This window comes from Rhinolophus sinicus, chromosome 17 (assembly GCF_057876585.1).
Source record: "Rhinolophus sinicus isolate RSI-liver-muscle chromosome 17, RSI-T2T, whole genome shotgun sequence".
NCBI lineage: Eukaryota > Metazoa > Chordata > Mammalia > Chiroptera > Rhinolophidae > Rhinolophus > Rhinolophus sinicus.
The window spans coordinates 86,734,497-86,862,819 of NC_142517.1; the positions used below are offsets into that span (position 1 = coordinate 86,734,497).

The 128,323-nt window shown below is 35.6% G+C and overlaps 3 protein-coding genes across 7 annotated transcripts; 1 reads left to right on the plus strand and 2 right to left on the minus strand.

Annotated features, from left to right (window-relative positions):
- Positions 1-9,995: 9,995 nt before the first annotated feature.
- C17H3orf38 (chromosome 17 C3orf38 homolog) lies at positions 9,996-16,871 on the minus strand. 2 transcript variants are annotated; one of them, XM_088794114.1, is made up of 3 exons: positions 16,339-16,871; positions 13,589-13,830; positions 9,996-11,996 (listed from the first exon to the last, which is right to left on the minus strand). In XM_088794114.1, the coding sequence occupies exons 1-3, from the start codon at positions 16,463-16,465 to the stop codon at positions 11,427-11,429; spliced, it is 939 nt and encodes a 312-aa protein (XP_088650240.1). In that variant the 5' UTR covers positions 16,466-16,871; the 3' UTR covers positions 9,996-11,426. The 2 variants fall into 2 exon arrangements, with proteins under 2 accessions (XP_088650240.1, XP_019600992.1); XM_019745433.3 differs by having other exon boundaries at positions 9,996-11,993; positions 16,339-16,822.
- Positions 16,872-21,296: 4,425 nt separating this feature from the next.
- On the minus strand, positions 21,297-109,471 carry ZNF654 (zinc finger protein 654). 3 transcript variants are annotated; one of them, XM_019745428.3, is made up of 9 exons: positions 108,940-109,228; positions 75,829-75,974; positions 58,366-58,447; positions 45,360-45,495; positions 42,482-42,684; positions 41,718-41,857; positions 30,828-30,969; positions 24,949-27,289; positions 21,297-24,352 (listed from the first exon to the last, which is right to left on the minus strand). In XM_019745428.3, the coding sequence occupies exons 1-9, from the start codon at positions 109,126-109,128 to the stop codon at positions 24,345-24,347; spliced, it is 3,387 nt and encodes a 1,128-aa protein (XP_019600987.1). In that variant the 5' UTR covers positions 109,129-109,228; the 3' UTR covers positions 21,297-24,344. The 3 variants fall into 3 exon arrangements, with proteins under 3 accessions (XP_019600987.1, XP_074189363.1, XP_074189367.1); XM_074333262.2 differs by lacking the exon at positions 108,940-109,228 and adding an exon at positions 109,332-109,471 and having other exon boundaries at positions 23,937-24,352; XM_074333266.2 differs by lacking the exon at positions 45,360-45,495 and having other exon boundaries at positions 23,937-24,352; positions 108,940-109,227.
- On the plus strand, positions 109,444-116,443 carry CGGBP1 (CGG triplet repeat binding protein 1). 2 transcript variants are annotated; one of them, XM_019745434.3, is made up of 3 exons: positions 109,444-109,636; positions 110,237-110,444; positions 112,381-116,443. In XM_019745434.3, the coding sequence occupies exon 3, from the start codon at positions 112,398-112,400 to the stop codon at positions 112,899-112,901; it is 504 nt and encodes a 167-aa protein (XP_019600993.1). In that variant the 5' UTR covers positions 109,444-109,636; positions 110,237-110,444; positions 112,381-112,397; the 3' UTR covers positions 112,902-116,443. The 2 variants fall into 2 exon arrangements, with proteins under 2 accessions (XP_019600993.1, XP_019600994.1); XM_019745435.2 differs by having other exon boundaries at positions 109,452-109,636; positions 110,237-110,491; positions 112,381-112,972.
- The last annotated feature ends 11,880 nt before the right edge of the window (positions 116,444-128,323 follow it).

Below are 128,323 nucleotides of genomic sequence, written 5' to 3' on the forward strand. Positions count from 1 at the left end.
TCAAGGGGCTTCTAGGACACCACCTTTCTTTGGTTTTCTTTGTATCTAACTGGCCACTGTTTCTCTATTTCCCTTACTGACTCTTCATTTCCCTGACCTCTTAACACTGGACCAGAACTCAGTCTCAGACTTCTTCAGTACTTGAGTTTATACCTTGATGGCCTCAGCCAGCATCTTGGCACTAAGTAACATTGTTGTGCTAATGATTTCCAAATGTATACCTTTGATTGGAGTGTGTTCTCCAAACACATGCTTTAGGCTTTCTTGACAGTTTCAGATACTGCTTAAGAAAATCCAGAGGTATCAGTTCATTGTCAATTGCAAACAATATTTCCACTTAGATATCTAATCAACATCTCCAATTAGCATATTTTAAAAAATACTCCTGGTCTTTCTCCACATCACTCTTACCCCAACTCTGTTCCTCCTGCAGCTTCCTCCATCTTAGTTCACTGCAAGTCCATCCTCCAGGCGCTCAGGCCAGAAACTGAAGTCATCATGGAGTCTTCTCTGTCTTGGAATCAGGAAATTCTGTCCACTCCCCCTTCAAACAATATCTTGAGTCTCACTAGTTCTCCCAATCTCCACCGCTACCATCCTGATCTAAGCTACAACTATGATCTCTCATCTGGTTTACTGCAAACAACTTCCTAACTGGTCTTACTGCTTCTACCCACCCGTTGCCCTTACTCATTCTCATCCCAAGGATACTTTTCAAAAATCAGATCACACTACTTCTCTGTTCAAAACGCACCAATGGCTTAACATGGTACTTAGGGTATAAACCAAAGTTCTTATGATGACCTGTAAGGCTATGAGGCTTTGTGCACCTTGCTATTTCTAATTTTCTGCTACTCCACCTCTTACTCACTGATTCATTCTGGCCATCGGTGTCCTTGATGTTCCTCAGATCTGCTAACCATGCTCTGACTCAAGGCTTTTGTACTTGCTGTTCCCTCTACCTGGATAGCCACGATGCACTCCCACAAGGCTTCCAACCCTGCTGAAATTTTGCCTGCTCAGGAAAGTTTTCCCTCACTGTTCTATATACAAAATAACTTCTCCTTCACAACATAACCCTCTTGCCTGCTCTTTTTCTCCCCAATAGCATGTATCACCATCTAGTCTGTTTCTTTCTTTTCTTGCCCTGCTAGGAGGTAAGCTCCATGAGGACTGGAAGGAATTTTTTTCTCTTCCGTTCACTGCTCTTTCAATTACCACCAAGGATAGTGCTTAGAACATAGCAAGCACAGAATAAAATCTTAGTGAATAAATGATCGAATAGATGAGTAAGTTAACAATGCAGAAGGGGTTTTTCACATTTCCAATAGCATCTTATTATGTACAAGGTTCTGTATAACAGATTTTGATCAAATCATGTTTATTAACCCTGGAATAAAATCCAGATTAAAAGATCTTTAAAGTCATGTTGGTATTAACTATTAATAAATATTAGTTAATGTTTCGTATCTGTTCTTTTCATTCCCAAATCACCACTGAGCCCAACATACATTCCTCATATTCATACATTGCTGTAATCTGCTGACTTGCTTCTCTACCCCACTTACTACTACTGTTTCTATCTAATCTACTCTACATCCCCCTGCCAAATTAAGCTTTCTAAAGAGCACTATGAATATCACACCCCGGCTTATGAAATTGCTGAGGCATCTCAGCGCCTATTAACATGAAGTCTCACGCTGGCCCTAACCCACATCTACTCCACCGACTCACGCTGCACTCGCTCCACGGAGCCTTCGTGGGCATCACTGATTCTGCCTGTAAAGTTGCTTCTTTCCATCAGACACAGGCAAACTTTTTCTGTTAAAGATCAAGGAGTAACACATATTTTAGGCTTTGCATGCCATGACAATCTCAGTCCCAACGACTCGACTCAACTCTGCCCTGGGGAGCAAAACACAGCCCCACAATCAATGGATGAGCGTAGATGAGGTCCAGTAAAATTTGAATTTCACATAATTTTCAGCTGTTACCAAATATTATTTTGTTTTTAACCATGTAAAAATATTAAAACCATCCTTAGCTTGAGGTGTTACACAAAAGACAGATGCTGGGCATGCTGGGCAGGCTTTGACTCTTGGGCCCTAGTCTGCCCTAGTCTTCTTCGTGGCTAAGTTCTGCTCTGTTTATAGTTCCGTCTACTCTGCAAATGCTTCCAGATTGGTAGTATAACTGTGCTGTCCTCTTCCTATGAATTTTCTTCTGTTTATGTAAAAATATTTACCATATTCTATACTGCTGTGTAAACCCAGTGCCCAGCAAAGCCTCATGTCAATACTACTGTTTGCTATTTGCTCTTGACAAAGATAATGTGGATGTTGGTCACATCACATTAAACCTTGCCACACAAAATATATAGATCATTTTTTTAATTTTAAAGAGACTTCCTCACCACCCACACACTATTTTTACATTTCTGCATTGGATTTTTTTTTTTTTTCTAACTCCATTATATCCATTGAGTGTGATGCCAAGTTTTAGCACCAAAAAGTCATTGAATCAATGGAGCAACTTATCATCAGTAGAATCTTACATTCAGACAAATACAGGGCACTTTCTCATCAGAAAAGAAAAAATTTCTCCTGGAAATTTTTCTTTTAATTTCCAGCCTATGCTATAATGCCCACAGCTTCCTAGATCTAGGAATATGCTTTTGATATGAAATATTCTGTAGATTATTCAGATCTTGTCCTAATTTGTTTTGGAAAATATTACCACATATCTAAAGCATCAATGAAAGTGGTTTTCCTCCCAAACATTATCTATCTGAATCAATGAACTAAGGCCAATTTAAGTAATATAAAGTCCTGCTCTCCAAACTTGTTTGCTTGCATATCCCGTAACATAATGTTTGCAAACTTCACCCCTCACAAATTTTGAACTGACAGCTAAAATATTTCATTACATTATTAAATAGTTGAAAAGGAGTAATTTCCATTTTTTGAAATAAAAGTATTGTCTTTAAAATGCATCCAAAAACCTCATTGAATTATATACTCACAGTGTGTTATATTTTACTCCCAAGACTTATTGATCATGGTGCATTTCAATGCAAGAAAAATATCATTGTAGTTTCCCTACAATGTTGTACTAAAATTATTTTCTGGAGTTATTATAATTTTTAGTATTATATAATTGATCAAAACAACGTAACTACTTCACACATTTTACTGGAAATCCATAATTTAATAAGATGGGTTTATGGTTTGTATAAGTCAGAGCTGGTCATCAATTCTATTCTTTTTTTTTATATACAATGCTTACATTAGTAAGTAGAGAGGAATGAAATTGTCACCTAATACTTTGAACATATTCCTAAGTAAGATTTGTACATTTTGGCGTACATAAACTTTACATCAAAAGGAAAAAAATCAGATAGTAATTTATTGCCAAGATTTATTTTCAGTGAGTGATCAGATGAAAACTTAATTTTTTTCTTTAATTTTGCTGAAACCAAATAAGTAATTGTTGAGCCCACATAATTTTAAAGGAAGCCACCTGACTTGACATACTTTATTGTTAAACAATCATTGTAGTGATTTTGTTTCACTACACCACCACCAGTAATTCAAAATCCTCTGTTCAGAACCCAGAAATTTTGCTATCACAGAGTAATGCCCGATAGTGAGGCTCAGGAGGGTGAGAAGTAGGTCTTCAAATGGTAATTGCAAAAGGATGAAAAAAGAAATGACATAGTGCCTAGACCACAGGCATAGTCTAGGTAGTTTAGGGAAATGGAGGGAGACTGAGCATATAAGAAAATTAATTGCCTAAAAAGTCTTTATACCAGCTTAAATTTTCAGCAAGTCTTCAGGTACCCTCAGAATTAAGGGTTTTCTAGTTCGAAGTCCACTACTAAAGCCAATTCTATGGTAGACATAGAACGCTGAGAAAAGTCTTGGCCAGCAGATGTCACTAAAATCCCACATTCTACTTGAAGAGGGAATTGCAAGATTCTTTCCTTCAAAATAATCTGCAACAGGATTGGGGTCCTAAACAAGAGGATAACGTCTCCTTGATTTTAATTTTAAAAGAAAAAATGTGATGGGTAAGAAAGCATGATGAAGAAAGGCAAGGAATGAGTTGGAGTTTTTGCTTGTTTGCTTGTCTTGTTCATTTGTTGCTTTTAGTTTTATATCCCACATATGAGTGAAATCATATGGTTCTCGACTTTCTCTGTCTGACTTATTTCACTTAGCATGATAAACTCATAGACACAGACAACAGTTTAGTGGTTACCAGAGGGTAAGGGGGGAGAGGGGTGGTAGAAGAGGGTAAAGGAGATCAAACGTATGGTGATGGAAGGAGAACTGACTCTGGGTGGTGAACACACAATGTAATATACAGATGATGTTTTATAGAATCGTACACTTAAAACCTATATAATTTAATTAACCAATGTCAACCCAATAAATTTAATTAATTTTTTTAAATTAAAAAAATAAAAGGCAAGGTAGTTTTGCAATATTACCTCATGCTATTTGGGCCTTTACAATTTTTTTTTGTAGCAAAATGCAGTCCACTAAACATGTTTAAATAGAATTAAAATTTAATAAAACAGGTATTCTAAAATGGAACAATTTGTAAACATAAACATTTTATTAGAATCCTCAGAAAATTAGAACACTTTGTGGATAAAAATAAACCTATCCATTAAAGCAAATGTACCTTAGAAAATGCAATGTACTTCTTTATTCATCTACATAGTTCTATGCAGCCCCTAAAAACTTTTATAATTCAAGTTCACTTAGTCTTGAAAAAAATCAGCTATTGCTTATTCAAGAGTGGTGTACATTGAGGCCAGCCTGGTGGCTCAGGTGGTTGGCGCTCCATGCTCCTAACCCGAAGGCTGCCGGTTAGATTCCCACATGGGCCAGTGGGCTCTCAACTACAAGGTTGCTAGTTTGACTCCTCGACTCCTTTGGGTGGGCTCCGCCCCCTGCAACTAAGATTGAACACGGCACCTTAAGCTGAGCTGCTGCTGAGCTCCAGGATGGCTCAGTTGGTTGGAGCGCGTCCTCTCAACCACAAGGTTGCCATTCGACTCCCGCAAGGGATGGTGGGCTGTGCCCCTTGCAACTAGCAACGGCTACTGGACCTGGTGCTGAGCTGCACCCTCCACAACTAAGACTGAAAGGACAACTTGACTTGGAAAAAGTCCTGGAAGTACACACTGTTCCCCAATAAAGTCTTGTTCCCCTAAAAAAAAAAGAGTGGTGTATATTTATAGTGCTCACTATACTTTACGTATCTTGAGAACCTGCTTAATGGCGTGCTACATTTAGGAGAGGTAAAAGTTAAACTCACCACTATGCAAAGTGGGGATGTGCAAGTCTGAAAGCTTCAAAAATACCAGCCTTACAAAGACTAGCCTATAAAATGAAGATCGTAGCAAGTCATTTGAATATAGGTATAAAAATGACATATTTATGCACTTACTAATTACAATAATGAATAAAAGCATTATTTTGGCTAGGAAGTAATAAAGAATATTAAAGTCATTTGATGAAACTCTCTCCTTCCTCCAATATACTGTGCATAAACGTGTCCTTGCTTTACATACTTCTAAAATACTGTCCATTGATAAATGGCATGTCATTAGTAATTGTTACTCATAGAATATGAAGAAAACAGTTTAAAAAACATTTTTTTCACTCCAGTACTGAAAATGTTTCAAACTAAATTTTATTTGGGAAAGTAAAAGGACAGTGACGTGATCGCTGCCAAATTGCCAAAAATAGTAGGATTATGAAAGGACAGAAAATAAGGGCATTGAATGCTTGCTAAAAGAAAATGCAGGTGATGCTTTCCGTTAAATTGTGTGAAAAGATGATTACTGCTTAAAAAAAAAAAGTTCGGTCAGCATAAGCTTTTAGTGTACAACTTGTTGAACCTAAGAATGATATATAAGCAGTTTTTCCCACCACAATTCTGTTCTACATTACTATGTACATATAGAAAGAGGAAGCTGGTCATTGCTCTGATGTTCTAAGAATAGACATGTGATTTACAGAACTCATTTTTCTTATCGATCCAAATATATTCTTTTTTTAGTCATATACTTTCTCTCACAATAATCTTATCTAGAATCATTAAAATAAAAATCTACCTGCAGATGTTAAATGGATTTCCAACCTGTCTTGCATTTAGCTCAGGAAAGTATTCTTTCATATTAAGTTTTGGACGTAATTTTTAGTAAGTCCCCAAACATTTCATGTTTCTTCAGTAAGCCAAGAAAATAAGATTGGAAAAGGGGCAGGGGAATGAAGCTCTGCAGAACTGAGCCATTTGCACAGGAGTCATGTAGTCTTAAAATAATCTATTTCCTTGCCATTACAATTCATATTATGGACCTGGAGGGATGTCTCTTCAAGACAATGGAGAGAGTGGTAGATATGCCACTTGAGCAAGGCACCTAAAATCAAGGAAAAGCCCCTTAATGATATTAACAATGTAGGTTTCTGTAAAGAGTCTAATTACAGCAGCAGCTGAAATAGAAAACAATACTCTATAGATATGCTACATCCAGATGTGGCAAGGAATTGAACGTGTGAAACAGACATTCTGAGGCTGAAAGCACACTGGTGCCATTAACAGGAAGGGGACTAGAGATTGTGCTGTGACAGTGAGTTCAATAAATTTAATATAAATTGTTATTTATATTTTTATATTACCTAATTACCATTATTTTTCCTAAGTAATATTGCCATACATGAACATTCTTTATCTTTTTTCCAAGCGGTTTTAAATCACTCAAGGAGCAACTTAAGAGGTATAATTACAAGAGGATACAGTATGCATTAACACTCCCTCTATATTTACATAAACAATACAGAGTAAAGGCATCTTTGCTTTGGAAATAAGTGCCAGCAAATGATGACTTTCATATTGAAGACAATTAGTCAAAAAGGATTCATCAAAAACCTACTACATATAAGAGGCAATATAGTATAGTAGTCAGAGCTCTCAGGCTTTCATACTGGGTTTAAATCCAGGTTCTACCATTGGCTCTGAAAACTGGGAAGTTACTCAATCCTGTTTTCTGGTAAAAGAAGGATAATGATTTCTACCTCATTCAGCTGCCCACAGGACTGGGCGCACACGACATGCATAGAAAAGTAATTGGCAAATGAAAACACCCAAATTATAGCGATTATATATCCTGTGCAAGGCACAGGGGGAAAGATTGTGAAATAAGTAAGAATGACCAGTTCTAGGAATTTACCATCTATGTAGGCAGGCAAAAGTAACTTACATGTAACAATTTGAGAACAATTAAGTGTTCATACTAACCATTATTATAGTAAAAGATGAGAGAGGAAAAAGATTATGTAACGCAAACTTAGCAACTAAGTGCTTCAAAAAACAAAGGTTTTCTAAGTAGTTAAAAATTTTTTGTTCAGAAAACATCAGATAGGACAAGTTAACACAATTTGGTAGCGGGTAGCAAGGGATTCCTTCTATCCTTAAATTCACTAATTCAAATGTGACTAATTTCATACTTGAGATTAAGGGTGTCTAAAAACTGAAGATGAAAACTGCTAACCAAAGAACCCTCACACTAAGCGACTCACTAAAAAGGCAAATTAAATTTGGCAGTACTGAGAACAGAAATTACGAGGTACGAAATTCTAGGACAATGATTCTAACAAGTAATTCTGGAGTTTCTGGTTTAATATTTTGAGACATATTATGACTCACAGTAAATATTACATTCAATTTTAATATTGTTTTACTAAACGACTGTTGGAAAGGTTCAAACTAGAAAAAAATGAAGCTAAAAATTTAGTGCGCTCTGCTACAATTCTGAAATATTTTCCTTCCAACTCTAAATAAAGTGGTCTATCAAAATACTGTATCTGCACTGATAAAATCTGACTTAGCTAGAACCACATAACTATTTAAAATAATTAAATGCTTTTTATTGTTCTAACCACATAAGAAAACATTACTGAATCCATCTACCAAAGGCCCAAAGTACTTATCACCGTCAGCTATCTAAACACAGACATCGAGATTTGAATTTAACATAAATTTAGGTCAATCACCTTTTAATGGATTTTTTTATCTTGCACTTGATTCAGTGACTTACAAATTGTAGATGCTCTATAAATATATGCCAAAAGAGAACAAAGATCCAGAAAGTCTTATTTCCCAGCACTGCCGCTGTGCTGCTTTCCAACTGGCTATATAAAAAAGATTATGAATAATGTTGGGGTGGGAGACGAGAGAGGAAGTGGTGTACAAGCAGATCACATTCCTTCAGAGGAAATATTCATATTTTTAAAATCCTTCATAGAATTAGCAATATCCAATCACTTTAAATAAACATCTTCTTAGGATAGTTTTTGTAAAGGTCCTGAGAATATAATTTTGAAAAGATTGCTTTTCACATTTTTATCACTTTCTCCCAAGCATGTTCATTATTCACTAAATTTATCTTGTCAAAATAAAACCAATTTTTGTTTCACTTGACAGTATTTCAGTAGGCTGTCTTAACATCTGACATCTTTTGGAAAAACAAAATTCACAAGTCAACAACTATCATAAACAGATTTTTCTAGTGATCATTCATTCATAAGGTTTATCACTCTGGCTTAGAGACTCTGAAAAAGGCACAGGCATACTCTCATTTTTCAAAAGGTCGATGACTTCCCTCCTCCCCACCACACACATACACAATTCAAATTAAGAACCAGTGAATAAAAGGGCATCTAAATTTGAGCAAATAGACAGTAAGAAAAATGTTAAGGTATGATTTTCATTCATTTTTATGATCTACTTAGCCATAAGCCATTTGTTAAAACACCATGTTTCTAATTAGCTTTTAAAAAAATTAAACCACTATTCTTTAAATCCTTTTCTGGTGCTATCACAATTTACCAGGACTCGGTAACCAGCATTAAACTGATACCATTCTGAAAACGAGGAACATTTTCCTGACTTGTACTTGCCATTTGCAAGGTGATATAATAGAGATGGCTTTTTTCTATTTGGTATTGTTAGTAAGACACACAAAATGTTTCTTGGCATTCTAGGTACTAATAAAACATCCCGATATAACTATTAATATTTTTGTATACCGTTATTAAGCTACAGCAAATCAACCTACAGTAAATAAAACCAAGGTGCCCCCATGGTTTGACCACCCAATTACTATGAATTATGTGTGTAGAATTCTTTACCACTTGCATCCATAGAATTTCCAAATACAACCTGAATGTAATGAAGCAGAGACCTAAGGCTGGGGTGGGGTCTCTGCCTCTTGCTAATATAAACAGAGCAGTGGGTAGTAGTGAAAGCAGAGTTCAATCTGCACCATACTTCTGCACCTTCTCAGAGGCCTGACCAAGCTTTAAGCTTTGTGAACAAATTTCAATTCCTCCAGGTCTTCTTTCTCCAAATAGGGAAATCTACACTTCCCCTATAATAGTTTCTAGGTAGTCCTATGGCCCTCCTACTATATGCCACTCTGTCCTCGGGCTTCTGAAACTCACTAAATTTTAAAGGAAAAGTTAAAAATTTCCCCAAATCTGAGTTAGTATGGGGTCTAAAAGTTTCCATGTATCCACAGATAAAACTCAAAACAGACGATATGATAAAAAAAATAAATAAATAAACCACCACTGATGAGAAGCACCAAAGACAAAAATCTAGACACAGGAGTCTTTTATAAAAATATAAGCTTCTTTTGCTCATTCTTTCATCCATTTGGTTAAACACCAGGACTTATGGTGTGCCCATCTGCGGAGACTCACAGGAAATAAAACATAGCTCCAATACAGTCTGTAAGATTTCAAGTTGTTAAGGGTGATTAAAAGAACATACATGGATTTCAGTTTTACTTGAACATCACATGAATTCAAAAATTCAATATTGAAAAAAACTAAAGGCAATTTCTGCCCATCCTGAGTATCTGTAGCAGTATTTCTGCAGTATTTGACATGAACAGCACAAAGAAAACAACTGGAAAGTTCTTCATTTATCCTGTACTCAGGATCTATTTATTGGTTACATGTTATAATACTTCCAAATTAAGAAAATGTGACTTTAAATCTAAACAATACACTATTCTTATAGCAGACAAAAGGGATTTCCCTCCTTTATTAAGTTTTTATTTTTGGATATATCAATTTGTACTCCTCATAAGATGCATGGTATTAAACAAAAAGGAAGAGTTTTTTCCTCCTATTTCCAAAATTTTCAGTCATCCTAGACGATCGATCATGAGCAGTGTTAAAGGCAAACAGTTAACGTGTACAATACATCATCACATTTCCCAGCTGAATTTTCTTCCAACCAGGATCAGCAAGTAGCTGCTGGGTGATAAGGAATTTGAACTTTAAAGCAACTATGTAATTAAGCTGGTAACTTAACTTCGTAACTCAAATCTAGTAAAACAAATTAGAGGTGAAAAAAACCTTAATAATTTTAATTTATGATGTGGGAGTACATACATATGTATGTACATATGTATGCTCACATTATAAATTTGTGTTGTTACTTTTTCCTTTTTGGTCACCTCCTCCAAGATAAAGCAAGAGGGAAAACAATAATTCAATAAAAAGTTAGGAACTGGGCACAACTTTTTAAAAAATTTCAACAGTATGTTTCATTGTATGTTACAATAAATGCTCTATAAAACTGTTAGCTGAAGCCTTAGATAAGAATAAGGTCTGTTTTGAGAACAGCACTTATCATTGCCCAAAATAGTTCAGAAAATATTGCAGATTATACGATATTTAGCTTGGACTACAGCAGATAACTTTGAAAAATGTTCCTCAAATTTTAAAAAGGGAAAGTAATTTTTTATCTACCTGCTAAATTATTGCACTTTTTGCATTACGAATGTCATCCAAGTTTTCTAAGAATTTTGAGTTTAAATATCTCTAAAATATGCATTTTGAAAACAATACTGTCATGAGATACATTTGCAAAATTATCCAGATTTAGATGAAAATGAGAACCTTGATAAGGGGAAACCTTGAACACTATTTCTCCTTCCCCATATGAAAAGTACACACATGAGCAGAATATTTAGAGTAAAATGAACATATTACCTGGTTTCTAAGGCACACTGTTTATAACATCTTAAGTGAGATTTATTTGATGAACTGCATTAAGCCTTCAGAGCATTTGCTACAACTCAAGTAGAAAGAGGCAAATATTCATGTAATATGCTGGTCTGTAGTCAAAAAAGATATTTCAACTAAAATATATCAATCCTCGCATCTGAAATCACTTAGACATTACTGATGTAGTATTTGAGAAAGTTTTTGTATAGACTCACATACAGTGCTCAACGCTTCAGAGGATTACTTAAACTCAGTTCTCTTGTTCAACAATGCCTCCTTTCCACTACATAAAGCTTGGTCCCAGATCTATTATCCATGGCCTGCCTTACATTACGTCATACTTTTGGTACCACTTAAAGTGATTATACTATAAAAGGCCTCCAGATCACTTTGTTCAAACGTAATAGCTGGTTTCATTAATGTTCCAGGAGCAAGAGAAGCCTCTCCAATAATTCTCAAGTTGATAAATTTGATTTTCCAAGTATTTTCCACAAAAGGGCAGCGGATGAGTCCAAAAATTTGTTCAAAAATGCCCAAACAAGTGTCCCCTCGGTGGACAGTTCCAGCAACTCCAACCATAACCAGACCATGGGGAGAAGATGCACATTTCAGTCCACGGGAATCGAGGTTGGGATTGAGAAAAAGATATTCTTCTTTCACTAGTGACAGCAGACGAAGGCTCACAATTTCTGCTCCATGGTAGTCTATCACCTTTTGTTCAGACGTGTTGTAATAAAACCTAAGCTTGACATCATGCCAGAAGTGCTGTGGCCCCCATTCATCTTGAGGTGGTCCCAGAAAAGGATTCTGAGAATTAAGAAGTTCAAAGAACCAGTGACAGAATTCTTCTCCTAACTGACGAAAATCAACTTTCTCAGCTTTTTTATCTTCTTTCTCCTGCTGATTAAGATAAAAAATACAAAACAAAAACCAAAGTTAATTCTTATATCTATTTTTCTATCTAGCCAGTTTCAGAGCTAAGTTTTAATGCACTGCTTATAAGCAGAAGGGAAATGAACTACGTGTTAACGCACTGAACTCATCATGCATAGTAAATTATTTTTGCAAAAAGGGGGAAAATCATTTTTTAATTCCCTAGCTTAAATATCTAAAAATTCAGCTAAAAAATTAAGGTTTAACAAAGCCTTTTAAAATATCAATGTGAACGAACAGTTAACAACGATTTTTGTAAAGCATTTTCTCCTGATTGTGGCAATGGTGCCACAAGTGTGGGAAAAAAAATGTTAAAACCTTCAAACTCCATGCTTTAAATCGATACATTTTGCAGCACATGCATCATACCACAAGAAGCTGATAATAATCATTTTCATTGTGTTTAAGTAGATACTTCTAATATAATTGAAATAGGTTATTGCCTATGATTGGGATTAATTTTACACTATTATTTGTTTTATTTCCAAGAAAATGTTATTGCAAAAATATACCTGGGAGGCTAGATTTTTATCCATCTATTTATTTCAGAGCATAATACGTGTCTCATTTACATGGTATGGGATCTTATATTTACTGAGCACCCACTATTGAATATACTGGGCACTGTGGTTGGCACTTACGTGCTATTTCCTTCTATCTTCACAAGCCATATGATATAGATATTATCATCATGCCCATTTTATAGAGTAAGAAAACAGGGCTCAGGAAAGTCAAGTTATTGAGCAAGTTCACACCGAGTATATGACAGACCCTAATTTGAAGTCACATCTGTATGATTTCAAAATCAACATTCTTTTCAGTAGTACATTAAGAAAGCCCTTAGAACATTCTTTCCTAATATAAAGGCAAATAACTCTCACTGTAAAACACATTAATTCAAAGCATGTGCTACATAGTTTAAAAATCTGTCAATGACCTAGAGGTTCATTCAATCAATATTTAAAAATTCACACAATATCTAAAATGTACAGTGGAGATCTAAAGAAATAGGACCAGACAATGTCAGCTGGAGGAAATTACTACAACAGAATTTTTCCTAGATTAAAAAAAAGAAAAAAATCAAATGTAAAAAATATTTAAGTTTCTTTCATGGAATTTTTGTGATTTAATACCAAAGAAAGTTTTCAAAATGACAAAGAAAGGGCTTACGATAGCATTATTTTAAAGTAGAAAAAATTTACAGAGAACTAGAGGTTAAATTAAAATTAAATTGATCCTGCAGTCTATCCACTGTCTTTAAAAATATATAGTCCTCATTTGGTAAGGGCATAAAAACTTTTTTTCCCTTACAAATCAACAGAATATTTTATATACATTGTTAACGGTCAGAAATTTTGTTTCTTACTGGTTTCTTACTGTTTCTTACTGAAAGTTTGCTTTACTGGTCTTCCTTTAAGATGCAAAACATATGAAGCAAAGCTAAAATCATTAAAAAAAATTTTAAAAAAATTAACCATGTTACTCCAGATCGAGGATTTTATCTAAAGAGTCAGAAGACAGAACTATGGTTCAAGATATAATTATAAAATCTATTTTACCTGTTGAAAGAGCCTAATGTCCTGAGAGGTCTTAACTGGTTCTGGTGTTTCCTTCAATTTCAGCTGTAATTGTCTTTTCCAGTAATCCTTTGCATGCTGAATAAGACTGTGTTTTTCAGTAGCTGGAGGTATAATAACCCCCTGTGATGCCAAGTATTTAAATATGATATCTCGATGGACTTTTTTACGCCTCAGAAGTTCTTCTACATTTTGACTGTATGCTAATATTGCACGAATGGCATCTAGAAGGAAATTGTCAAGATTAAGAGAATCATGAGTCACTTGTAAATTTGTCTAGGGTCAGCAGAAACTCTATCAAATAATACTTACAAACTCATGTCACGGTATTATTGCTTTTGCATGATTTGGTAATCATTTTTAAAAAAACAGGAAGAGGATTGTCAGGTTTGGGGTTTTAAAAAATACATTATTTATGGTTCAAATGAACTTCCCTATCTAGTATTCCCTCTTCCTTTCACTTCTCATAAGTTACAGTAAATTTTTTGCATTGTCTTTTAAAGTATGGTTTGTTTTAAGAAAAAATCTGAGCCAGAGAAAAAAATTGCTTTCCTCTAATAATGCCAATGGACCTAAACTCAATTACAATCCCTAAAACTGGTAAAATTACAACATTTTAGATGCACAAGGACCTCACCTCTTCACTCTACAGATAATGAAACTTGAGGATACATGAGGTATCAACAATCACACTTTTAAGAAGTGGCAGAATCCAGACTTGTGATTTTTAAATTTAAAAATAAATTACATTAAAAAACAGGCCAAAAATCATTTTTAACATGTGTGAGGTATACAGCATAGTAATATAATGAACTCCCATGTACACACCACGCAGGAAATTACTAATATCACTGAGGACATTAGTAGATAGTATAGACATAGTAAATTACTAATATCTTTGAGACCATCATTTTATCCCCTCCCTACTTAACACTATTCCCTCTCCCCACCCACCTTACAGGCAGCTATTATCCTAAATGTTGCTTGCCATTCCCTTGCTTTTCTTTATAGTTTTACAGCATAACTATATTTCCCTAAACAATATAGGTTAGTATTTTTGAACATTCTACATAGGTTCAACCCATCAATATACAGTTTTCTGTAATCAGCTTTTCACTTAATGCTGTTTCTGAGATTAAGCTATGTGAATATATGTAGCTCTAGTTAATTCATTTTCACTGTTGTACCATAGTTAATAATATATCTATAAATCACAAGATGTCTATCCTTGTTTACAGACTTCTATTGTGTGTCCAACTAAAAACACAATTACTTTCATATATGTCTCCCAGTGCACAGAGGGTCAAGCAGTATGAGCGTCACCTGGGAACTTGTTAAAAATGTAGATTATCTGGGCCCAACCCAAAACTACTGAATCAGAATCTGCATTTTAACAAGATCCTGAGTGATTCACAAACACATTCAAAATTGAGAAGCTCATGCATAGAATGTGTGTGTAAAAGCAAATTTTCCATTTTAGGAGATAATGTCAAACTTGTCCTCCAAACTGTAAGTTCTAATTTACACTCCTCCAGTAGTTGTCAAAAAGTTGCTTCACTTGACCACCAACACTTGAAGTTTATACATTTAGTTTTTTGCCAATCTGGTAACACAGGAAAGACGACTGATGTGTTTCGGTTTTCATTTCACTGCTTTCTAAAGTAACCTTTTCATGTTTATTACTTTTTTCCTCTTTGAGAAACGTCTACAAATCATTTGATATTTTTGTACTGGGAAGTTTCTTTTTATTTGCTTTCAGATCCATCATTTTGATCTATTACAATTTTAAATTCATTCACCTCGACTTTAGAGGTGATTAGCATGTAAAATATGTATCAATAAATGCTGAAGAACTACATTAAGTCTAAAACCATTTTCAGTCCAAACGCTTAAGAATTTCTTCTTTTAATGTTCATGGTTCGAAGTTTCAAATGAGAGATTTTCTTAAATGGTAACAATGTATATTTGATTAAGTAGAGAAAGTTTTAAAAAGTAGAATCTTGTGGATAAGTCATATACTAATATAGAGGGCTGGGATTTTCATATTCTAAAGTAAAATTCAGAAGGCCAGGTGATATACAAAATGAAATAAACGTTTAAGCTACTTATTACACTTTTATATGGACTCGTTACATTCAGGCTGAATATTAATCAGCACTTGAAATTTGTTCTACCGAAATGTTTATTTGGCTCTGAAAGTAATTATTCCTATTACACAAAATCATCTCAGTAAAAAAATCTAGGTCCAAAAAAAAAATAGATTCGAACTACCTGCTTTTATTACACTAGTTGTTTTACCTAGGAGACTGGTAACAAAATGTTTGCTATCCTCCTCCAAGCTTGATGAAAAATGCCTGAGCAGCAGCTGACACGCCTCAGCTGATTCAAACAAAATGAAAGACACCCTAGTTTCCCGGAAATTAAAAATAACTAACTATTCACGAACTCTGAATCCTCGAGACAAGCATTTGCCTCTAACATTCAATGGAGAAAACCTAGAAGTAGCGCCGTTTGCAGGGCAACCACCTCCTCCCGGAACACGGCGCGGCAGGGCCGCCGGACGCCGCGTCGCGACGGGGGCCGAAGTTCCCCAGGGTTCCGCCCCTGCGCGGTCCCGGACAGGTCGGAGGCGAGGCCTCACACCTCCTCCACGCCTCCGCTCCCGCAACTTGGGGGCCAAGTGAGGCCTTGGAGAGGGGCGACCGCCCTTGGGGAGAAGGGTCTATCCTTACCTTGGCGGTCGTCAGGCTGCACCAGGCGGTTGGTGATGGTGTCGCACAGGGCCATGATCTCGTCGTTGTCCAGTAGGCCAAGCAGGTTACGACAGCCCTCTCTCTCTGGGTAGCTAAGCCCCGACATCTCGACCCCTAAGAAGGGGGGAGAGGACGACGCCAATAATGTCGCTCCTTTAGGCCCACGGGGCCGGCGCCTTGGCAACAGGCACCGGAAGTGCCTTTCCCGTTCTTCGCCACTAAAGGGTCTCGGTATTCCAGACCCCTGGGCGGAAGTGGTAGCCAATGAGGCAATCAGGAAACGCGGTGCTCCAACTTGTGGTTCCGGGCTGGCCGGATCGGAGTGGAGTACCCCCGATCTCACTTTAGGGAAGCATCGCGTTTACACCGAGAACACCGACCTTCCCCTAGGGAGCTGGTGGCGGAAAGCGAATCTCCGAACTCCTCAGGAGTTCCTGCGAAGTGCGAAATGGCAGAGCTGCGCAGGTGCGTGGAAAGCGGGCGTCGGCCCCCAGTGTACGACGAGCTCCCATGATGCCGCGGGGCCGGCCAATGGAGGCGTCTCTTCCACGCCCGCCGGCTCGGTCCCCGGGAACGCTTGAAAGTTTTCTGTGGCTACTTCTGAGTTAGGCGCGCTTGTAGTTTGATAGTCTTCAATACATATTACTGTTAAAATAATTTGGTTTTAGCATTGTACTATGGAAAGTTTTTTAAATCACCTATCCTATGCCACGCCGACCCGCTTTCGCCTGACTCAACTCTCAAACAGCCTGGGATCGGCTGTCGCTTCCTTCCATTCTGGTCCTCGCGGGGTTGGTGTTAAGCGGCGCGGTATCGCGTTGCAATTTAAGGTTGGGGACTGGGTTTTACTCCGCCATCTACTAACGGTGACCGTGGGCAAGCTCTTTAGGCTTTTTGTCCCTCAGTTTTCTATCTGAACTGAATCTAGTAGGGCTACCTACCTCATAGGGTTGTTGGTGAAGGGTGGGGGGCAAGGGTGAAGAACAGTGCCTGGCCCTTAGAGTTCAATAAATATTAGCTATTTTTATTACTAGTAATATGACAGCAACCCACATTCACGAGAGGGAAACTGTCATGCTTTGCGGGACCAAGTCCGGATTAGGAATCATGCTTAAAACACTTGGCTCTTTCTCCTTCCATTTTTAAGCGTGTTTTACATTTGTTAACATTTAATTAGGGCATTGCCAGTTAGTAGCTGAAATGCACACGTCTACAGATCTGGTGAGCAAATTTAACATTTAAAAAAATCACAGCTAAATGTCAGTCATAAAATATACTGTATATATCGTCTTTAAAACAAGCATTAGAAGCATGGTTAATCTAATTTGCCAGTGGATGTTATTTGTGGGTATTTTACCAAACAGATACCAGTTCTTCATTTTTCATTAAACATTAACGAGTGCCTACCATACTAGGTATTGAAGATTCAGAGGAATGACACAGGCCTTTCTTTAAGGAATTTTTGGGAGTTTGGCAAGTAAAGAGATGACAAGCTCATAATGCTGGTGTGGGACCACATGGAAGGCATACCCAGCTTTTTCATTCATTCATACATTCATTCATTCATTCAGAAAATGTACTTATTGAGCACCTAACTACTTGCCAGGCACTGTTTTTTATGTTGGGAACAAATGCAAGTCCTTTGGAGCTTGCATACCAGTGGGAGGGAAAAGACAATAAACATAAACTATATACTATGTCAGGAAATGCTATGGAGAAAAATACATCAAAAAGAGGGTGATGGAGAGGATGTTGCTATATTATATGGCTGTCAAGGAATGCTTCTCTAGGGGACACTGAAGGAAAGACCTGAAGAAAATGGAAGCATGAACCACAGACGAGTGTCTAGGAGAAGCAACAGTAGAGGTTATGAGGAAGGAACAGAGTGCTTGGCATGTGGTTAGGGAGGCAGGGAGGCTGGAGCAGCTTGTGCAAGGAAGAGACAATGAGCAGTGAGGTGAGAGTTGTAGTCAGGATTGATCCAGAGCAGGGTTCCTCAACCATGGCACGATTGACATTTTGGGCAGGATACTTCTTTGCTGTGGGGCTGTCCTATGCCATTGTAGGATTCCTAACAGCATCCCTGGCCTCTAAGCACTAGATGCCAGTAGCACCTCCTTTCCCCAGTTGTGGATACCAAAAATATCTCCAATTTGCCAAATGTTTCCTGGGTAGCAAAATCACCCCAGTTGAGAACTACTGATATAGAACCACCTGTCCAAAAGTGCTGAGATGATGAAAATGTTCTGTATCTGTGCTGTCCGATACAATAACCACCAGCCACATGAGGCTGTTGAGCTCTTGTAATATGGCTAGTACAACTGAAGAACTTAATTTTAAATTGTATTTGAATTTTAATAGCCACATGTGGCTAGTGGCTACAGTTATTAGATAGTGCAGATCTAGAGCCTGGCAGGCCTTCATAGACTTTTTACCTGTCTTCATTTCCTGTTATTTTTTTCACTGTGTCACTTCAGACTAGTCACAGTGCTGTTTGTTCCTTAAACTTGCCATGTAGGTCCTTGCCTCAGAGCCTTTGCTCTTGCTATTCTGTCTGGTATAGTCTTCCCTCATATACTTGAATGACTCTCTTTCCCTTACTTAATTCAGGTCCATGCTCAATAATCACGTTGTCAAAGAGGACTTCATCATGCTGTTTAAAATGATCTCCAACATTGCCATACTTACACCTTCCCTACCCACTTAATTTTTTCTCTGTAACACTTACACTATAGTTTGTTGCCCTCCAGTAATGTGAGTTCTGTGTGCAGGGGTTTTTATCTGTTTTATTTTTATCTTCTATTACAGATCCTGGCACACATTATGTAATAAATATTTTTTAAATAAATGAATGTGTTGTAAAGCCATTGGGGGATTTTAAACTGAGGAGTGGCATGATCTGACTTGTTTCAAGCAGGAACATTTTTGGCTGCTGGTGTGAAGAACAGACTGGAAGAGGGCGCGAGTAGAGGCAGGGAGCCTAATTAGGAGACTACTACAATAATTCAGGTGAGAGAAGACAGTGGATTGAGTTAGAGTGGAGGACAGGATAACAAGTGAGGAATGACTACAAGGTTTTGGTTTGTGCAAGTGGAGTTACCATTTACGGAGAGGAGGAAGACAGGGAGAAGTAGATTTCAATGAAGAAACCGGGAATTTTCAAGAGAAATTCAGGCTTTCTAGAGAAAGTGGTGATGCCCAAGAAGGATTAAGCAAAAAATAAGGTGTGGGGCAGAAAAAGGGTGAAGAATTACAGGTAAAGGGAGCAGTAGTGAAAAAATGCATGGAAAACAGCATGGGTGTTTTTGGCTGGAGCCAGACAGTAGAGGAGCTGTGATGTGAAGAGAAATTTAATAAAGTTATAACAGTAAGAGCTCAGCACCAGGCCCTTCACAGACTTAATTCTTATAATCTTGCAGTAACAGCTCTCCCTAATGAACAGATGTGGAAGTCTGAGTTCAGTGGGATGCACTGAATTGCTTAAGGCTCCATAAGCATAAAACTGTGATGCTGGAATTTGAATACAACTGATCCCCACACCTCTTTGAACTGTTTCTATTAAATCATGTTCTGGTAGTTTCACTTACTGAATGCTTTTTGAGAAAAAAAGTTTTCCAGATTAGAGTGGTTTAGGGTATTAGATCTTACTATTAAAATACCCATTCACCAAAAAGCAGCCTATTAATAAGGGACTTTTAAAAATTTCCTGGAAACTGCAAGTTTCTAGGAAGGCTCTATGAATTTAAGGGGAAAGAGTTTGCCTCCTAGGGAAATATGAAGAACCTTGGTGCTTTAGATTTGTGGTTTTCAAAGGTTAGCGTGTATCAGAATCAACTGTAGGGCTTGTCAAGAGACAGATTGGTCCTCCACCTGACCAAAATTTAGCATTTCTAACGAGTTCTCAGCTGATGCCAATTTTGCTGCTCTGGGGACCACTCTGTAAGAATCACTGCTGGTAGAAGAGAATGCAACATCAGTCAGCCATGTCTGTGGCCAACTCCATCTTTTGTCTCTGAAATCAGGCAAGTCTGGCTCTCTCAATTTAGATATATTAGATCCACTCATGTTCTGCATTTGTAGGGAAAACTTCATGGCATTATGGTTTTAGAAGAACACATCTGATTTTTCAGTTCCACCTATTTATTAGCTGTGTGACTTCAGTCAGGTTATTGAACCTTTTGGAGCCTTAGTTTCTGAAGAGCAGTGTTCTTACCTGCCGTTGTTTAACAATTAGATTACACATATACAGTAGCTGGTACACAGTAATTTAGTAAACAAGAAGCCATTTCTTCTCTAGTGTGCAGCAGCCATAAACAAGGAATGACTCTCTCTCCCACTGTTTTTATTCCATGTACTGCTGTGTTGCCTCCATTTCAAATCTTGATACATAGCCCAAACTTCTGTTATCAGTGGATTCTTGAAATCAGTATGGATCTTACATTAAATTACGCTATGAGAAGCAACCTAATTTGTTTATCTTGGAAGCGTAGTTAGTAATATTTAATTGCATCCCAGAATGCCTCAGGTTTCAGAAAAGAAAAAATGGAAAGTGTAGATAACCATAATAACTTTATCTAAATACCTCAATACATTTATGTAATAGTCTAAGATCATATGACCATAGATTTGTCTTCCACCGAAGTTTGCAGAAGGCACTATCTCACACTGACCCCATTTACCTGAAATGACTTTAATAACCACCATTCTATTAATGTGCAATTCCTGCATATGGACATTAAAGTAATTTCTAAAAAAGGTCTACTTTATGTAGATTTTTTTTCTATATTATAGTTTTCTAAAATCATTCAATCTGAATGTGGTAATATTAACTCAACTACCTCATTCTCTTATGACACATAATAGAAATTTCTTACTTAATATATACTTTAAGCCTAATTACCGTTGAACCACTGTGCTACATAAAACTGAACACTTCATTACCAACAAGGACATTTTATTGAACAAATCTATGTACAGTACAAAAAATTTCTTGAAATGAGACACTATTGTTGATTTATTGCAGTTCAATGGCTCAGTTTTAATTTGTACTCTTATAAAATGCAAAGTAAAATAATTTAATGTTCAACAAGGAAGCACAAATTTCCTTTCTTGCTGAATCTGTAATCTTTCACATATTAACAATTCCAAAATGCATATGCAGCATTTAGTCATTCTGAAAAGGTGTTTTACAGTACCAAATAAATTAAAAAATAAACACTATCATCCCTTTTAGGTTTTTCATCCATACAACTGTTTAAACCAAACATAAAAGGAGTAGGGCCGAACCTTCAAGTGATTTCAGAAGAATCACAAGTTCAATGTTATAAATTATCTACTCATTATATAATTGATGGTTTTTAAAAAAAAGAATATGGCTAAAGCCCAAAGTACCAGTGTCCTTGTCCACGGAGATTCCTTTTCTACCTCCTCCATAATATCTCAGCAGCAAAAACTTAGATTTGTTATTTTCTTGACCTTATTGAAATAGCAGAAAGTTAATATTTACTGTTTTGAAGGAAATTATTTAAAAACAAAGGATTGAAACTTGGTCCATGTGAAATAGACACATCCTCAAAATAGGAGTAGAAAGAAAAAGAGAAGAATCTGAGGAATAAGAAAGCTTTCTTTTCCTCTGAATCCCAAATTAGAACAGTTGGAACTTTATGCACCCTCTAAAAGCAAACCGATGTAAGTTTATGTTCTATAAAACATACATAAAATGTACACTCTTTCAATAGCAATTATTTGAAAAGTATACAAATAGGTTAGAACAGTGTGGTCAAATAGAATTTTATAAAACATTCCTTGACTTATTATGTATAAACTGATTTGATCTCAGTCTTTCAGAAATAGTTTTCTCTTAGCAACACAAAGGTAGAACTAAAACCTCAAGTTAAAAACAAAAAAATAACGAGTGGAGTATGTTTAAAACATCTTGGTATGAACTGCAAAATGAATAAAAATAATTTGCAGACATAGATTTATGTTGATAGTTATATCTTACAAAAAATAAAGTTAAAAATGTGATAGAATGTTAAGTTGTAATTTTAAATTTCTGGAAAATGTACAAAGCAGAAATTATATTTCAAAAAAAGTCATTCTCCAAGTGAACTAGTTTCCAAACAGACTTTTTATTCCATATTTTAGACTGAACTGAAACAGAACTCAAGTATTATAGTTTTAGTATCAGGAAGTATGGAAACATTTATTTTTAAGCTGACAAAGAATTGAAAAATCTAATTGTGTTTACTTAAGTTATTTAAATGTAAATTCCACAGCCTAATGTAGGCTACATAAAAAAAAAAAAAAAAAAAAAAAAAAGCAAAACTGAATTTGATAGGAATGGATTTATGAATTGCATAGTAGTGAATGCCCATGATAAACTCATAAGACTGGGAAAATTTTTTTCAGATGTCTGATCTGTCATGACCTAGAAGTCCTAATTTAATAAAGTCTCAATGCTACCCTAGTAGAAATGTCCCACTTGCTTGGTAACTTCATTCAAGAAGCTTTAATATCCAAAGATTTATAATAGTAGTGCCTGATGAGATTATCTGCCTGAACAAAAATGTGTTAGTTGGAATAACTGGAATATTTGGTTGACATTGGTACATTAGTAGCTCAGTTTTTGAAGAATTTGCTTTTGCATTTTTGTTCATTTTTTTCCCTGCTATAGATTAACACGCTATTAGGTAAAAGGAGGTCTTTAAGCTTCCTCTTTTAAAGAATGTACAAGTGGAACACATCTGAGAGGGTATTTTAGAAAACATTTTTTGTTTTAACAACTTATTAAGTTACAATCTTCCTTAGGAAAATTACTGGTCATCAAGGAAAATAAATGCATCAACATATCTTATTGTGTTCTTGTGCAAATTTTTGGTAAATATTTCCTCTCATATATAAAAAAATTACTATTCAGACCAAATTCATCACTAATAAATAAGAAAGCATGAGAAGTATGGCTTATTTTTATAATTAACTCTAATTGAATAAAACCAATGAAGTCTTGACCTGATTCTTAGCTTACATATTTTTTTACAGCCAGTTATTTTTATAGGACGATACTTAGATAACTCACATTAATGTCTAAAGGACCTTACTATGAATCATCAAGCAATGTCCTAACACTACTCTATATACAAATAGAAGTATCCCAGTGTGCTTATACCATTATTCACATTGAGGAATTTGCAATTCAGTGTTTTCCTTCAACTAGATAGACTTTAATGGTCTTAGATTCCTCGCATCTCTTCCCAGAGTTACTGATGGTACTTTTTCTATTTAATTGACATTGCTGTCTTTTAAATATAACTCATTGGTATTACAAAAGTGGAAAAGTGGAAGGTTCCATCTAAGCAGTTTTGTTTTGTTTTCTAATTTTCAATGCTGGCATGCCATTCATTGAACTTTGACCTATCTGGAAACAAGTTACAATCTTTTATGGATAATATTGGTGGTAAGTCAAGTTATATTTTCACGTATCAGTTTCTAAATTATAATAAACCAAATAGTAGTTATTCCTTAAACGATGTTTGACCAAAAGGGAGGACATAATCTGAGTATGCATGACAAGAAAACAAATCCCATAAAATACTTGTTTATTGATACACCAATCCCTCCCCCTTTTTAAATAATGGATTAACTTCCCTTTCTGTAAGGCCATAGCTGGTTTCTTTCTAAGTTGCCTGAACATGTTTCTCACATAAGCAAAACTGAACATGCTGCTATCAATCATCGTGAACTTTTTTAAAACTGGTTTTCTGGATAACTGGTACTTTGGGAGTTTTGTAATAACCCTTTTGGAATCTAAACCAGCACATCCCCTCTGTGAGTTCATTCTAGACAATGTGCTTTGTCTTCATCTTTAGTAATCCGAGACCCCTCTAAAATTAAGGCCATCAGGGACATAGCAAACTGAAGATGCGTTTCTTGTAGTGTTTGTTCACACTACTGCTTGATCGACAGATCTTTCTGAAACGTTTTTATCAGGCACCTGTAAAACAGAACATGTCTGTTAATTCAAATTTTATAGATGTTCAACTGGAATTCTAAGTCAGATTCCTGTTTATTTATACCCTTTCTCATTCAAAAATCACTAGTATCAGTAGAAAGGCAAGTTCTTTTGCTCAAATTTTATTTTTCAGTTATTTTTTTATTCTCTTTTACTTGTTTACGTAATAGAGGCTCAACTTCACTGTTTATATTCTGGCATGCAGATGAAAAACTTCCATCATAATTACTTTGTTTCTAGAACTTTATTGCATGAAACTTAGAATGAAGAAAAGCCTCAAATACAGTGAAAGAGTATAATCAAAGAGTATGAAAAACCTGTGTACATGTTCTGGCTTCCACAAATTCATAGGCCTGTGCCTGTGCAAATTACTTAGCCTGTGAGTTTCAGTTGCTTGCTCTATAAAACAGGAATAATAACATCACCTCATGACGGTTATATGGATTAAAGGTAATGATGTATAGGGCAGTGCCTTATTATCTGTGCTATACAAATGTCTTTTTTTTTTTTTTAACCTCAAAGACCTATGGCCTATTCTTTTTCTACAGATATACCTACTGAGAAGATAGAAGACTTACTTTCATCATCTGAATCAAATCCAAAGAGTGTCTGACATTTCTTTTGTGCAAGGTGAGCCTCAAGTGCTTCTGCATTACAGTAGGTTGTCAGGCATTTACCACATCTTAATCTTTTCATTGATTTTTTACAAACGTTATCTTGATCAGAACAGGGATCTATTCTATCAGTCAGAAATTTTCTGCGTTTTGGCATACTGAGGTACCGTTCATCAAGGTAACTGGGAGGCAATGGTCTGACATATGGCTTTGATAAAATTAAGCCATATGAAGTATGTTCATTCGTCGGATTTGGTTTGGAAGGTGCCTGAGATACTGGCGGGGTACTGTGTTCTTGTGATACAACACTGGGTAAAATGGAACCGTTTTCTGTCCTGATTCTATTTGTATCAATTTTCAAAGCAGGATCTGATGAAACTAAAGGTGTCTGCTCTATTCCACTATGTCCATTGACTAAATCACTAATACTACAATTATTTTCAGAATTTGGCTCTATGTCAGGCATCTTTTGGTCTGTCAAGCTTGTATCAGAAACAGTGTCATCAGAATGTTCATTTCCATTCTGAACTAAACTGTCTGTTTTCTTTTCCATACTTTCTATACACGTCTTTGGTTCTGTAGAATCTTTTTTTGATTTGCTAGTAGAAACTGGCAGACTAATAGCTTGTTTCTCATTACTTGATGAGTCTTTTTCCTGATGATTAGGATTTGAGTCTGTAAGAACATCCCAAAGAATTGCTTCACTTGGTTGTGCAGATAATTCTGGTGTTTTACTTAAATAGTGCTGGGCTTCATGTTCATATAGCAGAGGAAGATCTTCGAAAAGCTCATGGCATTCTGGAAAACTACACTGAGCTTGAAATATCCTGTGACTTTTTGTGTGCTGAGCAAGCTGGAATGGCAGCTTAAATGACTCATTGCAATTAAAATGCAAACAAAAGTACACATTTGGATAGCTGTGTCTATTAAGGTGATCTATAAAATGCTGAGAATCTTCAAACTGCCTTTGACAGAACTTGCATTTTCCCTTGCTCCACTTCATTACCGTCTGCCGCACGTTTAAGTCAGTTGGATGTACAGTCCTTGCATGTTTATTTAGAAATCCAATTCTTTTAAATATTCTCACACAGCCAAGAGCAGGGCACTTAAAGTTTCCTTCTTGATCTGTAGCATATATGTCTTTGGGATGGCACACAGTTCCATTGATTTTATGAAGCACTGATGTTTCCTGATTCAGGTCATAATCATCTTCATAATCACCTTCTTCCTCCTCTTCCTCCTCATAGTCATCCTCACATAGAGGTAAAGGCTCCAATACATTATTTAAAGAAGTATCAGGACTGCCATTTTCAATAACGTTTTCAGTAACATCTCCCGATACACTTACGGGAATTTCAGTGAATTCAGCCACATGTGCCGGGATGACTTCTTTGTTTCCATCACTGCAAACATCAATAGCCTGTACTTCCAAATCCTTATCAGAATTCCCATTTTCAAATGAAATGAAAGAATCGGAACAATTTATTTCTTCCAAAGCAGGGATTTCCTGATCGTCCTGTTGAGCTGCAGCAATCTGCTGTCTCTGTATTTTCTTAACATGATTCTTTAAATGCTTCTGCATAAGTCCTCTGTTTCTAAATTTCCTACCACATATTACACATGAAAAACTGCCCTTTTTCTGATGAGCCTGAGCATGCCTTACAATGTGACCACCTAGGAATTCCTTGTTACATAACACACACCGATGCCTTGGGACATTGTGGTCTACTTTGGAAGCATTCGGAGCGGTAAGGTTTTTCTTCGTATGACTATGACCTTTAGGTTGCATTCCAGATATGTCATCAGGATCAAGCTCTCCAGTACTCTGATCTGTAAGAGAGTCAAGCCCTTCATCTAAACCCTGCTGTTCTACAGCCCTTTTCAGATTACGTGTAGAATTTTCCAGTGTATTTTCATTTAGAAATCTAACCGCTGATTTATCACTCAGTAATGCTACACAGTTTTTCTTTATCATTACAAAGTTCCAGAATTCAGGATCAAAAAACAATCCCTTTTTCAAAATTGGAAGTAATTCAAAACGAACACGATTTTGAACACTACTGGTGCCTTCGTTATACTCTTCATCTGGACGTTTGTAAAGCTTTTCAACAATATGATAAGCTTCCAAGGAACGCTCAAGAAAAAATATTGAGAGTGCACAAATCCTGAGGATTTCCAAATCATTTGGCAAAAAATGTGCAATTGTTTTATAAATCAGACATTTAGTTTGGGGATCATCATGAAGGTCCAGTTGTAGAGCACAACCACATATTTCAACACAAATTTGTAAGCCTTCTTCTTCAACCTGTAAAAAGAAAAAACTATTACTACTAAATACCTTTTGAAAAAATACTAATTTATCTTTTTAACACATTGTGGGAAACGAGTAAACTCGTCATATCGCCTCTAGTTGGAACCGGCAAAAATTTTGCAAAGTAAATAAATAGAGACCTCTTTTTAAACTAAAACACTGAAAGTTTCATAGAAAAATATCAAGTAGATCGAAAGATATGAATATTTTACGGAAAGTCTAATTTTGGCGAGAAAATGTCAAAAAAGCCCCGCGTTACGACGCGATTTGGCGGGAAAATGCCCACTTACAAAGTGTTAAAATACAACTCTGAAATGAAAGTTAAATAAACACAGTATTTCAAATGTGGAATTTTTCTCAATGGGTAGCCATAACGCTTTTTTAAAATACATAATTAAAACTTTCTTGAGAAAAATCTGGAAAAATAGCATTTTCGCTTCCAATTTATTTAATTTTCAAGTTTATCAAGCCCTACTAACCATTGTATAAAATGCTTCATAAACTTATGAAGATTAAAGTTTCTTACAAGTCTAGACCCGTTTATTATTTAAGTACCAACCTCACATTTTGTTGAAGGGTTAAATTTTATGTATTTAAACATATTAATTTTTATGTTAAAAAATAACCAGTTTTTGTTTTTCTTTTAAGCCCTACTTATGGAAACTTTTTCATATAGCTGCATTACATGGTATTACCTATTTTTACTTAAGTAATAATATTTATCAAAATAAGGGAAGAAGGGTAGGCCACATGAAGAGGGCAATTACAATCTTTACAAATTTAATAAGGTATCAGAATAATGAACCTACTGGAAGTTACCTGAAAATTATTCAAGCTTTGAAACTTTTTGATGACTCAAAAATCACTGCATCAGCTTTTACTCGGGAATGTGAGTTAAAACTAACTCAAGTTATAAACAATGCCATTAGTGATCTGGAATAATCTAAATGCTTATTTAAAGATGCAAAAATAATATGTCTTTAAAATTGTGTGTGTGTACATCATACTGCCTGCTGATGGGGTATTATACATGACAGAGAGGAAGACTACCTTACCATCCTCATGTCTTCTTAGTCCCTTATAACCCTGCTTAAGTACTGTCAGTTCCATAAGCAGACCTGAACTTTGCATATCATACTCTCACTTTATCTAGCTGGTAAATCCCTACCAATCTTCTGTGCATTCTTTGAGAATCAGTTCTACTCTGAAAGTTTTTCTCACCATTCATTCTGGCCCCTGCCCTGGGGTAACGTTAATCATTCCCTATTTTTCCCACTGAGAATAACTTATACTTACTTCTAAAAAGCATATATATATTGTTTTATAACTATCTGTTTTATAACAGGTAGTTATAAAACTATACCTCTGACTTTGAATTCTTAAATTCCTAGGAATCACTTTTGAGTTCCTAAATAATAGTGTCTCATTTTATTGTATACTCCTATGGTTAGCACAGAAGTTGGCATATAGTGACCTTTGAGCAAATGTTTACAGAATGAATGAGATCAGATCTATTCCACCAACTTTAGTTTTCTCCTATAAAGCTATCATTTTCAGCTTGGAATCCTTTTCTGAATTCAAATTTCCTATTTCTAATTGTCTGTTACAATTAGATATTCCCAGATAAAACAAATTCAAAATTCACTGCTTCATAATAATTGTTTCTCTTTCTCTTATGTTCTGTCTGCATTCTCTCTTGAATCATGAAGTTATAATGTACCCAATTGCCCAAATTTAAAAATTTCAGGATCACCACAAAGGACAAAAGGCAACATTGATACTTCCTTACATGCAATCCTTTAACGATTCCAGTATATTTATGGACTGAAGTTCCAACGTTTAGTGTGTCATTCAAGTCCCTTAGAATCTCCAGCACCCCACCCACCCACCTCCTGTAGTCCCTCCTATTAGTTTGATCTCTTACACACTCCCACTAGGTTTCTCTGCTACCCTATTAAAGCCACTGGACAGTTGTGAGAAACAAATATTAAAACGAGGCAAAAGTGCTCTGTAAAATACAAAATCCTCCACAATTGTTAGTATTATCCTCTTCTATCATTCAAAACTCAGCTGCAAGCATCTTCCTCTGTAAAGCCTTTTCAGGTATGCCATCTGTGCTGTCTTCTTCTGAACTCATACTATATTGTCTGCCTCTTTTCACAGCACCAAGGCATATAAATGATCTATTCCATCAGACAAAAATGTTTTAGTAGAGAATAAACAATTAAGCATATTTTTAATATTTATTTCATCTTTGAATTTTTCTTCCTGTAATGTATTCTTAGGTTGACCAGACTTGTGAAAATAAGAAAGCTTCATGATAATTGGCTGATCTTCACCTATATTATAGACTTTCTATAACAAAGTCTCAATAATTTGGTGCAAATGAGAATCATACTCATATGTAAAAAATAGAGATACATCTTTATTTTTTAAAAAGTTTTACAGGAGATTCTGATATACTTCAAATGTTGAAAAGTGTTCTACAGCATAGTCTGCTTGGTTTTCTCCCCTTTTTTGGTGTGGAGAGAAGTTAACTTTGACAATGCATTTGAATGACATTTCACTATTTAAGAATGAAGCTATTAATGCAGTTAGCAAAATAGGAAATAAACCCAAAAAAAACCAAAGCCTGATACAATGCTGCCAACATTGTATCATGGGAATATGATCACTAAATGGTCATACATCTAATGAATGATGTGATAATGAATGTGGTAAATGCATAAATACATAAGAAAAATTAAAATATATTACTTGAAGGATGTCTCCTTATGTACTTAAAAGTAACCCACATACAAATTCAGGTAAAATATAGGGTAGCTTTATCTTTCCTATCTTTGTATTCAAACTTCTGTTAATACTTGAGGGGGAAAAGTTTAAGGATCTGCAGATCCATTTTCATGTCTATGTAAGAGTCATATGTAGAATTGTACTCACTTGTAAGTGGCCCACGAAAAATTTGCTTTAGAACTATTTTTAAAAACAGGTAATGGGTTTGTATTACTTCAAATAAACACTTCAAAATTTATCCTTAAGCTTCAAAAATGCCTCAGTATTCATGGTTCCTTTTCACCTAAAAACCAGACTTAAAACTATGAACTGTATTTCTCTGTAACAGTGAAAAGATATTGCCTATAAATATATAAAGTTCATCTGCAAACCAGTTATGATTCTACAAACAGGACTTAGGATAGCGTTAAAAGTGACAAACTTATTTAATTATATGAAAAGAGAAAATAGCTTCTTGGAAGAAACTGTTACCATATTAAATTTTAAGTAACACTAAATTCGCTTTTACTCTGCCTTTTTTTAGTTATGTTTATTTATGTATATCCTTGTACCATGTTGGGAGTTTGAGGTGGAGGGGAGGGGAGGGTGTGATATATGGAGAATGTGGCCTTAAATTCCTCCTTCTCTTCAATTTTATAATCAAATAAATATCGTAAGAGATTATCGTAAGAGATTCAAGTTTCAGTGAACTGTCATTTAATTTTCATTTTATATGAAGGGGTAAATATATCCTATTTACCTCATCTTTAATGATTTTCATGAAAGGAAATATGACTCTCACATTAGTTGCTGTTCTTAAAAGCTGGTAGCATTGATCTACAAAAACTTGTTTTGAAGGATTAGACTTAAGCTGAAGTTTACTCCATATGAAAATCAACTCCCTGTAAATGAGAAGAAAAGAGAAATATCAAAAATACAGTTTATTCAAATACAGACATTACCTATCTTTCGCTGATTCTATAGTGCCCTGACTGAGTTGTGTACAAACTGGGCATGAATGGATTTTATGTTAAATCCCAAGCTACTTCTGCTACCTATATGTGACTAATAGAAGCTGTGGGAAAAGGTCAGAAATTGTAATTTTGTAGTGGTAAGGGATGACTTCCAATCATATGCTGACAAATCTAAGACATCCCTAGTACTCGATCAAAACAAATTCTAATCCCAATGTACTAATATTAATGATATTATTTTAAAAAATAAACTTTGGCCATTAATATCCTACTTGCAAATTTAGAAATTAATGCAGACTTTCTGCAAAGAAGAAATGGTTCATATTTTTATTTTCAATGTATTAAGATAGCGAAGACTACAGATTAAAGGTGTAAGTATATTATAGTACTAATTCTGAAATGTTTTAGATTACCTGCTTTTCCATTAAAATGCAGTACTTTGAAATAGACAAGCTATGGACCACTTAAATTGTTACACAGGTAGATTCTTTTCTAAAATATGGCCAAGGTTATTAGATGAACAGGGTAGGAGCAGTGGGTATTGAGGCAAAGGAATTCATAAGATACAACTGATATATTTGGATATCACATTTTAACAAATTAGAATTCTTTAAATGTGTCATTAAAGTTACATACAATATCATAATCTAAAAAATATTAAAATAATTGATGAAAAATGTTTTAAAAAAAAAAAGTGATTTACTGAGTAATGTATCCTGAGCCCAGCACATAGAACTATTAAATCTAAGGGCAGCTTGACTATCACAAAGGTTCACAGTCTACTTAGACAATACAGAAAACAAAATGATGGGAAGTAAAACCAAAGTTCCACCTCCATTTCATACTAGCTGTGTGGTGTTCATAAGTGTTAGTCTACCACCCACTTTTTTTTAAAACATATACTCCCGTAGAAAGCTCACTGGGTTTCACAACTTGCTCCCAAATCTCTACTTCTGACTTCTTTACCAATTTCCATGTCTGGGTATATTTCAATTTAGATTGCTTTCTATCACCTTAACCATCTTAGAACAAATGCTATTCCTGTAAAACTATCTTTTCCTAAATTAGTCAATGATACTAAACTTTCCTCTAACCTATTTGAGTCTAACCTGATTATTTTCCACAGGCTTTACATTTCAATTAGATTTCTCCCCACAGCCATACCATTCTTTCTCAACGCTAACCACCTTAGTCCCCTTTAATTTTACATATGTACTTCTACAGTAACATCAAACGATGCTTCCAAGTTCTGGTCAAGATGGCACCGTAGGTATACACTGTGTTTACCTCCTCTCAGGGCCACATCAAAATTACAACTAAACTACAAAAACAACCGTCATTGAGAATCACCTAAAATCTTGCTGACCTGAAACCCTACAACTAAGAACATACAGCGAGGCCACTTCGAGACTGATAGGAGGGGCAGAGATGCGGAACAGGCTGGTCCTACACCCACATGTGACCATTAAAAACTGGGAGATGTACCTCGGCTGTGGAGGACCCCTCCCCCACCCCAGCCCAGGGTTCCAATATGCCAGGGAGAGAAGTCCCCATAATTGATGGTTGTGAAAAGCAGCGGAAATTGTGACTGAGTGAGACGGAGGGCGGTTTCTCTTAAAGGGACCACACAAGGACTTCCTCTAAGCTCCAGTGCTGGGGCAGCGGCTGGAAAGGCAGCAGAACCATATGGTGGGGAACTGAGTATCTGGTTTGGGACGGGGGCTAGAGGGCAGCTTTGTCCTGGACAGAGGAGCTGGCTGAGGCCACTGTTTCTTTGTTGAGTCTTCCCTCTTCCCAGTGTGCAGATGTAGGCAGCTGCCATATCTGAGTCTCGCCGTGTGTTGGCCACACCCTAGTGATTCAAGGCACCATCGTGCCCAACTTTTGGGTACACCAAAGATGCTTCCAGTGGCTTTTTCGTACAAACCACCTGCCTTAGCTCATGCTGCAGACTTTCCTAGGGTCTCTCAAAGGTTCGCAGAACCCAAACAAGCAGCATCTGGCTTGAGCATATCCCGTACCCCTGGCTGAGCATCCCTAAGCCCAGCACTAGCAGCAGGCAGCCTTGCTTCGCAGCTTGGCCTCTCAAGGCACTTCCAAGCACAGCACGGATGGCAGCCATCTATGGATTTCTTTGTGGTTCCTGCCAGGTGGCCCTGAATGGGGCACAGGCTGTGGCTGAACTTAACCTGCAGTGGATCTCTTCCAAGGATCCCTGATGGGCTGGCGCCCCCAAGTAGCCTGCTTTGAAATGAGCTGGAGCATCACCCAGCCGCCTCCAAGAACAACATATCCAAGGGGCTGATTGGGCAGGCACCAGAACACTGCTGAGGCAGATCCTGCTCTGTAGGGTCAGCCCCTGCACCACAATTCCTCCACTATAGTCAGAGGCGGTCCTCAACAACCAGTGAGCCCGAGGGCCAATACCTCTCATTGACATACAAATAGCAACCAAGACTCAACTACAAGAGGAGGGCACACATTACCCACACAAGGGACACACTTGAAGTGCATAGCTCCGGTGATCTGGAAGACTGCGCCACTGAGCCCCACAGCACATCTACTACATAAAGCCACTCTACTAAGATTGGGAGAAATAGCAGACCTAACTTGCTTCTAATGCATAGACGCAACACGGAGAGACAGCCAAAATGGGGAGACAAAGAAACGGGTCCCAAATAAAAACAAAACAAAGCTCTAGAAAAAGAATTAAAGTGGCGACAAGCAATCTACTACACACAGAGTTCCAAATACTGTTTATAAGGATGTTCAATGACCTCAGGGAAAACTTAAAGAGATAGGAAACGTAAAAATGAAGATAGAAAACATAAAAAAGAACAGGTCAGAAATAAAGGATACAATAAGAGAAATGAAGAATACATTACAGGGAATCAACAGATTAGATGAAGCGGAGATCAAACCAGCAATATAGAAGACAAGGTAGCAGAAAACACCCAATCAGAACAGCAAAAAGAAAAAAGAATCCAAAAAATTGAGGAGAGTTTAAGGGGCCTCTGGGACAACATCAAGCGTACCAACATTCGCACAATAGGGGTACCAGGAGGAGAAGCGAGAGAGCAAGGAATTAAAAACCTGTTTGAAGAAATAATGACAGAAAACTTGTCTAACCTGGTGAAGAAAATAGATATATAAGGCCAGGAAGCACAGAGAGTCCCAAACAAGATGAACCCAAAGAGGTCCACACCAAGGCACATCATTAAGTAAAATGCCAAAGGTTAAAGACAAAGAATCTTAAAAGCAGTTAGTTACCAACAAGGGGGCCCCCATAAGACTGTTGGCTCATTTCTCAACAGCAATTCTGCAGGCAAGAAGGGACTGGCAGGAAATATTCAAACTGATGCAAAGCAAGGACCTACCACCAAGATTACTCTACCCAGCAAACCTATCATTTAGAATGGAATGGCAGATAAAGAGCTTCCCAGACAAGAAAAAGCTAAAGGAGTTTATCAACACCAAACCAGAATTACAAGAAATCTTAGAAGGACTGCTTTAAGATGGAAAAAAATATATATATGTATATATATATGAACGATAAAAGGGCAACAACTACATACCTATCAAAAATTACTTTCAATGTAAATGGATTAAATGCTCCAATCAAAAGGGAGGGGAGCTGAATGAATAAGAAAACAAGACCCTTACATACGCTGCCTACAAGAGACTCACTTCAGATTGAAAGACACACACAGACTGAAAGGGATGGAAAAAGATATCTCATGAAAATGAAAACAAACAAACAAAAAGGTAGCAATATTTATACCAGACAAAACAGACTTTAAAACAAAGACTATAATGAGACAAAGAAGGACCCAGTAATCCCACTTCTAGATATTTATCCGAACAAACCCAAAATGCTACTTCAAGGGCACATGCTCATCCATATGTTCATTGCAGCATTATTTACATGAGCCAAGATATGAAGGCAACTTGGGTGTGTGTCCCTGAATGGATGAATGGATAAAGAAGAGGTGGTATATATATACATGGAATATTAGCCATAAAAAAGAAGGAAATATTGCCATCTGCAACAACATGGATGGACCTAGAGAGTACTGTGATGAGTGTAATAAGTCATACAGCAAAAGACAAATGTCATATGATTTCACTTATAAGTGGAATCTAAAGAACAAAATAAACAAATGAAACAGAAACAAACTCAGAGAACATTTTGATGATTGCCAGATGTGTTGAGGGTTGGGGTGAGTGAAAAGGGGAAGGAATTAAGAAGTATAAATTGGTTGTTATGCAGTAGTCACGGGATGCAGGGTATAGCATAAGAAATATAGTCAATAAGATTATAATAACTATGTATGGTGTCAGATGGGTACTACATCTATTGGGGTGATAGATGGGAAAGGCATTGGGGGCAGGGTGAAAAAGGTGAAGGTTAGTAGTTACAAAATAGTCATGGGGATCTAAAATATAGGGAATATAATCAATAATATGGTAATAACTATTATAGTGCCAGGTGGTACTAGTCAGGGGCATCACTTCCTAAATTATATAAATGTTTAACCACTATGTTATACACTTGAAACTAATATAAAATAATATTGTCAACTAACTGAAAAATTTTAAAAGGCAGGAAAAGATCAATAATATTGATAGCATGGTACAGTGTCAGATGGCTGCTGGACTTATCATGGCGATCACTTCTTTAGCACAGGGAATATAATCAGTAATGTGTTAATAACTACGTATAGTGCTAGGTGGGTACTGTTGAATAATTATGATATACACCTAAAACTAATATAATACTGTCTGTTAGCTATATTTTAATAAAAAATCTTTTTTAAAAAATACAAAAAAAAAAAAAAAAGAAACCCAATGTTTCCAGCCTTCCAGATCATTTCATTTAGTGCTTATTCAGTATGTGGCACAGTTGGAATAGCAACCAAAACATAGGTTTTGGAGTCAGAAGCATCAGGATTTGAATCCTGGACACTATTCTAGGTTAGTCTCCTAACTATCAGTTAATTTGCTTCATTTATTCTCACTTTCATTTATGCCGTGTACTGTACTTGGAAAGTATTTCTTTATTTCTAAGGTGAGCTTATCTTTTTCAAAGTCCATATCAAGTGCCTCTTCATGAATACCCCAAACTAAAGTGACAACTACTTCAGAACAGATCTTATCCCTCTTTTGATTTCACACCTTTCACATACTTCCTTGCTTTATTTTATAGGTCCTATTTCCCCAAATATTAATACATTATACATCTCTTCAATGACATATTGTGTAGTGGAAGTAGTGGCAAAAACATGAGACTGAGAATAAGAGAGACCTAAATATCAATAGGACATTATCCAATGGCACTGCCCAGTTTACAGTAAGGTACCCTTTTCTGGCAATAGCCCTAATACACAAGATTGGATGGAACCCCAAGTGGCCATGTCTCCTATGTGACCCTCCTTAAGATATTAATTTAGGAATAGGAAACAGACCCCAGTCAGAGTCCCTGGAATGTTCTCAACTCTAAACTATGAAGTCTGGGGACTGTTGGCATTCCTTCTGGTCTGCAATGGGAGAGACTGGAACCAACTGGCACAAAAGAGACAAATTTTTAAAAAATCCTAGCAATCTCATTGTCCCAGATAGCACTTCTCTTTTAAGGACCAAGAGTATCCCTATCCTTTTTGTGGCTCATGTCATACCCCAGTATCCTTTCAATAAATACAGGCATCTCTCGTTTTATTGCGATTCACTGCTGCAATTCATAGATGTTGCAATTTTTTTACAAATTGAAGGCAAGACCCTCCATGGGTAAAAAGATTATGACTTCCTGTACTGCAATGCTCTCTTTATTGTGGTGGCTAGAACCAGACCTGCAATATCTCTGAGGTACGCCTATACTACATTTTTCCTCAACTAGTATGCTGTGACGTGCAAGCAGACTAGCATAAATTCCAACCTCATTTTGTTAGTAGCTGTGTGACTTTTATCTCTTATCCATAGTTTTCCTATATACAAAAAGAATTGAGAGAGCTAAGTGAAAATATCTAGGTAAAATGTGTGGTATATACTGATGTTTAATTAAAAAACAAGTTTCCTGTATGCTTTCCTTGTCTTTATAATCTTAATTGTACCAAGCAATGAGATTTATTCAATAAATATTTGTTAGTTAGTAATCTGGAAAAAAAAAATGTGTTCTTAAATGCTAAAAGCATTTAGAGGAAGCCTCTTGAGGAAGCATATTAAAAGGAAATGTAGACATGGAATGAAGTAAAAGATGATGGACATTCTTACTAAGGGGTGTATTATAAACATAGAGATATGGATGGAAAAAGGCAAACGGATCAATGGTGTTTAAAGAGATGTGGCATATCTGCAACTGATTTAAAGACAAAAACAGTAAGCAGGAAATTATGGAAAAATATTCAAAATTACATAAATGAATGTTTAACATATTAGAAATGAATATATTTATTCTCCAACTTACTCCAAAAAATTGAGACTCCTTAGAGAGACATTCTTAAGGTACAATATTTTTTTTTCCTCTTTTCTGAAGAGAGAAATCTTACTTCCCTTTGTCTCTGTTAATTCAGGAGGAAACTTGGCAAACAAAATGTAATACTAATTTCTTAATAGATTTGCCAGGAGAGGGCTACCAGTATGGATTTTAGCTTCCTAGCAGTGAAAGCAGAATCTCAGGATGGGGTTATGAAGTTCCATTTTGACTGAATTTACAAAAGGAGTGTCAGGTTTTACTTGTATACTGGGTCTTGAAGGGGAAAAAAAACTTTCCTCTTCAGAAAAGAGGATAAAAAAATATTGTACCCTAAAAACCACTGATAGTCTTCTTTGTGAAGATCTAAGGGAATGTTTATTGAAGCTTATGTTTTCAAACAGAAGGTCCTTCAGGAAAGAGCACCAACTTGGTGTACAAACACATTTCCCAGATAGCTAAGTACTAATAAAAATCATCAAGTTATCGAGTTGCAGAGAATAAGCTATAACAGGGTCTACAGCTATCCTTACAACATAGATTTATTTTCATACTTGACCCATTTATAGTAAGTAATGTTTAATAGTAGAGGCTGTGAGTCAGGCTGCCTGGGTTTGAATCCTGGCTTCATGATTTAATATTGAATGGCCTGGGCATAATATTATCTACCCCATAAAATTGTTGGAATAAATGAGATAATGCACATATAAAGCAGACTATAGGAGGCATTTAGCAACAATTAGCAGCTGCTATTACTGTATTATTTATTATTTATTTAGTGATGGTGACAGAAATGGGGTTAGTAGCTTACTCAACTGGCTTGAGATAGAGCAAGACTGGACTGTGATCAGGTTCTGTCCTAAAAGAGGGGGGATAAAGGGTAAGGTGGTTCACAGACCTTGTAGCTGGAAAGAATCCTGCTCTTCAAGTTACAGTAAAAACCAATTTTTAGAAGCAAGAAAAAGTATCCCAATATTCAGAAACATAGATGAGAGGTGGAAGAAATAGGCACAAGAAGGCAGACAGTCAGAACTCAGCCTACTCGGAAGGACAGAGAAGCAGGCTAAAGATTCCTTTCCAGTTAGGCAGCTGGGAGTCGCACACCCTGCTTCTATTCTTAGAGGGTGACTGTGGTCAGGAGCAGGAAAGATAGGCACTGTTCTATTTTTAAGGTCCCTCCCTAAAGAGTAGAAATTGGTTAGCAAAGAAAAGAAGAAAATACATTTTCCTGCTTCTTGCTGTTTACACTTGATTCCGGTTTACTTAAGACTACATTAAAATAAAACACTAAAGATATCCTGTATAAATAGTTTAATACAGCCAAGGGTAAATAACATTCCTATCCCCATAGGAAAAGATCTACTGTAACAGTCATGACTATTCTGTTTAGGAATAACTACGTATCAATAAATGGTAATAGTTAAGTGTATGTCTTGTCACTGCCTCCTGATCCCTTCCTCTATTTGAAATTCCAATTGACAGGGTAAACTTTTGAATAAAATGTATGTAATCGAACTAAAAGTATACTCTCCTAGAAGGTAAGTCCACTAGTTTAGACTCAGCTCTGATATTAATTATTTGATTCTCTTAGTCTGAAGATTTTAATCTATAAAACAAGAATATTAAATGAGTTTAGCTTTAAATCGTCCTTCAAACTATTGTTTTAAATAATTAAGAATTTAAAATTCAAAAGCATTGATTAAAAAATGTTTATAGGCCATATCATTTCAGATTATTATGTTTGATAAATGAAACCTAGTTTTCCCTTAAGAATTAATGACATGTCAAAGTGATGGTGGTGGTGGTGGTGGTGGTGTGTGTGTATGTGTGTGTATGTGTACTGGAGGGGAGGCAGAAGTTATTAGAATTTTTTATAACTATTATTCATGGTTTCACCTAATAGCACTTAATTGTTAAAATGTTTAAAAACACAAATATTCACACAATACCTTTACATTAGCACCTCAAAAATGAAATATTTAGGTATAAATCTAACAAAATATGTACAAGATTTACATGAGGAAAACTATTAGGATGGTACAAAATAACTGCGGTTTAAAAGGTTAAAAACAATTGCAAAAACCTCAATTACTTTTACACCAACCTAATACAAAACTCTGGTGAATTAAATCAAAGAACTAAATAAATGGAAAGATTTTGCATGTTCATAGATAGGAAGATATCAGTTTTTCCCAACCTGATCTATGGATTTAGTGCAATCCCAATCAAAATCCCAGCAAGCCATTTTATAGACATTGACAAACTGATTCTAAAGTTTATATGGAGAGGCAAAAGACTCAGAATAGCCAATACAATGTTGAAGAAGAACAAAGTTGGAGGACCGGTGCTACCCAACCTCAAGGCTTACTATAAAGCTAAAATAATGAAGACACTGTTATATTGGTTAAAGAATAGACACATACAAGTGGATCAATGGAACAGAACAGAGATCCCAGAAATAGACCCACATAAATATAGTCAACTGATCTTTGACAAAGGAGCAAAGGCAATACAATGGAGCAAAGGTAGTCTCTTCCACAAATGGTGCTAGAAATAGTGGACATCCACATAAAAAAAATCTAGATGCACACCTAATACCCTTCACAATTAACTCAAAATGGATCACAGACCTAAACATAAAATGCACCATTATAAAATTCCTAAAAGATAACATAAGAGAATACCTAAATGACCTTGAGTATGGTGATGCCTTTTTAGACATAACACCAAAGACATGATCCATTAAAGAAATAACTCATATGCTGGACTTCATTAAAATTAAAAACCTCTGCTCTATAACAGACAGTATCAAGAGAATTAAAAGACAAGCCACAGACTGGGAGAAAATATTTATAAAAGACCCATCTGATAAAGGACTGTTCCCCACAATAGACAAAAAACTCTAAACTCAGTAAGAAAACAAGTGGATTTTAAAAAATGGCAGAGGGGTAGTAGAATGGGGGAGGGCGCTTATCACTTTGTGAGGGGTATAAATGATAAATGTCTAAGTATTACCGTGTTTTGTACACATGCAACTAATAAAAAAATGGGCCAACAGACACTTCATAAAAGAAGGTATACAGAGAGCAAATAAGCATATGAAAGTTGTTCCACATCATATGTCATCAGGGAAATGCAATGAGATACCACTATACACCTATTAGCATGGCCGAACTCTGACAACACCAAATGCTGGTGACGATGAGCAACAAGAACGCTCACTTTGCTGGTGGGAATAAGAAAGGGAACATCCACTTTGGAAGACAGTTTGGCAGTTTCTTACACAACTAAGCACACTCTTACCATACATTCTAGCAGTTGTGCTCCTTGGTATTTATCCAAAGGAGGTGAAAACATGTTCACACAAAAACCTGAACTCAGATGTTTACAGCAGTTTTATTCATAATTGCCAAACCTTAGAAACAACCAACATGTCCTTCAGTAGGTGAATGGATATATAAACTGTGGTCCATCCAGACAATGGAATATTAATTAGCACTAAAAAGAAATGAGCTATCAAGCTATGAAAAGACATGGAAGAACCTTAAATGTGTATTACTAAGTGAAAGAAGCCATTCTGAAAAGGCTACACATAATATTCTGGAAAAGGCAAAACAAGAGACACAAAAAAGATCAGTGCTTTCCAGAGGTGGGGGCTGGGGGAATAGATGCATAGGCAGAACAAAGAGGATGTTTAGGGCAGTGAAAATACTCTGTATATTATAATGATGGATACATGTCATCATAGAATTGTCCAAACCCATAGAATCTGTAACACCAGAAGTGAACCCTGAGGTAAACTGGACTTGAGGTGATTATGATGTGTCAGTGTAGGTTCATCCTTGATAAAAAAAAATTGTACCATTCTGATACTGATATTTGAAAAAGTGGGGTACATGGGAAATGTCTGTACCTCCCTCTTAATTTTACTGTAAACCTAAAACTGCTCTAAATTGGAGTGTCTTTATTACACTCCAAGTTTAATTTTAAATATAATTGTTTCATTATGACACATACCTTAAACATTTACACTATCTAGTACTGGCATATTATCTTTTTATTTTAATCTTTAAGTCTTACAAACTATTACAGTTTCTTGTTTAACATTTTCCCATAACTTTTAAAAAAATATAAAAGTCCAAACTCTGCTAACCAGTCTTCCTTCTGTTCCTCATATTACCATTTCAATTTCTGTATTAGAAACACTTACCAGATACAGTACATGTCCCCATTCTGGAGCTGTGGAATAAGAAAAGATTCACAGAGTTGTAAGGCTAACATAGTCTTGCCTTCTTTTTCAGTGTTACAGATGATATCAATTCCACTCTTACAATCAGTTTTCAATAAATGCTATAAGAGGAAAAGAAAAGTTAGTTCATATCATTAAAAATATCTAAAAAGCTAGTTGCAATAAATGTTTAAATTACACATTCAGAAAAAAATAATTTCTAATTTTCTTCTACAAAGACGATGACTTGTACAGAACACTTCTCATGGTTTCATATGGTAGTTTTACTATATAGCACCTACAGTTTACAACGACTACTTTTAATCTCATTAAAATCCGTAACTTGTAGGTAGGTAGTGTCCATAGTGTTAGGAAAAGATTAATTCTTTCATCTTGAAAAAACAAAATAACAAACATGAATATTTAAGTTCTTAGTATTTTATTTAAAAGGCAAAATCATAATGCTTCTCAGTTTTTATTTGTCACACCAGAAACTCAACATAAATGCTTATTAATGAATGTTTTGTTAATTTCATCATTTAATATCAGATCCTGTCTAATTCAACATGAGCTTAAAGAATGGTGCCAAAGAGCACACACCTAGATAATGTAATCCTAAAACCTTTGCTATTACTGTAAAAGGAACTTAACAAGAATGGGCTTTTTTCTTTCTTTCTTCTTTTTTTTTTTTTTTTTGTAAGGTTAAAATGATGATAGGCAAACAAAACAAAAATCTTAAACAATACCTCCCGGAGTAGCTGATCTTCTACAGGTGACATAAATAGACATGTGAAGAGTGCTTGATGGAAGTATAAGTCTTTACTGATTTCTGGGTGACTTATACAAGATTTAATAAGAGCCATTGCTTCAGGTATGCGTTCACAAGCAATTAGGTATCTGGCACGTAGTTCAAAGAATAGTGGATTTTCAGAACTTAAGTATTTGTTCACTATATTAAAAAAAGAAAACAGACTCTTATTACTCTCAAGAAAAGATTCTCTTAAACTCTGTTGTTTGAAACTTTATCTTTAACGTTTGGTACCTAGCTGATTAACCAGTTATTTAATTAAACAGCATTTTCTTAGTTGGAGTTTAGTTGTGAAAAGAATATAGAGTTACATGACTGGAAAATGGAATTAACAGCGACACCAAAACAATACTGTCAATTTCTTCTCAGTCTAAAAAGTAAAAAAATTAAAAAAAAAAACATGAAATTATTTTTTCATTTCACTAATATGTTAAAATATGTTTCAAATAGCATGGGGTCTGGAATTTCTTTCTAGTCTAAGATTATGTACTTCATCTTCTTACTGCCCAATATTTTCATTATTGTAAAGGTTAAAAGGCAGAATCCTAATTTGTCTTTAAAACTACATTAATTCAACCACATTAATTCAGATTAATTATAGAAATATAATCTGAATTAATGAAAAAGTTAAACTGTAAAAGAAATATATTTCATTACTTTTCAACAAAAGATTAAGCCAAAAGTAGTGCCAACTAGGGCTGCTTATTAATATATTGTCCTGTATTGCTAAGGATAATAATAAATACTTGCTTTTACACAATTTAAAAATATACAAACATCTTTATCTACATACGTTTATTGAAGCCTAACAACAATCTTATTACAGGTATCACAGTATTTGTTTTACAGATTATAGAACTGAGGCTCAGAGAGGTCAAATGACTTGCCCAAGGACAAAAATTAAGTGACAGAGCAGGAATTAGAACCCGTATTTCATTTCAAACCAAATGTATTTTAATTAGTTATATATGTTTAATCATTAGCTTCTAAAATGCTATGAGTGAGGTTTTATTTGGGCTTCAACATTTGCCTTGCAATTCTGTTTACAATCTGTGATAAGCAGACACTGATTTGTACCATTCATGCAAAGATAAACTTCAGACTAGTCTTTACCTAATGATCACCAACTACAGGAGAGTCACCAGTATGAAGGAGGCTCTAGAGCAGCTTTTCCCAGAGTGAGGTATGTTAGTGTAAGTAGGAAAGGACTGTATGAAGGACTATATATATATACATGTATTGAGGCCATCAGCCCTCACACCAACCCACAACAGGTTTGTTCTAGCTCCTACTCAGAGAAGCCTAAAAGCTCCCCTTTAAAAGCCCAACTTTTCTTCTCCCATTTTCTTTCCTTCTGAAGCTCTGCCTTTGTCTAGCTCCTGTTCCCTCTGGCGTCAGTCCCCAGTCTCCTCATATTTCCTTCAGTCTGTCACCCTTGCCTTCCTTATATTTGACTCTTCATACTTTTACTCGGCATTCCAACTCTTCCACCTCAGTTCTAAATGCCTCCCTCTTCAGCTTTTTTATCCTTCCCCAGACTCTCACATCAAGTGTCAGTCTCCTCTGATTCCCTTGGGTATATACCTCCACCACTGTCACATATACCTTAGCCTTTCCTCCTAGTCTGTTCCTACCGCCAGTCTCATCCCACCGCTCTGCACTACTTCTCCTGGCCCCATCTCTTCATCTTCTCTCACTTCCCTCTTGCAGTCCTCCACACTTGCATCTTGAGGTCAGCTTGCTCGTAAGCCCAAGCACTTCAGCCCCTTCTCCACTCAACTCTACTCACAATCCACCCCCACCCCTTAACCTGGAACAAATGGAAAGATCCTAACCTGCTCAGCACAACCTGTGTTGTGAAGTGTATTCCTCACCAGACCAAGGTCTGAATGGTTCCAGAACTGGGAGTTCTTGTCTTTTCCCTTTGGCCATCTTATAATTGCACTCCATAGGCTCTCTCTATCCTTTCAAATGTTTTCCAGTTTTGTGCTTATTCACTATGTCTGAGCTTACATTCTAAGTTTTGGTGATCCACAATGTTTTGTGACTCAGGAGTAATATGGCAAATATTTTTTAAAAGAATTAACTAGAAGGAGTTGACAGAGCCTCCTACCTCACAAGAAAATTTTGGCCCACAGGAACGACTGTGGATCTAGGGTTCAGAAGAGGTCATGTCAAAGAAGTATGCAGGTGGTAAGGGAGTGAGAGAAAATTTAAGTTCTATTAATGGATGAAGTTTGGGAAATACTGCGCTAGAGTATTTGGAATTGAAACTTACTTATTCAATTCGTCACTCATTCACTTATGCAGTCATCAAGTGGTCATTCATTTAATCAACAAATACTTATATTGAGCACCTACTCTGTACCAGGCACTGGGCTAGGTGTAGGATAAACAGTAGTGGTAACAAAAATTGAACGAGTTTCCTGTATAAGGGAGATCCCACGTGCTTATGCAGGGTATTTTGTTTTGTTTTATAAAGCTATTCCTACTTAAATAGATTTAAAAAATACAAACTGAAATGACAAAAACAAATGAATTTTCTGTAGGTAAGTAACATCTGGACAGTAAAGGTGTTAACACACTGAATCACATTAGAATGGGAAATTACTAGAAATAAATGTACCTAATCTGGTGTCAAAAATCACTCTTAGGACAGTTTAGTACAACAAATTAAACACACTTCATGTGAAAATACGTAACTCTTATTCAGTATTATAAAATAAAGAAGAATCACTATAACTGCTCTAGTTAGAAAATGAAATTGTGTTCACTTCTCACAAATGTTGGTTTGGATTTTGAGTTTCCTGAAGTACCTATCTCCTGAGATGCTGGCTGGGCTTTAAGAACAGCTTGCAACACTGGATCTTCCCATGGGCCACCATCTCTAATGATTCGAGTCACCAGTTCCAGATTCACATTTCCATATCTGCGGAGGTGATTCTGGCATTCCTAGGAGAGAAAAATCATTTTGGCTTTGTGAATTTAAAGGGGTTAAAAACTAAACTTGATCATCATTGTCAATAAAATGACTGATGGCCAGTGAGGCTATTAAATTATAAAAGAGAAAGGGTTGCTAAGTAACCTAAGTAGGGTGTCCAAACCCCATCAGTACACAAATAGACTTTAATGCCAAAGGTTACACAGTTTGTACATAATTGGACTTAGGAAATCCCATAGTAACAGGGATGAAGTGTAACCTAAGGGAAAAACTTAATGGATGCATCATTTCTAGGAAAAGAACCAGGTTGCAAAAACCTAAGGGAAAAAACTTAAAGTTTCTGTTAACGGCAGGCAAGAGCCTGACAATAAGAAGGGGGTACAGGGGTGCAATGCAGACTGGTTGGCAGGTAGACAGATGTAGGTGGCCTGCCCTGATCCCAAATGTATATATAATCTTAGTTGTGATAGAAGGTTGCAAGATGGAAATTCTATTCCACTTTATTGTACAAGTAGATTTGGAGTCTTGGGATAAAGGAAAAACAGGCTAAAGGAATGAATCCAACCTATAACATGAAAACTTTGCATTATGTTTAAGGTAAAAATGTATTGATAAGTTGGGTATTAACTGATAATTTGTCTATGCATTTTCTGGGATTTTTAAAAAAAGATATTTGAAATGTTTTTAGAGAATTTTATCTTAGACTTGTGATTGTAATATGAATTATGTGACAGCAGTGTAGTTTGTAAGCAATGTTTAATATTAAGGAGAACTTGGTTTATACTGAATTTATAAATTGATTTATTATATTTAGATTTACAAGATTTAATTATTTGATTATGCTTTTTTAACTTGTCATATACTTTATTTAGTATCGTGTTTTAAAATGTTTCAGGGTATTTAATTTGGTAATTTAAAAAAATTAACTGAAGGCCTAGTGAAAGTATGAATAGATTTTTTTAATGCATAATTTGAATTTAAAACCTTAAGAAAAAACTAGATATTAAAATTGGCAATGTTAAATAAAATTTTGAATAAATTGCACATCAATTAAAACACAAATAATTGCCAGAATTTCTTGCTGTGCTCAAAAAAAAATCCCTGACATTAAAAACTTAATAACAGTTTTAAAGCAAAGCTTCAGGATAAAACAATATATGTATATTTACAAATTTTGCTTATCAGATAAATCACCAAGCTACATACTCAGAGTAACAATAAACACTTCCCTTTTATTAAATTGTTATGTTCTTTCATTTGAACGTTCCAAAATGACATCTACATGTCACTTCTCATTCCATGTTAAAATATACAAGAGGTTTTCTTTGTTTTATACAAGGAGGCAGTAGAAGAAATCAAAGTTCATGATCATCATTCATTCAAAGAAGTCAAAGGATCATTAAGTCAAAACATGAAAGTATCTTCTGGAAGTCATTTAGGACATTCCCAAATTAAAAAGAACAGGCAAGCAAACAAAAACCCTATAAACAATGGGCAAGTTACTTAACCTCTCTGTGCTCATTCAGTTAACTCCTCTGCAAAAAGGATACTAAAAACACCACCTTCATAGGATTGTTGTGAGGATTAAATAATATAGAGTATTAAAAAGTGCTTGATACAATGCCTGGCACGTAGTAAGCACTTAATAAATACTAGCTATTTTTTCTTCCAGTATATTTTAAAATTTTGAATAAATATTTTATTTTAGGGCACTCAATTGCCTCAGTATAAAATTAATTTCTACATTTCCATGTGTCAGCATGTTATATAGCATTCATAAAAATAAGATATAAAGTTATTGATCAGCTATGCTTTTTTAAAGACATGGAACATAGTAATTATCTGTGGCAACAGATTCATGGTTAAAAACAATCAATTTAAAACCTCAAGGTAAACAAACTCCTAAATTACACTAGACACACACATATTGGTGCCCCTAAAATTCAAGCTGGCTTTTGATCCAATCAAAGCACAAGAAATCAAGTGAGCTGGATGCTTGCCCCTGAATCACCTGGGGAGCTTTAGCTCTGCTGCTGGGCCCTTGGACAACCCATCTTCCTTACTGTCTTAGAGTTAGTGAGGCACCAATCACTCATGCAGCCATTAGCACTTGCGGGGCTTAGAACTGGACTTAGGCCTAAGACATGGTGAAACGGGTCTATTGATAATTTCCTAAACTTGGCTGAAACTAAGAAACACTTGGAGGTCTTGTTAACAGATTTCCAGGCCCCAGTTCAAACCTACTGAATCAAAATTTCTAGGGGAAAGCACTGATGATCTGTAAATCTAATAACCCCTATGCCATAGTCAATTTTGACATACTTATTGATTGCACCTCCTACAATTAGTCTGTACTTTCATAAATGTTTACACTATAAATTATATACTTGTATTCCCATAAATCCTTCCATTAAAAATTAGTAAATTAGTTTCAGTTAATCTTTCTAAAATGAAAAAAAATATGAGTTTTGTTTTTTGTGTGTGTACTTCTTAAGTACATAATATTTTGGAGACCACTTCTATGAGAAATAGCTCTGGATAGGAAATAAAGATGAAATAAACATTTCATTTTCGCCTATTTAAAAAGACACAGGACGAAAGAAAACAAATAAGTTTGTAAGTATCTTTTGGCTCCTCCTTCCTTAAATAGTATGATGGTTTGTTGGATGATATTCAATCAAAAGGCCTCCAAAGTGAAAAAGGAAACACTGAAATCACTGCAGAATACACAACTTATCTTTTATAGAGTATATACATATTGTATTTTGTAGGAGGTTTACTTAAAGATTTTGACCTATATATAAACCTAATCCTTTATTAAGTTGTCTGCTGTCACTGATACCAACTGCACGGCGCTAAACATTAATTCCCTCAGAAACTTCTATTCAACCCTGTGTCACTGCCAGAGGTAGAGAAAACACAACTCCTTCCCTCACTCTTTTAGAATCCATGTGGCGTGGGCTTAATGTTTCGTTCTAGAAGATTTTTCTTCCATGAACTCGATGCCACTTTGTTAAACTCTATCTGGCCACTGGAACATGTCTATGAAACTGCAGGTCAGTGTTCTGACTGTTCTACACACTTAATCTGAACCCTTCGACAACTTATCACAGGATGAAAGTCTTAATGCTCCAATTTCATATATAAGGACCTCTGTACTTACCTACCTACTCATTCATTCATCTGCTACACTTCAGGAAGTCTTTTCTCCAATCTGGTCTCTTCCATATCTCTCAAACTCACCTTGTACTTCTTTCCTATGGTTTTTCTCACATCATGCTCTTTCTCCTACAACAGGTGTGTCCAAACTGCGGCCCATGGGCCGCAATCCATTTTTTATTGGCCCGCAGGAAATTCCAAAAATATATTTAGTTTACTTAAATAAACCAGGTGAGGCAATACATACTTCACCTCGAGTGAGTGGCCCGGCTGTTTGTGTATTTTACCGCATATGGCCCTTGATGAAAAACGTTGAAAAAAGTTTGGACACCCCTGTCCTACAACTTCCTATAAACCTATCTAAACCTTTCCGTAAACATATCTAAACCTTTTCCTAACTATTTTTCCACAGGCCCACTTTTCCCTGAGAAGCCTCCGCTAGCTACCTCAATCCATAATAAACTTCATTCTTTCTCCTGCAGTATTGAAAATCTCTACCAGTCCACTCTTCTGGTGTTTCTCACATAAGAGAAAGGCCTTGCGTTATTTAGTGTTAACATCTTACTTCCTAGGTAGTTTAAAGCTTCTTCAAAGTCAAGAAAGGAAAGATACATTAAAGATACATTCTCAATAATAAGTGCTTTTTTCATCAAAATAGGATTCTATGGAACTACGTGTAAGTAGAAGCACAATGCAATATGTCTTACTTTTAATGAAATGTAAATTTCAGAAGAAAATGATAGAATACCAATCTTATTCATTCATTAGCAAGCTATTGTAGTAAATGAAAGCAAAAATATAAAAAGTCTTCATGGTGGTTAATTTTATAAAAACAGAGCCTTTAAAATACAATAAAATATTTACAATACTATGAAAAGAGATGAGAGTGATCAGTATCTTTTATTATTACATTTTCATTCATTATCTTATGGCAAAGCACATCAGAAAGTTGTAAAATTTAAAGATATTAATGCAGTTTTCTTTTAGAAAAAGACAATTATCACAAATTTGCAATTCTTTTCTGTGATTAAGTTCCTATGGAGTATTTACCTGATGTTTTTGAAAAATAAACATTCCGAATTTGTCCATATAAAGAGGACAGTATAACAATGAAAAAGTTACTGCTTTTCAAAAGAAAGTTCTTATGAAGAAAGTCATTTAAAATGAATGTTTGGAAGTGTTTGCATCATTACATGATTATTGTTGCCAAAAATCAATGCCACCTATAATACTTGTATCTATATCATTAAAAAGCTTAAATTAGAATTTTCCCTTGAAAAATCTTTCAACTGGAGCATTTTAATGAGTTTTCAATTCATTTGTTAAAAATGGTTAGTATTCAAGAAACATTGATTAGCTTTCGGAACGCTGGAAATTTAGCACTCAAATTTCAACAAAACTTTGTATATTTGGTCAAGGGCATTTACAACTGAGAAGCATAATTTAGAAACAAAAATTTTGCCATGCGGATCTATCAAAGGTATCTTTTTCCACCTATGACAGCTATTAAAACCAAGTATCAAAGTACTGAACTTGAAATTAAGACTTTGAATTACCATATGACCAAGTGTTAAAATTTTTCAAAAAAAAGCACATTCAATCACATTAGTGTCATTCAAGTTTTTACAATGTTAAAACATTATTTTTAAATATCTCTTTTAAATGTATTTTTATATTTTGTAATGTATATAGTATTAGTACATGTACATAAATAACAAATACATATATACTGGGGATATGTGCTCAAACTTTTTTTTAAAAACCTGGATGGGTATGATATCAGAAGTCTAGAAACTCCTGGTTTTAGGTATTACTTGTTTTTGTATTTGTGTTTGGAATCAAATATTAAACTCATCTTTTTCGGTTGATCCTAATATCATGTCAGTTTTCTTTAATATCTTCTGATCTACTTCCTTGCCACTTCTAAGAGCTTACAATCTAGTCTAGGCCTTCATATGCTGTCAACTCAAATAACCACATTAAAGTTTCTCCTTCCTCCCTCTCCCCAGTAAGGCAGTCTTTAAAAAGGTTTTAAAATGTTAAGACCAAGAAGCATGTAAGACAGTATAAGTAAAAAACATTTTTTTAAAACTATTCTTTTGACATATACATTATTGTAAACAGTTATTACATCATTTCATATAATAGATTAGGGAATACTAGTAAGAATGCTGGGTTGAGAGTAAGACTTAGACCCCTGTACTGCTTCTAGAAACCTCAACTCTACTGAAGCTTAACTTTCTGGTATGTAAAATAAGGGATTGTTGGATTAAACAATTACTAAAGTGACTTCTAGTCTCAAAATTATAGTAATGGGGCCAGCCCGGTGGCTCAGGTGGTTGGAGCTCCCCCATGCTCCTAACTCCAAAGGCTGCCAGTTCGATTCCCACATGGGCCAGTGGGTTCTCAACCACAAGGTTGCCAGTTCGATTCCTCGAGTCCTGCAAGGGATGGTGGGCAGTACCCCTGCAACTAAGATTGAACATGGCACCTTGAGCTGAGCTGCCGCTGAGCTCCCAGATGGCTCAGTTGGTTGGAATGCGTCCTCTCAACCACAAGGTTGCCGGTTCGACTCCCGCAAGGGATGGTGGGCTGTGCCCCCTGCAACTAAAAACGGCAATTGGACCTGGAGCTGAGCTGCAACTAAGATTGAAAGGACAACAACTTGACTTGGAGGGAAAAAAATGTCCTGGAAGTACACACTGTTCCCCAATAAAATTTAAAAAAGCAACAAAAAAAAAAGCAACTTCTCATCTGGTCTCCAGGGTTAAAAAAAAAAAAAATTATAAAAATGTATGGATACCTGTAAATTACACATTTGATTTTTAAAAATAACTAGAATCATGTACTTAGTGAACTATTTAAGATACTGCTTTTGGGACTTTTGAAAAAGTGAATATTTAACTTAAGTAAATTAAGTAATTGGTTCCCATGATTACATTTTGTATACATTTAAAAAAATTAACTAATAAGTGTAAATGTTACTTAAATTAACAATCAGAGTTTTAAATGAAGGGTACAACAATCATACATACAGTAAAACCATCAACGGAGAGCATAATCAAATTTCAAAATTAATTGGCGGTTGCCATGCTAATGAAAGCACATCCCTCCATTAACAGTTTTAAGTAAGTAATGAAATAATATCGCCAATAGAGAAGTGCTATTGTTACAGTTCTAACTCTAAGACCCTGAAGCAGGATTAAGGAGTATGAGAGATTTATCTGAGCACAGATTCCCACACAAAGAAATAAATATAAAATCTGATTCAGTAGAAAGAGCACTGGTGTCAGTCAAGAGAACAGGTCACAGTATTAGCTATGCTACAAATTAGGAAGATACTTAATCTCTAATATTGTTGAATGGGTGAATGAATGAATCTCGCTGGTCCTCGGTTTCATCATTTCTTAAAAAGTTAAATTGGACTAATGCCCTCTACAATACCTTACAGCTAAATTTTCTATGATCTAATATTTTATCTGGGAAAATATAAACAACTTGAAGCACTAACATGCAGATACTTTCAGTTATGTATTAGGACACTACAGAATCAGCTTTCAGTGAATAATGAATGCCTCATTGATCCTGATGTGTTTTCAGAGCTGGTTTCAAAGTGTTAATCCTATCATTTATTTTGAAAGCACAATAGTCGGACAATTAAATTTGCAAACTTTCCACCATGCACTTACATGGTGGAAAGTTCACGAACTTAATTGTCCGACCTGCCTACATGCCTGCTCACGACAACAAAGATTGCAAAATGCTTAGAATACAAGATCTTTGTTTATGGTCGGCTATGTGGTGTAAGTATTAATGCACAGTGCTTAGTACCCTCTTTTAGATGACTGTTGTTCCATGTGACAGAGTATAATGACCTTTCCTGAAACTTACTGATGCTGCCAGCCCTATCTTTTGGAGGATTGTTCTTTGGTCCCTAGAGTTTAAATGTCTCAAGTTTTTTTTATTATATGTTTTAAGCTTAAAATAACTCTGGCTGTCCTATCTCTTCAAAGTGATTATAGAACCTCAACAGTTGAACTGAAGTAAGGTGTTTCCTTCTCAAACAAATTATTTTTAAAAATATAGAGAAATATTTCTGAGGTCATGATATACTAGAATTATTAATCAGGAGTAACAATTTCAAAATGATGCCAGTAGAAAAATACCAAAACTTTACCCATTTTAACACAAGAGTTTTCTAAGGAATACAGTCTTTACAAAATGATTTCAGAATCTGAAACTTTAATTTTAACATCAATCCTTTTCACTCCCAGTGCTAAATATGGGGCACACTTGTCAAGTATGTTTCTTTCATAGATAGTGAAATATTTTCCGTCATACTTTTCATACAATTAAGCATACTTCATTTTCTCTTTTTTCTGTATACTGTCAAAGTAGAATCAACAAGTAGATATTTGATGTTTCACCCCATGAATATGTTTACTTATCTCTCCCCATCTCACTGTACACAATGGTAACCAATGGACCACGAGGTAAACAGTTTCAGACAATATGCCTCACTGTTTGTGTTTTAGAGTTTTCTAAAAGGATTTTTTTTTTTAAAGAAAGAAATAGTAGACATCAGATAGAAATGTCTGTGAAGTTATTTATCCTTCCTTTGTGCTGGCAAATACATCGTACTAAGGGACGAAGGCTAAGTGTTGGAGACACAGGGATGAAAGTCAGTCTCTGCCCACCAGACCTGACAGCGTAGTTGGAGAGACTATCAAATCACAGAAAGAATTTAGAGGGATTAGTGTTTTGGTAACAGGGAAAATTTAAGGGAGAAAAGTTATATGCAGTCAAAATAGTGTTGGGCAGAAACAAGAAAGAACTTCTGTTAGAGCAGAAAATACAGGAACACAATTTTAAAACTGCTACTCACAAAATACATGCTATTGAGCTGATAGGGTTATATTCTTTAAAAGCCTGTAAACTATGACTACAAAGGTGGTTTTGAATACCAGGATTAGGACTTTGCCAAATTAAGTCTTTGGGCAACTTATTCCAAGAAGTCTAGGGAGGGAACATGGTCCCGAAGGTTTTAGTGGAAAGTCAATAGTTCTAAATTTCTTCATACTAGCTAAAAATAATACAACCTGTGAGGTGTGCTGGTTTATGATGCCCATGAACACACACTCTAACTTGTGACGCGAGATCAGCACTTACCCAGCAAAGCAGGGTGGGCACAACAACTCATCTGACCTCTTCTCTTGAGGCTGGTTCTTCTATTTTTGATTATTTGATGCTCCTCTCTCATGATGCTACTGCACTAAACTAGCCTTGGGCCTCCTCATCCCTGGGAGGTTACGTCCCCTACCATCTCACACCTCCATCCCCCACTCACACAAAGGAGGGCAAGCAGATTAAAAAATTAGAGGGAGTCCCAGGAAAGCGAGTTTTACTAAGGCCTACTTCTGGTCTGAACAGAAAAGATCTCTGTGACTTACACATTGACCACTAGGATGGGGACAGTTTTCTCTGAGGGGAGGACAGGCTCATTAAAACATTTGCAGAGCTCTAGCAATAAGGCTTCTAGGTTACTGGTTGGCAGTTTGCAGACTACTCCAAGGTCTCTTTCATTTTTCTAAATTTAAAAAAAAAAAAAAAAGAAAGAAAAATCCGCTTTATAACATCTATTTTTCTGTTGATTTATAAAAGTAATGCATGTTCTTGGTTAAAAAAAAAAAAACACAAAACAAAACTAAGGAGGTAGAAATATTGATCCATGGATCTAATCATCACTGGGCATTAGTACTTGGATGTTCCAAATAAATATAATGCTCTGTGTCTAGAATGGAACTTTCTTTCTATATCCTTCTTTTCCCCTATAACCAATTGCAGCCCACTTAGTGAATGGCCTGTGCTGTGTGGTTACTTCAGCTTAGATGGCCAAAAATATACTTGATTCTCCTCTATCTTCCTTACCCCCATCCAATCAATACCATAATGTGAGATTTTAGTTCTAGATTCTTATGTGTGCTTTGACTTAAAAAAAACTTGGGGCAATTCCTTTTTCCAGAATCATTTCTGACATTGATAGAATTTTCATAATAGCCATATTAACAATAACCTACTAATTTTAACTTGTTTCCTCAGGTTAGTCCTATTTCTTTTATTCTGCAACAACTCTATTTGTAAATTCTTTGTTTTGGTAATTTCTAAATCAGCTGGTATACTATACTTCTTTATTTGTTTTCCTGACAAATGAAGTATGCCCACATGTAGTTGGTTTATTTTCCAAGTATTTGGACTATTTATTTCTGTTGCCTTCTCTCATAAACTATAGGGCTTGGCAGTTGTATTATTAAACAATAGTTTTTCTCTTGAAAAATTCACTAGTCATTATCTATTTATTCTGGCATTTGTTATGTTGAAAAGGAGTTCATTGCCAGCCTGATTATATTTTTTCCCTTTGTGGGAATCCTGTTTGTTCTACATGAGTCCTGCATTTGTAGGAACTTTCCTTTATCCTGAAAACTGAAGATGATAACAAGATATGGCTGCACATAACTATGAATTGAAAATTAATTTTTAGAGATCATTTCCTTCATTGATTTGGTTTTTCCTGGAGCTAATCCACTGTTGGTTGCCAGATCAGAAATTCATGGAAGAATAGAATCAACTTAATTAAGGGCTGGGTTTCACTCTTATTGTGAAAACAGAAGTCCAGGTAGTATGACTTCAGAGCCCACATGCTTAAGGCTATTAAGACCCGCCTTAAGCCAGATCATTTTGCTAAGAATGATGCCAAGCTGATGACCCTACGCAGTAAGTACAACACTGTCCCCATTTTACAAATGAAGAAACTGACACAGAAATTTCCAGGATGACAATGAGTGGCAAAGCTGGGATACTCATGTTTGGAGTATTAGAGTGGGGGAGGAGGTGGGTACAGAAGGAATAATTAACTAAAATCCCCTAAAGAGTGTGAGTCCGTTGCTGACTCAGTGTGGTCAGAGAATAGCTCCACAGGCATCACCTTGGAGCTTGTCAGACATGAAGACTCTCGGGCCCCGCGCCAGAACTACTGGGAATCATAATCTGCGTTTTAACAAGATCGCCAGGTATATGGTAGAGGAGAAGGAGCACGATCTTAAGCTGGCATGAATCTGTATGAAAGGTGGACAGAAAGGAACCAGTTGGGGACAATTTTTGCGTTACTAGTATAAAATTTTTAAAATTTCAAAAGGTGACATTGTGATTGCTATGGTATTACCAAAGGTCAGTCAAAAGCCTGGAAAATTTACAAAACTTAATAAATGCAAAGTTTGAGGGGGATGTACATGTACTACATGTTGGTCCTTCCTGGGTCTCTAAGGGCACAGACCTGGGAAGCACCAGCAGCGACAGCTCAGTTCAGAAAATGCAGGACGATGCTCCAGGTAAAGCTTAAGTGGGAACAAAAGGTGAATCTCTCCTAGGAGGCAGGAGTTGAGGCTCAAGAAAGTTCACAGCAGGAAGAAGGCACAGCAACAGAAATGGCAGGTAAATTTTTAAAAATCACAACAAAGAGGAGAGGAGGTGGGCTGAAGAATTTGGACAGGAGATAGAAAAGGGTGCAAAAACCATGAACTCTCATTTGAGGAAATGATTATTTTGATAACTGAATGGAAACCCTGCTCAGAAGAAGGAAAAAAAGGATATATCCCTTCAAAATGTTATTTCACATATTTAAAACAACAGATTCTCTCATCTACTCTACAGACACTTCCTTGGTTCCCATTGTCAGTGTTCAGCCGAGGTCTCCATGAGGCATCCCCTGACCACCCACTTAAAACAGAAATCCACCCCCCTCCAATACCATTATGCCAGCACTCCTATTTCTCTGGCCTGCTTTATTTTTCTCGAAGTCACCTGTCACTTTCTAAAATATCCTTAATTTACAAAAGTTTGGTTTATTGTCTGTGTTTTATACACTAGATTAACAAACTCCACAACACCAGGGGTTTTGCTTTTGCTTTACTACTGTCTGTTTCAGAGCTTAGTACCTAGCACATAGTGGAGATCAATAAATATTTGCTGAGTGAAAGTTCAAAAGTGGATTGCCAAGAACACAAGTGTCAAAGGAAAAATTGAATGGAAAATGAATAAGTTTCAACTTGAATATAGTCCCTAACTAAAACGTAAACTCCATGAGAACAGGTATTTTTTACCTTTTTTGCTGAATGTAAGAATGGGTAAAGTAAAATGTTCAAGATAATGTACCTACTTTCACTGACTCTAACATGCACTTTTTTTCGTATTTGTACAACTCTGACATCAGAATATGTTGTATATCCAGTGATATCTTAGAATCCACGTCAGCCTGCTAATGGTCATGATGTAGTTGTTATCCTGCTTGCATGGACATTCAAAGAGACAGCACGAAAACTTGCAAAAGGGTATACTCGTGACTCAAGAATAAAATCTGAGACTAGCAGAACATTTTTTTAACTCTTGGGAACCAAATAGTGTGAAATGAGTGTAGGGCAATTAATCTAATTTAATAACACCCCTGAAGCAGGAGTCAAAAGTTGGCTAAACAGAACCAAAAGACCAGCTTAAGCTTTTAAAAGCCAAGTTAAGTACCAAAGTCTTTTAGTTCTTTTAGTCATTATTTTAGGAAATGCTACCTCACTACCACTTTTGATGTCACTGAAGACAAAATGGTATAGAAAAACAGACACTGATGACTGAGTGGAAAAGCAATTCTAGAGTCAGATTCTGAATGTGAAGAAGTTTTAGATAAACCTTAGCCAGTTACGTTCGCTTATAGTTTTCCTATTTTGGGTATGCACCAGAGTGAGCGATCATAAAATTCGATTCAGTCTAAAAGCTTGCTTTCAATATATGAAATAAAAATTCTAGGTGAAAGAAAGCACTGCATTACTTTTCTGTTACTCTTCTGATCTCTTCCCCAAGGTGGACGGCAATCCCGGTTGACCATCAGCCTTTTTAACACCATAGGAGTAAATGTAAGAGATGTTGTCTAAACACGTTACCCCTAGGTGGAGTTCAAAGCACATCTTCCTTTCTTACACCCCAGAGAAGTGCTGATGAGATCATGCCAAGGACACATTAGTGAGCCGCAGTCCTACCGTGTTTCCCTGAAAATAAGACCGAGTCTTGTATTAATTTTTGCTCCAAAAGACGCATTAGAGCTGATTATCTGCCTAGGTCGTATTTTCGGGGAAACACTGTAATAAAAAGATCAAATGTTCTTGCCATTTAGAGAGGTCTTGGATTTTTTCTACTCTCTTTCCTCATACAGAATGCGGAAGAAAAAAAAAAATCTGCCTCCTGTCTTGGGAAGGCTGTTGAGAAAACAGATGAGAAAATCAGGGTACAGTCAAGGGAACAAGTGACATGGAACTGAGAGCCTAATTCTAGTCTAGGTAAGAAGAGTCCTTTTTCACTAGGGCTGAGCTCTATATAGGGCTTTGGAACCAATGCCTGTAGCAAAAAAAAGTGAGTATATGTCCAAGATGTGCTTTGGAATCTACAAGGATGTGGCAGGAGGCTCTGGGATACCAAATGTAGAACTGGAACTGCTTAGAAATACAGCTAAAAGTTCATTTAAAGACATTTTCTCTTTCCACTAGTATAACAGGATCCTTAAGCATTGCCATCTTAGTAAATATAATAACTTATAAGCAACAAATAACCAATATACCATTTTTAGGGATGAATAAAGGCCTGTTTTAAATGCAGACAAAATGTGAAACAGTAAATTGTTTTACCTGGAATGATCCAAGAATATCCTTTAAGGGCTCTTCAGAAAATTCATCTCTTCCAAAGAACAGCAGCAACTCAAAGAAACTCCTAAAAAATAAGTGAATGATAACTTTCATTGCTTCTTTGACTTTTTTGCCCCAATTTAAGAGTCCCAAGAGTTTATAGCAATGTAATATTAGATATCTAGTTTTAAAACAGTTGGTTTTGAAACATATTGATCATTTAGGATACATGTTATGTTTTCAGTAAAATTGTAACAGAAGTGTCTTCAAGAAAAATACAAAGAATTCTAGAACTACAGAATGAACAATTACATTATTCATGCCTACTAGAGTTCACTTAAAAAAAAAAAATGCAACAGTATACTGGGTGGTAAAAATGTAGCTACCATGTGAGATGACCTAAAATTGGCACATACTCCTAGTACAATGGGCCCCAGAAAAAATTCAAAATCTAGTATTTTTCAGAGGGATATAAGGGATGGATAAATTGACACAAAAATGTAAATTAGAGAGATACCATGAAACTCAGTCAACAATTGTATTAGGTTGGTGGAAAAATAATTGTGGCTTTTGCAATTGTTTTTAACCTTTTAAACCACAATTACTTTTGCACCACCTTAATAGTAGGATCACCATTTATGAATCTAATGACACATGGATCCTCAAAATCTAGGCTTACCTCGATTATTCCACTGATGACAAAACTGCCCAAAATTCTGTGATTCCTCATTTTTAAATAAATTTAGAAAATACTATTACCAAATATTTTCTGTGCCATTAATAATTCATGAGTTCATACAGGAAGAAATATGACTTATTTTCTAATCATAAGCATGGAAAATTATAAAATTATATATTACTTAGCAATCCTAAAGAAGCACAAATGAAAAATCACTCAAAATCTTTAAATTTTAATTACGTAGAAGATAACTAAACTAGGAAAACCTAGTTGTAGTTTTTATAAACACTTTTTGCCTTTGATCAAAATTACTCACTAATATAGATTGCAAGTTTTTAAATGTAAACAGTAACTGAGATTATATTGTTTTGAAATGTATATAAAAGACCTAAGTATTACACAATAATTACAAAGACCCTTCTAAATATAGCATAGTAACCATGCTCCATAAACTGATATTTTTATAAATTTTACTACTTAAAATTTTTAAATGTCAACAGACCAAAAACTATGAAAGCAGTCAAAAGCAAAATGATACACTGAGAAAGAATCTTGGCTGATTTTCTTAGTTAAAAAGCTTACACAATTTCTTAAAAACTCAACAACCCAGTAGAAAACTGGGAGAAGACTACTTCACAGAAAAGATATGCAAGTGGATTTTGTTTTCAAATATGAAAAGATGCTCTACTCATAATTAAATAAATGAAAATTTATGAAGAAATACCATTTCTCCATATTTTTAAAAATGAAAATGTTGATGTGTTCTGTGATGGCTCTCTAATGTGGAGAAATAAACTCTGGTATCTTGTTGGAGGGATAATAAATGGTGCCATCTTTTTTAAAGGCAACACGTTAATAGTCATCAAAATTTAAAATTTATACATATACCATTTGGTTTAGCAATTCCACTTATAGGGATTTAATCCTCCAAACACACAAACATAAACCCGAAGATGTATATATAAGGATATGTATCCACAGATGGTTTGTAGTGGCAAAAGAACTAAATGTCTACCCGAGGGAACTGGGTAAATTAATTACAATACACCCATACAATGTAATATAATGCAAATATTAATAAAATATTAGTGAGAACATACTTACATCTATATGAATACAGGGAAAAAATCCAAGATATATTGCTAAACAAAGATGCAGAAATATATCCATTATATTATCATTTGTGTAAAGGGAGGGAGGGAGTAGTGGAGACATATACACCAATGCATATCGTCAGACCATCTAGAGGGACGTGCAACAAACTGGTAAAAGCAGTTGCTTCTACACAGGGGATACGGAAACTAGGGGTCAGGGACGAAAAGAATTATTGGTCATTAACCCTTTTACAATTAATTACTTTACTTTTATTAAGTATAAAAAAACCCCCATGAATGTGCCTCTGTAATCTTCTCCATCCTTATTAACGAAGCGAAAATTCACATCTATCTTATCTATAAACTTCTAACAGGCCCTTCCTATCTCCAGTCTTACTATTCCACACATCTGCCATTGTTATCTTCCTAAAACACAGAATGACATGACCACTTTCAGATTTTACAAAGCTGTGTGGATTGCACCACCTAAAGCAAAGAACTTCAGTTGACCTACTTATTTTGCTTGGATATTATTTTAAACTATTTTAGTCAGTTGCGAGTATTTAAAATCTGTGATGCTTCAGATTAAATCTAGATTTCTCTGAGCTCTTGAGAAACAGGAACCCCTATAACAGGGCTTGCATCTCCATGGCAGATAAACTGAGCAGCTACAGGGCATGAACCTCCTTTCCAGTTTGCTGGACTCTACCCACCTCTCTTTTTTCTCCAACGTGGTGCCTCGACTTCCTCATTACTTGTATTTCCTTCCGATCCTATTTACGTATTTGTGATCACTGATCTAGAGTAGGAAATTCAATTTCCTCATCATAAGAACCTTTATGTCTGATCCCAAACTGCTCTTACACACATAGCCTTTACCACAATTCCATGCTCTCCAATCACAGTAAATTTCTCATTCCCTAAAACTCCTATGCTCTTAAGGTCGTTTGAGCTGTTGCTTCTTCAAGACCTATTTATACAATTTCACCTAGGAACTACGCCTAAAACTTCCTCCTTCATTCCAAATGGCTGATTCTTCTGTACTATCATAGTACTGAACTTTGCATATAGCATGTTGAAACATGGGGGCATTAAATTTGAGTAGGTAGAAAGGAGTGGGATTTCATCATACTGTTGAGTAGACGGCATTGACTGGTAGGCAATTAATTGTATTGAAGAAGGGAGCGATACGAAGGTTATTAGTAGAAATAAAATGTGCTATGGCAGTTAATTTAGAGATGAGTATGCAGACCAACATGATCTTGTAGAGAATCAAACAAATATATAAATTATATATCTGCTTCATGTGAACATGAAAGGGGAGCCAACATTTTTTCCAAAGGAGAAATCTGTGTATGCCCCACAATCAGCTACCTCAATAACAAGGCCCAACTCCATAGTAATGATATTAAAATGAGAAAAAAACACATGCACAATAAGTGAAGAGTAAATAAAGACAAAACAACATGGTCTAGCTAGCTCTACCCTAGGGTAAGATTCAGGTAAGTCAACAAGAATTCATGCAGTAGTGAAATCACAATGGGAAAATAAAGCTAGATTGTATGTAGACGTAGAAACTTCATGTTTCATACCTGTTGTATTTCCTATTGACTAGTAGTGTAAAGGATCAATTGAACGTTTAGAAATCAAGTTGTCTAGCCCTCATGGAAGAAAACTCTACAAGGTGCAGGGTAAATGAGTCCAAAATACAACAAAGTAAGACCAGAACTATACATAGCAGTCTAGACCTGGCTGACCAATTACTGCACACAAGTCAAAGAAGACCTGTTTCTGTATAATGCAAGAGGTAAAAAGAGTTAGCCATATTTAAAATGTTAAAAAAAAAAAAATCAGGAGAATAATATTTCATGACAAGTAAAAATTACATGAAATTCAAATATCATTCTCAATAAATAAGGTATCATTGGAACACACTACACCCATCTATTTACATATTGACTGGCTGCTTTCCCACTACAATGACAGAATTGAGTGGTGGCAACAGGGATCTTATGGGCTAAGCTTAAAATATCTGGCCCTTTTACTCACCCATTGTCTAGACCTACACTGGGTTTGAATCTCAACTCCACCACTCATTTGATATGTCACCCTGGGCAAGTCACTTGCCTCGGTTTCTTTATTTATAAAATAGAAACAATAATAGTAGCTACCTCTTGTAAAAGCACTGAGAACAAGCGCTGGTAGTGCTACAGGTGTTTCCTAATATGGTACTAATATTTTTATTATCAATATTGCCATCCATGTTTCCTTCAACAATCTAAAAGGAAACACAGGATCTTCTCAGCTGTATATGTGTCAATTTTGTTGAAATATAAGACATAAATTTTTCTTCAAATTATAAAAATTTTAAAGATATCTGACTACATTCATCAAAAGGTTTCTTTCCAAAAATGTATTATTGTATGTTTATATCAGTTTTAATGTTGAACATGTTTAAGGTGTTTGCATAATACATATTTAATATGTTTAATATGTAATAGTCTATACATTAGTCAAATTATAATTAATCCAGTCCAAATTATAGGTTTATAGGTTACGTACAGTTCATTTACCTAAATTATTCAAAATAGAATTACCTAAACAAAATGATTTATATAAAAACAAATTATTTGTAATGGGACAACTACAGTATAGATGGTATGCTTTCTGAATTTAAAAAAATTATACCATATATAATCATTCTTATTTGACTTTCATCAATCAGTATATTCCTATTAGCTATGTAAGCTTAAATAACCAGAGTATCACGAGAGTCCCTATTTATGAAACAAACTATATTCTGTCATTGGGGTGCTTGGAAGTCAAAGCATATTTTCCCATATATTACAAATGGTGAAAAGGTACCAGACTTTCTTAAAATACACAGAAATGCAAAAGGAGACTGTTTAGTAATTATAATCAGAATCACTATTCTCTTTTGGGTCTCTGTAACATAGAAGTAATTTCCACACTGAAATACAAGAATCTCACTTACCAATATAGAGCATAATATAGTGAGACAAAGAAATGGAAAATACAAGGAAGCGTTAGAGACACGGGGAATGGAATGTACAAGTCTAACAAGTCTAATTGCACTTCTACAAAGAAAAAAAGACAATGAATGAGGCAAAGACAAAAGCTGGGTAAGAATTTCAAAACGGATGAAAGATACCAATCCTCAGACCCAGGAAATCCCTAAGGATTAATAAAAATAAATCTACACCTAGCTAACCACAGTAAACTACAAAATACCGAATACAAAGAGCAATGTATAAAACAACCGGAGAAAAATATAGACTGTTTACAAAGAAATAGGAAATTAAATTAGCAAGAAGTGTTTAAGACACAAAAATATATAGGCTATAAAATTTGACAGACTGAAGCAAAAATAATAATCTCATGTAGGCTTTAAAAAGTATATAGCAAAAATACATGACATCAACAGCATTAAAGTTAGAAAGAGAAGTTTCAATATTAGTGTTCCAGTGCCCTTAGACTGGAAGAAGGTAGAGTATATAAAGTACATACTTCAGGAAGTTAAGCACTAAATTCTCCTTAACTAATTGTATAAATTTACATGAAATAAAAGCACCTTCAAGTTTTCCTGGAAATACACAAGTTGATTACAAAGTTGAGCATCTAAGAAAACCATGAAACAGCAAGAGTTATGAAAAGTAGCCAAGGCTAAGACATTGTCAAAGCCTCTATAATTGAATCTCTATGCATGGTATTGGCACATGGAGAAATAGCCTAATAAAATCTTACAGAAAAGCCAAAAATAAATGAACTGCATGTGAAAAGTGAGTATATGACATAAGCAGCATCTCAAATCAGTAGTGAAAAAAGAGATTTCTTCATATTGGATAGTCAAACATTAAAAGACAAAACTGATTTACTCCAACTTCCAAACATAAGAAAACATTCAAAATAGATAAAAAAAACTTAAACATAAAAAAATTAAACAATTCAAATATCAGAAAAAAAGTCCCATGTAACTTCGTTATAGAGAGCTCTTTATGATTCAAAATTCAGAAGCAATAGAGGGACACTGATAAAATTAATTACATTTAAAAATGTCTAAAAATATAAATACCATAAGCAAAGCAAAAGATAAATGAAAAACTATATATTTGCAATTTACATCATGGGAAGGGATTAATAATATCTCTCATACATAAAGAGCTTATGAAAACTGAAAAGAAAAAGTCCAACTTACAGAAAACAGGCTTGAGATATACATATTTACATGTACCTTATGTAAAATGAAACACAAACGTTCTTTAAGGATATGCAAAAAGATGTTCAACTTCACTCACAGTAAGAAAAATACAAATTAAAACTACATTGTGCTGCCATTTCTATTAGAGAAACAAAACTGACAACACAAAACTGCAGTGAGGTTGAAGGTAAACAAAGCCTCTTTTGTGGGTGAAAATGCAAAATGGTACAAGCTGTATAGAGGAATCTTAGGGACTACTTAGCAAGATCTGTATCTAATCATCCTTTAATACAGATGCTAGGAACCTACCCCACAAATCTACTGGCAAAAATACAAGATGTATGCAAAAGGATATTAATAACAGCACTATTTGTAATTAGAAAAGAATGGAAACAATCCTAATATGTATCATTAGAAGACATATTGAATAAACTATGGTATATCTATGAAACAGACCACTATGGGTTGTGAAAAGGAATTTGAACTATGTCTATATCACTATGGAGTGATCTCCAAGATATAATATTAAATGAAAAAAGAGTAAAGTATGTATGTTTATTTTTAAAAGGGCATACGGTATGGATACATATCTGTTAGTTGAATCTTACTTTTCTATCCAACTAATTTCTTTTTAAATTGGTTTAGACCATTTAAGAGTAATTTCTTATATGCTTAGATTAAAATCTACTACCCTAACAGTTATTTTCTATTTGTTCTATCTGTTCATAGTTCTGTTTGACCTCTTCTTCCACCTTTTTTGGACTGAGTAATTTTGATTCCATTTTCTCTCTACTTTTGTTTCATATATACACCTCTGTATTCTATGGTTTTAGTGATTACCCTAGGGTTGACTATGTATCTTTAATAAGTACCAGTCTACCTTCAAATATTATGCTGCTTTAGGTGCTACTTTTGTCATTCACTTTAATTTAAAATATGCTATAAAACAATATCAATTCACTTCAAATTTTGCTTTAGTTTTGGCACTTAGTAGAAAATATGACCATAGGATGGTGGCCAGTTTTGTAAAAGTTTTATTGGAAACAGCAACACACATTCATTTATGTATTGTCTATGGCTGCTTTGGTGCTACAAGAGCAGAGTTGAGTAGTGACAACAGACACTGTGGTCGGCAAGTAGAAAAATATCTGGCCCTTTAAAAAACTGTTTCCCAACCCGCTTTAGATAGTTATGTGTCACAGTGATTAAAAGTAAGAAAAATTCCGTTTTATGTGTATTTTAAGGTTTTACCATTTCCAGTTTTCTCCATTTCTTTGGATAGATTTTCTATCTGGCATCGTATTTCTGGTACTTTTTTGTTCAGGTCTTCTGGGAATAAATTCTTTCAGTTTTTGTTTCCCTGAAAACATGCTTATTTCTCCTTCTCAAATTGAGAATTAAAAGATTTTTTTTCTTTAGCACTTTAAAGAGGTCACTTCATTGTGTTCTGGCTTGCATAGTACCTGAGATGTCTGCTGTATTTATCTTCAGTCTTCTAAATTAGGTAGTGTCTTTTTACTTCAAGATTTGCTCAGTGATTTTCAGAGTTTGAATGTTATGCACCTAGGTGATCTGTGTGTGTGTGTGTGTGTGTGTGTGTGTGTGTGTGTGTGTGTGTGTGTGTGTTTCAAATTATCCTGCTTGTTGTTCTCTGAGTTTCTTGAATCTGTGGTTTCGGGGTCCTCTGCAGCAGTAATCATATCCCTTCTGATATGTCAGTGCTTCTTCCTCTCATCAAACATCTCCAGTCTCTGGGCTTTACCAATACCTCTTTTTCCTTCCTTTGTCTTTCCGTTTCTAAGGCTAACAGAACCTTACTAGAGTGCTAAGCTAAGTCTGGGTTCACCATCCTCTCCTTGTCTATTCTCTCAGATCTTCTAACAACTTTGAAAAAGGTTCTGTGAATTAAATCCCCTCTACTGAATTATCCAGCATGACTTACATTTCCCTAACTAGATTTTGATTAAAATAACTTATATATCTTAATCAAAAAAATGAAAAAACAAAAATAAATTTATTGATGACCATTTCCTACAAGAGGAACAGGAAATTAGTTTTTGTCCCCACTTCCAAAATTGCAATGCAAAACTTTTTCAGAATATCATGGCTCATGAAAACTATAACCAGGCTATAGCCAACATGAGTCACATATTTATTTTTATTAAATATTTAGAAATATATGTTTGTCTTGGTGCCTTGATCCTGCAGGATTTTTTTTCCTACTGAGTTGTAATTGACATGTAACATTATATTAGATTCAGGTGTACAACAAAATGATTTGATATTTGCATATGAAGCCTGACAATTAAGTTTGTGAATTTGTTGCAATGATGTGGCTAACCTTTTTTTGATATCAAAGAGGTTATTCATTATGAATTTATATGAACTGGACAAACAGTTAACTAAGTTTACTATTTGGAAGTGCTGAAAAGACTACATGAAAAAATCAGATGACCTGAACTTTTCTCCAACAATGCATGGCTCTTGCATCACGGTAATGCACCAGCTCACATGACATTGTCTGTGAGGGAGTTTTTCCACCAGTAAACAAATAACTGTATTGGAACACGCTCCCTACTCACCAGATCTGGCCCCCAATGACTTCTTTCTTTACCCGAAGATAAAGGAAATACTGAAAGGAAGACATTTTGATGATATTCAGGACATCAAGGGTAATACAGCTCTGATGGCCATTCCAGAAAAAGTTCCAAAATTGCTTTGAAGGGTGGACTAGGCGCTGGCGTCAGTGCATAGCTTCCCAAGGGGAGTACTTCAAAGGTGACCGTGGTGATATTCAGCAATGAGGTATGTAGCACTTTTTCTAGGATGAGTTCACAAACTTAATTGTCCCACCTCATATATTGCAAAATGATCGCCACAAGTCCATTAACATCGATCAATCACAAGTCACAATTTTTTCTTGTGATCAGAATTTTCAAGACCTACTCTTTTAACAACTTTCATATATACAATACAGTATTAACTATAGTCACTATGTTATACACTATATCCCAAAAACCTGTTTATTTTATAATTGGAAGTTTGTACCTTTTGACCACCTTCACTTCACCCATTTGGCCCACCTCTCAACTCCCACCTATGGAATCCACCAACCTGTTCTCTGAATCTGCGTTTTGTTTTGTTTTAGATTCAACATATAAATGAGATCAAATGTTGTCTTTCAGTCTGACTTATTTCAGTTAGCACAATAACTTCAAGGTCCATCCATGTTGTCACAAATAGCAAAATTTCCTTCATTTTTATGAGTGATAATATTCCATTACATATATATGGATGTATCCCATTTTCTTTATCCATTCTCCATTCATCCATTGATGGACACTTAAGTTGCTTCCATGTCTTGGCTACTATGAATAATGTTTCAGTGAACATAGAGGTACAGATACCTTTCAAGTTAGTGTATCCATTTCCTTCAGATACATACTCAGGAGTAGAATTGCTGGATCATAAGGTAGCTCTATTTTTAATTGTTTGAGGAACCTACATACTTTTTTCCATAGTGGCTGCACCAATTTACACACCTACCAACAATGAACAGGGTTCCCTTTTCTCCCCGTCATTGCCAACACTTGTTATTTGTTATCTTTTTTATAAAAGCCATTTTAATAGGTGTGAGGTGATAGCGTGTTTCCCCGAAAATAAGACCTAGCGGGATAATCAGCTCTAATGCGTCTTTAGGAGCAAAAATTAATATAAGACCCAGTGTTTATATTATATTTATTACACATATTAATTATATTATATTTATTACATTAATTATATGATTAGACCTGGTATTATATTATATTAAAGTAAGACCAGATCGTATATTAATTTTTGCTCCAAAAGACGCATTAGAGCTGACTGTCCAGCTAGGTCTTATTTTCAGGGCAACATAGTTATCTCATTGTGGTTTTGATTTGTTTTCGATTTTGACCGATGGTTTCCTTTGCTGTGCAGAAGCTTTTTAGTTTGATGTAGTCCAACTTGTTTATTTTTAGTTTTGTTTTGCTTTTGTTGTCAAATGAAAAAAAAAAGTCACCCCCAAGACCAATGTCGACCTTACTAAGTTTTCTTCTAGGAGTTTTATGGTTTCAGGTCTTTTGTTCAAGTCTTTATTCCATTTTGAGTTGATTCTTGTATATAGTGTAATAGTGGTTCAGCTTTTAAATGTGGCTGTCCAGTTTTACCAACACCATTCATTGAGGAGACTGTCCATTTCGCACTGAACATTCTTTGTTCCTGTGTTGTAAATAAATTGACCATATATGCGTAGATTTATTTCTGGGCTCTCTATTCTGTTCTGTTGATCTATGTGTCTATTTTTATTCAACTACTATACTGTTCTAGTTAGCTTTGTAATATAGTTTGAAATCAGGAAGAGTGATGCCTCCAACTTTGGTCTTCTTTCTCAGTATTGCCTTGGTTCTTTTGTGGTTCTATATAAATTTTAAGAATTGTGTGTTCTAATTCTGTGAAAAATGCCATTGGATTTTTGATAGAGATTGCACTGAATCTGTAGTTTGCTCTGGGTAGTATGGACATTCTAACAATATTCTTCAAGTTTATGGACATGGATTATCTTTCCATTTATTTTTCTCTTTAATTTCTTCTATCAACGTCTTATAGTTTTCAGTATATAGGTGTTTCACCTCCTTGGTGAAATTTATTCCTAAATATTTTACACTTTTTGATGAAATTGTGAATAGAATTGCTTTCTTAATTTCTCTTTCTGATAGTTCATTATTAGCGTATAGAAGCACAACAGATTTTTATACTTTGATTTTGTATCCTGAAATTAATTTATTACTATCCATCACTGAATCCTGCCTGGAATGCTGAAATCTATGAACATTTACTTTCCATTGGGAAAAATGAGGCTGGGAAGGTAGCATTAAAGTTTACTTTTACTTTATGTAAAACTAGTAAAGTGTATGTTTTTTGCCTTAAAGGTTAAATTAGTTTCAAGGTGTTCGATTTTGTTCTACCTATAAAATTCAGGAATCATTATTTAACCAATCTAAAACAAAAAAACACTAGGAAAAAATTCAGAACTTAACTCAGATTTTCACAAGTTCCCTAACTTCACAGTCCTGTTTTCTTATAAAAGAGGATTAATTCGAGGTTGTTTTTAGTGCAAATACATACATACACAGATAGCAAAATCTTCATTTCTTTACAAAATACAGTTTACAGGGCATCCCAGGTAAAATTATAATTAGTCGATTTAAGACAAATCTCTACATCACTATTCATTTCCATAAAATTTAAAAAACACTCAATTATAAATAAAAACAGAATTTACTTTCCTTCCCTCTGAAGAATACCTTCACAAAACTGTAGTTTTTAGTCTCCCAGCCTTTATATACAAGGCAGATCTTCACACGTTTCATTTACAAGGTGGGTATAAGCATTTATGCAAATGGACATGGGTATAAGCTTTTATGAAGGTGGACATATGGACCAGACAATAATACCAGAGAATATAGTAACTTATATGTTTAACATATTACATATTATATATATATATATATATATATATATATATATATATATATATATTAAATATATACTTACATACAGAATATTTTAGATATTAGTTAAGTTAATCCTTTAGCTGGCCTATAAATTTTTTAGTATGTCAAGTTATTAAAAAATTAAAAATACATGATAATATATCATAAACAAGAATTCTACAAATAGATATGAATTATAATGAAACCCATTAACATCCTGACATCTTGTCCAGGCACCTTGAACATTCTGTTTGCCATCCCTGAGAGGTTCTTCTGCTCCTTTTTCTAATTTATCGCTATCATTCCTTCAGAGCTCAGCTCGAGGGTTAGCTCACTCGGCAAATTTTCCCTGACTTCTAGGACCAAGTCAAGTCCCTTGTTATACTGCTCATTGTACCCTGTAATTCTTTCATGATTACATTACATAATAATGTGACCTTTTTAATATATTTTAGCTCTGTAACTCTGTAAAAGTCTTTGAGAACAAGGACTTAACTATCTTACATTCTATGTTATCCCTAGAACCAAGCACAGAGATTGAATGAATGAACGAATGAATGAGTATGGAATAACTGTTAGAAGAATTTACTGGCTTATGTATTTATTTAAATAAAATAGAATTAAAGATTTACTACTCTTTTAATAGTACCACCATGTTGCTATTTCCCATTTTTCTGTTGGTATTAAAAATACAATTTTCTGTTAAATTCAAATAATGCACAAACTTTTCTTTGTAAAAAACATTATTATTTGACAAACCACTAAGATAATTTGCTTTCTTTTCCCTAGCACTGTCCATGCTAGATTAGATTTGCTTCTGCTTAATACATTATTCTTTTCATGAGCAGTGGTGAAAAAGCTAGCAAGCAATGAAACAGAAGTCAACAAATGATTTAATTTTTTTTAAAAGTACTTTTGTAAGACTTAAAAGCATTTTCACATTATACAACACTAAAGTTAACAAAGGTGATATAGAAGGGTAAAAAAATCCACAAAGACACTGAAATAAGAATAATACTTCTTACTTACAAATAACATATTTGTATTAAGTCAGAAAATAACTGAAACCACTTTTGCAGTTTTCAAAATAACATATAAAAAAATGTCTGTAGTGGACATCTATTATGTCTGTCTACCTGGCCAGCTCTCTTCACACTACCTCACTCACTTCTTGAGAGAACTGCTTATCCAGCCAACATTTCTATGGTTCCGATAGGGCTGCCAATGCAGTATTTCCCCTAGCCACGGGGTAGGCTTGTCATCAGACTGAGACAAACATTTTACCACACTCTCCTCAACACAGGGATTAATCCAAACAGTGAGCACATAACCTCTGCAGAGCCTGAGTCCCCCAAATATTTTAGGTATTAGAGGTGGGAGGAGGGGGGTCTCTCCTCCCTCAGTTAATAAAATAAGCTTAATCCCAGAATTTTCTGCAGCCCTGAGAGAAAAAAGCCAGAAGAGGATGGAAAGGAGAGAACAGTTCTAGATGATATTTTATTCTCTGATTCCGAAAATCCCGAAACTAGTTAATTTAGTTCTTGCTTTTTCATGGTTTAGTCATCTAATAAATTCTTACCTTCACCCCACGTTTTTGCTTAAACTAGCTTGGGTAAGATTTTTGTCAATTATAACAAAAAAGCCCTAATACATTTCCCATATTCATTTAGGTATGATAAAACTAAATATAAAATTATTATAGGTTTTATTTAACTGTCTCACTCTTACAAATCTAAGTAGTGTTATATTCTAAACTCTCCTTCCCTCCTACAATTTTTTTTTAGCTTTAATGGGGTATAACTGACCAACAGAAATTGTATATATTTAAGCTATACAAGTTGATGTTTTGATATACATATAGATGGTGAAATAACCACCACAATCAAGATGGTTAAAATATCCATCACCTCACAGAGTTCCCTCCTACAATTTTAAATATATGCAAATAAACTTTTAAAGAAGCACAATGTACATACACTATTTTAAATTTATATATATAAAACAAAAAATATAGTTCAAACATATGAAATTACCACATCTTCAAGATTTAAAAACGCTGATTATAAAGAAAGGCTTCAAACTTCTCCCATTAGTCCAATGCCCTAGAATTAACAACTTTCAATATTTTTAATAGGTGTTGATAATAAACCATTAGTATTTCTTGATTTACCAATTTTAAATATTATCTCTTGACTTCCTGCTATGGGAGAAAAGAATTTAACTCCTCACACAACCAATTCCACCTTTCCAATAGTTAATCATTACTTTTATTATTTCCTCTATTATTTATCTTTGTAACATTACTTACACCTTTATTTATGGTTTTATGGACTACTGATATTCCAATTTCTAAAATAAAAATGAAATGAAGGATATTAGTGCCCTTGTCATTCACTTTCAACTCAACTTTTATTAAAAATACTTTTATATTGAAAGGTTAATAATTTCCTTCTGTTCTATAACTAAAATTATTTTTGTACTTTATCTAAAAGTTTAAAGTTAATAAACATCATTTACATTATTCTTTTTATATTACACCCTCATCTGGAATATACTTTCTAATAACTTCCCAAGAAAAAGAATCTGAACACGTCAATCTTCTTGGTCCTTAAATGCCTGGAAATGTTCTTTCTACTCTCACAGTCCACTGACACTTTGAAGGAGTATAAAATTCTATACTGAAAGTAATTTCCCCTCAAATCTTTAGAGACACTGATTAATTATACTCTACCACTCACTGTTAGTTGTATGAAGACGGGTATCAATCTGATGTTTGTTCCTTTATAGGTGACCTAGTTTTTCCTCTCTAGAAGATGTTTAAATCTGTTTTTCATTTTTGATATTTTGAAATGGCAAAATGATGTATTTAGCCGAGTAGCTTTCATATTCATTGTGCTGAGCATTTATTTGTCTCTTTCATCCTGGAAGTTCATGAATTTCAGTTCTGGGAAATCCTTTTAAATTGTCTTTGAAAATTTCCTCCAATGTATTTTCTCTAAGTTCTTTTCTGAACTCCAACTAGTTAAATAACAAATCTCATATACGGAGTTATCACATCATTTTTTTTTTTTTCTGACACGTTCCTTCTCTTTGGTTTTGATTTACACTCCCTATTATTTCTTCAACTTTACTTTCCAAACTTCCTACAGAAATTTAAATTTTAACCATCATATTTTCTTAGTTTCCACAAGCTCATTTTTGGTATCTCATTATTCCTTTCATACAGCATGATATGTTGATGTTTTAATGTAATACATATCTTCTCAACTCTCTTTGAAAATACTAATTATAGATTTTATATTTCTCTTTTTAATTTTTTTGTTTTCAATATTAATACTATTTCTTCCAGAATTTGTATTTGTTTTTACTGTATTCTTTTCATGTTGAAGGCATTCCTCATGTGTCTCATGATTCCTGAGTACCAATTAACATTTAAGAATAAGGCCATAAGCAAATGAATTGGAAGCATGTCTAGAGTTTGGTAATGAGTTTTTCTTTGTTAACTGTCTCAAAGAGGAACCCTTAATTGCCAGAATGTAAAAAATAAAAAAATAGCAATACGGTTTCCGCACCCCACCCTTGGCCCTAAGGCCAGGTGATTGGCCTGAATGGAAAAACTGCAATTAACTCCTTTATCTACATCCTCCCAAAATATCTCATTCCCTACTCTCTATTTCACACCTTCTATGTGCAAATTCTATACCATTCTAGGATTCTGGGAGGAGGGGAAAGGACAGTCTGTCTTCCTATCTTATAAGGAAGAGGATAATTTTAATTGCCACCCAGTTTTTAAAAATGTTTTCAAATAAGTCATGAGCTGCTTAACAATGGGAATATGTTCTAAGAAAGGCTTAGATAGGCGATTTTTGACATTGTGTGAACATCTCAGATTGTAATTATAGAAACCTAGATGGTACAGCCCACTACACACGTAGGCTGTATGGTATAACCTATTGCTCCTAGGCTACAAACCTGTACAGCATGTTACTGTGCTGAATACTGTAGGCAACTATAACACAATGGTAAGTATTTCAGTAGTTAAATATATCTAAAAATAGAAAAGGTACAGTAAAAAAGATTTTAAAAAATGGTAGGTACACCTTAGGTAGGGTAGGTAGGGCACTTATGATGAAAGGAGCTTGCAGGACTGGAAGCTGTTCTGGGTGAGTCAGTGAGTGAGAGGTGAGTGAATGTGAAGGCCTAGAACATCGCAGCACACTGCTGTGGATTTTATAAACACTGTACACATAGGCTACCCTAAATTTATTTTTAAAAAAATTTTCTTTCTTTAATAATAAATTAACCTTAGCTTACTGTAACTTTACTTTACTATATAAACCTTTTAATTTTTTAACATTTTAACTCTTTTGTAATAACACTTAGTAGAAAACACACACACACACACACACACACACACACACACACACACTGTGCAGTTGTACACATCTATTTTTTTCTTCATATCGTTATTCTATAAGCTTGTTTTCTATTTTTTAAATATATTTTTAAAACCATTTACATGTTTTTGCTAAAAATTAAGACACAACACATACGTTAGCCTATGCTTGAACCATCAACATCACTGTCTCTACCTCTACATCTTGTCCCAGTGGACCGTCTTCGGGGCAATCACATGCATGGACCTGTCCTCTCCTGTGATAACAACGCCTTCGGGAATATCTCCAGGAAGAACTGCTTGAGCCTCATCTTCAGGAGGTCTCACTCTTTACAGAAATATGTCCATGGTGATTTGTTTGGTTTATTTATTTATTTTTGCCTTATGGATTTGCTTGTAAGCAGATAAGGCACCATGAACATTCCTCTCTATTAATGAAAACCTTATGGTGTTGTGGTCCATGTTTTCAAATTTTTTAAGGAGCTTGATGAGGTCTGCAAAAGCTTCTGCTAATCCCTTCACTGTGAGTTTTCTTGGGGGTTTTTCCTTTTCTTCTGCAGTTTCCTTTTCTCTTGACTCTTCTTCAGCTATACATTCCTGTTCCGGTTCTAACAATTCCTCATTCGTCAGTTCCTCAGGAACCACCTACGAGCTCCTGATGTCATTCTCATCCAAACCCGGGTTAAAGCTGTTTGCCATGTCAACCAGAGCGTTTTCGGTATTTGCAACCTTTGCGCTAAGATGTTATGACAGCTACATAACTAGGCAATAGGAACTTTCAAGCTGCATCATAAATCTCATGTGACCACCATATGCATGTGGTCTGTCATTGACCAAAATATCATTATGCGGCACATGACTGTATATAAAGATAAATATGAAAAACAACAAGTTTCACAAAATAATACTTATCTTATGAGACGTACTCATATTTTCTATTTTACTTTGTAAGGTTGATAAATGATTTCACAACCCACTATTGTGATGTGAGTGCAATTTGAGGCACAAAAAAATAAATGTGGTGACTTGCTCTGCCACGTTTAAAAGACCACTCTTCTGTCTGTTTTCTGTCCCTCAGAAAATTGCTGAAATCTTTCATTCACTGATGACTTTTCTCTATTTTCTTTTCACTGTATTTCTCTTTTACTTCTTTACTATAATTTTCAGAGGATAAAAAAGAATAAACACAAGTACTCAATTTGTGATCTTTAACTTGAAGTCCTCTACAAGTATTTTTAAAAACCAGGCTAATTTAAGATACTTCTGCTAACTATGATGGCCTGAATTGTTGTATTCTGGGACTTACTATCACAGCTTACCAAGACAACCTGGGGAATTAAAAAGAGAAAGTGCTTGTAGTGACCATAACAAGCTATATAACAATTCCATTTAACTCTAAAACTAAAAGTAAAATTGGGATTAACCAGATACTTAAATGAAATGGAAATTTCTTTCTGAGAGAAGACTTTAGGAAAGGTGCCTTCCACAACAAAAACAATCAGAAACCAATTCTCAAATATGTCAAGAAAAATAATAGTTTATAAGAAGTAAAGAGTACTTACAAAGCAAGGCTACTCAAAACGTATTGTACGTGCTCACATTCATCTGGGAATGATGCACTGGCTGATGTAAAACAGCAAAGTGCAGTCTGAAGAACTTGAAGCTGTGGCAAAGGGACCTGCCATCTTCCAGCATAATCTTCAACCACCTGACAGGGAAGCAATCCAAAAAGTAATTAGAGAAAATTTCTCAAGTTTAATAATTTGGATAAAACTTACAAAGTAATTAAAATACCAGGGATGCCAAAATAATGTATACAAGTAGACACTTTGGTTAACGTTGCTCAAGCAGTAGTTCGCCATAATCAGAAGTGTCTGGATGCTGATGGTAACCACTTTGAGCACCTCTTGTAACTGCAGAAGTCAAATGTGACTTGTATTCATCTTTTGTTATCGGTATATATTGAGTATTACAATTTTAATACAGTTTTCCTTTCTTAAAATGCGTACACATTGTTTGGCATCCTCTGTATTAGTTAAGCATGAACACAAATGATTTGGAAGGGAGTTCCTTATTGTTTATTTTCATGCTGTGCATCTGAAAAAAAATTAACTATTATCTTTGAAAATATGGAAAAGAAATATATGAATGACTGTACTGTTCAGCTGCCAAATCTTTACCAAACTTTGTAACACATAACTCTTCACCTTCTATATTTAGCTTTTGTCAAAATACCAATTATCAAATATTAAAATAGCTACTAGACAGCAGAATATAATAATAAAGAAAATTAGAAATGAGTATGCATTTTATCATTATTTATAAGACTGAACTCGAAGCATTCTGGCAACAAATGAGTATTAAAGATATAGTGGCATGATGATGACTATGACAATTTAAACTGTACCATATTATGGAGTAGAGTTCAGAATATAATCAGTCTTGGCTCTGTCACTTAACTAGTTTTCTGAATTGGGTAGGCCATCTTACTTCTTTATGCATTAGTTTCCTCACCATAAAATGGAGCTACTCATGCTTATCTTGCACATTTACTCTGAAGTTAAATTGGGATAATTTATGAGAAAACATTTTAGAACTATCAATTCTATAAAATATTGATTTATATTATATATCTGTAAGTGTATATCTATAAAATTGTGCTCTCATATGCAAGACTGCTACATTAAAACAATGTATTTTAAAAATTCATCATATAAAATGGGTTGGCAAACTATGGCCTGCAATCAAAATTTAGTCTGCCCCATTTTTGTACAACCCACGAGTGAAAAATGGATGTTATATTTTTAAATGGTTGAAAAAAATATTTTGTGATGTGAAAACCATATGAAATTCAAATGTCAATGTCCATAAAGTTTTATTAGAACACATCCAGTGCATCCATTTACGTATTACCTAGGGCTGCTTTCCTGCTATAACAGCCAAGTTGAATAGTAAAGACAGAACACAGACGGCTCACAAAGCCTAAAATATTTAATATCTGCTCTTTTACAGAAAATGATTTCCAATGCTGATTTAAAAGCTGGGAAAACTAGAGCAGAGTAAAAAAGCCAAGAACACGTGGTGCTCAAGAACTCTTCACATGAATCACTTGCTGTTGAGAGACAATTTTCCATGGGTCTATTGTATTATATTTCTATAGTTTTTCAAAAAGAGGCTTTGACTGCCTTTATCTTTCAAATGTATTTATAGGAAACAGTCTTGAAAAATAGAGATGATGTCTTCCTGCAGACCAGTAAGCCTCTTTGCTGTCCAGTATAATTTTGGCGTCGTCTCTCTCTGGATCTAAGGTCATGCTAATATGCTTGCAAACCAATTAAAAAAGCTTGGTGTCCCTCGGCTGTGATGAAAACCTACTTTGAACCTGAGCTATTCCCAACACCTTTGTGAGACTTGAGGGGCAAGAGGAACCCTCATGAACAGGTAGCTCACGCTGCTTGCTGTGCCATGAGTAATCGAGTCCTTTATCTCTCACCCAGGAGATTCATGTCTTCTGCCAGCATCCATGAAATTGTGGCAGGCTTAGATAAACTGTCAGACCCTTCACAATTCTGTGATAATTCTAAATTGCAATACCAGGTAGCCGGCACATGTCTCCAATATTTCTAGGACCACGTGTGGATGAAAAAGAAAGCTAAAGAGTATTATCTCTGTGTAATCCAAGATCCCTTCCAGATCTTGTAGTCCTTACAAAATGCAAAGTAAAAACTACTGCTAACTATGATAACCCCAAGTACGACAGACTTTTCTAAATCACCACGGGCCAAAAAAGAATGGTAGATAAACAGTGGTTCCCTGGTTTTAAACTTTCTCTTCACTAAAGTGTTTGACTAGGTTTATTTATTGCCTCTTTTTGGCCACCACAACACCATTTTGGTACCACATAAGAAATAGTCACCTAACAGACTGACATTTTTCCTGTCTTCAGTCCCAAATACCGTGTTTCCCCGAAAATAAGACCTAGCCAGACAATCAGCTCTAATGCTTCTTTTGGAGCAAAAATGAATGTAAGACCTGGTATTATTTTACTGTAATATAAGACCGGGTCTTTAATATAAAATAAAATAATATAAAATAAAATAATAAAATAAAATATAATAATGTAATACCGGGTCTTATATTAAGTTTTGCTCCAAAAGACTCATTAGAGCTGATTGTCCGGCTAGGTCTTAATTTCAGGGAAACATGGTAGTTCGCCCTAATCTGTATCTACTTACAACCTTATTCACTTCCTATTTATAGGCTGGGTTTATCCTTAGCGAGAAGCTTTCTACTTTTTCAGCTTCTGTTCTCATTGTAGCTTCCCTCACTCACCAACATTCAGCTACTAATACCCTGCCTGATCTAGCTGAGCCCAAACCTAACGCAGTAAAAGTCCTGTGGGCAACACCTACCATATGTTTGCCACAATACCTTTGAAGGGACACAAACAAAATTGGCTGAAATTTACATAACTTCTTACATGGTTTAATGTCATACCAGACACTGCTAATTCACTATAACATTAACATAACACTATAACATTTACTATAACATTATTTCTTTTAAATATTCCTTAAAATATGTAATACTATATTACATTGCCCTTTTACATTGAATTTTTCTCCTGTGCTGTAAGTGCTATCATAAGCCCTCAGCTAATGAGAGCTGGAAGCTGAACATCACAAGCTGAATGTGCTCCACCTGGCCAGCAAGCAACATACTTTCCATTTTTATTTTTATTTTGTATGCTAATAAGTAAAGGTTTTAATATAATGGGCAGAATAATGCTGAGTTGCTGCAAAGAAAGGAACAGTATTTATTTGGACCTTTAAAATCAATTATTACTACAGTTCTAAATTCTCCAAGAAAATGAACTAAGAAACAGAGATCAACATCAGCAGTCCATCAGGGATTGGTAGAAACTTTTTTTTTTCCATTTTGAAGGGCATAACAAACATTACTTCAATGCAATTTACTATAAATTGTAGACACTGTATCAATACTGCTGAAAGAATTTATAGCCAAGGCCAAAGCATGCCATCACATAAGATGAGCTGAAGAGAAGGGCAGAACTATTGCCAAAGGAAGATGTTGGAATATTCCAATAATCCTACAGCACTTTCTCAGCACTCATTTACAAGAGCATATGCCCTGCTCTAAAAGAGATATAGCTATACTATACACTGCCTATCTTAATTTACCAAGGCAAATTATTGTGAGAATGAACACAGATTCTTTCTGTCGAAACTGTCAAAACACAGATTTAATATAAACCTATTATGTTAAAATTACATTCACTATTTAGGAATGTTGAAATACATCATCCAAATTACTATGGACTGAAATGTGTCCCCCTAAAGTTCATGTGTTAAAGTCTTAAACCCCCTGCGACTGTATTTGGAGATAGGGTTTTTAGGAGGTAATTAAATAAATTAAAAGATGTCATGGGAGGGGGTCCTAGTCAGATAGGATTGGTGGCCTTGCCTTATAAGTAGAGGATGAGATATCTCTCTCCCTCTCTCTCTCTCTCTCTCCCTCCCTCCCTCCCTCCCTCCCTCCCTCTCTCTCTCCACATGCATGCACTGAGGAAAGAGCCCAAGAGAAGGTGGCTGTCTGCAAGCAAGGAAGAGAGTCTTCACTAGAATCCTAACATGCTGGCACCCTGAATCTCAAACTGTGAGAAAATAAATTTCTGTTGTTCATGACACCAAATCGGTGGTATTTTGTTATGCAAATGGAACTGACTAATACACAAATGTATAAAAATAAAACAAATGTAGCAATTAAAGAACCCAAAAAAGAGCATATAAAGTGATCAACTAAAATAGTTATCTTTTCTTAACTGAGCTCTCCTTTTTTTCTAAAATAACAGTGAAGACTACCAAATACAAGTTTGCCACTGAACAAACAATCCTCTTGATTTCTAAATCCAGGTAATAACAGATAGATCATTAACAGAGTATCAAGCATGACTATATTTCTATTAGTTGGCCATTCACATCCCTGTGATTTTCCTCCTTGAATTCTCCTATTGTCATCAACTTGCAATATTTTAAACACCTCACTGACTTCACAAGGGGTCAGTCAAGCTGTTCACTAATGTTAATTTCATCATTTATTTACAGTGAATCCATCCACTTCTAAATCTGATCAAACAAACCAGAAGACACATTACTATTACCTTCTATTGAGATTCAAAAAATGACAATACATGCCTGTATTAATCTGTTGAATAAAGATTAATACAACTGAATAAATTTGCTAATTTTCTAAATGCCTAAAATAAACATTGTAATAAACATTGTTAAGTCTTTTCCTCACCTCCTTCAGTATGATTATTATTCATTTATACTGTAGCTACTCTCTCTCTACATATAAAACGTGTGTGTGTGTGTGTGTGTGTGTGTGTGTGTGTGTGTGTGTTTCCTAGTTCTGTCCACTGAGAAGACCTAGGAGCAATGACAGTCCAGTAGCAATATGTACAGTTAGAGCCCAAATCTTGGTTTCCAAACACTATTCTCCCAAAGAATGAACTTAGGTTCCTTAAGTGCAAGGAGATTGGGCTAAAACCCTCCTCCAGCAGGGCTGGAGCGGGAAAAATACAAGATGAGATTGGAACATTTTGTGGTATCAGAAAGTAATGAAGTGTTTAAAAAATGATGAGCTATAAGAACACGGCAGTCAATGTGAAAGTGCTCCTAGCGGCTAAAGCTGGAACAATTTAAGCAACAATTTAAGCAAAAAATAAATGAACAATTTCATCCATGGAACCAGTTAAATATCCATGAGTCCATACGGATACAAATAAATAATCTAATAAGTACATAAAGCTTAGAGATTAAACAGCTCTTCCTTACAGTAGAAGCCCAATAAACACAGAACAAAAAAAGAAATAGAGAATCACCGTTAGGTAAATACACAGTGATGAATGTTGTAGACAAGATCCATGGGTCAGCGTTACTATTAGCGAACGAGAGGAGATCCAGGATTTGCAGTCTCACAGTATCTCTCCACAAGACATTTATCAACTACAAAGAGATAGCAGCTTTACAGTAGAGAAACTCCAGACACAAACTTAACCAAGCCATCAAGGTATATTATCATAAATCTGTTGATACACCAAGAAAGACACAATGGCATAATGCATAAACTCATTCCAAACATGAGAAATCATTAGACAAAACAAAACTGAGGGATATTCTACAAGAAAATTCCTCAGTACTCTTCAAATGTGTCAAGGTCATGAAAGACAAAGAAAAACTGAAGAATTGTTACAGACTGGAAGAGACTAAGCAGAAATAGCTAAATACAAGTGAAATCAGAAAGAACATCCTGGAACAGAAAAAGCATTAATGGAAAAATGAGTAAATTTTTAATAAGGTCTACAATTTGGTGAATATTACACCAGTATTATTTTCCTGTTGATAACTGTGCTGTTTTCTATAAGTATAAAATTAGCTCAAATTTTTTAAAGTTTAAAAACAAAACTATTTTGCTCCAACCTTTTCCCTCAAATTTCAAGGTTCTCATTTATGTTCTGGATGCTATTCTATAAGTACAATTCTACATTTACTTTCCCTACTTTGTTACCTGACTACACATCAAGATATACACTTGCCTATGGATATTTTTAAAGAATCAGATGGAAAAATAAAGCAGATAGGTTGGCAACACTGTGGAAAGAGTATAGGTTTTGGAATTAAACAGACCTGGCTTTACCATTTACTAGCTGTGTAACATTAGCAGAGTTATTACACTTCTCAGTCTAAGTTTCCTATGAAATGAATTTAATATCACTTTAATCACAGAGTTATTGAAGAATTAAGTAAGATATATATTAAAACCTAAGGTAATTCCTGGCACATAACAAAGAGCTACTACTACTAGTACACTTTAAGAAAATGGTGAGGTTAAAGCTTACTTTGGTAACTATTTCATTGCATCAGTCTGAACTGCTTAGTTATTTGTATCCAAGTGTGATTAATTACAACAAATTTTACTCACTTTTGGCAAGCAGACAGGCCAATAAAATCTATGCAAAAGCTACTGCTGAGCTTCAACTATTTAGTCCAATACTCATTGACAAATGGAGCATATCTTAGACACAGCAATACAAATAAGATGCTTCATGCCTGAACAGATATCTGAGGATTCTTTTTGTTTGTTTGTTTTTGTTTTACACTGAAAATCAAGCTCATAAAGAAAAGCTCTGTTCAAAAAAAGAAGAGTCACTTGTCATTTGACATTTTCTATCATGATAATCATGTAAAGAAAATCTAAAATTAAAGTCATTAAAAAAGAAAAAAAACACCAAACTGATTTAGAAGTAGATTCTAATAAGTTAAAGTTGTTTGGAATCTGCAAAGGGCACAGTCTTTAGTAGCAAGCAACCTAAAACCCACTTCTTTTGCGGGCTCAATAAAGCATGTTGTTTTTTCGGCTCACTACTCCTTTAGTTCATATTTCTGTAACATTAAAGTTTTTAGTAGGTTCTGTGAATGTAATAAGACTAAACCTTTTACAAAATGAAAAACAGAGTAAGGATCTCTACATCTTAATATTCCATGTAATCATACTATTAAAAGGAGTCTTCAAGATTATCTAGTCGGAGCTGCCGACCACAGCAGAAATATCCATCCATTACAGTATCATTCCCAGAAGGCTCTCTACTCCTTCTTGAGTTTTCTGCATCCATATGGTGTGAGGCAGGCCAGGGTCCTTCACGTGGCTGCCTGAGTATCTGCTGAACGACTCCACTTTCCTCCAAAGTTGGTCCAAAGAAGGTAAGCAGGAGGCTCATTTTTAAAGGATTCAAATAAATTCTGATCCCTGTCAATTTTTCATTTGATTCCAAACTCATTAGAGACAGTAAGACATTAAATGCTTCCCTCATAAACATTAAAATTGACACACAGACAAGGGAACCCCAAAATATATGCATAAGGAAATCTAGGTTGAAGAAATGTCCTTTTCAACAAAGCCTACAAGCCATAGAATTAAACTGAAAAGTTGGTTAAGTTCCATTTGGGTCTTTTAACACTAGTGTGTGAATGTCTGGCCTTTAAACCATTAATTAGTATTAGTCCTAGATCAGTTGACCTAATTCTGTCCTCTCTCTCTCTTAATTTTGTTCTCAAAGAGCAGCTCTTAGATTCACGTGACTTGTCCAACCACTTCTGGAGTCACTGTCATAACAGGTTCTCAAGTGAGTTTCTGAGATTGAGAAGTGTACCGAGTATACAGAGGGTGCCAAAAAAAGTATACACATTTTAAGAAAGGAAAAAAACTATTAAATTACTCTGATGGTAACCACTTTGAACACCTCTTATAATTGCAGAAGTCAAATGTGACTTGTATTTATCTTTTGTTATCGGTATATATTGAGTATTACAATTTTAATCGCTTTTTCCTTTCTTAAAATGTGTACATATTTTTTGGCACCCTCTATATTATACATGTAATCAAAGCTGTAGATGTCAAGATTTTATCTGTTCAACAAAGACAGCCAATGGATTTTTATCATGTGAACAGATAAAGCAGAGTCAAGTTCCTTATTAAAAGAGGGCATAAATCAATTTCTTAGGCTAAAGTAGAAGTGAAACTATTACAAACCCAAAGACAAAAAGGTAAATTTAAAAGGCCTATGCCTCAAACACTAACTTTGGGTACCAGGTTTGCTCATTCTCAAAAAGAACTAAATTTGTTTTAAAAAGATGATACACTTACAATTAAAACAGCAGTGGGAGAGAGTTAAAAAAAATAAAAGGAGGTCATGTTGATTAAGATAGGAGAGGGACTTCCTTAAGAATAAGTTCAAAAAAAAAGAGAGAGAGGACCCAAATTAATAAAATCAGAAATGAAAGAGGAGAACTGAAAACAGACACCGCAGAAATACAAAAAATTTTAAGAAATTACTATGAGCAACTGTATGCCAACAAATTTGACAATCTGGAAGAAATGGACAATTTTCTAGAGGCGTACAACCTTCCAAGGCTAACTCAAGAAGAAACAGAAAACCTGAATAGACTGATTAACACCAGGGAAATTGAATCAGTAATCAACAATCTCCCAACAAACAAAAGCCCTGGACCAGATGGCTTTACAGGTGAATTTTACAAAACGTTCAAAAAAGAATTATCACCTATTCTCCTCAAGCTCTTCCAAAAAATCCAGAGGGAGGGAAGACTCCCAAACACTTTTTACGAAGCCACTATCACCCTGATCCCAAAATCAGACAAAGACACCACAAAAAAAGAAAACTACAGGCCAATATCGCTAATGAACATAGATGCAAAAATCCTCAACAAAATATTAGCGAACAGAATTCAGCAATACATTAAAAAGATCATACACCATGATCAAGTGGGATTCATCCCTGGTATGCAAGGGTGGTTCCACATCTGCAAATCAATTAATGTGATACACCACATTAATAAAATGAAAAATAAAAATCACATGATCATATCAATAGACACAGAAAAAGCATTTGATAAAATCGAGCAGCCATTTATGATAAAAACCCTTAAGAAAGTGGGAATAGAGGGATCGTATTTCAACATAATAAAGGCCATATATGATAAACCCACAGCTAACATCATACTCAATGGGGAAAAGCTAAAACCACTCCCCTTAAGATCAGGAACAAGGCAAGGTTGCCCACTTTCTCCACTTCTATTAAATATAATGCTGGAAGTTCTAGCCACAGCTCTCAGACAAGAAAAATAAGTAAAAGGCATCCAAATCGGTAAGGAGGAAGTAAAATTTTCATTATATGCAGATGATATGATACTATATATAGAGGACCCTAAAAACTCCGCCAAGAAATTATTAGAGCTTACAGATGAATTTAGTAAAGTAGCAGGATACAAAATTAATATTCAGAAATCAGTTGCATTTGTATATACCAATAATAAAACATCAGAAGGAGAAATTAAAAAAGCAATCCCATTTACAATTGCTCCAAAGACTATAAAATACCTGGGAATAAATTTAACTAAAGAAGTAAAAGATCTGTACTCAGAAAATTATAAGACACTGAAGAAAGAAATGAAAGAAGATACAAATAGATGGAAACACATACCATGTTCATGGATAGGAAGAATTAATATAGTTAAAATGTCCATATTGCCTAAGGCAATATACATATTCAACACAATTCCTATCAAACTACCAACGACATTTTTCACAGAAATAGAACATATAATCCTCAAATTTATATGGGACTATAAAAGACCCTGGATATCCTCAGCAATCTTGAGAAATAAGAACAAAGTGGAAGGCATAACAATACCTGACATCAAATTATACTACAAGGCTACAGTAATCAAAACAGCATGGGCCTGGCATAAAAACAGACACAAAGATCAATGGAACAGAATAGAGAGTCCAGAAATAAATCCATGCCTATAAGGCCATCCATGCCTATACGACAATGGAAGCAAGAATGTATGGTGGGGTAAAGACAGTCTATTCAATAAATGGTACTGGGAAACCTGGACAGACACATGCAAAAAAATGAAGCTGGACCACCTCCTTACACCATATACAAAAATAAATTCAAAATGGCTTGAAGACTTAAATGTAAGATCTAAAACCATAAAATTCCTAGAAGAAAATATAGGAAGAAACTTCACAGACATTACCCGGAGTAAGATTTTTACTGATATATCCCCTCGTGCAAGGGAAGTAAGAGAAAAAATAAACATGTGGGATTACATCAAACTAAAAAGCTTTTTCACAGCAAAGGAAATCATCAATAAAACAAAAAGGGATCCTACTGAATGGGAAAAGATATTTGCCAATGATATATCTGATAAGGGGTTAATATCACAAATTTATAAAAAACTCACTCAACTCAACTCCAAAAAAACAAACAACCCAATTCAAAAATGGGCTGAGGACATAAAGAGACATTTTTCTAAAAAGGACATACAGATGGCAAACAGACATATGAAGAAATGCTCAGCCTCACTAACCATCAGAGAAATGCAAATAAAAACCACAATGAGATACCACCTCACCCCAGTCAAGATGGCTATCATCAATAAATCAACAAACAACAAGTGCTGGTGCGGATGTGGAGAAAAGGGAACGCTTGTGCACTGTTGGTGGGAATGCAGATTGGTGCAGACACTATGGAAAACAGTATGGAGGTATGTCAAATTTCTGAAAATTGAACTATCTTATGATCCAGCAATTCCACTCCTAGGTATCTATCTGGAGAAATCCAAAACTCCAATTCAAAAATCTGTATGCACTCCTATGTTTATTGCAGCACCATACACGGTAGCCAAGACATGCCCATCGGTAGATGACTGGATTAAGAAACTGTGGTACATTTATATAATGGAGTATTACGCAGCCATAAAGAAGAAAGAAATCTTACCATTTGCAACAACATGGATGGACCTAGAGAACATTATGTTAAGTGAAATAAGTCAGACAGAGAAAGAGAAATACCTTATGATCTCACTTATATGCGGAATCTAAAGAAAAGAATAAGTGAATGAACTAATCAGAAACAGTTTTGGAGACATAGAGGAAAAACTGAGGGTTGCTAGAGGGGAGGGGGGGTGGGGATAAGGCGGAAGGTGAGGGTTTAGAAAATAGTTGGTAACCACAAGATGGCCACGGGGTTTTGAAAATTAATTTGGGGAACGTAATCAATAATGTAAAGATTTTGTAGGGTATCCGATGGACACGTGTCCCATTTGAGAGACCACCTCAGGGATGATGTAGATGCTTGATCTCTGCACGGTACACCTGAAGCTAAACAATAATGAATGCCAACTATAATTTATATATATATATATATATATATATATATATATATATATATATATGTATGTATGTATGTACATATATATATGTATGTATGTATGTATACATATATATATGTATGCATATGGTTACAGGAAGCGGAGTACAGCATTAGGAATAGAGACAGTGGAAATGTAATGGCTCTGTGCGATGTCACCGAGGGATAGTGGATGGGGGAGGGGGGTTCACACAGGATGAGGGATATAAATGATAAACATCTAAGTATTGCTTTGTCTTGTGCACCTGAAACTAATAAAATTATATTAAAACAAAAGAAGAAGAAGTTCACTTTTAGAAACTAGGCAAAGGTGAAAAAAGAAAAATATATACTAGAACTACGTTCTTAAAAATGGAAGTGGGGGAAGTATTTTAATTGTTATTCATAAGAAAGGAAGGATGGCTATTTCCAAAGGTACCTAACAGAGGGATAAGAAGGTAACTAACTGTAGGATGGGAATCTAAGAGTGAACCAGTCTAGAAATCCAACTATGGCAAAATACTCTTTTAAACAAATAGAAAATAAATAACAGCAAGTAAAAAATCATAACTGAGACTGCCAAAGAAGCTAACATAAAGCCTGTACAGATTTGAAAAGGTAAAAAAAGCCCTGGGAGATTACTTAAAATACCTGAAGAATTTCAAGTGCATTTCAAATTACTACAGATGCTCTTTGACATACGATGGAGTTATATCCAGATAAACCTATCGTTAAGTTGAAAATAATTGTAAGTCAAAAATTCATCCAATATACCTAACCTACCAAACATACAGCTTATGACGAGACTACCTTAAATGTGCTCAGAACTTAACCCGCAGTGTGCAAAATCACCTAACACAAAGCCTGTTTTATAATAATGTACTGAATATTTCATGTAATTTATTGAATACTGCATTGAAAGTGAAAAACAGAATGGTTGTGTGGGTACTCATCCATAACATACAACTGAAAGCACACTGGAATAGAGATGGGCATTTTGCAGACATGATGGGATGCGAAAACACACTATCCAAAAAGCACTGGCAACACAATACACTGCAGACTGAGTTACTCACCCCTGTGATCACATGGCTGACTGGAAGGTGTGGCTATGTGCCCAGTGTCACCAGGGAGTGTCTTACTGCACATCACTAGCCCAGGAAAAGATCAAAGTTTGAAGTACGGTTTCTACAGAATGCACGATGCTTTTACACTGTTGTAATGTCGAAACATCTTAAGTGGAACCACTGTTAAGTTAGGAACCGTCTGTAGTTATTATAGAGAGTAATGTATGATATGGCAGGTGCCACAAAGGAAAGTGCCCCAGGAACTCAGTTAGGTCTCTGGGAGTGAATAAGGAAAATCAACATGGAAAAAAGCAAAATAGATCAGTATGAGGTTTGATGTTGAGCTGGTAAGATTTTCTTAAGTCAGTGAGATGAGAGTGGGCAAGATCTATTTGATAATGAACGTTTTCTGATAAATTAAGAATTCCTTGATTTTCATCTCTGATATTACGTAAGATCATAAGCGATAATAAAATAATATTAAAACTTGAACCCAAACGCAAAGAGAAAGGAAAAGGAAGACAAGAGGGGTCAACTTAAGAATGGGCTAAAATGTAAACAAAAACAAAAACTAGCTATGCTTACTTGAAATGCCGTATCTTACTGTTGCTGAAAGGAATATGAGAAAAATGAATGTTTACACAGCCAATGAAGTAGAAGAAATTATGCAAGGCCTAGACCAGTAACAGTAAAAAAAAAAGAGTTTTAAAAAAAAAGTCTAGAGGAGCAAGTGGCAGAAGAGATATTGTCTTCACTGGGCTCCTATTTGAGCAGACGTCAGAAATATTAACACGTTGCGTACGGCGGGGTTTAAATCCCTCATACCCCTCTGTTCCGGCAGGTTTTTAAAAGAAACTACTTTAAAATGCACTCATCTCTTTAAAGCGTAAATGCTTCTATATCATTTATTATTTTTCTATGGAATTTTTTAGGATTTACTCACCTATGATGTTAGTAATCCCTCCTGGTGTGATACTGCAGAAAGCAACTTCCTTTGTGCAGTGGGGCACAACAAAAATTGCATATGTTCCGAGTTTCACTTCTCACTTTTTTTGATGCGCACACTTTACACACCCTTGTGTGATATTTTTCCTTTCCTCTTCCCACTATGGGCTCCAGATGATGCGTGGCCAAATCTCCCGAGAGCCTGGCCTGACCAGATTGTCTTCCTTGGGGTCCCGCTGCGTAGGCACTTTCACAGCTGGTTCCCTGTCGCCACTCGTCTCACCTCCCTGTCTTGGCCTCTCACTGCTCTCTGCCCAATCTTTTGAAATTCGCGTTACCCGTCCTTAACGCATAGCTCAGAAAAAACGAAGATTCTCGTGATCCGTACGCAACGTGTTAAACGCAGCTTTATTTCAGGTACCCGTTGATAGTTATTATCTGAATAATACAAATACGGGGCACTACAGGAGTGCTTTTATGATTTCAGTTCAACAGACCCAAAACTTTCAGGGATAGTGGCAAAAGCCAAGATAGTGCAGGACTAAAAATGTCCCAGCACAAGGTTGGGAACAGAGAAACCCAAAGACAAGGGCAGAACACTGAGGCTGAGGAGATTATGTTTGAGCTTTTATACACTACAAGTGATACACTCTTTACAAGATGCCGTACAGAGGCTGGGCCACTAAATGAAATCCACACCTACTGCAGCACACAAGTACCAGGACAACACACAAGAAATGGACATTAAAACCTTTTAATATGAAGGAAATCTAAAGGAGGAAACATCAAGTGAGTCCTGGTGCCAAGGGCTGACAGCCATGGAAATTTTTTAACTCTACAAGACAGAAATTCAGATAAAACTTTCAGGAAGTAGGTATGTTCGGGTGAAGTGCTCCCACCCCACAAAGAGTATGGTAAACATACAGTGGCACAATTAACAGCTTGAATTTTCCCAGTAAAACTTTAAGTACAAGTTATAAACTTTAACAGCTGGCACAACTGACGGGCACCCCGGTGAGGTTGAAACCAAAACTGATTTAGTAACCTGTTTTCTGTGCACCATCTTCCCTCTGATATCACTAACTCCTACTGGCAAAAACTAATGTGAGTTGAGACAACCAAGACTGTGCAGTAAACGCTGTGTCTACCTTTTCTCACAACCACATCAAAATGACAACTAAGTTACAAAACAACCATTATTGAGAATCACCTCAAGTCAAGCTGAACTGAAGCCTTTCAACTAAGGACGCGCAGAAGACACCTCCAGACTGGAAGGAACGTCAGAGACACAGAACGGGCTGGTCCCACACCCACGTGTGACCATTAAAGATCAGAACAGCTATTTCAGCTGTGGGGGGTCCCCCCAATCCCTAAAGGAGCAAGAGATACCAGCCCCACCCCAGCCCAGGGTCCCAGTGCCAGGGAGAGAAGTCCCCATACTTTTTGGTTGTGAAAAACAGCGAAGATAGTGACTGAGACAGTGCGGCTGCACTCACAGGCGCTCCTCTTAAAGGGACTGTGCGTGGACTTACCCACCAGTAGAGTCACTCGCTCTGAGCTCCAGCGCTGGGGCAGCAGCTGGAAAGGCAGCAGGGACAAATGGTGGGGAACTGAGTTGCCTGGCTTGGGAAGGGGGCTGGAGCAGAGTCTTTCTCCTGGACGAGGGAGCTGGAGGAGGCCACTGTTTCTTTGTTCAGCCCTCCCCCTGCCCGGCATGTGATGCGAACACAGGTTGCCGCCATTTCTGAATCTCCACTGTTTGGTCGCCCCACCCTGGCAATTTGAGATCTGGCCCCACCCAACTTTCGTGCACACTCAGGCTGCTTTCAGTGGCTTTTTCATGCAGACCACCTGCCCTGATATCAAGCTGCAGACTTTCCTAGGGACTCTCAAAGGTTCATGGAACCCAAACAAGCAGCATCTGGCTTGAGCATGTCCTGTACCTCTGGCTGAGCAGCCAAAAGCCAGAACTAGTGGCAGCCGGCCCTGGTTCGCAGCTTGGCCTCTCAAGGTGTTTCCAAGCTCAGCACAGGCGGCAGCCATCTGCAAATTTCTTTCTGGCTCCCGCTAGGTGGCCTCAGGTGGGACATGGGCTGTGGCTGAAGTAGACCTACAGCGGATCCCTTCCAAGGTGGTCTTGGGGCTGCCCACCCCCTCAGTGGCCAGCTTCAAAACGAGCTGGAGCATCACTTAGCCGTCTCCAAGTACGACACACCCAAGGGGCAGATAGGGCAGGCACTAGAGTCCTGCTGAGGCAGATCCTGCTCCGTAGGGTCAGCCCCTGCACAACAACTCTCCACTGTAATCAAGGCCAGTCCTCACAACCAGTGAGCCCACGGGTCAGTCCCTCACACTGATGTGCAATTATCAACCAAGGCTAAACTACAGGAGGAGGGCACACAAAACGCACACAAGGGACACACCTGGAGCGCATAGCTCAGGTGACCAGAAAGACTGCACCACTAAACCCCACAGCACACCTACTACATAACGCCACTCTACTAAGACCGGAAGACATAGCAGCCCTACCTAATACATAAAAACAAACACAGGGAGGCAGCCAAAATGAGGAGACAAAGAAACATGTCCCAAATGAAAGAACAGAACAAAGCTCCAGAAAAAGAACTAAGCAAAACGGAGATAAGCAATCTATCAGACGCAGAGTTCCAAACACTGGTTATAACAATGCTCAATGGGGCAGCCAGATGGCTCAGTTGGCTAGAGCACAAGCTCTTAACAACAAGGTTGCTGGTTCATTCCCACACGGGATGGTGGGCTGCGCGCTCTGCAACTAAAGATTGAAAACAGGGACTGGACGTGGAGCTGAGCTGTGCCCTCCACAACTAGACTGAAAGACAAAGACTTGACTTGGGGCTGATGGGCCCTGGAAAAACATACTGTTCCCCACAATTCCCCAATTTAAAAATAAATAAATAAATAAGAATGCTCAATGATCTCATAAAAATGGAGATGGAAACCATAAAAAAGAACCACTCAGAAATAAAGGACACGATAATGGAAACAAAGACTACTACAGAGAATCAACAGTAAATTAGATGAAGCAGAGGATCCAACCAGCGATGTAGAAGATAAAGTACCGTGTTTCCCTGAAAATAAGACCTAGCCAGACAATCAGCTCTAATGCATCTTTTGGAGCAAAAATTAATGTAAGACCCAATATTATATTATATTATATTACATAAGACCAGGTCTTATATTAATTTTTGCTCCAAAAAACACGTTAGAGTGATTGTCCAGCTAGGCTTATTTGGGGGGAAACAAGGTAACAGAAAACACCCAACCAGAATAGCAAAAAAAAAAAAAAAAAAGAATCCAAAAAATTGAGGAGAGTTTAAGGGCCCTCTGGGGCATTATCAAGTGTACCAACATTCGCATTATAGGGGTAACAGAAGGAGAAGCGAGAGAGCAAGGAATTGAAAACCTATTTGAAGAAATAATGACAGAAAACTTCCTTAACCTGGTGAAGGAAATGGACATACAAGCCCAGGAACCATAGAGAGTCCCAAACAAGATAAACCCAAAGAGACCAACACCAAGACACATCATAATAAAATGCCACAGGTTAAACACAAAGCGAGAATCTTAAAAGCAGCAAGAAAAAAGCAGTTACTTACCTACAAGAAAACCCCCATAAGTCTGTCAGCTGATTTCTCAACAGAAACTTTGCAGGCAAGAAGGGAGTGGCAGGAAATATTCCAAGTGATGAGAAGCAATGACATAAAACCAAGATTGCTCTACCCAGCAAGGCTGCCATTTAGAATTGTAGGACAGATAAGAAGCCTCCCAGACAAGAAAAAGCTGAAGGAGTTCATTACCACCAAACCAGTATTACAAGGACTCTTCGAGAGACTTCTTTAAGATGGGAGAGGGGTTAAGGATGGGTGAAAGGGGAAGGGATTAAAAAGAACAAATTGGGTGTTACACAGTAGTCATGGGGATGTAGGTTATAGCATAAGGAATATACTCAACAATACTGTAATAACTAGGTATGGTGCCACATAGGTACTAGATCTATCAGGGTGATTGATGGGAATGGGGTTGGAGTCAGGGTGAAAAAGGTGAAGGCATTAAGAAATATAAATTGATAGTTAATACAGTATGGGGAATATAATCAACAACGTTGTAAATATCATGTAAAGTGCCAGGTGGGCACTGGACTTATCGAGGGATCAAGTCATAGACTGTGTAGATGCCTGACCAATGTGCTGTACACCTGAAGAGCTGATGTAGAATAATACTCAAGGTGAATTATAACTAAATATAGAGGTATATATAGTCACGGGATGTGGAGTACAGCAAGATAGTCGATGGTATTGTAACAGCTATATAAAATGTCTGAGGAGTAGTAGCTTGGGGGGTGGGTTATCACTTTATGAGGGGTTTAAATGTCTAATGATTACATTGCTTTGTATACCTGAAACTAATTTTTAAAAAAGTACAAATTGGGAGTTACAAAATAGTCATGGAGATGTAAAGTAAAGCAAAGGGAATATAGTCAATAATATGGTAATGACTACGTATCGTGCTGGGCATGTACTAGACTAATCAGGAGGATCACATCTTAAATTATACAAATGTCTAACCACTATGCTGTACACCTTTAATTAATATAAAATAATACTGAATGTAACTGGAATTGAAAATTTTTAAAAGGAAAAAAGTGAAGAGGAATAAGAGGGCCAAATTTCCCAGTATAAAACAAGTCTTGGGGATATAATGTACAGCATAGGGAATATAGTCAGTAATACTGTGATAGTATATACAGTGTCAGATGGTTCCCGGGCTTATCATGGTGATCACTTCTTTAGGTATATAAATGTTGAATAACTATGTTGCACACCTGACACTATATTATTGTATGTTAGCTATATTTTAATTAAAATCTTAAAAAAAAAAAAAAAAAGTAATGTGAGCCAACTGTACTAAGTTCAAGGAATTACTAGTGGGGTTTCTAAATTTGATGGGCACTGGGCTGGGTAGAGTAATAAATGCTTCTGGATTCCTAAGAAAGTAAGACACAAAAGAGATTGGGGTTAAATAATAATCCTTTAGAAGTACAAAAGAAGCCACTCCCAATCAGAGGAAAACAACCCAAGTTACAGCTCCTGGAAAATCCCCAGCTCTAACCATAGAGACATATGAGAGATCCATTGGCTCTGACTAAGCAATATTCTGGGAAAGGAGGGCTTGGGGAACCTCTTTGGACTCTAGACTTTAATTTCTCTTTGTAAACTTGACAAAGGGAGATAATTCGTTTGATCAAATTTGATACATTATTATTTTTATGGATATTTGGTCCTGTCCCTAAATTAAAACCCAAAAGAAAATTTTAAACTTGTAAACTATCATATGTAAATAACTCTCAAATAAAGAAGCAACCTCTATTAAAAATCCTTACACTCTAAGTATTGACAAAAAGAGATAAATTTTGAGTTCTTTATTTTCCATAAGCTTTATCATCAGTTACCTGAAAATGCATTATTCTTAAATGGGGGATGAGTATCCTCAAGATTAATAAAAATGTCCATTGTGGCCAATGACTAACAATTAACTACCTCTGTTCTTTGTTTTATTTAGAATGCACTAATTTTTCAAACCCAACAGTCAAAACTCTACTGTTCATTTAAATTCCTTAATTGTTCCTTCTACCATTTACTGTTAATACCACAACCATAGTCCCAGTCATTTACACTAGAAACCCAATGCAATTTCATAAAATTCTTTGTGCCTTGTCTCCACATTCAACCAGATGCTAAATACTTCATTTCCATATTTTTTGAAACTGTTTCTGTGTCTCCATTTTCATTGTCACTATCCAGCCAGGCCCTCAATTACCTGTTTTCTGAAATGCTCCAACCATTTCCCTTTTTATCTAGGCTTGCATTCTTTACCTCCTTTAGTCTATCTTAAAACAGTACTTTAAGATTAATGACGACCCTGCTTTGCCCTTAAACCTACATATCTTCTTACAAAATTCAAACTCCTAAAGCCAAGATCTGGACCAATTAATTTTTCTAATCTTAGTACCCACAAATAATTTTCTGAATATATGTTCTAATCCAGTGGTTCTCTACCTTTAGTATGCGTCAGAATTATCTGGAAGGCTTATGAAAAACACAGATTGCTGGGCTCCAGCTCAAGTTTCAGATTCTGCAGGTCTGGGATGGAGCCAAGAATTTACATTACTAATGGTGCTCAGTGATGCTCCTATTGCTGGTCTGGGGAATCACACTTTTAAGAACCACAACTCTAGACAATTAACTACCTCCATTCATAAATATACCATACCATCTACCTTTTCACAAATTATCTGCTCTCCTTATAATGTCCTCTTACTCATACCACTTTCTTTTTCATGCCTCCATTTTAATACTTACCATTCTTTAAGACTCAATTCAAAAGTTATCTCATCCATTAAAACTTTCCCAAATTATCTATCTTTTTCAGGAGTACTGTACATGATGACTATTAGAAGTTCTCCCAAAGTGAACTTTCAGAGGACTTACTATACATTGTTTTATTATATAAATGTCTAACCACTATGCTGGACACCTAAAACTAATATAAAATATTGAATGTCAACTGTAATTGAAAAAAAGTTTTAAATATATATTGTTTAAGTGGCACTAATCACTAAATCTGTTTTAGGGTTTATTTATACTCATTCATTTATTCAAACCTTATTGAGTGCTTACTATGTACCAAGTACCCTGATGCCTTGTTTTACTTGAAGGAAAATCCATACAAATATATACTGGATGGTGTTAAGTATTTTAAGAACAATACAACACAGGCAAGGGGAAAAGGGAATGCTAGAGGTGAAGTACTACTTTATACTTCCTCTGGAGTGTTCAGAGAAGGCTTCCATCTCATTAAAAAAGGATGCTTGAGCAGGGAAGGTCCTAAAGCAAACCACACAGATATCCAAATGAAAAGTGTTTCTGGCAGACAAAACAACAGCCAAGTGCAAAAGCCAAGAGGCAGGAGCACTCTTATTCAAGTTGAACAAGGGGCAAAAATGCTAGCATAACTGAAGGTAAGTATAGAGGCAAAGCGTAATAGGAGACCAGTCAAAGAGCTAGACAGGGGCCAGATCATGAAGTCCTACAGTCCATTTTAAAGATTTGACTCTGAGATAGAAAGCATGGACGGTTTAGAAATGATCTCACTCTTGTCTTTAAAAGCATTGCTTTGGCTGTGTAGAGAATAAACAGAAAAACTGAAAGCAGGGAAATAAAATAATCCAGGGGAAGGATGACTGTGGTTTATACCAAGGTCGTAACAGTACAAACGTAGTCAGACACGTGTTTTCTCCTAATAGAGGATTCAGCTCCTGAGGGCAGGGATTGTGACCTTTTCCTCCTGTATCTCCTATAATCATTAGAATGAAACTTTTCACACAGTACACAATTTTTTTCTTTTGGGAATACCTTCTACAACACTTTTATTATACTTTATCCAGATCTATACCTAAAATAATCAAGGATAATTCACTTGATTGATACTAAGAAAAAGTAAATTACATACTAATACTATCAAACAGACACATGCAGCATTTTATAAGCACCTATTAAGTTATGAACACTTAATAGCTGTTCAAGTTAACTTCAAAATAAAAAAGAAAGGACAAAGAATCTCAGGAGTTAAAAGACAAAATGGCTTCAGTTCATATAGAAAGTTTTTAAGAAAGTATAAATAAATTATTTTTTTCATAAAGTCAAGAGTTAAGAGGCTGTATAGTAAGAGTTGAGTGCCAATAAGGGAAGCAAAAATTGTATATCCACTCTAAGTTTATAAACACAGGATAACACAGTAGGAAATCAAAATAATAAGAAAGCATGAGTGAGTTTTAAGATTCTCACAACTCAGTTCTATCTACCTATTTTTTTTACAACTTTCTCCCCTCTTGATTCATATGTACACTCTCCACAGCAGATTTGAATAATGCATGAAAAAAAAAATCCATCATTGTACTTCCCACATATAACCATTACTATTAACAGCTTGGTATATTTCCCGTTTCCAGCTGTATGACTTGGTCTTAGCTGTTTAACCTCTCTGAGTCTCAGACGCATCATTCATAAAATGAAGATAAAAACAGTACCTATTTCACAGGGTTGTTGTAAAGAATAAACGAGACTCTAGAATCTGACATAGTTTTTCTTAAAGCAACTTATGGGCCACACTTTCTCTATCCTAACTATTCAACATTGCTGTTATACCGTGGAAGTAGCCACAGAATATATAAAAATGAGTAGGCATATGCCAATAAAATTTTATTTGCAAAAACAGGAAGTGCTGCTTGTGTCACAATGACTTACAGCAAAAATCCATAATCTCTTGGTGTATTTGGATTGTTGTTGGGATGTGTTTGTTTAGCAAGTTTTGAGATTCTTAAGAGAATCTGATAAAAAACAGAAACCTTAGACCTGGTCACCAAGGATGCAAACGTAACTTTTTGCAAATACGTAATTTCAGAGTTCACAGACTTCAAGAAGTATAGAATGGCTCCTAAGGATTATCATCAAGAAATCCTGTTCCTAGTGAAGTAGCTCATTCTTTACAGCACTTTGCTCCTCTAAAATGCATGTGAGTGCAGTGGGAATGGACCAGCCTACATTCAAATTGTGTCATCCTGTTACAAACAAATTTTTCCATCTCATTTTTTTATATTTTCCTTTGTCATTATATACAGTCATTGAAAATAGCATTTTTAAGGCTGAATAACATTTTAGTTTATGAGGGTTGAGAAGTTCTAAACCATTTTAGATGTTCCGGTTTCTTTTCCATTTTCCATTAATTCCTTTTATTAAGTATAATCAATGCTATGACAAATAGCTTTATGTCCAAATTTATATTTCATCAGAAATTAATGCTATAAAAAAATTACTAAGTCAAAAGGTACAAATTATTTTTAACATTTCTAATATATTTTGAAGAATCACGGTTCAGAAAAGCTGTGATATTTATTCCCACCAGCCCAAAATGAGACATCCATTTCACCACCCTCATGAGCATGGAATATAAATTTTAGACTTTACTAATGAGTTCTATAAACTGAGAGATTATTGGCAAGTGTTTTCAAAGCATGGTAAAAGGACAGATAAAAGTCTAAATGCATATCCATTGTACTCTGGATTAGTAAGATTTCCAGATATTCAAGGTTAAATCTAAATACTATAGAGAGACTGAAAGTTTAAAATTTAATCATTTAAGATAACCATCTAAAACACATTCCATACACTTCTGCAAGAACACGCGATAAATAACATAAAATAACTTCTATTGGTTTATAATCATCATAACTCTTGCATTTTAAGCATAACTACTATAGTGAGCCACTGCTTCTGAGAGAAGTCTATCCCACTCAAAGGATTGAGACTTCTTATAAGGAACTTATGAGAGCTTAGGTTTCATTTTTCTCTCTCTCTTTTACATTCATGAACATCTTTAATTTGTTCTGCCTTGAGTCTTTTTAAATCACTTCTACTCAGTCAATAACTGCTCTAGTATGCTATAGTATACATTGAACAGATGTACACAGATGCTATAATAGATACCAAATGTATATTCCTAAATACAATATAATGTGTATTATATATTGGAATAGCTAAGTACACGGGTTCTTAACAGTCAGACTGGCCAGATTCCAATCCGACTATCACATACTAGCTTTGTTTACTTAGTCAAGCCATTTAATCTCTCTCATTTTAGTTTCCTGAACTGTAAATTGAGAACAATGGCACATATCCTGTAGGGTAGTGGATTAGATGAGCTACAACAGGTAAAGGACTTATCACAGTATCTGATACATGGAAAACACTCAAAATATGAGTTATACACATCTATAGAGCATTCCAATAAAATAAACAAATCTTCCAGATATAAAAACATAACACACACATACTGAATCATTGGCAACAGTGATTAGTGAGTATTCAAAACAGTTCAACTTTGGGGTAACCAAAACAGATACTGGTTAATTTTAGTAAACTCCAGTTATAGAAACATATATTAATAAACTATGTACATGATTTATTGGGGCATTATATATATACACACATATTTTCACAGTACACAGAGCAATGGTGTGTACCCATCTATTAATATCTTCTGATAGAACCACTTCCCTTCCTGCTCATTTCTCCTTTTACTTCTCTATACTGTACTGTTTTACCACGATTGGAGCCAGAAAATGAGTCTGTCCCTTTTTCTCAAAGTTAATTAACTAGGCAATTATAGTATATTGCGCAACACTGAATGACCATAGCTAATCATGTTTTCCATGCCTTCTCCTACATAGATTAAACTCTGCTGAACAAAAGTACAGACTAGTGTTCATTCTACATTTATAATGAGCACGCATATGGTTCTGTAGGTCAATTCAATCTACCTCTCTACGAAGCTACTATTTTAGACTTCCATTCACCAGCCCCAGGTACTCAACAGATAAACTTCCCTCCTACTCCGAAGCTCCTTTATAAAGCAATGTTTCCATTTGTACTTTGAATCTTATCCTTTCTTCCCTATTTGGAATTTCATTTTATATATTATCTCTTCTTTCTTTTGTAGATTTACCTCTTCCTTTCAAATGAATCAGTCTCATCAGATTTTAAACATGCCAAATTCTCACCAAATTTTTTTTCAATTCCTCACCTTCAATCCACAAACTCTCCAGCTCCCACCCATATCTTTCCCTCTCCTTTGTAAGTTATATATACATACTTACTGTCTCTATTTCTTTGTTTCCCACTCCTCAAACTACTCCAGTATGACTCCTGCTCCCATCACATCAAAACGGTTCTGCTTACAGTCACCAACGACCTCCACGTAATTCAATGGGTCCATTTCAATGGCTTTGCTTGTGACGCCAGCTACCATTTACTCCATTCCGAAACACTCTCTTCCCATATATTCTGTGACACCACAGATGCTTGGTTTACTCCAACCTCTTTAACTAATCCTTCTCAGACTTCATTTGAAGACTCAACACTTCCTACAATCATTTAACCCAGTGGAATTCCTGAAGCTGCTCCTTTTCCCACTATTGTCTACGTGAGCTCATTCATACAGGTGACTTCAAATACCACCCACATAACTTCGATGACCAGACCTCCCTTCTAAGCTCTAGATTCTGTAAATCCGGCTATCTTTAAGATCTCTCCTCGGATGAGGAATGTCACCTTAAATTCAACGTGTTCAAACTAAACCAAAGAATCTTAGCATAGTTCAACTTGCCCAAGAATCCAAAAATTGGCAAGCCTCTTATTAGCCCCCATTTTATTGTACAGTAATCCCCCCCCTCATCCAGGGTTTCACTTTCTGCGGTTTCAGTTTACCCACAGTTAACTGTGGTCTGAAACTATCAGATGGAAAATTCCAGAATAAACTATTCATAAGTTTTAAGTTGCACGCCATTCTGAATAGCATGATGAAATCTTGCACAGTCCCGCACCTTCCCGCCTAGGATGTGGATCATCCATTTGTCCAGTGTATTCACCTCACTTCATCTCATCACATAGGCACTGAATCATCTCACAGCATCACAAGAAGGGTGAGTACAGTACACTAAGAATATTTTGAGAGAGCACATAACTTTTATTACAAAATATTGTAATAACTGTTCTATTTCATTATTAGTTATTGTTGTTAATCTCTTACAATACCTAACTTATAAATTAAACTTTACTGTAGGTATGTATATATAGGAAAAAACACAGTACCATATTTTGCCATGTAGAATGCGCTCCCAGGTATAATGCGCACCCATGTTTCTGGCCCAAATTTCAGGGAAAAAAATCTTTTATAATTTTTTAATTCAAATTTTTATTTGTTTACATTTAGGTACTTGTTTTTTGTATTATAAAGGAATTTTAGCATTTACTTTTTAACATATTATGGTATAAGAAATTTTATGTAACAAACAATTACAAAACACAAGAACAGATACAAGGTACAAGAAATTTTATGTACCGGTGATAATTTATATTTACGCATCACAGAAGGCCAAGAACTCTTCGTTGTTGCAAGTTCGTCATAAGTTCAACAAAACCGATTATCATTTTCCAGGATATTATTTTGCATATGGATATCGTTATTGATTTCTAGAGTTATACTTTTAACTCATAAGCAGAAATAAAAGAATTAAAAACATTTATATATAGAATTAGTACTACCCATGTATAATGCACATATTATTTTTCCCCTCACAAATTTGGGCAAAAAAGTGCACATTATACATGCAGAATACGGTATATGTAGGGCTTGGTACTCTCCAGTTTCAGGCATCCACTGGGGGTCTTGGAATGTATCCCCGGCAGATAAGGGGGGACTATTATATTATACACCTTTTCTTTATAGAACTTATCAAAGTTGTAACACAAGAACAAGGCCAATGCCTCTTTGCTTACAACTCTATGCCCAAGCCTCAAATCTAACATCAACGACTCATTTTTCTACTGCTTAGATGGACAGTCTTTCAGCCATTTTCATATTCACTGCGGCTCTGGAGAGTTGAGTATTGAGTGTTTGCTACACAGTGTCAATGTACTGGATTTTAGGATCTTATGTAACACATTATACAAATCGACCTCCTCTCATATTTAGTTTGCTACCAGGGTCCCACCATGGTTCTAACCAGGTGATGCTGATTGGGTCTCATCTTAGAGAGCAGATCCATACTGAATAGAGAGTACTGCTGAAACGATGAACTAACCTGCCAGAGAAAAAGGGAGCCAAGGAATCAATGTGATATATATTACATGAAAGCTGAAGGTTATCTTGTATTACCAGAAATTATAAAATTTAAAAGTACTCTCTAATTTAGAGTAGATACTACTGTAACTGATTTACAACATAATTAGAATACTTAGTTAAATAAATTACCTTAGATTTTAAGTGGCCTAATATCCTTACCATTACATATTAATATACCTTTAAAATGGCATATCAATTGACCATATTTTATTGATTTATTTTTTCAAATACCTCACCAGACATATACTTTTCAAAGCTTTCTTAAATTTAACCTAAAGTGATCTGTTTTGCTTTTGTTTGTAATTGCTAAGGTAAAGTTTAGCATATTTTGGCAGAAAAGTCAAAAAGATTTAGTGCCAGCAGTAACAGCACAACTGGTGCCTTACTTCTGTTTGGCAGAATTGCAAAATGATAGTATCATTAAAGAACTTAAAAGCAGTGAACTTAATTTAAATATATTTTCCCCTACCATTTTCTCTACAAAATGAAAACTGAGTTAGATTTTTTTTCCCCAGCCAATGTGATGGAGTGGTAATTCAGAAGCAATAATGGACATGTATCTAAGGCAAGATTGTGCATAAAGAAGTTACTTAAGTTTAGGATCTCATTGGTTAACCTAAAATAACCCTCATAAGTACACACAACCAAACACCGTTTCACATATTTTTGAGAGACAAAGTAGTTAAAATTTCATCATACTCAAAATAATCTTGGATTTATTCACAGAAAATAAGCAATCTGTGAGGGACAGAAAAAAATAAAATGTACTTTTTTATTGTACTTTATTTTTTCTTTGATTATAAAGGCAGTAGGTTTAATCAAGAAAATACAAAAAATAAATAAGTATAGAAAATAAAATTCAGCTATAAATATATCACTAAGAAGTTATCAACTTTTAACAGTTTGGTATTTTTTTTTGTCTTTTTTATTTACAAAAGTGAAATTACGTGTCTCCTATGACTTTTCAGTAGTTATTACATCATGAACAATTTCCCATATGAATATTCTTTTAAAACATTGTTAAGAGGAGAACATAGTATATTCCATTATACATAACAACTCCCTTAACTTTCATCATTAAGGTTACTTTCAATGATTTCCTATTACAAATAACAAACTGTTCATCATTATGAACAATTAGTACAATTTGGTTCTAAAATTCAACCTAAAAAAGCATTGAACAACAAAAGCATTTAGATCCCCAAATACAGCCACCAAGATCTAGGATACATTTTATTTTTCCTAGTTATAGTAAATAAGCTAATGTCTTTCCATGGAATTCACCTTTTATGAACACTGGAATTAAATCCACTATGTCAAATTTTGAAAACAGTTTTTAAAAAAACTAAAATTTTAATTTACAATTTGTAATAAAAACAATTTTGCTAAAAGTAACACATAGTAAACTTGTGATGAAATTATTTCTAGGTCTGAATATTCACTAAAGTAGATCAGGAAGTAGGATACTCTTTTTCAAAAGTAAATAAATCACTGTGAATTAGTTTCAATACTTTTCGTTGTCTCTGAGATGTACTGTTCTTTATTGAGCTAAAAAACGAATTTGAGACTTCTAGCTAAACGCAGCAGATTGAACACACATTTACTTCTGCTCTCACTCAAAAATTCCACAGTAACAGTAAAAATATATTTGTTTTAAAAGACATAAACCCAAAAAGAGGAAAACAATGAAAAAGAAGAGATGACAACATTTGAGTAGCTATTATTTGGGAAGGAAGGAGGGAGTTCAAAAACAAGCTGATTTGTGCTGAAGAACCCACAAAAAAATCTCAGGAATCTGAAACACCACAGATCTCTAAAAGTGGAGGTGAAAGTAAAGTCAAAACCAGAAAAGTCAGATGAACATTTCTCTCTGATCCCTTTCCCTATTAGGTCAGCGGAAACTCCTAATTCTTTGGCGAGGCTGAACCATAATGGGGCAGGGAAGGAAGGGGCTGGAGAGAAGAAAAGGGGATATAGAGAACACAGGGTAAAATCAAAGTGTACATACTGAACAGTAAGATGGTAAGGTAGTCCCCACCTACTCTGTCAACTAGGCTAACTGATAATATCTACAACTAGAAAAAAATTTATAACCATAAAGGTAAATACCATAGGAGCTAAAAGAGTTGCAAGTGATTGCCTCTGGGGAATATGTAGGGAAGGAAAGGCACAGAGTATGAATTGATTTTTTCTTACAAGCTTTGGGGAAAAAACAAACAAACTGGTTGCTCCTACAATATCCATTCCTGTTTTCTTCCTTCCTAACAGAATCATGGACATATGTTTATCAGGAGAAAAAAAATACAAAAAAAAAAAAAAAAATCCTAATATTCTGTTCACATGGGGATAGCTAACAAGTTGACAGTGGTACTTATTAAGATCTAGTGCAGGATGTTTTGGGCTTACCCCAGAAATAATCTGATCTGCTACATGGAACTCAGATGTGATGGCTGGAACTCCAGCAACTATCTTGGAACATGAGGCAAACGCGATAAGAAGACAAGGTTGATTGGTAAGAAAGAGCAAATGACAGTGCAATGATGACAAAGTCACCATAACATCCCTACACTATCTTTTCACATAAGTAATAAACGTATGCTATTGTTTAAGCTGTTTAACTCAGATTGCTATTGCAAAATGCAATTCCTGATATGTAAGTCTCACATGATTTTTTTTAAACTAAGTATGCATAAAACAATTATAAAAAGCAAATTTTAAAATAATTCCAATTAATAGCAATAATGGTTAAAAATGTTTTATTATACTCTAAGAAACTGCTCAAAGAACTATAAATATTATGCAAATTCTATACCAAGACTAAGTGATCAGGATCGTATTTTTCTAAAACAAACTTTAATTTCTCTAAGTTAAGAGACATTAGCATGTATGTTATAAAATGGTGAGGCAAACCCTTTTTTCTGTTAGATTTCTCTTAGCAGCCATTAAAGTGCCTGGTACACAGTATTGTTTGAATTTATTTGGGGATCATTAAATACTTTTTTTTACCACATATATCAGCCTAACAGATACAAAGTATCCACTAAGAATTCCAAAGTAAGGGTAGAGCAGGGTTTCTCAACTTTGGCACTATCAATATTTTGGATCAGATAATTCTTTTATGTTGAGTTTGACCTGCACATTATAGGATGTTCAACAGCATCCCTGGCCTCTTACCCACTAGATGCCAGTAGCATCCCCTACCCCCAATTAGGACAACCAAAAATATATCCAGAGATTGCCAAACGTCCCCTGCTGGAAACAAAATCTCTGAGAAAATGTAATTGTTTTTGCAAACCATTTAGTGCTTTATCTGGAATGTTTGGCTTTTCCAGTTAAATGACAGAATTTTAGAATTACAACATTTCTAAATTTTCTCTACAGTTTATTGTGGGATACAAACTACAAGTGATTTACAGATTAGATTATCTCTAACTTCCCTCTTAAACCTTCAGAGGATTTCACACGGGGACTATTAGAGTGTCTATTTATTTAAGTCTATCTAGGTGCTACCAGGTATAGTACTGAGCACTTCACATTCATTCTCTTATTTTATACTCATCACATCCTCATGAGATGATTATTAACCCCATAGTAGCAAGAAACAATTTTAAAGTCTATTTTAATCAACAAATCAAAGTGTTGCCAGAAATAGTTTTCACTATATTCATTCTGGCACTGAACTAAAAAGAAAAGTACCTTAACTTGCTTAGCTTACAATCAATTTATGATCAAAACATTTCAACATTATCTAGCAACAAAATAAGTTGAATTATTACAACTTTCAGGAATTGGGGAAATGTTCACCGCACTTAACAAGTCAGAGAAATAGTAATTATCAGACTGTTTCTGGAAAATATTTTTATACTGTGGCATAATGAAAGAGTACTTTTAAATTGTTTCATCCATGATTCCCTGAGTACTTCCAGTTATTTTTTCCCCTTTGCATAACTTGCCAAAAACAATACTTTATAGTTATTTGAGAATTAATTTATAATTTCAATCTGCCTGTCAGTAGAAACTGAAGGCTAGGTTCAAATCCCAGTTTATCCACCTACCAGAATTTAAGACAAAATAACTTGTTCAGGGCTTAATTTCAACTGTGCAACCTGCATAACATGACCTATCTGAAGGCCTTAAGAGTTAGTAGGCCCTCAATAAAAGTTAATTTACCCTTCCTTTTATCCTCAAAGTAAATTAAATATCAATTAAGAGCCAATTCTACTTAAGCATTTGTTGAGAGTCTACTAACGAAAGCCAAGGGAGGATGTGATAGGGGCAGTTTCTCCAAAATTATACCATGTAACTATTTGGAAATCAACACTTTCATCCTTCCAAATCCATCATCACAAAAATCAGCTGAAGCCTAAGGGACTATTCCCGTAGTTTGAGATTTTATAATTACTGGTATTGTTTCTCAAATAGAGAAGTATATCATCAAATGCACTGAGTGCATAAATGATTTATCATTTATATTATCTGCTGTCTTGTTTTACTTTTCCTTGTGGTAAAAGTTATAAGAACCTCTCTCAAAAAGAAGTGTTCCTTCCTCTCTCCCTTCAGCCACACAACTAACTGCCAAGACATTTTTATTCATATTTCTCTCTAAAATATAGAAGACAAATTGCAGCCTTTTCAGTGCCACAAAGCTGTGTGTATAAGTCATATATTTAGTTAACTGTCACCCACCCAAGTGAATATTATCTATTTCATGGATTACTTAAGTCATTTACTAATGAATGCAAGTTACTTAACATTACCCTTAGTAAACATTAGGAAATTAAATGTTTTAAAAAAAAAATCTTTAGGAATTAGATTATTAATCCACCTCTTCCCTTACTTATTAATAAAACAGAACTACTATACTACTAGAATTTTATTAATCAATGGATAAAATTCAACTTAATACAAATCTTTTATTAAAGTTTTAATACAAAAAAGGACTTCACAAAGCTCACCTGCAGGGTGGAACCAAGACAGGAACCCTAAGAACAGATCTACTTCTAATCCAGAGTATTATAATATATATAAAGAGGTTTCAGGTAAAAATTGGTAACATGAAAGTATGTCAGTATAACTTAACTCATCATTTAGCAATGTAAAATAAAAATTCGTTAAGTTCTTCCTGTTTAGTTTTACTTCCTTGTATAATTGGGAGGTAGTGGAGTTTTTTAAAGCCAACTTCGTTTGTTCTTAAACTAATTAGCTGTCACTGTTCAATTCACAGGCTAAATGTATTCACTTGTTCTTAAAACTTATTTCAAAAATAAAATAAGAGTAGTCACAGTTCTCCAAAATGTTCTGGCCCTCAAATAAAATTTCAAATTCTGCATTAAGGGTTATCTGATCAAGTAAATTAAAGCTAAAGGTAAAACCAGGTTTCTCATTAATGATATCAAAAGCAAAACAGAAAAAAATACTTTCTGTCTGTGTATATGTTAAAATGTTTAAAATTCCTGCAGATACAAAGTTTACAGATAACATGGTTTCTAGATGTAAAACATATAGCAGACAAGTATTGTAAAAGACACTGAACCTCTAAACCCAGTGAATGCCATACCAAAAAAATAAGCAAGAATACATTTTCAAGAAAGTCACTAAATAGAGAGCAATGTCAAAGAAAAATGACAACATCCTCACACCCTTTACACGAAGATAATTTCCACCTTCAAGCCAACTTATCGATGGGGAGGGGGACGAATCAAACTCAAAAGACAATTTAAAGTATTAAAAACTTACCTGAACATATCAACTCCATCCTTTTTCTTTCAATGCTTAGAAACGCATAAAATCAAATTTCAACAAATATGATGCCCACTTCTTTTTAACTTTATTTCCTACTTGTTACCAGAATGAAATTAATAACTAACTTTAATTAATACGTAAAGGATCCAAACCCTTTACATATTTACTCATTTAATCACTATCCCTATTTGACAGAAAAAGAAACTCAAGCACAGTGAGGTTTAAGTAACTTGTCCAAGGTAACACAACTAGGAAGTTAAGGAACCATAATATGAACTCTATACATCCAAGATAATAAATAAACAAACAAACAAAAAGGAATGGGGTGAAAAAGGAGTAAAACTTTTTTTCCAAAACAGCTTGCAAAACAAGACTACTGTGAATGAGCACAAAATGTTTAAACTACAAATATACGTAGATGTGATGAAGATTACACTTTTACCCCTAGATGAGTTACTTTGGTGCTGCAATATTTGATTATAATCAAACATTTTAAACTACATCAAATCGTAGTGGCAGTGTCGACCAAGTAAATAACTTACTGTCACTTTGTTCGGACACTATCTTATATGCTAAATAAATACCCTGTAATTTAAAGAATGAGGGGGGTGCTGATGTAACTGGAGCAATAGCTTAAGGGAAATTATTTTCTCTATTAGCAGTAAATTAGAAAAGAGTGCGTGTGTCGGGGGAAGGGGCTACGGAAAAAAAAAAAAAGATGACAATTACACTGTCTTAACCCCACCTTCCAAAAAAGTAACTAAATCATCGTGGGTCAGCGCCTAAACCAACAGAATTGGCCCAGCGGGATTTTGTGAGGGGATGACAGGAGACCCTAGCAGAGGGGGAGGGGTGGCGATGACAGGAGAGGGAGCCAGCGAAAGATGGCATGTTTCCTACTATCTCCGAAAAAGGGGAGAATACGGGGGGCAAGGGGCGGGCAAAAGAAGGCAGGAAATGTTGCCAGAGATTCCAAATGAGGTGAGAAGGAACAGGGTACGAAACACAAGAAGGCGGGACCCTCGGGCAGAAGGGTTTGTTTAGGGAAGAGGAGGCATGTCAGTACCACAGAGCTTTCCAGCCAGCTGACCCTCCTTTCCAGCCCCTCCACCTCCGACAAACTCTCACTTTCTCAGCAACCCTAAACCCCGCGGGTCATCCCCGTCCCGCTCCCCGCCCCCCACCCCAAGCTGGATAGGTGGAGGAGGGAGCTTCACCCTCACTCTCCTTGTTGGGTTGGTGGAGCAAACACCGGACACAGCCCTGATTCGAGGACGAGAAGGCCAGGACACGCAGGAAGGCCCAGAACCCGGGTGACAAGTCCGAGCGGCCGACGGGCGCCTCACCTGACAGAAGCGTCGGCAGTAATCCCTACTGCTGATCCCGACGACGCCGCCACTGCAGCTGCGGCCGCCAGTGCCGCCTTGGCCGTCGCCCGCAACTCTAAACCCCGCAGGGCCTGGCGGTGACTCCACAATGGCCACGAGCTCTTCTCCGAGGCGTTCGGCCTCTTGGTCGCTCTCTTCCTCCGCCATGAGGCTCTCACCGCCCAGCGCGTACCAGCCCCTGCGCCGCCGCCGCTGTAGCTGCCTCGGCTAACCTCCTCCTCCTCTAGTTCCCTCCCCCTTCCCCCCCCTCCCAGGCCGACAGGGGCCTCTCGTCTGGCTCTACTTCCGGCTCCGCCCACCCACGCCCCCAATTTTTATTGGATAAATCTAGCCGCCAATCATGCACATACCCGCATTTTCACTACCATTGGCCAACTGAGACGTCTGTTTGATAGACCCGCTGTCCATTGGTTAATTCTGCTCGGCGGTTGCTGGGGACCGCCTACGAGCTTTGCCATAGGCAGCGCAGGAGGACGGGGCGCGGCGGGGGACACGGCGGCCGCCGCGGGGCTCGACCGGGCTACGGCTGCGACGGCGGGGGCGGCGGTGGCGACGAGTCCTCCTTCCTCACCCCCTTGCTCCTCCTTTTCTTCCTCCTCCTTTCCTTTCCGGCCCGGTCTCGTCCACTTCCCCTAGCGGCGGCCAGGATCCTACGGTACCGAGAAACTAGGGAGGCCGAGGGTGGGCCCAGCCGTTGGTGCGGGCTTTGGGCCCGGGGCCTTCCGTCCCGAAGCGGGAGCCGGGGGCGGAGCCGGGGCGCCGTTGTCGGCGGGAGGAAGAGGGAGGAGACGGGAAGCCTGACAGCGGCCGCCTTCGTCAGGCGCCTACTGCCTCCTCCCCTGAGACTGCCGCCAACTCGGCTGTCGAGTTGCCGGGCCCACTGCCGGCAGCTGGGACTCGGCCCTGCCCAGCTAGCGGGGCAGGGGCGGTGGGGCGCCGACGTGCTAGTGTCGGCGCGGGAGGAGGGAGTCTAGACTGCGAGAACGTCCGGCGCCCCGCCTTTCCCTCCCCCTCCGGAACCCTGGGCCGGGGCGCGCGAGGTGGTGCAAAGCGGGGCGGACTTCTGAGAAGGGGCTGGATTGAGGAGTATTGGGGTAAACGTCGGTATCGGATAGGTGGTCTGGAGTTTCCTAAAGGCAGCGGTCTTAAAGACACCTGCATGGTGGCTGTTGACGTTCTTGTTCATCTCTTCATCCACCCTTTTTCCCTCGTCGTCCCCCATTTTTTCTTTCCGTTTGTTTTTCGTGTTTTACAGTAAAGGCATGACTTCCCGGCACCACAGGGAAAACAGGGTGCAAGCCCAGAAACTATTTCCCCACCACCACTTGTTGAAAAACTGATTTGAAAGAAAGCGTCTCCGATTTGAACAAACGGAAAGTGCCAGGATTTCATGCGTCTCAGGTTTTGCGCTGGGAACCCCTTACTATTAAGTATCAAGACGAAAAGAACTGGAAACTAATCGGGTAAACATTTAAACTTGAAAACTTCTGATGAGTTTTATTTTGATCTAGTAAGTGATTTGCTGCTGCTTTGTTGACTAGTTCCTGCTCTTAACTTTTTAACTTCCGCGTTTAAAATATCTTTACCTTCTATTGAAAACACTTTTGTTCTTCGGTACTGTAAACTCGAGCATCCTCTACTGGGTAGATATTTGTCTCTGGAGTAACACAAGCAGACTTTTTGAAGTTACAAGATACTGGAATGTATAGGCCTTTGGCATTGTTACAAGTGATTGAGCATTTTTTTATGCTTCAGAGAATAACGAACATTTTTTTTTTTTAAGTTTGAAATCCATATATTTAAAGACAAGTCTTTTCACATAGAAAGATTTAGGCATTACTGGGCACAAATATATGTTTTGCATAACTACTTCAGAGCCATTTATTATAATTGGGACTGATTTGCCATAGGAGTATAAAATACAAACCATTAAAGTGCAAATGTGTAATGGTGAATCACTCCTTATTAAGCAGAAATCATATCTGTCTTATCTGCCATTGAAAACCAATAGCCAAACATGATATTTGGCACATGACAGCCATGCATTAAACAGATTTTTAATGGGGAAAAAAACAGAGTTAAACCTATTAAAACCTAAACGTTATTAATACTTTACAGAATTTCTGTGAAATACTAAGTCCTCTGAGTTTATGTCCATAGATGTCTTAACACATTGGTAATTTGTAGTTCTTTTGAGAGAGATTACATGTTACCCAGCTATGAATTCTCTAGTATGGATTAACGCCATTGTTTCTGATTACACCTATAAAGCACAGTTCTTCAGAGCACACTTAGGAATTTGTCTCTAACATATTTATACAAAACAGAATTCTATCTTGAATTCCATCAAATTAATTTTAATTTCTTATATCTAGGTTAATGTAAGAGCTTAGCCCAAATACATGGCCCCAGGGAACAAATGGTCACCATAAGCAACATTTGTTCAGTATCTCAGTGCCCATAACATCATGATTTTGGCAATGGTCATAAAAGTTTGTTACTGGGATAAAATTAGAATTATTAAGCAGATTCTAAGTTAAATATTTGGAAAAATAGCAAAGATAATCATTTACTTATTCCATCATCAGATTGTGATTGAGCATCTATCAATCTAGGCACTATGTTAAGTTCTTAGTTCTGACTTACTAGTTAATATGTGAAATAACTATTTAACAAATGTAAGTATTAGTCTTTAATGGAAAAAAGGAAAAAAGTGTTAGAAAAAGCACTTTGCATATTTTTATCATCACCTTTTGGAAAACCTAGTAGAGGTAAATATGCATTAAAAAGTGACTTACTTTGAACTCTATATTGGTTTTAACATTTAAAGTCATTGATATTAATTGCATTTGGTCTGTCTTAGTTTTTACCTTTCTTTTCTTTTTTTCTCGGCAATTTTGGAACTTATATTAATCTTCATATAGAATTATGCCAGTATAGTTACCCACCTGTTTGAACAAACTTTTTTACAATTCCCTACTATTGTGTTCCTAAAAGCAGTTGCCCCAGAGCTGTGAAGGAAAAGATGCCCTTTTAAATTTAAATACACATCTAAATTGGATGAAATTAATATAATCAATACCCTAAATATTGACCTGTGATTAGGTTTTCCTAAAAGATAGTGACATCTGAGATAGTTACAGTTCTTTTTTCATAGTTTTATTTGAATTTCATCAAAGTCAAGGAATGGACCTAACTGTTACTAGTAACTTGCTCTGGTTGTGCCTTCCCTTACCTACTTCAGGTAAGTTAAGACTTAATGGACACATGGTCTATTAATTTGAATTAAGTTTTCGGTAATTGTTAATCTTAAAAGTGTTTATACTTTCCTTTTATTGTTAATTGCTTCCCTAATGAACTGTTGTTCTACACTTACCTTTGTTTCCCTTGTCTTAAAAGAACCTTATTCAGTCAGAATGGAAAGATTTGTAGTGACAGCACCACCAGCTCGAAACCGTTCTAAGACTGCTTTGTATGTGACCCCCCTGGATCGAGTCACTGAGTTTGGAGGTGAGCTACACGAAGATGGAGGAAAACTCTTCTGCACTTCTTGCAATGTGGTTCTGAATCATGTTCGCAAGTCTGCCATTAGTGACCATCTCAAGTCAAAGACTCATACCAAGAGGAAGGCAGAATTCGAAGAGCAGAATGTGAGAAAGAAGCAGAGGCCCCTAACTGCATCCCTTCAGTGCAACAGTACTGCGCAAACAGAGAAAGTCAGTGTTATCCAGGACTTTGTGAAAATGTGCCTGGAAGCCAACATCCCACTTGAGAAGGCTGATCACCCAGCAGTCCGTGCTTTCCTGTCTCGCCATGTGAAGAATGGAGGCTCCATACCTAAGTCAGACCAGCTGAGGAGAGCATATCTGCCTGATGGATATGAGAATGAGAATCAACTCCTCAACTCACAAGATTGTTGACAAGGAGGTTACTATCATTGTGATCAAGATAATAATGTGGAGTATTAAAGTTATGTGTTGATTGTGTGGTTCATTTTTATATTTATTTCATTTAAAATCATGTGATGCAGAATAGTTTTGCAATGTGTATATAGTTGCAGGCAAAAAAAATGTAAAACTTACTGTTAATTTTAGTCACCAATGGTGTAAAGCAAAACTTAGGGTTTAGAGTGTGCTAGGATACCTTAAATCTGATGGTTATCTTTAAAATTTATGGTTTTTCTCCTGAAATGTTTGTGCATGGAAGAACTGCCCTGCTTTTTTACCCTATTGCCATGTATGATTATTCCTTGTGAGATTACTTAATTACTTGGATTGAAGACTAGCCTAGGAAATTGAAGCTGCTGCCAGGCAATACCACTCACAGTAACTTAAAGGAATTATTTCTGATTAGAGGATTCTCTTCAAAAAGGAAGGGATTGTGAGAAACTGTTCTTGTATCTTCAGATCTCTAGCAGAAAGTGACTGTGTTTATTTCAAACCGCTTTACTTGTATATGATATAGTTACCTTAACTATCCTTCAGTTCCTCACTGTCTTTTTTCCCCTTTTTAAAGGCTTATTGTTGTATTTAGTAGCAGCTTCCAGTGACCAAAAGACTAAAATCTCTTTTAATGTCAGTGCCAAACGCCAAAGGGAATTTTGCAGTGACATGATTTTAGTCTCTTACTATAAACAAATTTTTGAACCATAGCTTTCATTTCAAGCATCATCTTGAATTTGTAAGTTGTTGGGGTTTTTTTGTTGTTGTTTCTTAAGGTCTTAATGTTAAAAGATTTCAGGATTGGCATTTTAATTTAAACAGGTAGACATTTTATGATTGAGTTTTCTGTTTTTACAGAATATAAGTAATTTTTGGCCGATAGATAAGGAAATTACTTTCTATACATTAATTTTTCCATATGATTTTATAAGAGTTTATTTAGAATAGACTAGAAGTTTACTTTCACTTTTATGTGCTTTGTCTCTGGTGGTACAAGGTTTTTAAATGGATGGTAAACAATTGTCTAAAAAATACTGGCAAGATTTTTGTTGTAGAGATCTGGCAGTATCCTGCATAACTGTTTGGATGAGGAAATAATCACTTCTGTTAAGGGTCAACCATGTTCAGGAAATGATCTCTATCTGAACCTCACTATCCTTTAAGGTTACCAAAGTAGCTTAAACCAGTTATGTCCTCTTGTTGGAAACCCATGTTATATTTTTTAAAAACTAAACAGCTGAAAACTTGGGAGTAGAGCTTTAAAAAAAAAAAAAAAATCTCAAATTCTTTGAAAATATTCAAGTTAAAATACTTATAAAATATATTTCTATTACAAAGTACTGACAGATGATGCCCTGTGTGACAGCAGGAGTTATCTTTGAGGTCATTTTACCACAAATCTTCATTTAAAAAAAAACAGCCAAAGTGAATATGAACAAGGTTAGATTTTATATTTTTCAGAAACAGCTTTCCATGTCTAAGTTTCTTTCATAGACTTAAGCTCCTAGTTCAGATTGTCAAAGTGCCCATCTGATTTTAGATTTTATGTGGATATTTTGTTTGTGTTTTAAAATAAGCCTGTGACACCACCACCCCACTTCCCCCCAAAAAAAATCAGTTGTCAGAATTTGAACTACCAGTTTTTCTCATGTTCAGTTATGTTAAGTAGCACAATAAATGCCTAGAGTAGTGTTCTCATTGAAGCACATGAGACCAGCAGCCAAACAACCAAAATGTACTTTGCTTTTCCTTCCTCTAAAGAATTTGCAGGTAACCATGTTTAATTTCAGTTATCTATGTAGAAGGTCTAAGAAGCTGGGAAAATAAGTGAGTCTTATAACACTATTTTCGGAATGCAAAAATAAGGTTAGATAACACAACCATTCTAATTTTTCAAAATTCCTTGTGATTCAGACCACTCCCTGTTGTTCGGATATTTTGCGCCTGACAGCAAACGCGTAGTGGCAGAACAGCTTTGAGTAGTAAAAAGCAGTAAACTGGATAATGTTCCACTGGAAAAACACCAATAATTCACATTTGCGTTTCTAGTAGTTATTACTGATTTAATGATTATTTATGTCCCATGTAAATGTATTTCTCCAGGCTCCTAACTATTCCCACATACAATATATCTAGGGGCACAATCCATCCTCCTGTTAGGATTATATCATGTCCTTAGAAACGTTTTCCATCCTGTTGTGGAGGTTTAATGTTTCTTTACTGATTATAAAACTTTTTGTTCCCTGAAACTGGTTAACTTTGTCTCATAGTTAAATAGATAAAGCAGAATAATTGTTTCAGACTGCTCAACCGTACAAATCCGTGAAACTAGTTGGCATATGTTAGATAACAAATGAGAAATGTCTGAGAGGCATATACTGCTGTCGAGGTGTAGTGGACGTGTGTACAAAGCTTTCAATCTTAACTATATAGTGTTAGTGTGATGCTATACTATTGGGAAAATAGCATTTTTTTCTATTTTATAAGTTGTATGCATAAACAAGATTTGTAATGTTTCATTTATAAACTGCCTTCTTCAACAATCCTTCCCTGTTAATAGTGTTTTTTCAAAGTATGGTAGTATGTTTTCCAGAATTTCACTATATGCTTACAGTAAATAGTTTCTAGCTTGTTGAAATGTTAAATTTCTCGTTAGTTTCTTTTGATTCTATGGGGCATATAGCAAGCCTGAAGGGCATTATAATCATTACAGGGTGAAAATTTAGAAAGATTGTGTATGAGAGCCTAAAAAATTTTATTCATTGTCATCTTTGGGTAAGACTTTCCTTTTTCAAACAAATGCTACTTCCAGTTAATGCATTTGGCCCTACTGAATTTTCAGGGACCATAAAACTTTAAAGGAAAAGTTCTGCATCTTAGAATTGTAACCAATTAAGTAGTATAAGTTTGGGATTGTTCTGAAGTAGTCATTGCTTAAAAATTATTGTAAGTTAACAGTTGGCAAGATCTCTAAGCAGAAAATTCCATGTTAAAAACTTGCCTGAAAGAATTTGTGTATGAATGTTAATGGAAAATACATTTAAACAAAATAAAATTTAAGGTGACCCAAAACAAAAGCCACAAACAATTCATCATTTGGTGCTTAGTCTTTGTAAGGGCTCTCCGTGGTTTGACTTGCCCCAACTGCCTTTAAATGAGTACAGATCACCTTCATTAAATAGATTTGTTCTTTGATTTCACTGAAAATCTTAGTCTAAAATAAATTGTTTTAGCTTCTGGTCAACACCGATGAAAATGTGAATAGTGAGGTGGCTATCCTAAACCTTGGTTTATCTTAATCCATACTATCATACAGCCTTCTGAGGTAAATGCAATTCTTAACTAGTGGTATTCCACTTGTATCCCGAATAGTGTATTCATTAAAATTTTTACTATGTTCATTTTTGTATTCCCATGCTTTTTCTTTTTTTGCCCACGCATGTATTCTTAGTATAAATGTCTTGCTTTTAAAATTGTGTCTCTGACTTTTAGAAATAAATTTCAAAAAATTTGTTTCAGAAGTTTTGAAAGCACATTTTGTTTTGTGAGTAAATAACATTTCATAATTCCAGAAGATCAACGGAATTTTACTAATTGAGTTTTATTTTTCTACTAGTTATATCTCTGGGATTATTGGTCCTTATTCCCAATATAAAAACAAGTATTCTGTCATGTCAGATTCACATGATAGCTACAGATAACCCCTTACCCAAAAAATTATATAGGTAATGTTTAAGCTTTATCAGTGCTTTTAATTAGAAACATTTTGATTTTTTACTTTTAGAAATACCAATTATCAAAGATGGGCCTAATTTGCATCTCAAGTTTTACTGGGTTTGAGATTTGCTGTGTTATTTGCCGCTGGAGGCAAAAAAAAATGCATAGATGTTGTTATAATGTGGGGGATGGTGCACATTGTTTTTTCTAAGCAACTCCTTAAGCATTCCTCATGAGACTAGTTACCAGCCAAATAGTTATTACTGGTTTCATCTTGATTCTCGAAGTATTATTGTGTACAAGAACAGCAATAAAAATTGAACATTTGCAGATTAAGTGGTCTGCATATCCTTTGAGAATCTGGTAGTCCGTAATTCACAAAATAATTTCCAGATTAAAATCTTTTAAGTAACAGGATTGATCGATTTAAATCCCTGTAAAATAAGAACCTGCCACACATTTTAATTCAATGCTCATGGTAAATGAAGAGCTTCATTGAGTAGTGACTATCAAAATAGTCACTAGTGTACCTAATCACACAGTAATGGTTATCATAATCTAAACTCCCGGCCAGCTATATATATTAAATGATAGACTCGCCAAACTTTAAGCATAAAAGGAATCTGTGTAATGGGAAACGTTTTTATATACCGTTTTCCTCTTTGATTTTTTTCTTACTATGGTCATGTAGTACCTATTCAATAGTAGTAATAATTTGATGCATTATTTTTAATCTAGCAAATTCCACTTTTATTAATATAGTCTACAGAACAAAAGAGCCGAATATGTGAAGATGTATGTAAAAGGAAGTTCATTTTAATACCATAATAGTAAATACTATAGGGGAATGGTCCAAAAAGTCTGACACATCCATGTTATGGAACTGTCAAGTGAACTGATAATACAGATCAGAAGAGATGTCTACGATATTGATAAGTTTTTAAGAATTAACTGTATTTTCTCACCTTTGAGGAAAAAGAACAATGCTACATAAGTGCACTATGTTTATATGAGTTAATCAACACACACTGTATGTTAAGATTACAGGCAAGTAGTGACATTGGGGCAGGGGAGAATATTCGTCTTTTCCTTAATTGTACCCCTGTATATTGACTTATTTATAACAAGCACATGTTATCTTTGTCACACACATAAATGTGAAGTAGACTTTTACTGAAAACTACACAATAATTATATCCAAACTGTAAAGAATAGCAATATCATAATTCATCTACCTTGTTAATGAGAATATTAAATAGTGTTAATTGCTGAACAAATATTTAAAAACACATCTTAGTTCTTTAAAATTTACTTTCATAAAATTTAGTTGCACATTGTTACCTCTTTTTCCCAAGTTATTCATTACTAAATATGTAATGGGGAGTCAGTTTCAAAGCTATGACTTGACTATCCCTGTACTTTTTTTCTGTAAACTGCCTAAACTTTCTAGTTTTTCACAGTAATTGTATATATTACTCCACCGTACTTCAATAACGCCTATAAAAAGCACAAGTTTAATCACTGTTACCATAAAATCTGGTAGACATGTTTCAAAATCTGTCAGTTAATGGGAATAAAACGAATGTCAAAATATTAGGTAGTTCTTTATAACTTACAGCACCTTAATTTCTTATTTCAGAAAACCAGCGTTAGATCAGGATTGGAACTCCATATCTGGTAATTATATGTTATCTAACTTTATTCCTCCCCGTGAAAGTTGCTATTTTGGAACTCACCGTCTTTTGAATACTCTTTCTCCTGGGGGATGGCCTAGCATCTCCTTACTTACTGACACAACAATAATGCCTTTACTACTCAGTATAGTAGTAACAGAACAACCAAGGTGCAATCTTTTTCCGTACTAATAGCCGTATGTTCTTAAGCTTTCTTTCCTGTCTGATTTCCTTCTTTCTCCCTGAACGCTTCTTCAGCTCTCCCCTTTCTAGATTTTAATGCTGCACATTTGGCTAACAAAATATTATCAACTTACTGAGAGATCAGAAGAGTTTCAAGTAGCAAGTTCATGTCTAGAACCCATTGTAGTCATTAATCCACATTTTTAGGTATACCCATAAAATGGTGCGGGTTTTTGTAATTCAAACTGCGAATACTGCCAAAAAAGCTGTATCTAGTATCTTCACCAAGTTATACATGCACATGACTCCAGATTCTACATTTCTATAGAAATAGGTTTTACAATAAAATTCTCTGCCATCGCAATTAACTGCAATTAACCTTAAACTCACTAAGCTGTCTTTTATTGTGTCTGTCACATTGATTTTTGTTAATCGGTATTGACAATGACGCCAATACTATAAACATCTGATTGACTTAATTGTTTTCTTAACTCTGTGTGGAATATTAATCAATAGACTACATTTAGGAAAGAAAGAACATTTACAGCTATGTTTTCAAATTATATTTAGCATATTTTGGTATCATTTTATCTGCTTTATTCTTTTTAAATTTATTTTTGTCAAAATAATACATGCACATAGTTTTAAAGATCAGATAATGCTAAATGATTTATAATCGGTAATCCCTGCTTCACCCTCTCACCCTTCCCTATTCTTCACCTCCCCCCATCACCTTACTTTAAACCCTTTGTTTCTTCTTGTACTTTCATATTTTTGAATGATATGCTTATACTAAAATTTTGACTTATCAATTTAATATATGATGCTTAAAAATAAAGATACTGTTGTTTTCCACTAGCCATCCCGTACTTTTTCTCACCATAGGATTTTTATGTAGTTAAAATCAATAGAAAAATGTTTCCATTTTTATGGCCACATAAATGATGTTTTCCACCACTGAACCAAATATTGTACTGTGATTATCTCCTCATATTTTTTTTATTTTAATTAAAGTTTTATCCTTTATCATTTTATCAAGTTTTATTAGCTTGCTTTCTCTTTTTCCTAAGTGTAACAAGAGATATGGCAAATACCTATATACCTATATATGGCAGATATCTTTCAAACACTTAAGTATGTCAAACTATCCATATCATTTACTTTCCCAGAGACCTTCGTTCTCAGCGTTCTTTCATCCTACTTAAATTTGAACCTGTTTTTCTGTAGGTCCAAAATAGTGGTCATCCTGGGATGTCTCTTTGCTTTGCTGCTTTTCTGGTTAGATCCTTCCTTTCCTGTGTTCCACAACCTGTACTTTGCTTAATCCATTGTTTGGCTTAAGCATATCCTCCAAAAGCTTCCTAAGAAAAAAATACATGGAAGGTTTATTTCTTAATATTTTGCTTGACTAAAATAACTTCATCATTCCTTCACAATTAATTGAAACTTTGGCTAAAAAGGTTGAAAATAATTTTCTTTGAAAAAATTAAGGCATTGCTCCCTTGTCTTTCAATGTCTAGTGTTGTATTAAGAAATCTAGAGCTTTTCTCAATCTTGTTCCCTAATTTATATGGTCGTTTTTATATTATTTTTGTATTATATTTATAATATAGATATATACTGCCAGAAAAGCAGCAAAGCAAGGAGACATCCCAGATGACCGCTGTATTGGACCTGGAGGAAAACAGATTCAGAGTGGAGCAAGAAGAAAAAGGGCTGGGAAGGAAGGTCTCCAGGGAAAGAAATGGAATATATATTATTTTGTATTATATTTATATTATTTCTTTGACAGTATACTCTCCTCCATTTGTTCTATCTTACTTTTAAGACCTCTTTCTTATCTTCCGAACATTTCTTTTTCATAGCATCCCATTTTAGGTTTATAATTGCAGTATTTTCTTTTATCTCTCTGTGACTATTAATTGTAATTTTTTAAAACCTTCCTTGTGCTTTGCATTGTCTCTGTTGCCTTTAGGCCCCTCTGCATCTGACTGCTTCTTTCAGTCTGTCTCTTCCCTATTGGGAACATTATTTAAGTTATTAGTGATTCTTGGATGCTCTTTCATATTTCAGAACTAAATTGTTGATTGGAATCCTGTGTGCATGGGTGGGACTTGGCAAGAGGTAGTATAATCAGAAGCAAAACACAATCTTTGAAGAACTCCAAATGTCAGTTTTTGAAAATCTTTTATCTAAGCGCTTTCAGTTTCTTCAAACTCACAGGGAGAGGGGTGACAAGGATGTTTATAACATGCCCAATTACTGGAATTCCGAGAACAGAATGAATACTGGAGCTATGATGAGTTGAATTGTGTCTCTCCCCACCTCCTCCCCCCACCATTCATTCATATATTGCAGTCCTAACCCCAGTAACTCAGAATGTGACCTTATTTGGAAATAGAGTCATTTGCAGATGTAACTAATTAAGATAAAGCCATACTGGAATAGGATGGGCCCCTAATCCAATATGACTGGCTCCTTGTGAAAAGGGGAAATTTGGATACGCGCGCGCGCGCGCACACACACACACACACACACACACACACACACAGATAATGCCATGTGAAGATAAAGGCAGAGATTGAGGTGATGCAGCAGAAACCAAGGAATGTCAAAGATTGCTAGCAAACCGTCAGAGGCTAAAAGATATGAAACAGATTCTCCTCACAGTCCTCAGAAGGAGTCAATCCTGCCTAAACCATGATCTTGGACTTTTAGCCTGCGGGACTGAGACAACGCGTTTGTATTGCTTAAGCCACTGAGTTTATGGCTTCTGGTAGTTTGTTACAGCCCTGTGATGAAACTAATACAAGAGCTTACGGTTCAAAAATGTAATAATTATTTTAATCCCATGTTGTTAGCCTCTTGCTTCATTATAATCCTCTACTCAACTGGCTTTCCTGAATCTGGAGCTTCTCTGGTTCAAATTATCCAGAGAATAAACTTCTTGTCCCTTGGTTGGTGAGTGGTGTGGATATGTGAGTGAGGAAATGGTTATCTACTTGTGTGGTCTAGGGAAGTGAGCCCGCTGGGAGCCTCCCGGCTGCCTGTGAGTGCTGAGCCCCTGAGGGTTTCTGCAGGGTGAATTGACACATTCTGTATTTCCTCCACTCCAGTCAGTCACTTATTATCACCCAACTATATCTTTTGAAAGTTGAGAAAATTTCTCATACATATGAGAAACTTTCTCATACATTATGTCATTTTCCATTTCATTTGTCCTTGTGTTTTATACACACACACACAGAGAGACACACACACACACAAACACGTGTTTAAGTCATGTATTTTTATTTTAGTAAAGTTTTACGAGAGAAAGGAGATAAAAACATGTTAATTCACCATTTTTAACCAGAAGTCCTTTGCTTCTGGTCTCAATATGTTACATTTGAACATCAAAGCCAGAGAGTGGATAGATACGACAGGCCAACCTCTTGTATTGGCTTCCCTTTATGCCTCAAATTCTTAAAATCTGAGAAGAAATTCATAGTGGCGTTATAAAATAAAGGGGTCCATAAATCAATAAGACATCTCAAGGAACATCTGGGTGATGGAAAGATTGATTGCATGGGACAATTAATTGTACAGGCTATGGAAAGTAGATTGCATTAGATTGATTAAGAAGTGAGAGAGAGAGAAAAACCAAGGCTCAGATGCTTTGAAAAAAACCCACATCCTGAAGAAAACCACTTCTGAATACATAGCAGATCCAGAAAAATGGCAAGCTCAAAGGGAACAAATATGAAGAACAGGAGATGTTGGCTCTGAGTAAACGTCGGGGTAAATGGCTAGCTAGGTGGCTTACCCTTGCAGAGCTGGGGCTAGGTTCTCCAGGAGGCTGCCTACACTCTGAATCAGCATCCAATATATGGTACTCTTTCTCCCATACTCAGTGATGGTACCACTCACTATTATTCCTAGTGACCCACTAGCAAAATCTGTGCATCTTGTTCCCAGAACTTTATGTTCTGTTGACCTAGAGGGAGGGCTTAGTTCCAAAGGGAGGGCTGCTCCCGGCATGAGACACAACCATGATTTTCAATTGAAATGGAAGTTAAGACTGCCACCCAACTACTTTGGCCTCCTCATGTCTCTGAATCGACAGGCAAAGAAAGGAGTTTCTGTGCTGGCTAGGGTGAGTAATCCTGACTACCAAGGGGAAATTGGACTACTACGCAGTGGAGGTAAACAAGAGTATGTGTGGAATACAGAGATCCTTAAGGGTGTCACTTAGTATTACTGTGTCCCATAATTAAGACCAATGGAAAGCTACAATAACTTAATACAGGCAGTGCTACTAATGGCCCAGACCCTTCAGGAGTGAAGTTTTTGGTCACCCCACCAAGTGAAAAACCACAACCATTTGAGGAGCTTGCTGAAGGTAAAGAGAGTACAGAGTTGGTTGTGAAAGAAGATAGTTACAAACACCAGCTATGACCACATGACCAATTAAAGAAATGAGGATTGTAATTGTCATGAGCATATCCTCTTTATTTTGCTATGAATACATTTGTGTGTTTATATCTACTATATGGACACCAGTCATATTGGATTAGGGCATATCCTAGTGACCTCATCTTGACTTAATTACATCTACAAAGACCCTATTTCCAAATAAAGTCACATTCACAGGTACTGGGGTTAAGACTTCAACATGTCTATGGAGGACACAATTCAACCCGTAATACCATTAACATCAACTTAGTGCATCAGTCAAAAAGTTTACCAGATATTTGACAAAACCAAAGGTACTAACAAGATTGACCAAGATGACCAATCAGATGACCCAAGGAACCAAAAGAGAACATTTGAAACATTAACTACCTTCAGAGTGGATGTCATGTAAAAGAATACTATCCACAAAACAAGAACAGGGTGCAACAAAAAGTTTGCAATCAGAGGAAAACATATGTCTTACAAATTAAAAATAATAAAATTTAATAAATGGTTAATCAATAACAAATGATTGATTTGGAAGGTAAAGTTACAGAACTCTCCACAGTTGTAGAGCGAAAGGCACAGAGATAGTACTGTAAGGAAAGTTAAAAAACATAAAGGAGTAATTCAGCATGTATGTTGTCTGAAATAAAAGCTCCAGGAATACAGACAAAGAGAAAGTAAAGGAGACAAATAATCAAATATATAACTGAAGAAACTTTTCCGTAATGTCTAAAACCACAAATGTGATTCACAAGAGAGCTCCATAAAATTTAAAAAGAAAACCTCATGTAAAATGAAATTGGAAGGCCAGAAGGGGGAGCTCTCACGCCCTCCATAGATCCCAGAGCCCACCAGGAAGAACTTTTGTTTATAACATCTCTCCCAACTTCTTCTTCTCCCTATAAAAGAGGAACTTGTGCACATAGTTCGCCATTTGACCACAAGCGCCGAATTGCAACACTTTGTTGTTCCCAAATAAACCTATTTCGCTGCAGAAATATCTGTTGGTCTATTTGTTTAAACTCAACAGCTCCAAATATTAAGATAAAAAAATATTTGCCTTAGACAATTATTTGGGAAATTTCAGAACTCTTAGGACTCAGAATAATTGCTAAAAGCTTGCCAAAAGGAAAAAATACTATCCATACAGGAATTGATGCGTTCCAAACTCCAGGGGATACCATGTCCATGACATTGTCTAGCATTACATCCCAAAGTCAGAAATGCTTCCAGGAACTGCTTTAGTTCTAGAAGGGTATCAGAAGTCAATAGATTAATACTGTGGTATTAGTAATGTATTTGGTCTTTATCCCTGGTTCATAGCACAGAGCTTCTAAAACCCTTATAATTTCCTAAGTAATAGGAGTGTCTTTGGTTATTCTTACCAAGAACACATCTACTGTTGAGGTGACTTAGGGTGGGGCATTAAATAGCCTGATGATGGGGTTGGTCACCAGAAAGACCAAGTATTTAGAAGATAGAAACTTTCAGCCCCACCTACCAACCTCTGGGAAGGGGAAGAAGGGTGCCACAGACTAAGCTCTATAAAAACTCTTTACCAAGGAGACGTGATGAGCATCCCGGTTGATGAATGCATTCACATGCCAGGAGGCTGGCTTACACCAGTTCCATGGTGACAGAAGCACCAGCCCTGGGGGCCCTTCCAGACCTCCCCTATGTATCTCTTCATCTGGCTATTCATGTCTATCCTTTATTAAAAAGTGGTAAAACATAAGTAAATGTTTCTCTGAGTTCTGCGAGACACTCTAGCAAATTAACAGAACTGAGGAGGGGGTTTGGGACCTCTAATTTATTAGCTAGTTGGGCCAAAGCACAAGTGACAACCTGTACTTGTGATTGGTGTCTGATGTGCAGTTAATCTTGTGGGACTGAGCCCTTAACTGGTGGGATTTAATGCTATTTCCAGGTAGGTATTGTCAAAATTGAGTTTATTTATAAGACAATCAGTCAGTGTCCACTGAGAATTTGAGAAATGCTTGATGGTGCTGGAAAACACTCCAAAGACACCTTCCAAACGTTCAGTATGAATTATTTTGAAAATGCAAGTATATATTTGTCCAAACTAGAATTTAAATGTGAGATTAAAAAGAAATAAATATTGTGACCTGCATAGGCTCAAAAATGTATCACCCACAGAACCTCTCTGAAATAATTACATGAGAATATATAAACAGAAAAATGTCAAATGAGTACAAGAAAACAGAAGATGTGGTATATAGCAAAGAACAGCACACAAATATACAGTTAAGTCTTAATATTGTTGATGCATAATGCTTATTAAACACAGAGAAAAAATATGGTCATAAAATTCCTGATAATAAGATTTAGAGACTGCGATGAAGTGACAGGGCAAAATCCAAAGTAAATAAAACCTGAAACAGTGTTAAGGTTTGCTCTAGGTATTGCTAAAATTAAAATTTTTAGATATTTCTATAATTAGCTATAGGAATTGCTAAAAATATAAATTTGTATATAAGTGAAAGAAGAACAGGAACTATAACTTCCAATCACATTAATGAAAAAGAAATTTAGAAAAAGAAATTCAATCGATCAAACTAATCAAGAAAGGAATGAAAGAAGAAAGTAGAGCAAAAGATAAAACATGAGATGGCAGGAATAAGTTCAAATATCTCTGGCATTATCATATGTAAAAGTCCTTTATTAAAAGAATATTGGATTAAAAAATAACTCCGTGATTGAAAATACTTACGAATATAATAAAATTACATGAAAATTTTGAAAATGATATGTTAATCAAATGCTAAGAAAACCAAAACAATTTTGACAATATTAAAATCAAGAGTAGAATTAACAATTATAAAATGGAAAAGATTAATTTTTAGATATTGATAAAATATATAATACACTGTGCTTCTTTCGATCTCTTGCTAATCTCTCTTTTCAACAAAGAGCCATATTCAGATTAGAAGTTCCTGCAGGCACTGATATGGCCTTAGAATTTATAACATTGTTTTATTTTTAGTACACCTTTTTTAATAGTTAACTTCTATTCATGGATATATCACTTTGGTTTTCCAATTATAGTTTTGATAGTTTTCTTTTTAAATAAATCTTTTGACATATAAAAAGCAAGTGAATGTAAAATATACTACCTAAATAATAGCGTTTTTAAGACTTGGGCAGAGCAAAATACCTGAAGGCACCATGTAAAGCTACACAGATATGACAAAAACTAAAAGCCACTATGACACAGAATGGCTAGCTGCTCATCAAAGCTGCACATAGCTAGAATGCATTTTCCAGCCTCCTTTTCCAGGTGATGGAGCTCTGGCCAATAGCATGTGAGTAGAAGACAAATGTTAACCTTTTTCATGCAATCTTTCATTCTCTTCCCTCTCTGCTTGTTGAACCTTACACTCTAATGAAAAGGAAGAATGACAAAACAAAAGGAACTTCCAGAGCGAGGGGTGGGGGGAAGTTGAATTTTTTTCTGACACAGATAACAGCAAATATTAATACTGTCTTGTCATCAAGAAAGATTGTTCTCTAGCAGGTCTTTAGACCATTTAACTTTTTCTTTCCTTCAGGCGGGTGGTAGTATGGAGAGACACACACAAAGATACACACCCACTCATTCCACATACTTATGCCTTGTGTTCTACTGATTGAATTATATTCCTTGATCTAACTAAGGTTTTTATTATATTTTGTATGATGACTAGGTTTCTTCTTTTATCAGCATTTGGGTAAACGACAGAATTTATCATAGTATTTAAGAGAAAACACTGTTTTTTTAAAGGTTATAGAGATGAATTTAATAGGCAAGGAAAATATCTAATTATAAATGAATCTCATCTGTTCATTGTAGTAGGTCCATATTTAGGCTTTGAAAGGGTTTGGAAGCTCCGACTTCAAGTTGTGAGGGTATATTCATAAATTGGTAAATCTATACGAAAAAAATCCAAAGTTAAGTATTTTCACTGCTTTAGACTGATCTTGTACCAATTAGTCTCAAAGGAAGTTCCTGTATTATACTTATGAGAGAATTAATTTCTTCTTAATATTATTTCTGAGTAAACTGTTCTATTGTTTATTTCTGTGTGTATGTGTGTGTAACCAATTCCTAATCATAGGTGACCCATGCTCACTATTAAGTTTCTGGTCTAATTTTTTCTGATGTCACCTTCATTTATTCCACAAATATTATTGGGTACAAACTCTGGTCTGGTTGTTGTGAGAGACATTTTTTCAGTTGACCTAGGGACACAAGACTGGGTTCCTATTTTCAAGAAGTTCTAATGGGGGCAATTTTTAGAGAAAAAAAAAATGCCAGTATGATATAACTTCACTTTAATCAAATAAATGAAAAGTGAAATATCAGTGAGATAACTCATTTTTGAGTAACACAGATAAACTATTATTTTTTAGTGTTAGTCAGTGTATGGAAAAATGGATATCTCATACAATGCTAAGAGAATAAAAATTGGTAGACCCCGGATATAATTTGATATTATGCAGTAAAAGCCTTAAAATGTGCCTTTTGGCCCAGAGATTCCACTTCTTTGATTCTGTTATAAAGAAATAGTAATAAATGTATGCAATGGTTATTGATGACAGCATTGTTTCATTAGCAAAGAATTGGAATTAATTTAAATGGTCAATAATCAGTCTATTTTTATGAACCAGCCATGGGGTAGAAGGCTACACAGCTATTAGAAAAAGATGCTGTAGGTGAGAATTTAGACATGACAAAAATTTTCACATTATGTTTTTATATTAAATTAAAAAATAAATTACAAAAATCGATCCGTAGGTGTTTACATTTATCTCTGGGTAATAGAATCTCATTTTATTTTCCTGTATATTCATCTTCATGCTTTCTAACCTGCAAATGTGAGGGAATTCAATTCCCTGGAGCCAACAGGTAACCAGTGGGAAATGGGAGCCTATCAAATCCATTATAAAGACCTCTTGTAATGGATGTGCTACTTTTATGAGTATGAGGGGTGCCCAAGGTGTATTGGTCATATTAATTTAGAATTAAAAGTTTTAGGATCTGTGTAGAAGGGGTCAATTTTTTCATTGTATGCCTCTGATGTGTCAGGAGTCACTGAGAACGTTTTTGCATCTTTCCTCTTTACCCAACTGCTACGACCACACACTCCCATGTGTATGGTGCATAAAAGCCCTGGCAAGTAGAGTAGTGTGTTTGTTGATGTATTTAAAGACTTTTCACTATACTTTCAGTATTACAACAACTCGAGCTTATTGATAGTGATCACATAAAGTTGGTGTTATTTCCTCAGTGTGGAGAATAAGCTACAGGAAAAGTACTACGTATAAATATTTTCAATTTGCTATGAGATTTGAGAGGGTTGGTTGTCACTTTGACTGAATGAGACTCAT

Bases quoted from the DNA above. Each gene is read 5' to 3' on its own strand.
- C17H3orf38 (XM_088794114.1), bottom strand. From the start codon at position 16,465: ATGTCGGGGCTTAGCTACCCAGAGAGAGAGGGCTGTCGTAACCTGCTT. The intron at 13,831-16,338 runs GTAAGGATAGAC...ATTTCCTTCTAG, and splicing joins GCAGCCTGACGACCGCCAAG to ATGCCATTCGTGCAATATTA. The intron at 11,997-13,588 runs GTAAAATAGATT...TATCTTAATCAG, and splicing joins ACATTAGGCTCTTTCAACAG to CAGGAGAAAGAAGATAAAAA.
- CGGBP1 (XM_019745434.3), top strand. From the start codon at position 112,398: ATGGAAAGATTTGTAGTGACAGCACCACCAGCTCGAAACCGTTCTAAG.
- ZNF654 (XM_019745428.3), bottom strand. From the start codon at position 109,128: ATGGCGGAGGAAGAGAGCGACCAAGAGGCCGAACGCCTCGGAGAAGAG. The intron at 58,448-75,828 runs GTAAGTACTCTT...CTTATTTTTTAG, and splicing joins GTTTTGAGTAGCCTTGCTTT to GAGTTTCTTTGAGTTGCTGC. The intron at 30,970-41,717 runs GTAAGTGTTTCT...TCTCATTTACAG, and splicing joins GGGGACATGTACTGTATCTG to GGAGTTGATTTTCATATGGA.